Here is a 137,916-nt window from a genome sequence, read left to right as displayed (position 1 = left end):
AGAAATTTGTAAGATAAATTAAAAAAAGGTCACAATTTTAGGAGCAAGTTGAGGAATGTGATTTTTAATGTTTGTACACTAAATGAAACTCAGGAGTAGGGAAGTGCTGTTTGCATTTAGAATTAAGTTACAGTGCTATGTAAAAGACAAGTTTAAGGAAAATGTCAGGAGATTGAAAATGAATAAAACAATTGCTAAACTTATTGAACATGTATTTTGTGCCAAATGCTACTCTGAGCACGTGATATTAACTTCTGTAATCCCACCACAACCCCACGAAATAGGTACTGCTGTCTCTGTGTTGCCAGTGGAGAGTGCTAAGTCAGAGGGCAGTTTCATAACTCGCCCTAGTCACCTGCCAGGGTTCATGCCACATTGTTCATATAGGAACAAGTAGAGTTTCATGGTCAGAATGAGTTCAGTTTAAATCATAATCGTTAGAATAATTAAGACAGACATGTTCTGTGGTCTATTTTACACTTCCTGTTGGACATATCTGTTCCTGGGACTCTCGTTCCAAGAGGAATAGAATTAGAATTAGAGCCCTGGTTACAGGACTATTACTCTAAACACCAGGAGATTTAGTGTCAGTTTACTTGGCACTTCTTTGTGGAATCTGAAAAAAAAGCTTTGGAAGGACCTAGAATAGTTAAAATGCTACCACAAAAATCTTGAGTATAAGGTGACTGTGCCCCAGACTGTGATCTGTCTCTCCCAAGTTGATATGAAATGATGCTGTGTGAAGTTCTGCTCCTCCAAAACGAATCCATCCTTGGAAAGATCTTCTGACCCTCCTGTCCTGCACCACTCCTTGTTGCTCTATCACTGGACCCCATTTGCTGGAGTTCTCTTGTGTCTGTCTCGTCAGTCACTCATCTGGCATCCTGTGTGATGATCATTGCTCTGTGCTTCTATTTTACCTTCTATACTCAGTTTTGAGCAAGATCTTATAAAGTAGTAAAGGTCAAAGGTGCTTGTATTTTTGTTAGTTTATTTTCCCTTTTGTCACCACTGGGGGGGGTGTGAGTGTGTGTGTGTATGTTTATTCCAAACCAACGAATAAGAGGAAAAAGTATGCATGGAATTATTTTCATTTGTGAAGTTAGCATGTGTGCCACAATGAAATGCTTCTGTGTATCTTATTCCATATCTTATGTAGGAAAATGTACAAAATCTGGTTCATTTTGCCTCTTTTTAGAAGTCTGGAAAGTTGACCTGATACAGAGAGTCCAAGAAAGTGAAGACAAACATTTGAGGCAAACTGTATCCATCAACAAAGCCCTGACTGAAGAGAGAGGTAATGTTCTTGGTAAGACTTTTAATGTGGAAACAAACCCTGTTCCTTCAAGAAAAATATCCGATAAATGTGACTCGTGTGAAAAGAGTTTAAAATCCATTTCAGAATATATTAGTAGTGACGGAAGCTATGCAAGAATGAAGCCTGATGAATGTAGTGCCTGTGGGAAATCACTTCTTCATGTGAAACTTGAGAAAACTCACCCAGGGGAGAAATCTTATGAATTTAATCAAAATGGGGAAGCTTATACTCTAAATGAAGAAAGTATTTATCAGAACATTCATATTTTGGAGAAACCCTTTGAATATATTGAATGCCAGAAAGCCTTTCAAAAGGATGCAGTTTTTATTAATCCTATGGAGGAGAAGCCCTATAAGTGGAATGAATCTGAAATAGCCTTTCTCCAGATGTCAAACCTCAGTGTACACCCAACATCTCACATGGAAATGAAGCCCTATGAATGCAGTGCATGTGGGAAATCCTTCTGCAAAAAGTCAAAATTCATCATACATCAGAGGACTCACACAGGAGAGAAACCTTATGAATGTAATCAGTGTGGAAAATCCTTCTGCCAGAAGGGAACCCTCACTGTACATCAGAGAACACACACAGGGGAGAAGCCCTATGAATGTAATGAATGTGGGAAAACCTTCTACCAGAAGTTACACCTCATTCAACATCAGAGAACTCACTCAGGAGAGAAGCCCTATGAATGTAGTTATTGTGGGAAATCATTTTGCCAGAAGACACATCTCACCCAACACCAGAGAACACATTCAGGAGAGAGACCCTATGTTTGTCATGATTGTGGAAAAACCTTCTCCCAGAAGTCAGCTCTTAATGACCATCATAAAATTCACACAGGTGTGAAGCTCTACAAGTGTAACGAATGTGGGAAATGCTTCTGCCGCAAGTCTACTCTCACCACACATCAGAGGACACACACAGGAGAGAAACCCTATGAATGTAACGAATGTGGAAAATTTTTCTCTCGGTTATCATATCTAACTGTACATTACAGAACTCATTCAGGAGAGAAACCTTATGAATGTAATGAATGTGGGAAAACCTTCTATCTGAATTCAGCCCTCATGAGACATCAGAGAGTACACACCGGAGAGAAACCATATGAATGTAATGAATGTGGAAAATTATTCTCCCAGTTGTCATACCTCACTATACATCATAGAACACATTCGGGAGTGAAACCCTATGAATGTAACGAATGTGGGAAAACCTTCTACCAGAATTCAGCCCTGTGTAGACATCGAAGAATACATAAAGGAGAAAAGCCCTATGAATGCTATATATGTGGAAAATTCTTCTCTCAGATGTCATACCTCACTATACATCATAGAATCCATTCAGGAGAGAAACCCTATGAATGTAATGAATGTGGGAAAACCTTCTGCCAGAATTCAGCCCTTAATCGACACCAGAGAACACACACTGGAGAGAAAGCCTATGAGTGTTATGAATGTGGAAAGTTCTTCTCTCAGATGTCATATCTCACTATTCATCATAGAATTCATTCAGGAGAGAAACCCTTTGAATGTAATGAATGTGGAAAAGCCTTCTCGCGAATGTCATATCTTACTGTACATTACAGAACTCATTCAGGAGAGAAACCCTATGAATGTAATGAATGTGGGAAAAAATTCTATCACAAATCAGCCTTCAACAGCCATCAGAGAATCCATAGGAGAGGGAATGTGGATGTACTTGATGTAGGAAGTTTTCTCTGAAGTCAGACCTCATGCTACATGAGAGAACCCTTTCAGTGTACTGTATAAGAAACTCCTGCCTTTGTTAAGTCAGAGTTCACACAGGAATGTGGACCTGTCTCTGTGCATTAGTCAGACTTGTAGATGCAGAATTCACAGGGTAGAAACCACAACTGCAACAAGATACATGGCTTGTTGGACACCAGACTGTACAGGAGTAAAATGCATAAACAGGTAGGACGTATATACACTTCCATGGAGTCAAACTATTTCACATATCAGGGAATTCATACTAAGAGGAGAATTTGTCATTCTACGGAATGTGGAAAATCCACTCCTCTGGAAATTATTAATACTAAAAGTTATGTTTCTGCTATAATATTGAGCTTTTTGTAAAAAAACACACAAACATATCTATGTTGTGAATAAATGTGCTCCTTGTGTAAATAGAACCTGTAAAACCAGATAGCTGATCAAGACTACAACACAGCCACATTAAACTCATGTATACGTGAGTGTTTCCTGAGCATGTAGGCCTCTGTTAGCTTGCTTTTTGGGATGGTACATTACAGGAATTGTATGTTCCTTCGGAATCACATTTGAAAAGGCAGTGTATCCTTATTGGAATAATTTCTAAGATGTGGTAAGATTACCTCTTTTAAATAGCACAGCCATGTTAGTTCTTAATATGCATTGCCACTGAACTACTTTGATAGGTATGAAGTATGCTTCTTGTACTCTTTCCTAGCACTTACAGATGTACTTTATCATTGTTAATGAACTAAACCTTCCATAAAGAAGTCAGTGTTTTTAATAATGTTCTTAACTGTATCCGAGTCAGCAAGAGATAGAAATGTATGCATAAATAGAAAACTGCATAGGTACTTTTAAATTGTTAATGCCAGAAGTCTCCAGTAGTGAGAAACAACTGTAGTATTCATTGAACTCTATACAGTTTAAAATTGTACTTAAAATATTCCCATTTTTATCTAATTTTTTTCATATACTATTTTTATTTGGATGCCTACACAAATGTAAATGTGCAGACCACCATACTATGTAACTTTGGAATTATCTGTGTTTTTATTTGATATGATAGTATTTTTAAACATCGTGCTCTACGCTTTCCTATCCCCGAGTGATTGAAGAACCCTTCACGTGGGTTTGTGGCAGACATTGTTGAGTATTCACCTCATCACTTGCTCCTTACTGTTGCTGGCAGAGCTTGGGTATCCATTTCTCCTAATGGAACGGGATAAATCCTGATCTCTTTCAACCAGTAATGATAATCCCTTTCTCATTACCAGCAATGCAGTGGTCATGGGACCCAATTCTAACACATACACAAAGGAGATATCTGACAGATTATTTTGGAAAAAGATTTCCTCAGAGTCGAGGAGCCCTGTGAGGCGACATGGAATCTTGGTTGACCGTTTCCGTGCTGGGATGTGATGCTTGGTTGTCTCTCAACAATGATGTATAGCTGAAGCACGGCAGAGCACAAAGACCGGAAGGACCAGGCCCAGATGGGGCTGCTGAGCCACTGGACCAGCCAGCCATGGAGCCACTTCAATGCTCGACTATTTCTTCTGTGAAAGACTCGATTTATTTTTCAGCCAGTGGATTTGGGTTGCTCTGTTAGTGATAACTGAAGCTACAGAGTTACGCTTTTGTAGGAGTTATACAGCTGAGAAGTGGACATTAGTAGGTCATTTATTTTGAGGTGTTGATACAGAGGTTTATCTTATTTGCTGTAAATTTTGATGTAAATAGTTTGAGTATTAGAAACAATTAAATGTGTCCATTTCCTTGAATTGTTACATCATTGACCTAAGGACCTTTGGGACCTGATATAATCTTCCTTTCTATAACGCACAACTTAAGTTTTCTTTAGGTTAATTTATATTATTCATGGATCGTTGCTACAATGTAGCTGACAGCATATGGTGTCAGGAAAGGACCTACTTTTGTTTGCCCTCCAGTGGTTAGCCTGATGTCTATGTAATTTGAGTAATTTGCCCCTCACCACTGAGATGAGTGGCCACGTTTTTCATTATTTCACCACTCATGGCCCCTTCTGTTGCTAAGCACTCTCCCTCCACGTCCTTCTAGGTGGTTGTGACGGTGCCACATAACAGGACTCAAAGGTCTGGTGGGTTGTAGAGTTTTGTGTAGGAACCGTGTGTTCACAGTACATTTTTTGAAATGACATTTACTGGGGTTTCCCGCCCTCGTGTGTCATCATTACAGCTTAAATGCACAGTGTGCATTTTAAGTAGGCTATCTGACAGGTGTACCTGGCTTACAGCACCCTGTTCCTCCGATGGAGCCCTGCACACACGGGCTGGTGCGTGGGAGTGGTCCTCCACTGCCCCTTCAGTAACCCAGGCACGGAACTGTCGGCTTCCCAACGTCCATGTCGTGTTGGTACATCGCTGAAGTTGGCGTGTTCCGATTTAACTGGCCCTGTTTCTCTTCTTCCTTAGAGGCGCTTAAAGTAATAGTTTTTCTCAGAGTTGATGGAATGGCACATTTGAAATGGTCTGAGTTATCTGGGCCAGCGTGGCAGACACACAGGCCAGAGTTGGTGATTTTGAAAAAGCTCCGTGTGGGCTGGGTCAGTTTACCTATTGGGCAGCAAGAACTGCGAGCAGCTGAGACACGTGAGTACTGGCTTCGTAAACAGAGGGACCTCATAATCCGTGGTGTGAGCAGATTAGGAACCCTGCGGGATTTTCATGGGCTGAGCCAGGAGGGCGACCCTGCCTGGCAGGTGGAGGTGAGATTCCCCCATTTGTTAAATCTTCCTAGAGTTAGTGAACTGTCGGTTCAGTTGTTGCTCCGATGGCTCTTCATCATTCTGATGAAGACATGGGCCACATTTTATCTGAGGCCATGGTCATCTTTATTCCATCCCACTATGCCTGGCTAGGCTATCCAGTCAAGCTCCCCCAAGGAGGCTGTATACTCAGCCACATGGTTGCAGCCCAGATAATGGCCAGCTTTGTATAATGCCTCCGATTAAACAAGGACATAACATGTTTAAAATTATGTTGCTCTTTGCTTATCACAGAGGTACCCACATCACAAATAAATTGCTTTCCCTTTCTTAAATTTAAAAACTATGATTCCTGCCAAGTTGAGGAACCAGCATGGGCTGCTTGTTTCCATAGCCCAACCCTGAGATGCCACAGACATAAGAGCAAGTAATGGGCCAGGGGACTAACCTGAATGGGAGCCAGCTCTGTGGGAAGACAGATGTGGCTCTTGTGGGGGAGGTATTGGTGGCTAGACACTGTTGGGCAGGTGAAGAAAGCTTGGAATCTAATTGTTTTCTACACTATACACATTCTGTCCCCCCCCCCCCCCATGGCACCTTCATGAGACAGGAAAGCAGGGCTCCCTTAGAGTAGCCCCTTGGTGCAGCTGGGAGGGGTGGGTGCAACAGGCACAGAGCCTTGGCCTGGAGACCTGCTTTCTCCCACAGCCATGTCTGCAGTGAGGGGCACATTTCTCTGGGTGCAAGAGGCACTTTGGGTGATAGTGCGGAGGTGTGGGTGATAGTACAGAGGTATCTTGGGGGGAATCAGTCTGGATGGGGTTTCAGCCTCACTGGGGTGGCCTTTCTCTTCTGGAAACACATACCTCTATGTAAACCACCCTGAGGAGCAGGAACTAGGGGTCACACCTCTGCTACTCACATCAACGAAGATTTGTGGATACCCCAGTGAAAATTAAGTACAGAAAAAGTCAGACATGTGCTTCCTAATAGACAGCAGACCATACCACCCACAACCGGTGAAGTAATGGGGTGTCGAAATGCACATTTCAGATGTTCTTAATAGACACGTTAACAGAGGGCCCTTTGTCACCTCTCACCCTTCCCTTGGGCCAGGACAAAGCTGTGGTGCTGGCGAGCTGGCTTCCACCCCGAGAACTAGGACAAAGCCTGAGCTGGCTGACTTGTTCTGAAAAGTGCCAGATAGGAACACAAGGCAGCTGCTCACCTGTCCCTGTCCCATGAACGCACCTACAGAGCACAGGTAGATGGGCCTGGCTGGCTCCAATAGCTTTTAAGTATGGACAGCGAAATCTGCAATTTCAACAGTGTTCATGTGCCACAACATGTTATTCTAAAATGAAAAAACCACTCAGCTTACAGTTTGTGCAGGAGGCGGCTGCCGGCCAAATTCGGCCTGTGAGCGGTCTTGCTGGTGCCTGCTTTCGGGGATGGAGAAGTCAGACGACAAAGGGAAACTTTTCTCTGGATAACGCCACCAAGGAGGGCTGACCTCCCTCCCTCGACCACTGCTCGTTTGGGACTTGGCCTCAGGAAGGCCCCAAGAAGCCCCTCGGCCCTCACCTCGGATCCGCCTGTAGGCTCCACGTCCAGGCTGGGAGAAAGGCTGAGACAGAACTGTAGCCAGCGTGGCTAAGTGTTGGGGTGCCCCACACAGGGCCCGTCTGCAAAGACGGGGTGAGTATTTTGTTCTCTTTTTCTTTTTGTCCCCCCCTTTCCTTATTTTTTGGCTCCAAACGTTTAAGGAAACTGGCAAAACCCACCAGACCTCTGAGCTAGTGGAGCAGGGCGTTCAGGGCCACACGTGACGAAGCATCCAGGCTCGCTGATTCCAAGTTCAGAAAAGTCAACCAGGAGGCAAACAACGACCCACAATAAACAAAACCTGGGGGGGGCGGGGGGGGCGGGGTGCAGGTCTGATTTCCATAGTTGCCACATTATATTTAAAATATCCAGTTTTCAGCCAAAAAAAATTACAAGACATGCACAGAAACAAGAAAGTAAGGCCCACTCTCGGGAAAAAGAATTCACAGAAGCCGACTCCAGAGCCCCCAGTGTCTGGTCCCCGGGAAACGCCCCCGCCAGCGGCTGAGTGTGCCACTGTGGGGCAGTTACTGAGACTAAACTCTATCAGAGCCCCCACGGCGCTGCAGAGGAGCCTGCTGACTGCATTCTACAGTTGTCTCCAAGAGCTAAGGTGGGAAAAGCCAAGGAAGTTTTGAAAAATCAAACGAAGTGGGACTTTCTCTTCAATATACAGAAAAGCATTACAAAGCAAGAGTGATTAAAACACCGTCTTATTAGCACAGTTATAAAGTAGTTCAGTACAACGAATACCCAGAAAGAAATGCAGCACGTACGAGCTATAAGACTGCAAAGAAGAGAAAACCCAATATAACCAAGCCGCTGGCAGCTCCAGGGCCAAAGCCAACCGAGGGTCCATGATTGTCTACTGTTGAAAAAACCCGGCAAGATGTCGCCTCTCACTGACCTTAGGTGTGTCCCGGGAACAAGTAAACTGGGCTGGAAGGACAGACGTGTGATCGGCCACCAGGGCATCTGCCAGCTCCGGCGCCTCAGCTCCTCTTCTCAGAAGGATGTGGGAATACTGCTGAGCAGGTGGGAAGCGAAACCAGCACAAATGACAATTCAGCCCACGATACAGACAGCATTTCAAATCAGGGACAAGAGGACAGGTTAATGAGATGGTGTAAGGACAACCAGCAATTCATCAGGAAAATAAAAACCAGGCCTGTTCATCAAGCCACTACCTCTTGTCAAGGAAAACTGGGTAAAAGTTGATGAATAACTTGTTTACATTTTTAAAAGGTTTTTTCATATAAAGAGAAAGAATACTTAATATGTAACTAGGCCCCGAAGGAATTTCCTGTGCTCTACTTCTTTCAAACAAGAAATAACATTTCTTGGGAAATTTTACATTAATTTACAACTCACGTTACATGGAAATTTATAGAGCACAAGGCAATTACTGAATCATTTTTTTCAGACAACAAACAAAGATTCCTTTTCCTAACACTTCTGAATTACATAATTTGAAAAACCCTGCAATGTTTGGGTGCCTCAGCTCCAGGTATGAGGACAGTTCCTGACCCCAGGCCTTCCCGCTACAGCTTCAGGGCCGGTTCGCTCCCCCCTCGTGCGTCACGGCTCATGACTCCCGTGGTGGGAATGAGCTCTGCCCTTCTATCCTTTCGGGTATCGTGGAACAGGTTTTTGTTTATTCAAACGTTATGGTCAGTTACAGCCACTCTGACAAGCAAGTCACCTCAGACTTGGCTGGTGGGAGCCCCTGCTCGCTGGCTTCTGTGACCCTCGACACATCCCATGAATTTTGAGTCCCTGCCTGATTTTTGACACAAGAGGGTCCAGGCTCACCTTGGATGCTTCAGGGCTTCGTAGTGGGCAACGCTGGGGACTGAATGTACTCATCACGGTGGGGGCACCACTGCTCCAGGCCCTCTCGGTGGACAGAACTAGGAAATAAATACATTTTAAAAAAATGAGTGATATTTTCAATTCCTATTTATCATTATAAGGAGTTTCATATAAATAATTTTATTTTTATGATCACCTCTTAAGCTGAAAATTTTGGTTCCTAGTCTTTAGCAATTCCTTTTTGCCTGATCGTACAATATGCACAAATACACAAGACTCAACACCAATGTCCGTAACAAGAAAATTAACGAGTGAAGTTTCTAATTTTTGCAGGGTTTTTGTCCTTCAGCACATCTCATTAAGTATATGTATAGTCATAATTCATGTTCAAAAGCGTCTTCAATTATTACCTCCGTGTGGTTGCCAATTTGAAATGAAGTTGCTTTGCTTCTGTTTTCAACTTCAGAATCTGCTTTTATTTTAATATGTAAATTACATTTGTGCAGAAGTCAAACTTTCATTAAAAGGTGTAATCAAAGAAACCTCGCGTCCCTCCCTATGGCCGCCACGCGGCTCCCTCCTGCCTCCACGGTGCTCACGGTTATTAGTCCGTAGTTTATCCTTTTAGCGTTTCTGTTAACGGTAATCAGTGCTAGGTGTATATGTGTAGATATAGACACATTCTCATTTCCTCTCAATTCTTACACAAAAGGGGGCACAGTTTTCTCTACTTTGCTTCTCTCACTTAATAACATGCTGTGGTAGAGTACTTCAAGTTGGTCAAATATGTCACTTATATGTAGAGTGTTCTGTCAAAACACAAAGAAACACTGGTGGCATTTAGTGTGAGAGACCTGTCGTAATTATGAAGCTACGGGGAGATATTTCCTACTCACCACTGTTTTGACACCCGCTACATGAACCAGACAGACGACGTGTGTTTGTACTAACACACCTAAGCTTGCTGACCTCGGAGACTCCTCAGGGGTCTAACGCGGTCATCTTGCTGCTGCAACTTGGTTTTTCCAAAAGGCTTTGTATTCCCCAGCGGTGAGTGTCATTAGCATCAGGTATATTTTACCTCACATTTTCACAAGGCGGCACCTCATCAGAATCATGGCTTCGAATGCTACATGATTTTTAGAAAAAGAAATGTATCCATATTTTCTAAATTGATAGACTCCCCCCCCCAGTATTAATTCCTTTCTTATAAAACAAAGTGGTTTTCTTGAATGCTTTCATGCATATAAAATATTTATATGTTTTCACTCCAATATCCATTACTTGGTATTCAGCAAGCCGTATTTAAATGCCTTTATACTCTTGCTGCATTCTTTGTGTTTTCCCCGCGATTCCTCGGAAGCATTTATTTGACTCATAGGTAGCTACTAAGATACAGAGTGTTTTCAGGGATCTCTCTCCATAGGGTTCTCTGATGTGTAGTAAGGCATGACACAGGCTTTCTAATATTCATTCATTCATTCATTCATTCATTCATTCATTCATTCACGGAGAGCCCTCCAGCCTCTACCCCATGTGTGTATTCTGGTGTCACCTAAGGACTGAATTAACCCAGAAGGGAGTCTCCGCATTACTGCATTCGTAAGGTTTCTCCCATGAGTTCCCTACGGTGGGACCCTGTTTGCCTCCACACGAGATTTTCCACACTTGTTGCAATTTAGGGTATGTCTCTGGTGTGAATTACGTGGCGTTTCATGAGAGTTGACTTCTTGCAGAAGGATTTCCCACATTCGTGACACTCATAGGACTCCTCCCGTGTGTGTTCGCTGGTGTGCGGTGAGGGGTGACTTCCCACATCTTTTACACTCATATGGCTTCTCCCCTGTGTGAGTCTTCTGATGACTCGTGAGGTTGGACTTCACATAAAAACCTTCCCCGCTTTCATCACGTCCGAAGGGGTTCTTCCCTGCGTGAGTTCTCCGATGTACAGTGAGGTGTGGTTTCATGCAGAAGGATTTCTCACATTCACTACGTTTATAGGGTTTCTCTTCTTTAAGGCTGACTTATAACAGATTTCCCACATTCATTACATTCACGGGGCTACTCTCCAGTGTGTGTTCTCTGGTGCTCAGTGAAGTGTGGCTTCTGGAAGAAGGTTTTCTCACACTCTCTACATTCATAGGGCTTCTCTCGTGTGAGTTCCTGGGTGAACAGTTAGGGCTGACTTACGGCGAAAGGATTTCTAACATCCATTACATCCACAGGGCTTCTCTTCTGAATGTGTCCTCTGGTGACCAGTGAGGCTTGACTTCGTCGAGAAGGCTTTCCCACACTCACTACATACATGGGGTTTCTCTCCTGTGTGATTTTTCTGGTGAATATTAAGAGGCGACTTCACCTAGAATGACTTTTCACATTCGTTACACTGAAAGGGTTTCTCACCAGGGCGAGGTCTCTGGTGTCTGGTTAGGGCTGATTTCATAGGGAAGGATTTCCCACATTCATTACATCCATGTAGTTTCTCCCCTGTGTGGGTTTCCTGATGTGCAGCGAGGGTTGACTTTTTGCAGAAGGACTTCTCACATTAATTGCATCCATAGGGTTTCTCCCGTGTGCAGTGAGGATCGAATTCATAGCATATTTGCCACACTTGTTACATTTGTAGTATTTCAAATCCGTGTGGATTTCTGATGATTAGTGAGATTTGACTTCACACAGAAGGTTTTCCCACAGTCACTACAGTCAGGGTTTCTTCCCTGTATGAAATACCTGGTGTATAATTAGGGCTGACTTACAGCAGAAGGATTTCCTACACTCAGTACGTTTATAGAGCTTCTCTCCTATGTGAATTCTGTGATGGACTTTTAGGGCCAAGGGTGTGTCGAAAAGATTTCTTACACTCACTGCACACACAAAGCTTTTCTGACTTCGTTCTCTGCTGCTCAGTTACGGCCGACTTCACAGGGGCTTTGTCACAATCACTGGGCTTCTGTCCTGAGTGATTTCCCTGAAGGTCAGTGGGTCATGGTTTCTAGGAGGTTTCTCCACATTGATCACTTTCACCTGGTTTCTCTCTTCTGCGTGTCTTCTGATGTTGAGTGAGGTGGGACTCCTGGTTAAAAGATTTCTCACGATGACCACACTCAAGGTTTTCCCCCCTTGTGAGCTTTATGAGGTGCAATGAGATGTGACTTCTTGTTGAAATGATTCTCATTTTCATGAGACTCATGGTTTTTCTCCTCCGTATTAACTTTCTGAGGTTTGAAGAGGGTGGAATTCTCACACCCATTAAACCTCAGGGGACACTTCCTCGTGTACAGTTCCTGGAGGACTTCAAGGGCTGACTTGTCACTGGGATTGCCCCCACGTTCCTGCCCAGCTCAGGATTCCTCTACTGTCTGAGCCGTCTTCCGTGTAAGGCCGGCTGCTTTACCAAAGAAGGATTCTCCACGTTCCTTGTCTTCAAATGACGGTGCCACCATCTGGATTTTCTGTTGCTCACTAAGGTCCTTGTTAAGACCTAAGGATTTCTCATCTTGGGTGAATTCACCAGATTTCTTTCCAATAGGAGTGTGTCTTCCTGCTTATTTTCAAGAAGCAACTTCCCACGTGCATTAATTTCATCACAGTTCTTACTTGATTTTTATCCCCAGTAATTAATTCTGAAACATTTTTGAAACTCATTCAAAATGAATCACATTGACAGAACATTTTTCTTGCAGAAACTGGGTTTGTGTCCAGAGTAAATATTTTTCTGAAATCATTCTTTTTAAAAAAAATATATATATATAGATTTCAAAGAGAGGAAGGGAGAGGGAGAGAGACCGACAGAAACATCAATGATGAGAGAGTCATCATTTATCAGCTCCCTCCTGCATGTCCCCCACTGGGGATCGAGCCTGCAACCCGGGCATGTGCCCCGACCAGGAATCGAACCGGGATCTCCTGGATCCTAGGTCAACGCTCAACTGCTGAGCCACGCCCGGCCAGGCTGAAATCATTCTTTCTTAATCAGTTGATTTTTTTTGATGAGTGAAACTCGCCACACATTTATTTTAGTTTTCCTAGTTTCTATTTGACCATCAAACTTACTGATTTCTAGAAGTAAAAAAATTACTATTTTTTATTTCTTTTAAAATACTTTAGTATACTTTTAAAATGTTAACACATTTCTGCCCTGGCCAGTGTCGCTCAGTGACTGGAGTGTTGGCCAGTGTACCAAAGGGCTGAGGGTTCAATTTCTGGTTTAGGGCATGTACCTGAGTTGCAGGTGCAATCCCGGGCCCCCACTGGGGCACCTGTAGGAGGCAATCAATCCATGTGTCTCTCTCCCCTCTCTTCCTCCCACTCTCTCTAAAAATCAATGGAAAAATATCCTCAGGTGATAATTAACAACAACAACAAAAACTATTAAAACAATTAATACATTTCCTATGTTAGTATAATTTATTATGTCACTGATTCCCAATTTTCAGGCCCCAGCTCCTAGGATAAAATCTCAAGCATGTCTTTCTCCTTGGCTCAGAAAAAAACAAAACTAGAAAATGCCTGTTATAGATGAAAAGGAAGAGTAAAGCTAGCAATGAACACATATGTATTTGCCCTTTTAAAAACATGACCTTTAGGACTAAAACAAGAAGGGAAACTAAACACAGGAAATGCTGAACTGTGGGGAAGCATTATACAGAAACTCGGGGAAGGGGGTGAGGCCAACGAAAACCATGGACAGGAAGCAGAGTGGCAGGAATGTCAGCGCAGGTGAGCGTTCAGGATAAATGTCACAGGGAGTCTTAGGTGTGGGATAAAACACATCATCTACGCAGAGGTAGCCCCCCTACCTATATGCCAATGCACAAAGTAAGAGTTAGATCAGTTCTTCAAGATACCCTTACCAAAAAACACAATAAATATTTTTAAAAATATTCATCCCCAATCACAAGTCGCAAGTCTGGTACGATTCTCACGTTCAGCTAGCCTTGTTTTTAGCCTTGGTTCTACGAAGAACTCAAATATTCCCCAGGAAATGCATCTTCCCCTAGCCTGCCCGCTTGCTCCCTCGCTCTCACACTCACACACACACACACACACACACACACACACACACTTTTTCAGATCATGCCTCTTAAACTCCATTTTCTCAAACACTGAAAGCACTCCCTATCTATACGTCTCACGAACACACCCTGGAAAGCATGAACTGCATCCAAATAGCACTTGATAACACCGAGTTTCAAATACAGGACCCCGCTTTGTTTTCCTCTCCCAGCTAAACCTGCGCTCCTGGCAGGTTTTAATGTACCTCCGGTCGCCTCTGGAGTCCTCTGAGTAGACACAGTTGGCGGCCGTGGGAAGCAGAATTACCTGGAAATTTACTCCCACATCAACCTACACTCCCTACGAACCAGACCCTACGAGAATGTGGCACAGGCCCAGGTACTCGGAACCGCTTTCTGAATAAACATATCCGTCAGCGTGCACGGACGAGCACATTTCCCATCTCATACCACAGCCGCGGAGGCTCGCCCGGCCGGCCTCTACTTCTTATGAATTTGTAGGCCTCCATCATTCAACAAACTTCTATCTAATGCTAAAATGTGGCCGGCACTACCCCAGACAGTGGAAACACAGACGTGAAAACAAACACTGCTCTCCCGAGGTTCACATCTAGTGGGAGGAAGCAGAATTAAGTAAAATGAATCCTGTCAAACACCTTACTTCAGTTTCTGTTTGAGAAAAGCCACGAGTGTATTTTAGACATTAAGCCTTTGTGGGTTATGTGTATTATAAATAATCCTCTCACTGCGTGCCATGCCTTTTGAATTTTTTATGGTGTTTTGTGATAAGTGTATGTTAACATAATTAATCTACTTTTCTTCTATAATCAGTATGTGTGTGCTGTTGGGGAAATCCTTTCCTAAGGATCATACATATATGACAATATGTACGTATCATGAGCATAATATTTCCCATGTTACGTAATTATAACCACATTCCACTATACTTTCTTCCAGAAGTTTTACATATTTTACTTTTAAATTCATTTTTGTATAATAGTAAAGGCAGAAATGTTTTTTCCCTCACGGGGACCAATAATTTTTCGACATCACATTGAATAAGTTTCCCTTTGCCTGTTCCCTCGCATACCTGATTTCCACGTGTGTGGAGCTGGCTCTGGGATCTTATTTCTGCTCCATTGATTTCTACACCACTAGCTCACTCTTAATTACTGCAGCCATATAACCAGCACTGACGGCAGACCCTGGCCACGAGAACAGGCTCCTTCTGGGGGGCACCCCCGCCATCCACGTGACTCACTTCCTTCGGTCACTCAGCTACCTGCTCTGACGCCGAGTCGCCCGACAGGCACTCTCTGGCCTTTTAAAAGGGCACCCGCACCTCCGTCTCCTGCTAGCCGCCTTTGATCCCCTTCGCGGTGCCCGTCACCTCCTGGTAAGCGAGCTTACTCATGTGTCTACCTCCTCCTGGCCTGTAAGCTCTAAGAGCACAGGGACACCGCCACTCACGGGCATATGCCCACGGCCAAGAACATGAACGGCACATAGTAGAAATATCCTTGGAATGAATAAATTAATTAATTAATGCCTGGGGGAAAGTTAAAAAAAACACACAAACCAGTCCATGAAAATGGAGGGAAAATGAATACTAGAGAGAGAGAACCCAAGGACATGGGTGTCAGACGGGGCAGGCGGGGGTTCAATACCCGCACAAGAACGGCCGCTGCCCTAGGAGTCCGCACAAGAGGAGAGCGGGGCATGTGAGTGAGGGACGAAGCGCGGGCCGGGTCATCTGAAGCGTGCAAAGCCGCTGTGCGGTCACCTCCAGACGTCTGAGGCCCTAAGTAGAATCACTGAGCCACAGGCCAAAGGTCCCCACCTCGGAACCCACTGCCGGGGCCTGACTTCCCCTGGCTTCTGTTTCCGCCTGGTAATGACTGACTCACCCGGCCCGCTCCAGCCTGGGAATGCTCCTGCTGAGCGCCACGGCCCCCTCCTCGCTCCGGCTCAAAGGTCACCTCTGGTTTGGTGCCACGATGCCCGGTGCGTGAGATATGGGGAGGACTTCTGACCAGCTGCTCGGCCATCGCAGCCCCTGGAGAGGAGGTAGGTGCAGCTTCAGGGGTCACGTGGCAAAGGTGCCCGTGTGAACCTCTCACCAGGAAGGTGAGAACACAGACATTCTTTCTGAGCCCGCTGAGGACACGCATCTCTGAGCCATGAGGTGGACACACAAACGCCCTCAGCCTGCGCTCGGGGCCATGCCCGTTGGCAGCTAAGACCAGGGCAGGGAAAGAAGTGCATGCCGGGAAACTCCCCTCCCACCCAGACCGGGCGGCTGCAGGTCTCCGACATCCCCGCCGGGTGTGGCCACCCATCCCGGGTGAAGTCCACGGTCACGGCCCTCAATGACACGGATCCCTGACCAGCGCATTTCTGTTCAAGCCAAAGAGATGAGAACCGGGTGGCATGAGAGAGACCTGGGAAACCGCTCTGGCATGTTTATGTTAAGAGTTGGCCGTCAGTACTTTATAGGCGGCCTATTCCATACCTCGTTTTGTTTCACCTTGTGGGATAAAGTGATATCATGACAGGAATCCCCAGACAGTGTATTAATTGATTAATTGAAGCCAAAAAAAATTAAAGTTCCTACCATGTGTCCGAACGGTCCTAGCTGGCCGGGAACATTAAGCTAAATCAATCCCTTTCTTCTGCCCTAAGGAGCTTAATCTCAGTAAGGAGACAAGTCCTGTTTATGAGCATTTAGCCTGTGATAAATCTAGACAATCCTTCCCGGCTCTTCTAAAATACTGAACAGCCAAACACTCCCTCGCTCGTTCTCTGAAGCCAGCACTGCTCTGATACGGAAACCAGAAAAAGACGCTGCCGGGAAACGAGCATCACCCTGGACGGAGAGACCAAAAGCTCCCCCAGGGCAGGAACAAGCCAGGGATGCGGGCGGTCGTCTCTCTCAGCCCGGTGCCGGAGACCCGCAGCCGCTGTGCAAGGGAAAGAAAGAAAACGCTTTCGAACTGGGAAGGGGAAAGTAAACGTGTATCTGTTCACAAATGGTATCATCTTATCTTCTGAAAGCCCGAAGGAGCCCACACAAAAAACTGTTAGAGCCAATAACTGAGTCCGGCACAGCAGGGGCACACAAAGGCAACACAGAAACAGCGGTGGCTCTTCACCAACAGCAATCTGAAAAGGAATTACACAAACAGTTCACTGACGATAGCGTCAAAAAGAACGAAACACTCAAGAATTAACCAAAAAGAGGCGGAAGGCGTGAGAGCTGCAGAAGATTGCTGAGAGAGATCAGGCCAACTGGCTGGGACACACCCACGTGCGTGGGCTGGAAGACTCACGGCCGCAGAGATGTCAACGCTACGGATCCGGTGCCATCCCTGCCAAAACCCCGACGACACCGCTCTACAGGAACAGAGAAACCCATCACGAAGCTCACGGGCCATCAAGAAGCCCAAATACGCAAAACCACCTTGAAAATGAAGAACAGGGCTGGAGGGCTCATCCTTCCTGATTACAAAACTTACTACAAAGCTACGGTAATCTGGGGGGGGGGGGGTGATAGTGGCATAAAGACAGACAGACTGACCAATGGAACAGAACGGAGAGCTCAGAAATAAAGCCCCGCATATTGTGGTCAAATGGTTTTGGATAAGACCATTCAGCGAGGAAAGGACACTCTTTTCAACAAAACGCCGCTGGGAGTGTTGGATATTCACACGCAAAACCACGAAGCTGGACCCTTCCTTAACACCGTACGCGAAAATTAAACTCAAAATGGATCAAAGACCTAAACGTAAGGCTTAAAAAGATAAAGCTCTTGGGGGAAAAAACATAAGGCAAAGGTTTCATGACGCTGGATCTGGCTATAATCTCTTGGATATGACACGAACGATACAGGCAACCAAGCAAAAAACGGACAAACTGGACTTCCTGAAAATTAAAACTTCTGTGCATCAAAAGACACTATCAACACATGCGACCCAGAAAATAGTCTCGAGGCATCTGGTGGCTGGAGGACCTCGTGACCCGCACAGACCACAGCCAGGAGCCACTCACGCCCTCTTCATTCCCCTGGATGTGGCCTTTTTACCTACTTTCGCTTCTCCATCTTAATAATATGAACACAGTAACATGTCGCATAATATACAGAAGCCATGAAATCCACTGGAAGATAAAATAAGAAATAAAGGGGGGGGGGGAGCAACTCACCTGGGGCTTGCTCATTTCCCATGGTTCTGGGAAGAGGTGGGGGCCTGGGAAGGCACATCGGGGGGGCGGGCAAGAGGCGCAGAACGGGAGCTGGCTGGCCCTGCAGCTCCTCCACTGTCCCCCTAAAAACCTCCGCACACCCGCCGGTAACCCTCAGCCTCGGAGAGGGAGAGGAAGGTAGCGTCCGGCCCCTTGTGACCCCTAAAACCTGCAGTGGTCACTGCTCCTTTAACCTCTCAGCTCCCCCCCACTCCCACAGAAACACTTCCAACACAAGTGTCAAGGCCAAGGATGGCATCGCAGAAGATGAAACACTGACGCCTCCACTGAAAGCGTTATTGGGGGGGGGGCCTCTACAAGGTCTGTTTTCCATGTCTGTTGATATCCAAGAACCCTCACAAAGCCTTGGGGAAAGGCACCCGAGCCTGAAACACGGGTCTTTAAACACACACACAAACCCTGTTTTTTCTAATTTGACTGCTGTTTCTCAAAAGCACTTTTAAAAATATATTTATATATGTTTTTATTGATTTTAGAGAGAGGAAGGGAGAGAGAGAGAGAGAAACATGGACGATGGGTGAGAGCCACTGACGGGCGGCCTCCCGCACGCCCAGGCCTGGGGACCAGGTGGGCACCGGGCACTGCCCTGACTGGGAGCCAGCCCTGACCTCGGGGTTCACAGGTGCACCCCAGCCGCTGGGCCACGCGGACCTCCGAGGGACGTTTCTCAGGGGGACCTGCGCACAGCCCCAGGCCGGGGGCGGGCCCCTCGGGCTTCCCCCGCGCACCTCTTACTGATCCTGGAGGAGGCGCCTCTTCCTTCCCTGCTCTCGCCTGCCTGTCAAGTGAGACGCCGCAGACACCCCGCGAACCCTCCCCGGCCACCTGGACCCCGCAGGTGGAGGACGGAGCAGCGCACCCCGAGGGGAGGCCGCGGGCCCGGGAGTGGTGGGGACGCCGCCCGCTTCTGGAAGGAACCCGCGCGGGGGGAGCGGGGGGGGGCGGGGGAGGCGGGGGGGGGAGCGGGGGAGGCGGGGGGGCGGGGGGGAGCGGGGGATGCGGGGGGGGTGGGGGGAGCGGGGGAGGCGGGGGGAGGGGGGCGGGGGGAGCGGGGGAGGCGGGGGGAGGGGGGCGGCGGGGGGAGGGGGGCGGGGGGAGCGAGGGGGGCGGGGGGAGGGGGCCCGGGGCGGGGCCGACCACAGGGCTCGGGGCCGGGATCCTGGAGCCCATCCGGCCCTCAGGACGCTGCCCACCTGCGGCCCCGGCGCCTCCTCTCGGCCGCAGGTGACTCAGAGGCTCGGGGCGCGGGCAGGGCGCTCGCGCCTCGGCCCCTCTGGGCGACGCGCTCCTTTTCGGGGTTCCTGCTGCCTCTTCCGACGCCGGGACGGGTCTCGGGTCAGCGGCTGGAGAGGAGGGGGGCTTTCTTCCCCTGAGTGCTGCTCCTGAGGCCCCTGCTCCGGGCCTGGGTGGAGACGCTGGGTGCCAGCAGCGCCTAGGGGACACATTCACCTTCCTAGGGCCTGCTCCAGGCGCCCCAGGGCGGCCTCTCCGGGAGCGCGCGGCTGCGGGGTCCTCAGGCGGCGCTTCCACAAGCGCAACGCAGGGCGGGGGCGCTGGGGACACAGGCCGCGGGCACGGGGTGCGCGCCCCCCGACGGCGCGGAGGCGGGCGGGGAGGGCCACGCGCTCGGCTGTGCAGAACCGTCCACGGGAGCTCAGGGGTCTCCGGGGCCTCGAGACTCAACCGCCGCCGGCGAGCCTGGGGCCGTGGGGACGGGCGCCACCCCGCGGAGCGCGGAGGGCAGCGCCGGGCTCTGGACGCGGTGCCCACGGGCAGGGCGCACACCGGTCCCTCACCTCCTTGGTCTCAGGCCCGGGAGCTCTGTCGCTCTGTCCTCTGGGCCGCGTCCCCGCCCCCCGGCGGTTACGAGGGTGGAAGCCCCACGGCGAGCGCGGGCCCTCCCCGAACGCGGCACCCGCGGCGCGCTCACGGCCCCCAGGCAGTGTGCACGCGGCCCCCGCAGCCTCCGGCCGCCGGCCGTCCAGGCCTCACGCCGGCCCCACGCGCGACCGCGCCCACGTAGGCCCGCCGCCGCCAGGACGCCCGTGGACGAGCGACGCGCGCCTGCGCACAGAGCCCCACGCGCCCAGGGCGTGCGTGCCGCAGACCCCGCGGGAGGCTCCGCCCACACGGGGGGCGGGACCTGCGCGGGACCCTCCCTGTACCCCCAACGCCGCGTCACCCCGCCTCTCCACGCCCCGCTTCACCTCGCTCCCCCCACGTCACCCCCACAGCCCCGCTGCTCCTCGGGGACGCCTGTCCCTGGGATGCGGGGCCTCCTCACAGCCGCGAGCAGGGGGAGGTTGGGATACAGATGAAAGATTTAATCAAGTTAGCGCAGCCAAGCAATTTTCTAAAATATGAATAATAAAGAAATTACGGGGGGAGGGGGAAGGGGGGAGGGCTGCCCAGTTTTGCTCAGTGGTCAGGCAGGTGGACTGAAAGGTCCCTGGCCAAGGGCCCTTACCTGGGGTGCAGGCTCCACCCGGTGCCCCCCCTCCCCGTGGGAGGCAACCACCGGCTGTGTCTCTCACATGGATGTTTCTCTCTCTCCCCCTTCCACTCTCTTTGAAAAGCAATGGAAAAAATATCCTCCGGTGGGGATTAAAAAAAGAAAATTACAGAACAGAAATTGCGTGGAGTCTCACGGTGGCCACTTTGACTGTCAGGCATGGGAAGGGCATCAACATCCACTGTCCCAAGGTGGGAGCAAGACCCTGGTTCCCCCCTGACCCAGCTTGTTCCTGAGGAGGGTTCACCTGATGGCCCTAAGATGCCCCACGTTGGCTGTTCTAAGCTTCGGTCAGCTTTCACCTTCTGACTCGCCTTTTACCACGGTTCTGCTCTTCCATGCCCAACGTCTCAGTCATTTTTTGGACCCTACCGGTCCCCTGCCTGCTCCTGAGGCTGTCCCTCTACTTCCTGAGGCTGTCTATCCTCTTGCTCAAATCAGACCGATGTCCTGGACAGCTTCTCCTAGACTGGCTCCATTGTTTTCTACCTCCCAGGCCGTCGTCTTTCCTGGTTGATTCTTCCACTTCCCAATAGGCCTGCTAATAATCTATTAATGGGGAGTAAATTTCCTGAATTCTTACATGTCTAGGAATTTCATTATTTGTCCTCATAGCTAGAAAAATAGCTTGGCTGGATATAGAATTCTAGATGGAATTTTTTTCCTTAGGCGGAAAAAAAATCAACTCAATAGCATTGAGCACCCCGGCACCCAAATTATGGTCTCTAAATAGTATTTCCCACTAAAGGAATCAGGACCCCTTGGAGAACTGGCTGATTAGAGGTTTGGGGCAGGAAATTTTCAAGGTAAGCCTGAGACATCTTCTTATACCAGAAATTTTGGCCTGGGTGAGGATATTTTATAGCCACAGCCACAGAAATACTTAGCAAATGCCATGAGCTTTTTTGGTGTGTTTTTAAATACTGTAATCTATCTACGTTTAAAAGAAATGGAGAAACGCAAGCCATTCACCTCTCCGTGAAACAAAGATTAAAGCAGTTGTTGATGTTCTGTGTTGGTGAGGCCATGGACCAACAGCACTTCCTCACTGCACTGGAGAATATGCTGTTGGACTGGAGTTAGCCTGTCTTGGTGGCAATGTAGTTATATCCGAAAATTTAAATATGCATGCCCTTTGACCCAGAAACATAAACAGATAATATTTAAAATCTGCGTAACTGCACAAAGATCTATGTACAGGAATCCACACTGAAGCACTGTTCACAATAGTGAGACTTCGGAAACAACCGACTCCCCATGGACAGAGTAGTGGCATAAATGATGATACGCGCAGGGAATGAAACCCTGTCACCGTGCAGTTGAAACGAGCGAGGTAGGCTCTGGCCGGGTGGCTCAGATAAGCCAGGGCTGCAGGTTCGATCCCCAGTCGGGGCACATGGAAGCGTCAGCCAATGAATGCGTAAGTGGAACAACCCATCGATGTCTCTCCCTCTCTCCCTTCCTGTCTCTCTCTAAAAATAAAAGTAAAATTAAAAAATTACAAGGAGTAAGGTAGCTCTGTCAGGGAAGACGGTCATCATATATGTTACATGATAAAAGCGAGTTGCAAGAGAATGTGTCGGGTATGTTCCTAGTTTTAAAATATTTCCACGTACAGAGAAGAAATGTGCTCCCACGTGTCCTGCGGCGGTTGTGGCGCCCGGTGGCACTTTAGGACATGAAGTGTCCTTATCACACTTTGGTGCTGTTGAAATTCCTACAGCTAGCATGTATTTTGTAATCAGGGGGGGGGGGAAATTTAAGTAAAGAACAAGGGTCATAAAGCTTTATTTAATAAATATAACCAAAAGTTTCAAAATACTTTATTCCATAGGTTGCCAATTGGAGAAAAGATAGAAGAGTTAGAAGGAAATGTTTGACGAGATCGCGTGAAAGGGTGAGGAGAGAGGAAGGAGGCTGGGGAAAGGGGAGCAGTAGAGAGCAGGAAAACAACAAACACAGGTGGAGTCGAGAGGGGTGCTCAGGGCCCCGCGACTCTCCAAGTCCCACCTTTCATGGGTCACATCTCACAGGCATCCCTCCATCCCTCCTTGGCAATGACGGGAGATGCTGAATTGACATTTGCGTAATGAATCAGGACTCCAGAGATTCGGAAGTCCTCCCACAACCTGGAAGGCTGCCTCCTTACTTTCTACGACCGTCAAGATTGAGGTTTTCCCCCCTCAAGATTTAAAAATTAAAAATAAAAATAAAAATTGGCAAGCTCTAGCAGGGAATGATTTAGTCTTTCGGAACAGACTTCAAGATCCTCAAGGCTATCCTTTCTGACTAGGTCTTTTTTTTTATTAAATCTGAAATATTGGGTTCTGTCCTGATGCCCCCAGATCACATTTGAGAACAGAGTTTACTACACAGTTCATATTTTTCAAATCCATGGGGAAAGGATGGGAGGGTCAGATCTGGTTGTGGGGACACCATGTGCTGTGAAGTCAAAAAATCAGTTCAAAGGTAGGTGCTTAGGGCTCCAGGGGAGGCACGCGTTGCCCTGGCACGGAGCAGGCGAGCCTGGATAAAAGCGTGTGGCGTTGGGGCCTCTGAGCGGGGTCTGTGACTCAGGCACGTTTCTGGACCACCAGGGAGGGGACCAGGGGAAGGCTGGCCAAAACAGTCCCAGACACGGTGCTGTCCCGATATCGCTGAGTGTACTACAGGGGCGTGTGCAGTGTGCGGACTCCCAGAAACACCGGTGGGCAGACGGCAGGGCCAGAGCTCACCTCGGGCTCGCTCCTCACGGACCAATCCTAGTTTCCTAAAAGAAAAACCCCTAAAAAAAAAAATGTTTGCAGAAACCCATGGGCCTGAGGCCTTGCAGAGCCTCCCCAAGGACAGCAAGGAGCAGCAAGGACACCGACGTCAGTCAGAGAGCTCGTTTCTCCAGTCTTTATTAAAGCTAGGTCCTCCTGCCCACGGCTCCGAGCGGGGCGAAAGCGGCTGGGCCCAGGAGGGCCGTGAGTTCGAGGGCCGTGCCAGGAGGGATAGCACGGGGCCAGCCCACCTTGCCCTTGGCCCTCTCTGAGGCTCCTGTCCCGCAGGGAGAGGAGAGAGACGGGGCCCAGGACCCCTGCCCTCCTCGCCACCCCACCCCACCCCCTCACCCAGCCGGGCTAATCCATACCACCACCATCCAGGCCCTTTTCCCACCCACCGACTACTGTGCCTCCTACTCCCAGCCCCCGGCAGCTCGGCTGCTGGCTCTCGGGCCCCAGGGCCACGTCTACACTAAAACAGAAGGAACTAGGTCTAGAAGGGAATGCAGTTGCTTCAGCATCTGTGTTCTGGCCCCGCTCACACTGGTCGAAGAGGCGTTAAGGATGGGAGGGGTCTCACATGAGCTGTGCTCGGCCGTGGGCCCAGGGGTTCCCAAGGGCCCAGCCTGGAGGGTAGGGTGCGGGCCGGGTGTGGGCCTTGCATAGTTGGGTGCTTGGTTTGTGGTTGAGCCGGGGCTCCTGTCCACGCCCCAGAGGTGGGCCCCCACTGTGCAGGCTGGCAGCTCTGTGAGGAGGGAACCTAAGCGGAAGCACTGCCTGCTTCTCTCCTAGTTTGATGACAGGCAGTGCTCAAGGCCCTGCAGATGTCCCAGGGCCCTGGCTGGGATGTGAGAAATGGCCCTGCCACCAGCCTCGGTCACGCCACACCTGTGATTAAATCTGAGGGAGCACGGGGCTCTCAGGCGCCCACTTGCTCCAGGAGAGACGGCAGTCCAGGGGGTTGAAGGCTGGGGCCGGGGCCCCCACGGATCTCTGAGTGTGCCACCTCCAGGGCCAGAGGTGAGGGCCAGAGGACTCGGAGGGAAGGCGGAGGCTGAACGACCCGCAGGACTAGCACCTGGCCCATCTGGGTGCCCACGTGGGGTGAGGAGAGTGGGTGACTCCCGAGAATAAGGCTTTGAGCTCCCTGGGGACCTGCGACCCGCCCACCGGGGGCCGCAGATTAGGTTTCTGGCTTTTGTTCTTCCACCAGGTCCTTCGGCCCACACGGGAGATGGACCTAAAGACCCACGGCCGACGGACAGTCCGAGCCGAGGCTTCCCGGACGCATCTCCATCCCTCGGGTTAGGGACCGACGCCACCCTTCGGAAACCCCGCTTCCCCACGCGCAGCCCTTAAAACTCCCGGAGACCCTGAGCGCCCCGAAGGTCCCCGGGTCTCCCCCGGAGGCGCGGCCCGAGGGGGAGCCCGCGCCCGGCCCCCGCCGCGCACCCTGCCCCGGGCCGCCGGGCTTCCCTTCCCGCGCGGAAAGACCCGGTTCCGCGCTCGCCCGCCACCTGTCCCGAGGGCCAAGTCAACCCGAGTAAAATAAATAACGTGGCCCGACACCCATCCCTGCCTCGGCGCCCCCGGAATGCCGCCGTCTTTGTCGGGGTGGCTGCCGGGCCCCGCCGCCTCCGCGCCGCCCTCCTCTCCACGTGCGCCCCCCGCCAGCCGGGCGGGCGCCAGGAGGCAGCCGCGGGTCAGGGGCTGAGGGAAGGCACCGCACCAGGACTGGGGCCCTCAGCCCGAGAGGCCAGAGGAGGAAGGGGCAGGTGCGCGGCGCCGGCGCCGTAGCCGCCCGGGGAAGGGCGGGTGGCCGAGCGGGCTGCGGGCTCACAGGACGCTCTCCCCGTAGGCGCCCGAGGGCCCCGAGAACGGGGTCCTGGGCTCGGAGCCGAAGCTCGTTCCGCCCTTGAACTCCAGCAGGGTGCTGCCGCGCTCCCCCGGCCCGGCGCCCGCGCTGCTGCTGCTGCTGGGGGGCCCCTTGGCGGGCGCCTCGGGCTTGGGCGCGGGGGCGGCGGGCGCGGGGCCGGGCGCGCCGGCCGCGCCGCGGTGCGTCTTCATGTGCGTGAGCAGGTGCGAGCTCTGCGAGAAGCGGCGGCCGCAGTTGGCGCAGGCGTAGGGCCGCTCGCCCGTGTGCGTGCGCTGGTGCGTGACCAGCACCGAGCGCTGCGAGAAGCGCTTGCCGCACTCGGGGCACGGGAAGGGCCGCTCGCCCGTGTGGCCGCGCCGGTGCTTGGCCAGGTTGGAGCGCTGCGCGAAGCCGCGGCCGCAGTCGGAGCAGCGGAAGGGCTTCTCACCCGTGTGCGTGCGCCGGTGCCGCTTGAAGTCCGAGCTGTGGCCGAAGCCCTTGCCGCAGTCCGGGCAGCGGTGCGGCTTCTCCTCGGCGTGCGCCCACTGGTGCCGCGTCAGCGCCGCGCTCTGCCCGAAGCGGCGGCCGCACTCGCCGCACGCGTAGGGCCGCTCGCCGGTGTGCGCGCGCCCGTGCGCCGTCAGGTGGGCGCGCCGGCTGAAGCCCGCGCCGCACACGCCGCACACGAACGGCTTCTCGCCCGTGTGGCCCCGCACGTGCGCCGCCAGGTGCGAGCCGCGGGCGAAGCGCGCGCCGCACTCGGGGCAGGGGAAGGGCCGCTCGCCCGTGTGCGTGCGCCGGTGGCGCGCCAGGTGCGAGCCGTACACGAAGCTCTTGCCGCAGTCGGCGCAGCGGTGCGGCCGCTCGCCCGCGTGGTACCGCTGGTGCTTGGCCAGGGCCGCGCGGCGCCCGAACGTCTTGCCGCAGTCAGAGCAGATCCACGGGCTCTCTTCTTCGGCCAGCGCGGTGGACGCCGGCTCGGCCAGCAGCCCCCCGACCGCCGGCCCAAATGCGCGCAGCCCGCCGCCGCCGCCCCCGGGCCCAGCGCCGCCGCGGAAAGGGTCGCCGGCCAGCCCCGCGCCCTCCACCAGGGAGAGCCGGCCCCCCAGGGGTCCGGGCAGGGCGCGCCCGTCGGCCGACAGCCGGTCCCTGAAGTCCGGGAGGCCCAGGATCGGGAAGCCGTCCGGATGGAGCCAGGACTTGGGGTGCACGGGAAAGTGGAAGCCGAGCGGGTGCGAGGAGGGGCCTCCGCCCTCGCCCAGGCCGTTGCCCAGCTCCAGGAGCCGCCCGTCGGGCTCGGGGTCCTCCTTGCTCCGGGGCGCGGGCGCCTCCGCTGCGGCTGCGACCTCCGCGCTCGCCTCGGCCCCGGCCCCGGCCTCTCCATCCGCCTCGCCCGCCTCGGGCGCCTCGGGCCCGGCCTCCGCTCCCTCGGGCCCCGCCGCGAGCGCCGCGTCGCCGGGCTCCCGCCGCGGGCCGTCGCCGCCAGGCTCGGAGCAGCCGCCGCCGCGCCGGTGGCGCTGGAAGTCGGCGCGGAGCCGGAAGGCCTGGCCGCAGTCGGGGCAGCAATGCGGCCGGTCGGCCGTGTGCACCGCCTGGTGCCGCGCGAGCGCGGAGCTCTGGCTGAAGCTGCGGCCGCAGTGCGGGCAGGGGTAGGGCCGCTCGCCCGTGTGCGTGCGCTGGTGCGTGACCAGGTAGGAGCGGCGCCCGAAGCCGGCGCCGCAGAAGGCGCAGCGGTAGGGCCGCTCGCCGGTGTGGATGCGCCGGTGCGTGACCAGGTGGGACTTGTAGACGAAGCGCTTGCCGCAGTCCGGGCACGGGAAGGGCTTCTCGCCCGTGTGCGTGCGCTGGTGGATGGCCAGGTGCGAGCGGTAGACGAAGCCCTTGCCGCACTCGTCGCAGCCGAAGGGCTTGACGGCCGCGTGGTAGCGCTGGTGCTTGGCCAGGCGGGACCGGTGCGGGAACACCTTGCCGCACACGTCGCACGTGGTCTCGGGCCGCCCCGCCTGGGCGGCCGCCTCGTCCGGGAAGGCCCAGGGCGCCAGCAGGTCCACGCCCGGCGCCTGGCCCGGCAGGAAGGGCTTCGCCTCCGGCCCGTCCGCCAGGGCCCCGAGGCCGCCCGGGTCGAGCCCCCAGCCCTCCGGAGTCCGCGCAGAGTCGGAGTCGTCGTCGTCGTCGGGGCCCCACGTCCCTGGCACATCCCCCACACCATAGGCCGCCGACCACAACCCCGGGGGCTCATTCTCCTCCTCCGCCACCTCCGCCAGGAAGTCCTCGTCTTCCTCGTGGTCCTCTATGTCCTCGGTCCAGAACCAAGCACCTGAAGGCGACAAGGGAAGGCCAGAGGGGCGCTGAGAACAGGCCGTCGGGGCCCCTGCGGGCGTCTGCTCTGGGAAACCTCGGCCTCGGCGGGACCGGCTGCCCCGGCGCTCTGCTCAGCTTTCCTCCCTCTCTGGGTTCTTCTCTCCAGCCAGCAACCAGGGCTCTCCCTCCTACCCCAGAGCAGAACCAGGAAGGGCTGCCCTGGGCCAAGGGGAGCTGGGGCGCTCTGCACTCACCCCAAGAGGCTCCAGCACCTGCCTGGGCACAGCCCAGGCCTCCCTGCTAAGCCATCCCCCAGCTCCGCTTTTTCTGAGCAGCTGTGCCTCCGGGAGATGGTCCTGAGTTGGGTGAGACTGCGGGTGACCTGCAAGCCACCTCCTGTCACAAAAGGACAAGGAGTCCCAAGTTCCTGTTGTCTCGGCCCCTCCACCGAGCCACACCCGACCCCTCCCTTCAGTGCAGAGCATGGGACTGGGGCCAGGTCAGTAGGGCTTCCTGGTATATAAAGTGGGAGCGATGGGAGGCCTGCCATGGTGACCCACCCTGGAGGGAACTAGTATTTACGGCACAAGCACCCAGTCACACAGGGAGCAGAGGGCAAACACCTGGCCCAGGCGTTCCCAAGCACCTGCACACTTTCTCATGTGCACTGTGCTGTGTGTGTCCACGTGGGGATGCATCAGGCTGCAGCCCACCGGCATGGGAAAATACGGCCAGAATTCAAAACTCAGATGTGGCCCAACTTGTCAGGAAGCACAAGGCAGGAATACACTTATGTTCTGCAAGGCTGCAATCTAGAAACACAGAAACCCTGTTGGGTCAGAACAGTCAGCATCAGTCCTGCCCAGACCCAGAACCTCGACTGGCTCAGCTGCACAGAAATGGAGGGAAGGGAGGCCGTTCAGCAGGCAGGCTGCAGGGAACTCACCCTGCACAGTGACACCTGTAGACAGGTGACACATCTAGCACTATGCTTGCATCCTACCCACCTCACTCTGCAGGTGGTTGGGGCTGGGGGTGAGGGGTAGAGGAGCATTCCAGGCCTCTAGCCAAGTTCACGGGCACATTGTGGCTCCACCCCAGGACCCTCTCAGAACCATGGAGAACGGGGCACATCAGGACCCCATGACAAGAGACTGGCCAGCACCGGCCTGTGACCCCTTCACCTCCGGGTGGCTTTTCTGAGATGTGCCTCTAAGACCCTCTGAGACTCATCACTGACATCCCAGTTTCATTCTGGAGGCAGCAGCAATATTTCTCGCTGGCCAGAGCCCCCATGATTCTGGAGTCCAGGAGAGATTCCAAGAGGATCCCAGAGAATGGACACCTGGGCAGAAAGCACACCCTGACACAGTAGAGAGTGAGGCCTGAGGCCCAGCCCACTGAGGGCAAGTCAGGTCATCACCACTTGAAAGGTCATGTGCAAGGTGAGACTAATCCCCCTGCCCTGCTGTTTCAGAGGGTTGTTATGAGCACAAAACGTACGTGGGGAAATACTCTGAAGAACACACGTGTAGGCAGAGCACTGTCTGTGTTTGTTTGTATTTTTTATTTTAAAACACATCTATGAGTCTATCCAGGCATGTGACTGGCAGGAGACATCCAGGGACCCTCACTAGGCTGGTGTCATTCCAGCCCAAAGCCCAGTACACCTACTGTACGCAGGCCTCCCCGGAACCTTCTGAAACACTGAAAACAACTCACAGACCTCCACGAGACACCTCCACAGAACCAACAGTCCGATGTCCTCAGGGTGGAAACTACAGATCAGTTCACATTCTTTATTTTCCAGACCAGATGGAGGAGCAGAACCAGAGCCAGAGCCAGGCCCCAGGTCTCTGGAGACATCTGCCACCCAGAGCGCTTCCTGTAAGAATCTCTCCACAATCTCCTCTCTGGAAGATCCAGAGCTGCCTGCCGGGGCCAGAGGCCTGTCCCCAGGCCTTCCAGGGAGAGGAGGGAAGGATAAGAGGGACCCACTGTTCAGAGATGGCCAAATGGTTGGAGAAGCCAGAGCAGAGCCAGGGCAGAGTCTGCTCGGCACCTGTAGCTAGCCCCTCTGAGCGATGATAACTTAACAACCGGCCCTCATTTACAAAACAAAACAAAACAAAAAACCAGAGATTCCAAGGCAAGGACAAGGGATCATTTTTAAGGCCTCCTAAAAGGAAACTCTAAGTTCCTAAGGACACCCCCCCTGCCCTCCCAGGTCTCCACAGATTGAGACCAACAGGAGCCAGCCCACGAAGGCAGAAGTTAGCCCGTGGTGACCACACTGTCTCCACAAAACCCACCCCACAGCCCTAACCACCAGTATCAGGCCGAGGCAGAAAGCTAAGGTGAAGGCCAAAGTCTGGCCTCCAAAGGGCTGTGTCGGCAGGAACCCCAGGAGATCCTGTCTCATGCTCACCTGTATAGACACCAGTGACAATGTCTCCCTCCTCAGGACGGGGGCTGTCTGGGACCCAAGGTTCCTCTCCTTGTTCCAGCCGGGAGATCAGATCCGGCTTGGGGATGGGGTATCCTGGCATGGAGAGAAACAGAGGGCAGCTGTGGCTGTGCCCGCAGGCCCCACCCTCACGCCAGAAGCACTGTCCTCAACTCCTCAGTTCCTCTCCTCATCCTTTCCAGAACCAGCCCTCCTACCTCCCTGCTCCACTCTGGAAAATCCCACATTCCCTTCTCTCTAGGGCATTGCCCCGATACCCCCGGCTCTCCTGCCAAGCCCCTCCACACCTGCAGGGTGCCCACTCCTCTCCGCTGCCATCCCTGGAGGCCTGGCGGCTCTCCAGAACACATCCACCTGGCTCATGGCACTGCTGGGCCATACTGGGGATCCCATGACACTCTGCCCCATCCAGAAGCTGGGTTGTCCCTGAGGTTTCCCTGGGCTGTGAGCTGGCTCCAGCACCCCCTTCTCCAAGACCCTGTGGCTCCAGAAGCCACCCTCACCGACAGTTGGCCGCCATTGCACCAGGAGGCGCTTTGGGGACAAAAGGCCCCTGCTTACCCAGGGACACCAGGATCCCATAGTTCTCCTGCATGACTTCCTTATAGAGGTCCCGCTGCTCGGCAGCCAGCCCTTCCCACTCCTCCAGGGAGAAGTATACAGCCACATCCTCAAAGGTCACCAGCCCCTGGGGAACAAAGCACCCGGTCACTGCTCCAAACTGCCCAGGTGAAGGGCAGGGCTGCAAAGGGAGTGACGGAAGATGACCTCAACAGGACGACTGTGGCCCTGAAACAGGGAGCCCACGGGGACACCGCCCAACCCCATTACCAGCAGACCTGCAAAAGCCCAACAGTACTAGGGGCTTCCTGGCCTTGCCAAGGCCCTTCTAGACAGGGACTCCATTCCCATCAGAGATCAGGGACCCAGGCTCGGAGAGGGCGAACACCCAGCTCACTCGGGGCAGGGGCAGGATTCACAGAGGTCAGGACGAGGAAGCCCAGGCCCTCACGGCTGTGCTGCGTGCCTGCCTTGTCCCCTCCTACTTCACCGTCCGGCTCAGGCCAGCGGTCGCGTCAGCATTGTGAGGGCCCAAAGCTGGCTGGACAAGTGGCACCAGCTAAACTGAGTGTGGGCACTGGCGCCCGATCTCACTGGGCTCAGCAGGAAATCAGAGCCTGGACAAGTGGCAGGCACTCTAGGTGCGGGGCACAGCCTGATTCTGGAGACAGCCAGGCCTCTGAAGGAACTGCTCAGAACCGGTGAGTGGGTGGTGGTAAACGCCATCGGGACATTCCAATGGCCTGGGGAGGGTGGGCCCCAGGCGAGTAGAACCACATCCCGTGGCCTTGGGGATGGAGGTGCCTGGCACTTTCTGCAGCCACATCCCAGCTCACAGCCTGGGCTCGGCCTGTGGACACAGTGCCACTGCCCTGCCAACAGGGGTCTCTGGGACAGCAGGTGGCAAGCCCCCTGGGGAAACCCTGCCTGGTTCCTGGGAAACTGAGCTCTAAATGAGAGGGCAGCTCACTTGAGACCCAGCTGCCAGGTCGTCCAGGTCGTCCAGGTCGTCCAGGTCCTCCAGATCCTCCAGGTCATCCTCCCCAAGCACGGCTGGAGCCCGGGAGGCCTGCGGGGCTGAGGGGAAAGATCTCTGAGGGGCCAGTGGCCTCCAGCGCTGGGCCGCAGCCCTGGCCACCTTTGTGCATCCAGCAAGCAGGGGCAGGAGCTCCTGGTGACTCCATTTCAAAGCCTGGGCCCTGACACCCCAGCTCCAGCTCCAGCCTATTGGGCCAGAGAGCCCCCAGCCTGCCTGCCCCACCCCCGCCCCCCTTCCCCGAGGTCCAGCTCCTTTTTCTTACCCTTTTCCTGCAGGACTGGGGACTGGGCAGCACCCCCACGGCCAAGGTGCTCCGGGGTCCCCGACGCTGGACTCCGCTCCTCGGCCAGCTCCTCGTCCGGGTCCTGGTCCTGCAGCTCCACCTCTGCCGGTGGTCCAGTGGCCTCCAGCTGCTCCTCCGGCCCCAGCCGGCCCTCCTCCGCCTCCTCCTCTTCCCCCTGCTCTTCTCCCTGCTCCTGGTCGGGGTCACACTCGGGCTGGTCCTCCGCCCGCTGCAGTGGGGCAGCCAGGGAGCCGGGCGCCGGGTGCAGGGCTGCCATCTTCTCTGGAGGAAGCCTCAGCTTGGCCTGGAACACAGACGGGCAGGGGGCGGTGATGGGCCGCTGGCCACGCACAGGCTCCTCCACGGCCTCGCCTCACGCCAGCCCTGGGAAGGAGGCAGGTGCTATTCCCCCCGCAGCACAGCAAAGGCAAGAGACCAGCAGGGCTCCTGTGTCGCTCCTCCCACAGGCCAAGGCCCAGGCCCAGGGGCTGGGGCTCCCTGGCACCCAGAAGCCGCCTCTGTCCCGCCTCTCGTGCGCTTCCTGCTGGTTCCAGCCCCATTCTAGATTCATATCACTGAGCCCAAGGCTGCAGGTGAAGGACTACACCTAGGAGCACCCCTGCCAACTCCAGCCTCTCCCAGAGTGACCTCCTTGGTCTCCATAGCTCCCTGGGTGTGTGAAGGTGCCTGAAATGTAGAAGCACGTGTGCCGTGTGTCGCTGCAGCCACCCCCGGAAGGAAGCACTCCTGCCCAGCACCTGGGGCAATGAGAATGCCAGCAAGGGTTTCCCAACTGCCCCCCACCTCGGGCTCAGAGGAGGATTTTCTCACCCAGACCTCAGGCTGCAAATTCAGGCTGAGCCCAGACGCCATGCCAAGCCCAGCAGAGATGCCTCCTGCCTGGCCGCCACCCAGAGCTGACTCCCACAGGCCAGGCCGCCGTATCCAGGGACCCGCACTCAAAAGAAAGGCCATGGCTTTGGAATAAACTGACCCCACGCTTGCCCTGCCTCCACACTTGGGCAAGTAATATCCCTCTCCCTGGAGCTTTCTTCCCCTCTTCCTCACGCATCCTCCGGAGGCAGCTCCCTGGGTCCAGTCACACACAGCACCCTGGCCTCTGCCCTCGCAGCACCCACATTTTTTATACACTTATGGAATTGTCTGCTCATTGCCAGTCTCCCGGGTACAGTCAACCCTAAGAAGGCGGAAGTTCCCTTTGCTCACCTCCAAATGCCCCCACACCAGACACAGAGTGAGCGCTCCAACGTTTATTGAAGAAATGACTCTAAAGCCTGCAATCAGTGCGACGAACGTGAAACTTCAGAAGCTCAGGATTTTGGCTCCACTGTCACACTCCAGAACAGACTGACCACCGTCGAGGGTCCCACCCCGGAGGCACTGGAGAGTCTCTGCCTCCAAAGAGGTTTGGCCCCAAGTTCCTTCTCCCAAGAAGGGCACCTGCTGGAGAGCAAGGCCCAGCAGCCACCAAGGTCGGCTGTCACCCAGCATGTGGGACCGGGCCCAGCACAGCCTGACACCCCATATACCTCGACCCAGAATCCAGGACAGAAGGGTTCTGAGAAATGGACCTCAGTAACTTGAGCACTGCGTGTGTTTTGTCTCCCCAGGCCAGGTGTATGGTGGGGATGCTCCCGGACCTGCCCACTCTCCTTTCTTCTCTGCCCAGCCTGTCAGCCCACCAGAGACCGGCTCTGCGTACTTCCCAGCACCCGATTCCAGGTCAGCAGCCACAGAGGGTCAGGTGAGCAGCAGCATCTACACAAACCCTGGGTCACCCCAGGCCCTCATTTCCGCTGGAGCCCTACACCCTAAGATACAGTGCTGCAGACAGAACTGGCGGTGACTAGGTGCCCTCCACCGGGATCAGGGAGGACCCCAAGGGCATAAAGAAGTGGCAGAGCATGAAAACTGTTAGAAATGCCCCACAGAAGTGGGTAAGTGGACTGAGAAGTAGGAGAGGTGTGTGGGTGTACATGGATTCCTCCCCTCTGGGGGACCTTACTGACCACACCTGTTACTCAGACCTTCCAGGTTCCCACCTCCTCCAGGAAGCCTTCTTTCCCTGACCATGGATTTGGGCTCCCCCACTCTCCTGGGTTTGCTCCGCGGGTGCAGGCGTATCCATGGACCATCCCGGCTCCCTCACCACGCAGGCCAGCTCCCCAGACCTGCCAACACTTGTTGAAACAAACAAAGTGCCAAGGTCTCCCCACACAGGTGTGGCTAGAGGCCTGACCCTCCTGCATACCTCCCCGTGCACCCCGCGCCCGCCAGGTCTCCCACCGCTGCGGCCGCACGGGGCAGCCCAGGCCCCATCCAGCTGCGCACTGGCCGTCCAAGTGTCCGCACAGCAGCCCCCGGGGCCTCCATTTGCAGACCAGGGTGGACCCAGCCAGGCCCCGGAGGTCTCTAAGCAAACCCCCGGGGGGGCCGGCCCTCCAGCCCTCCAAGGGGCGCCGCGCCCCCGCCTCCCACGGAGGCCCCGCGGTGACAGCCCCTCCTGGATGGGTGTGTCCGGGGGCGGCCGCGCCAACCCCGCCCCGACGGGGGCGAGCGCCTCCCGAGGAGTCGTGCGTGTCCTCCCGAGCCCGCCCACTCCACGCTGCCCCAGGACGGGCCCCGGGGGTCGCAGCCCGCCCCATCGCGCGGGCCCGGGCAGGGGCGCAACGGGCGTGGGCGCGGCCACCGGAGGCCCCGCCAGCGCGCCGTTCCGGCCGCCGGGCGCAGGCCCAGGTCCCGGGGTCCCGCGGCCCCGCCGCGCGCCGCGGCCTCCCCGCCGCCTCCCGGCCCCGCGTCGAGGGGCGGCCCTGCCCGGCCCCGCCCGGCCCCACGCCCGCGCCCACGCCGCACCTGCCGCGCGCGCCGCCGCCCGCCGGCCCCGCCGCCCACTCACCGCGCGCGCCGGGCCGGCCGAGCCGCCGCCGGACGCCGGGGCCGGGCAGGGCCTGCGCGCCCCGCGCTACACAAAGTGACGGCCCCGGAGCTGCGCGGCGGCGGCGCGTGGGCACCGGAAGTACCGCCGCCGGCCCCGCCCCGCCCGCGCCCACGGGGGGGCACTTCCGGTCACGCGGGGTCGAGCGCGGCTCCGGGAGGGGACGTGAGTGGAGCGAGAGGAGCGCCCCGCGTGCGACGGCGCGTTCGGCTCCGGACCCCGGGGCTCGTGGGCGCGGGCGACCCCGCACGACCCCGCCCCCACCTCGAGACCCCGCCGCGCCCCTGCAGACCCCGCCCCCCACCTCGAGACCCCGGCCCCCCACCTCGAGACCCCGCCGCGCCCCTGCAGACCCCGCCCCCACCTCGAGACCCCGGCCCACCCCTGCAGACCCCGCCCCCCACCTCGAGACCCCACCGCGCCCTTGCAGACCCCGCCCCCACCTCGAGACCCCACCGCGCCCTTGCAGACCCCGCCCCCCACCTCGAGACCCGGGCCCCCCACCTCGAGACCCCGCTGCGCCCCTGCAGACCCCGCCCCCCACCTCGAGACCCCGGCCCCCCACCTCGAGACCCCGCCGCGCCCCTGCAGACCCCGCCCCCCACCTCGAGACCCCGCCGCGCCCCTGCAGACCCCGCCCCCACCTCGAGACCCCGGCCCACCCCTGCAGACCCCGCCCCCCACCTCGAGACCCCGCCGCGCCCCGGCAGACCCTGGAGCCCCCGACCTGCCCTGAGACCCCGGCCCATCCCTGGGGACCCAGCCCTGCCTGGGGAAACAAGCCTCCCCCCCACCGCGACGTCCCACAACTCAGAGCGCACCCCCTCCCCAAACTCATTCAACCCTGACTCAGGGACCCTACTGAACGCCACACCCACGCTAAGCCCACCCAGGCCCCGGCACCCTCCCCAGGACCCACAACGGGGAGGGAGCTGATGGCCCCTAAGGGGCCTCGTGGGAGTGTCCCGCCGCCCGAGTGCCGTGGGGCTGGCCGCGTGGTCGTGGGCCGGCCTTGCTGGCGATGGACCCTCGGGACTGCAGCGGGTGGGCCGGGTGTCCACAGCCCGCCAGCGCGGCTCCCGGGGACGCTAGTCCATGGAGGGCCAGGGACGGTTAAAGTCGGGGCGCGGGTGGGGTGGGTTACCCTGAATGGATGACCTTACTCGGGGGCAGGGGCCGCGGAATAAATGCCTTAAGGGCCTGGGACCTGAAAGTGACCCTTGATCAGGACCATGGGGAGGGCCCGGCTGGGAGGGAGGGGTTCCCCGAGCGGGAGCCGGAAGCGACAGGTGGCCCTGGGCGCTGTGATAAGGTGAGCGCCGCGGACTCGGTGGCCAACCTCCGCCCTCCCCAAAACCTGCCTGCGCGCACCCCGCGGGCCGCAGCTGCGGCCTGATGGTGAGCCCTGGCACCCGCCGAGGGGGGCCCCTTCCAGCCGGGGCGCCCGCATGGGTGGAGTGGCCCCTTCCTTCCCCTCCCACTGTGCTGTTCTGTCTCCTGTAGTGTCCCCCGCCTGGGACCCTCTGTTCAGGGCAGGTTCTCGCCTGCCTGAGATAACAGCTTCTCCCCTCCAGAACCCCAGCCGGGGCTGGTGAGCTCAGGCCCACCGAGGGCTCAAACCTCTGTCTCACAGAGGGGCGCAGCCCCCCACAAAGACTCATCTTCCTCAACCCAAAGGGCCAGCTGCCCGACCTCCAGCCGAATCTCACTCCTCACAATGATCGTTTGGCTCCTGGTGCTTTTTGAATGTTTTGAAATTAATAATGAACACTTAAAAGTTGAGGATCTCTTGTGAAAAGATTGAAAAAATCAGAAGTTCTGCCAACACAGCCCCCGGGCGGCAGGGCACAGGTCAGGGGGACCTGGGAAGTGACCAGCCCCTGTGGGCTCTGCCATTCCCAGTGCCCGCCGTGCCCCCATCTCTCTCCAGGCCCCTATGCCACATGGCACCACCTGTCTGGTCCTGTGGGTCTCTAGGCTTTGGAACCCTCGACCCCTAACTTAGACCCTTCCCCAGCCTTCATCCTCAGGTGTTGCAGGGAGAGGATCTGCATGTAGAATCACTAACGTAGGCAGTGTAGGGCAGGTAAAGGGGAACCATGGGAACGGAGGCCCCCAGACTGGTACCAGGCCCTGAGGGTTCTGGGGCAGGGAAAGATGTTGTGGGCCTGGAGAGCTGGAGGAGTGGAGACAGGGCCACCTGTGGACTGTGGTTGTGAGGGAGGGGTGAGAATACCCCAAGCCTGCCCTCCCCATCCCATCCCACCGGCGCCCTGCACTAGCTGAACCCACTCGCAATGTGGAGGGCCAGGGAGCCCAGGGGATGCTGTTGAAGGCGGTGCCCAGAGCCAGCTAAAGAACAAATGGGGGAGGGGCAGATAAAGAACCAGCTCCTGCCTTAGAACCCTCCACCTTGTCAGGCAGGGCCCCTGCATCACCCCAGCATCCCCTCAGATCTCCTGTCAGTTTGTCCCCACCCGATACCTAAACCAAGACCAGATTTTCAAGGGCGTAGAGTCTGCCGGACTCTCCCCACTCAACAGGCCTGCCCTCCCTGAGGTCTGGTCACTGCCTGACTCCCCTCCCCAAGCTGAGGGCCATCCTCCAGAGGCTGAGCACAGAGCCTGCTGCCCCTGGGCTCCCATTTCCTCCCCTCTCTGAGGGGGTCCCCCCCCCCCCCCCCCCCGTCCCAGGCACGCAGTGGGGTGGGGGAGACCTGCCCTGAGCAAGAGCCTGGAGGTGGAGTGTTTGGGGCAAGTCTGAGGGGCCAGGGCCATCCCATGGTTGGAAACTCACACCTTGGTGGGGACTCCCTTGTCAACAAGCAGCCACCAAAGGCATCAGGCAGGGGTCCAGGTAAATGGCAGGGAGCTGTCCAAAGGCTGTTGAGATGGAAAGTGACAAGGTTTCAAGATGACAACATTACTCTCTTCGGGCTGGTATGGCACAGATAACCGTAGACTGGGCAGCTTAAACAACAAACATTTATTTCTTACAGTTCTGGAGGCTGGAAGTCTGAGATCAAGGTGTAGGCAGATTCGATGTCTGGTGAGGACCACTTTCTAGCCTGTAGCTGGCACCTTCCTGCTGTGTCTTTGTACAGTGGAGAGGGCAAGGGCACTTCCATAAGGACACTCATCCCATCCGAAGGGCTGCACCCTCAGGACTCCGCCTCCCAATACCATCACGCTGGAGGTCAGGGTTTCAGCATGTGAATTTGAGGTGAACAGAGAATTCAGCCCATAGCGCAAGGTGACAGAGTTAAGCTGTGGGCATGGGAATTGTTTGGGGCAACCCGATCACGCCCTGGTTCTGTGAGCCTTGACACCACTGTGAAGGGCTCTGCCCATCACCCTTCCAGAGGGAGCTCCGTGCCCCATCCCCCTCGAAGGTGCTCGCACCTGCCCAGCCCTGAGTCCATCCTGACTCCCGCCCAGCAGTGCAGGGCAGGCTGGGGGAGGCTGGTCACCTGGGGCTGAGGAGAGGGCGAGGCTGGGGTTGCCAGGGGGCAGAAAGGAGGTGCAGACAGATGTCAGAAGTGTCCACCAGACAGGGACAGAGGGTCAAGTCCAGGCCCTGCAATAAAGCAGAGAGAACCAGGCAGGGGCAGGGTCTGGACCACAGACAGGAGGCATGAGGGGAGGGGAGGCGGCGACAGATTCTCAGCTTGACCAAATTTTTAGTCTGAACCTCATCTCAGGCCCCCGCTTTTGGGCTTCCATATCTGTCTTTTCATCACCCAGTTTTACCAAAAATCCTGTCCAGTCAGTTCAGCCAGAATCCCCACCCCAGGTATCTGATTACCTTTCATATATGACCCAAGTGCTCACCCCACCATCCTCCCCCCGATGGTGACTGATCACCCCAGCCTACCTTCAGCAAGAATCCTGTCTAACCAGAATCCCCCCAACCGCTGATGTTTCTCTTCTTAGTAATTTTCCATCCACCAGCTCCCCCCCCACACACACACACACCCTGTCCCTCGGCTGTAAACCCCGCTCATCCTTGCCGAATTCAGAACTGGGTCCGCTTCTATTCTGAGGTCTCTTTCCCCTATTGCATCAGGTCTGGAATAAAATGCTTTTACCGCTTTAACTTCTGTCTAGCTCTGGGTGGATCTTTAAGGACAGCACTTCTGCTGTCTCCCCATGCTGGGCACATGGGGGCTGGGTGGGGACATCAGTCATCACCCCTCTGTGCCAGGCTCCTTGACAGCCCCCCCATGTGAGAGCCCAGGAGGAGCCCAGGAAGGCTTCCTGTAGGAGGAGACAGCGGAGAGCCGAGTGGGAATGAGCTCTGTCCAGTTAGTGGGCCAGCCCCGGCAGGCAGCACATACCCGCAGGTGGTCTGTGCAGAGGCGGGGTGCCTCCAACAGAGATGTCCTGGACCTCAGAGTCCCCCATGCACCCAGAGGCTTCATACCTCCCCTGTCCCTGTGACCCTGGTGAGCCACAGGAAGGCTCATGACAATGACTGGGGGGGCTGACAGCCTCCCCCCGCCCACATGCACCACGGACGGTAGAGCAGAGCCCAGGCAGATGGCACCTCGGGTGAACTCCGTCTCATGAACACATTTTCATATGCCTCCCCGAACGGTACAGACACCTAACAGTGATGCGGAAATTGTATCTAACCCCTTGCTGACCCGCTATCTTGAGCCAGAGCTCGCCGTGCTTCAGGCTACTTTTCCCTCCTGACCGGTCAGCAAGGCGTTTAAAATTACTTAAATTAATGTAAGTGCAGACACGAGTTATCTCGTGACGGGCCAGCAAGGTGTTAAATTGGGAGGGACTGATTCAAAGCTTGTCCTCAGGAGGTGCCAGGACGGCCCCCTCAAGTGTCTACCTGTCCCCACCTTCCCAGGAGGGACACTGAGGAAGTCCATCCCAGCCAAGGGCCTCCAGCTGCAGGGAAGGGCTGGGCGCGGAGCACAGGGCGTGGGCTGGAGACTCAGTTCCTTGCGTCGAGAGCGACCCGGACAACGTTCCACAGACACGAAGCTGCGCCCGGCTCGGTGAACACCCAGCGGGCACAACGTGTTTCTGCATTTAGGTTTATTGTTCGTGTTTTGTTTCTCACCTACCAACACGTGTAAAATGTAGCAGGGTGTGTTAGCAAAGGAGAGGAGGGAGGGAAGAGGGCAGGACAAGCAGCCACAGTAGGAAGTCGGGAGCAGGAAGCGTGGGGGGCGGGGGGTGGGCAGCCTCCCCCCCGCCGGCCTTCCCGCAGGCAGCAGCCACTACCAGGCGATCCTGTAAATGTCAAGAGCATTTCCGACGACGCCAATCTTTGTCCCAAACGTTCTCCCTCTGACCCCCAGCGATGAGGCAGGGTCTGCTCAGGCCAGGGCCCTACATAGCTGGCCCCGACCAGGAGAACCCTGCCCCTGGGTGTCAAGGCCCCAACCCCACAGCTTTGGTCGCTGGGCGGGCACCTGAGAAGCCTAGAGCTGGAGGATTGCAAGGAAAGGGGGTATCTCAGAGCTCTCTCCAGGGGGCATCACTCCCTGGGACCTTGGGCAGCCCTCCCAGAATGCGCTCTGCTTGAGCGACAGGCTGAAGGGGACAGGGGGGGGCTGCTCCGGAGGTGGGAACACTGGGCAGAGGCTACAGCTTCCTTCCCCACCCGTCAGGAGCCAGGGCCTGGCCGGGAAGGTAACCTCGTGCCCAGAGCAGGACTTCCTGGCATTTGCACAGTGACCCAGCGGGCACTCTGACCCTGTGTATAAACACAAACATTTAAGTCAGGGTTATATCCACCCTGATGGATTTTCACTTGAGAAGGTATTTTCAGGGCACATGCCCTTGAGGACAAGTTAGTGCCTCGATCAGTTTCCGAAACACAGAGTGCAAACGAGTTGCCCCCCCCCCCGTATTTCCTTGAAATAATTTTCACCAGGATCATAACCTTTTCATGTGCATTTTACCAGGTATATCTGATACCCTGGTTAGTGTTCGATCCGTGTCCAATGTCACCAACTGTCCCATCTGTCATTGAGAGTTTTCCCGGGTGGCTCTCATTTCTAGGAAGTCCCATTTGCCCGGGGGCGCGTGTTGGCGCACTTCTCGCCAATCGGTGCCCAGCTGCCACGCGCACCGCCTGCTGCGTGTGCGGATGCGCAGCTCTGGGCTGTTCTAGCCACGCCGGCTTTTCTCTCGCCGTGTGAGTCTGTCCCACTCCGCAGGGGATCCTGAGGAAAGACGGAAGCCTTTTCCACGCGAGATTCCAGGATGTGTGAAAAGATCACGGAGCGGGGTCAAGCGGTCCCAGCAGGCGCAGCGCCTCCATCAGAGGAGCCGGTCCCCTCCGAGTCACGGAGCCTTGCCCCGGGCTGCCTGCTGGCGCGGGGCCCCGCCGGTGGCCGAGCGCGTGGTGCGCAGCAGCCCCAGGCCCCGGGAGCGGCCGGCCCCGTGCAGCTGGCGCTCGTGGCGGCGGATCTGCACCTTGTGGCGGAAGCGCTCCCCGCAGTCCTCGCAGGCGTAGGGCCGCTCGCCCGAGTGCGTGCGCCGGTGGCGCAGCAGGTTGGACGAGACGCTGAAGCGCTTGCCGCAGTCCCCGCAGGCGTAGGGCCGCTCGCCCGTGTGCGTGCGCTGGTGCTGCACGAGCGCGGAGCTCTCGCTGAAGCGCTTGGCGCAGTAGGAGCAGGCGTAGGGCTTCTCGCCCGTGTGGATGCGCTGGTGCGTCACCAGGTTCGAGTGCTGCGAGAAGCCCTTGCCGCACTCGCCGCAGCGGTGCGGCCGCTCGCCAGTGTGCGTGGCCTGGTGCCGCACCAGGTCAGTGCTGCGGCTGAAGCCCTTGCCGCACTCCCCGCAGATGGTTGGCCGGTCCCGGGTGCGCCGCCGTCGCCGCTGCCGGGCTGGCGTCAGGGCTGCGCTGCCCGCGGGGCCTGAGATGGGCACCACCGCTGCTGGTGGCGGGGCCGTGGCCGGCAGCACCATGAGCTCCTGCAGCACCACGTAGCCTGGGGGGGCCACCATGACCGCAGCTGGAGCCCCTGATGCCGAAGCCCCACCTGCCCCTGCAGCGGGCACCAGCTCCAGCTGCAGCTCCGGTTGTACAGGGGTCAGCTCCAGCTGCACCTCCTGCTGCTGGGTCCCCAGCTCCACCGGGGTCAGCTCCAGCTGCACCTCCTGCTGCTGCTCCAGCTGCTGCTGCTGCTCCAGCTGCTGCTCCAGCTGCTGCAGCTGCTCCTGCAGTTTGAGCCGCAGCTGCCGCTGTTCCTGTTGTCTCTCCAGCTCCTGCTGCCGCTGCTGCTCTAGTTCCTGCTCCGACGCCAGGTCCACTGGCAGGAGCTCCAGCTCCACCTCTTCCTCCTCCTCTGGCTCCAGTGGGCGGGTCTGCAGCGTCTGCTGTTGCAACTGGTCTTGCTGCTGCTGCAACAGCTGCTGCTGTAACTGGTGTTGCTGCAACAGCTGCTGCTGTAACTGTTGTTGCTGTTGCTGCAACAGCTGCTGCTGTAACTGTTCTTGTTGCTGCTGCAACAGCTGCTGTTGTAACTGTTCTTGTTGCTGCTGCAACAGCTGCTGCTGTTGTAACTGTTGCTGCTGCTGTTGTAACTGTTGCTGCTGCTGCAACAGCTGCTGCTGCTGCTGTAACTGTTGTAACTGTTGCTGCTGTTGTAACTGTTGCTGCTGCTGTAACCTTTCCTGCTGCTGTGATTGTTCTTGCTTCTGCTGCTCCTGTTGCTCCTGCTGCTGCTGTAGCTGTTTCTGCTGTTCTAACAGTTCCTGCTGTTGCAACTGCTGCTGCTGTTGTAGTAACTGTTGTGGTTGTAACTGTTCTTGCTGCTGCTGCAGGGGCTGTTGCTCTTGTACTTGCTGCACTTGTAACTCTCTCTGCTGTTGCATCAGCTGCAGTTGTGGCGTCAGTTGCTCATGTTGCACAGGCTGGAGTTCTTGTAGTTCCTGCTGTTGTGGAGGCAGCTGCTCAGGCTGTTCCTGCTGGGGCTGCTGCTGCTGGGGCTGTCCATGCTGCTGTTCCTGCACTTGCTGCTGCTGTTCCTGCACTTGCTGCTCCTGCACTTGTATCGGTGGCAGCTGTGGATTCAGCCGCTGATGTTGCTGGGGGTGGTGTTTTTCCTGGAGTTCCTGATGTTGTTGGGGCAGCTGTTCTTGTCCATCCTGCTGCTGCTGCTGCACTTCTGACAGATGTCCTGATGGCTGGTTTTGTGGCTGCTGCTGTCGCCGCTGTTCTTGCTGGGGCTGTAGTTGCAGCTCTGGCTGCTGCTTTGACCATCGCAGTTGCAACTCTGGCTGTCCTGGCTGGGCCTCCTCAGCAATCTCACTGGCCCCCTTTGGGGCTGAGACTGCTGGCCGTGGTGGGCTGCTGCTTCGCTCCTGAGCCTCTTCCTCCTCCTGACTCTCACTCCCACCGCTGCCACCTGGAGTAGACACGGCAGGAAGTCAGGAGAGGAAGGTCTACAGGCGCTCTCTGCCCCAGACCCTCAGAACCTCCCTCTTATCCTGCTCCATGTACAGCCACTCTAGGGTATATGGCTGAGCTCTCAGCAGGGACCCAAAAGCACTGGATCAAGTGACAATGGCAGCATGGCAGACACTGAAATGCCCAGAGGTGTGGGGTTGGCTTAGAAATGCAACCGAAAGACTACTGGTCACATCACTCTGGATCCCAGCTCCCTGGCCCTTCTCTGGGCCATCCTCCACATGGGCAGTGACTCCAGCATGGAGTCCAACGCCATTTCCCGAGAAGTCCCTTGGGTCTAGTAACTATCCAGTGGGACTCAGTGAACCAACCATTCCCAGCTACACACCCACGCTGCACTCTGGCCTCAGTTAGGGTCACACCTTAAAAAAATAAAACTTGCTTTATCTGTAAATAAGAAACTGTCTGTAAAGCTGCCTGGAAGTGTTACCACAAGCAGTTTCTACAAGTCACCAAAGTTCCAGAGAGAACACAATGTCTCCAGTGGGAAGCCTTCAGTCCAGAGGACTCGAGTTTGGCCCTCACTCTACCAGTCAGCAGCTGTCCAACCCCCTGCAGGTTCAGTGCCCTCCTTGTCTGTAAAATAGCCTAATGATGCCCACCCTGCCAGCTTCCTGAGTGCAGCAGGAAGAGCACTGGCACATCCCCTAGAACCTGGTAGATGCTTGCAGAGTCCCTCGCCCTGGGGGTTAGGAAATAGTTTGCAAACTAACAGTTTGGAAATGCCAAGGATACAACTAGCCCCATCTGAAACAGCCTAAGACTGGAAGTGTTAGAGACTGTCATTTTGGAACAGGAGGGACTAACTTGCAGCCCCACGTGAACATAGCGACCGGCCAATTCCTTAACCTCTGGGGGTCCAAGTTTCTCCATCTGCTGAAGGAGACAAATGCTTTTCAGGGACACTGAGGACTGGAGGGTAAATGCCCAGGCCCAGCACGGAGCAAGCACAGAGGAAACCCTGCGGAACAGGAGTCATTCCGTCTCCAAATGCCACCTTCTGCACGGCAGCCACAGACAGTGTCTCGTTTTGAGCATCACTACTGAGTTAGCAGAATCTCTAAGAAGCTTTTTCCATGCCCAAGTCTGATTTCAACATATTTTCAATTTTGTAATGGAAAACAGGGGGTTGATTTATAAAATTTTGCTTTCTGGTCATTTTTCCAGGAATATATCGATTTAATGAAACCAAGGGGCATCTATGTGGAAATAAATTCCTTCTAGGAAACTATTCCTAATAACCAGGGGGGGTGCCCTCCAGACAGTAAGCTGCTCACCACCCTTTAGGCCCCTCTCTCCACCATGGCAGGCCTGGGGCTGTGTCCAAGGGTCCTTGCTGGGGGCCTGCAGACTAGCTCCTGTTTAGGAGGTCAGAGGCCCCTCACCTGAGAGGGTGTCAGGCGCTGGGCCCCCATCTTTAAGACACCGAAGGTCCAGCACGAAGGTGTCAGTCGCCGGCCCCAGCTCCATCCTGGTGGTCAGACCAAGATTCCAGGGAGCCGGCTGTGCTGAGAAGAAGGAAGGAAGCTGTTCAGATGGGCAGTGGTCCTGTGAACTCCCAACCTATGGCACTGACTGCGAGAGAACCCCCAAATCTGAGTCAGGCCCTCAGAACAGGCGGCTGCACCCCTGTTGTGAAGGAGGACAGCGCAGTCAACAGCTGGGAAAGGAGGAGAGAGGGCAGCCAGGAGGCTCAGTGCCCAGGCCCCTTCCCCCGCAGAGGTGGGTGGTCCTTCCTCTCCTGACTTTTGCAGGGCCCCCACTGAGCCACATGGCCTGGGGGCAGTGCTGCAGCTGCTCCTCTGGGTGGGAAAGCAGGCCCCTCACTAGGATGGGGAGCTGAAGTCCCAGAGGGACCCATGGGAAGTTTGCAGAAAAGTGACTTTTCATCTCACGTCCCCTGCCCTGTTCAAGGCACTGGCAGGACTGTTCATTCTGTCTCCTGCTTCAGAGGCTGAGGTTTGGCCCAGCCTTCCTGGGCCACCGGCAGGCCATGGGTTCCAGGCTGTGTGCGTCCTGGTGCCGGTTCAGCTCCCCAGGGAGCTGGCACAACTCGGCGCCACCAGCTGCCGGCCTGGCCCTGCACCCACGGGCTCCTGAGGTCTGGGGGGCTCTTGCCTCTCCGTGTCCACTCTAGCCCCTGCAGAAGTGTCCCCACATCCAGTCCCCCCTCCCCTCTCAACAGGATGACTCTGGGTCTCTCTAGCCTTTTAGAACCCAGTCCAAAACCTCTTAAGGGAAGCGCGGGGCTCGCCCAGCTCTCGGGCCCACCGGTCTCACCTGGTTCAGCATTTCCTGCTTCTCAGCGCAGCCGCAGCACCTGCAGGGCAGGAGGTGTGGTCGGCGGGGGCTGGAAGGTCAAGGCCAGAGCCCTGGGCCAGCTCCTCCCGGAGGCGCCTCCATCCAGAAAGAGCGGGGAGGCGCTGGGCCCCCGGGCGCCTTCTGGGCACTGGGAGGGTCGGCTGCTGTCAGGGCTGCCGAGGTCGCCCTGGGCCAAAGGAAGGGACAGAGCGCAGTTCGAGAGCAGAAGTTGGTGTGGGCGCCCCGGGACGGCGGGCAGACCGCCCCGATCCGCGCCGGCTCAGAGCTGGCCCCGCGGGACCATCGCGCGCCCCGGGCTCCGGGGCGGACCAGGCGGGTGGCCCGGGCCGAGGTCGGCGGGGGCCGGGGGACGCGGGGCTCGGCTCAGCCCAGGGCAGTCTGGGTCCGGCCGGGCTCCGCCGGCGGCCACAGGTGCCCAGCTCCCACGGGCCTCGGGGGGAGGCCGGGGGGCCGGCGGCGCGGCCGGGCGGGGGTCCCGGTTCGCTGGCCCGCCCGCCCGCGCGTGCGTCCGGCCCGCCTGCGTCCGTGCGGGCAGTGGCCGGGCCGGGGCGGGGGCGCTGGGGGCTGGCACAGGAAGTACCCCCGGCATCCGCATCCTGTCCCCCGCCCGCCGCCCGCGCGCCCCCGCGCCCCGGCCCCCGCCGCCGCCACTCTAGGCCGCCGCGAGCTCGGTGGGCTTAACCCTTCCCCGCCCGGCCGCTCCCCCGCGGCGTGGGGCGCGAGGCGGGGACCCCGGGGTGCGGAGCGCAGCGCGCACTGCCGCATCCCCGGGTGCGCGCGTCTGCGCGCAGGGCTTGGCGACCGACCGGCAGCCGCTGCGCGCAGGGCTTGGCGCCCGAGGGCCCCGCACCGGTGCCGGGGGAGGCTGCAGCCTCAAGGCACCTCTGGCCCGGGTACAAGTTGTGGTCAATTAGCTCTCAATGAGCGGATGCTGAGTTAATGAGCAGGCTGCCTCCGGGCCCGGCGGGCTCAGGAGCGGCTTCCCTCTCCACACCGGGGACCCCTCCGCTGGGGCCCTGGGACGCGAGGGCAGGCCGCGGGGGCGGGGGAGTCTGCGCCAGCCCGGGCACGACGAGACCCAGTGGGGCCGCCAGGGCCACCCTCGTGAGCTGGAGAGCCAAGCTCATCCCCCTCCGGACCCACCGCGCCTCCCGGTGCGCACAGGCCGGGTGGGCAGGCCCCTCCGCGCCCTTCGCTGTGCCCTCCCCAGGCCCTCTCCCCGAGGCCCGAGCCGCTTCCTGCCTGCGTCACGGGCCCCCCTTCGCCTCCGCCCCCCGGAGGCCTCACCTGCCGGCCTCGGGATCCCGTCCCTGCGGCACCGCCTCAGGACGACCTCGCTGATCTGCGGTCCGCCTTAAAATCGGGAAGCTCAGGTTCTCTGAAAAGCCCGGAGACCTGGGGATCCAAGGCTGCGCCTGCCGGGGAGAGTGGGAACGGCCCCCCCGTGGCCGCGGCCCCCTCCCTCCTTATGCGCTCGGCCCCCTCGCCCCACCTTTTGCCTCCTCGGGGCCTCACGGGCGCTGGAGGCTGGGGCGCCCCGTGGGCCTGAGCCTGCAAAGCTTGCAGTCGGCCCTGTGACTGCCACAGAATCCGCCTCATGGGGGAACCCGGCTGCAACAAGCACCTAGCTTTGGAGGTAGAAACATCTGGGTTCACGGGCCTCTTCCAGCCAGGTAACCGGAGGCCAGTGACTACCTCCCATCTGCAGAGTGGGGACAACACTGTGCCATCCAGGAGCCTAAGGGTGAGTGAGCATCTCCCTGCTGCAGGAGGCAGGCGGGCACCCAGAGCTCTCTGTCTGCCTCCTCCTACCTCCTGGGGGACCCCAGGCCCAGGTGACCCAGAGAATCCGCCCTCCTGGAATCTCCCCTCTCCCCCTGCTTGCTCCTTTCTAACTGCATTTGCTCATTCTCAGGACTCTCCCACCTTGAAAACACGCAAGCCCCTCTCTCTCTGGCCCTTGGAGGCCAAACTTTCTGGAAAGATGCCCCAGAGCGGCTGTGTCCGTATCGCCATCTGCCTGCCCTCTTTCCCCCTCTCCAGCCTGGCCTCCACCCCATCACTCTGCCAGACAGCTCCCTTCATGTCACTAAACCTTCAACTTACTACACAGCGAGGCAGCATTGGACTCCTGTCCCGTGGCTGCCAAGAATTCTAGACTGTCCGTGGTTCCCCTCCCCTTGATCGGCCCCGACTCCCCCGTGGGCTCTGCGTCCTTCGCGGGGCTGGTTGCTCACCTGTCCGTGATGCAAATCACAGTAAGTGTCTTCCCAAAGCTGCAGGCCCCCTGAGGTCTTCCTCCTGCCCATCCCTGGACTCCCAGCCAGACAGCAGCCATCCTTTCTCCTGGTCATTTTTCCCTCTTCTTCTTCCCAGGTAACCCAGGTACCCAGCCGAATAAGCCCAATAGTTCCTGTGGCTTCAGCAGCAACAAAAGCACCCCCTCAGGCCTCAGCCCACGCCCGTCTCTTCTGATAAGTCTCCGGCACGTCTGGAGAACGTGCCAAGGAGGCTACAGCTGATGTTCCTTGTAGGTAGCATCTATTGACAGGCCGCTTAGCAAGGTGCAGGTGGATACCGGAGGGAAGTTTGGAACCTCAGGAATGGAAGAAAGAGCAGTAGAAATTATAAATATATGCATAAATGTAATGGACTGTTTTTCTCATAACTTCTTTAAAATATGGTATAATGTGGTGGGATTTTTAAAATATGTCTTTATTGATTTCAGAGAGAGGGAGGGAAAGAGAGAGAGAGAGAAACACCAATAATGAGAGTCATTGATCGGCTGCCTCCTGCTCGCCCCCTGCTGGGGATCGAGGAGCCCACAACCTGGGCATGTGCCCTGACTGGGAATCGAACCACGATCTCCTGGATCCTAGGTCGACGCTCAACCGCTGAGCCCCATCAGCCAGGCAAAGTATGTATAATGTTGAAGGTGAAAATGATAACATTGTCTAGTGGGTTTCCATGTATGAAACGGAACAGTGTGGCAACAGTAACATAAAAGGGGGAGGGTACACGTTGTAAGGCTTGGACACCCTACTTGAAGCATTAAAATATTAATGAACTCTAAATAGACTGTGATAAGTTGGGAATGTATCATTATGATTCCCAGAGAAACACACACAAAACTACATTCAAAAAAACCAAACAGCCCGGCCAGTGTGGCTCAGCGGTTGAGCATCGAACCATGACCAAGGAGATGGAGGTTTAATTCCCGGTCAGGGCACAGGCCCGGGTTGCGGGCTCGATCCCCAGCAGGGGGTGTGCAGGGGGTGGCCGATCAATGACTCTCATCACTTATGTTTCTGTCTCTCTCCCTCTCCCTTCCTGTCTCTGAAATCCATAAAAATATATTAAAAATAAATAAACAAACAGCCCTGCTGGTGGCTCAGTTGGCTGAGCACCGTCCCAGGCACGAGAGGCGGCAGGTTCGAGTTCTGGTTGGGGCACGTGCCCCCCAGTATGGGGCGTGGAGGAGGCAGCCGGTCAATGTTTCTCTCTCTCATCGATGTTTCTTTCTCCCTCTCTCTTTCTCTTTCTAAAAATCAATAAGAACATGTTTTTTTAAAAAGCACACAAAACAAAACCAGACATAGAGCCAAAACACCAAGGATAAATGAAAGCAGAGCCCTAAAGGGCTCAGTTAGTGAAAACAATGGCACTCCAAAGTCCACCCCTTCATAAAAGCAATTGTTAAACAATTGTACACTTTATTTTTCTTATCTGATGACAAAGTTAATACTGAATGTGGCAAACATTTTAAACCTTATGCTCATTCCCCAAACATTTACAGGTTGACGTCCCTACACTCTCGACGCCAGCCTTCGTGGAAACGTGGCTCAAGCCTTGAGTGTAAGTTTCAGCTGCCACATTTAGACGAGTAAAAGGAAATAGATGAATTTAATCTGAGTAATATATTTTGTTTAGCCCAATAGATCCAAAATCGTATCATTTCAACGTGTAAGCGATTTAAAGCGTTCCTGAGAACCCTGGCATTCCTCTCCGTGTCCTACAGGGCAGCCGGCCTCCGCCCAGCCGAGCCCCGTTCCCAGGGCCCAGTCGCCACGCTGGCCAGAGGCCTCCCCGCGGGACAGCGGGACTCATGCTTCGGAAGGTGTACGGCTCCTAGGATCCCAACCTCGAGGGCCAACTACTCTTAGCTAAGAGCAGCCGTCAAGATGTTCTCTATGAAAGACATAGGTGTATATATTTGTGAATTAATCAGGAATCTTTCAGTTGACAGTGAAAGAAAATCACCTCAACGTGGCTTAAGGAAAAAAAGGTTGGAAGCGTCTATTGAATCATTTAAAGCCAGAGAGTAGGATCTGCCTTTAGGCACGTGGACGTCCAGGGCTCAAACGTCACCCGAGCTCTGAGCTCTTTGTTTTTCAGCCCATGTTCCTCGGTGACAGCCGCCTCTGTCCACGTGACTGTCCTCTCCCACCCCCATTACCTCCTCCGGCCTCAATTGCAAAGAGATTCTCTCTAACGTCTTGGACTTGGGGTTCATTAGGGTTTGCTGGGTTCAGGAGTTCAACTTGCTGCGGGGGCTGCAGAGCTCAGCCCTGCAGGCCCGGCCAGGTGTCCCCACCCCTGTGTCAGAGAGAGAGCCCGGCCTTGCGGGTGAAAGCAGGGGCTGGGCATCGGGTGGACAGGAACCACCTTCATGACTAGAACAGACTGTTGCTCCCAGGTGGCATACACGGTGGAGATCGTAATATACACACGGACTTGCAGGGACCTGCTCTTTAAATATATCTCGGACACCTGTCCAAGTAGTGACCTAACTGGAAAACGCCCCAGCCTCCAATTCAAAGATGTGCCTTCATTTATTTAACCAGGCGCCAGCTGGCGAAGCTGTTTCCTATCTTTTGCTGCTGCTGACAGGCTTGTAGCTAAAACTCAGTTCACCTGTGAGGGCTCTTCTGCGAGGTGTATCCCTAGCCAGGGACTTGCTGTTCGAAATTTTATATATAAAATAATATATATAAAATTATATATATAAATTATATATAAAAATTATATATATAAAATATAAAATATATTATATATTATATATAACATTATATATTATATGTTATAATATATATAATATATATAATTAGTGAACAACCGGAATTTACACCAACTGCGCACACCTTGGTCACTGCGCCAAAGGAGCCCCTTCTGGTTCCTACCCATTCTCCACCCCCCTCCTGACTTCTAACACCAAACGTGGTTTTTTTAAATTAAGGAAACAGCATGGAAATATATTTCCATCTTCTGCTGAAAACTCCGAGGTCCTGGCGGCCTCGCCTGGGTCCGAGTGCCCAGAGGTGCCGCCGCCGGCCGGGCAGGGGCCCCATGGAGCAGAGCCGCCGCCTCCCCCTGGCGGCCGATCCTGGGAACGTCCCCCGTTGCCCTAACCTGCCTGGTCCCTGGGGACTGGCGGGGTCTCTGGCCGGCCATTCAAGCTGTTTCTGAATTTCATTCATTGAAAAAATACTGTACAGAAGGAAACCAATTGATGATCTCTCTCTCCGCTCCCCCCCTCTCTAAAGTCAATAAGCATACCCTTGGGTGAGAATTTAAAAAAAAGCAGTGGTGAAGTCCCGACACCTGCTACAACATGTAGCATGTGCTCAGTGACAGAGCCGGACACCAAAGACCACATGCTGCGTGACTATTTACATGAACGGGCCAGGAAAGGCAGGTCCATAGAGACAGGCAGTGGGCTGGTGGTTGCCCGGGGCTGGGGGAGAGGGGGTGACCGTTACCGAGTGTGGGGCTTCTTTGGGGTGACGAAATGTCTTAGTGTAGGCACTGGTGGCGGTTGTGCGACTCCACACACCGAAAACCACCGAGTCGCACACTTTGGGCGAGTCACTGGGTGCGCGAATTCTCCCGCTGGCCTGTCCCCGGCCGCCCCCCGCGTGCGAGGGCTCCCAAGGGCGGAGCAGAAATACCCTCTGCGACCTTGGGCGGGTGGCATCAGCGGGCGTGACACCCACGGGTGCCAAGGGTCAGCGGCACACTCTTCTCCGTCAGGCCACGTAAGGGGCTTGATAGCCACGGGGGCCTGGAAGCCGCCCCCCAGACACCGAGGGATTGTACTTAGGAAACACACGCTGCTGCGGGCCTGTCTCCGGAATTGCTGGGCCACAGCCGTCCGCCTCCTAAGGTCCCCAGTGTCTACGCGGGTGGCTCAGCCGCGGTGTGGTCGGTTTCCTCGCCTCCCTGGCAGCCTCTCCCCCCCACCTGACAGGCAGTGGAAAGCGGCGGCGCATTTCGTTTTTCCGGCCACCAGTTTTAGAATCGTTCCGCGTTTATTGGCCCTACTGAATTCCCTATGAATTTTCTGTTCCTGGCCCTCACCTGTGCTACTGCAATGTCTTTTGGTCAATCGGTATTTCTAACACGTTCTGTACAGATGTACTTTGTGTTGCACGTTGCAAATGTTCTCGTGGACCGGCGCGTAATGTATGTAAAACGCTTGGCAAGCGGGTTTTAACGGGTGACTTCACGCCCGCGCTGCTGGTCCCGCTGAAGGGCGTCGGTGCTCCCGTGGCTCTCCTCCCGCACCTCCCTTTCTCCACGCGCTAGCCCTGCGGGCGTCGGGCGAGTCCTCTGGCTGTGAGGCGACGTGGTGGCCGCTCTTCCACCCTTTCAGAAACACTTGGTACCAGAGTTCAGCACCAAGAGCCAGCCACGTGGCAGTGGGGGCATCTCGCCCAGAGTTTCCTTCAGTCCTCACCTGACCTCGGCAGGTTTATACATGAACGAGAAGCAGGGATGATTAAATTGAACTCAGAGAACATGGCCTCTCCAGCCCGTGGCTCTCAAAGCAACTTAAAACCCGGTTCCAGACCCGAGTCCCAAAGGCCCGACCCTCCCTCCACGCCGGCTGTGGCTGCGGGCACCTGGCCGAGCGCCCCGGGGCCCCGGGAAAGCCCTGTGCTCCGGGTCCTGGCCAACCGAGGAGGGTCCTTGCAGTGCACCCGTGTCCTTACCCGGAGGGACGCCTTCAACGCCAAACTTAAAGACATGAACACACACACACACACGGGAATCTTAGGCAGTCTGGTTTGGTCCCATCTTCCAGGTCACGGCCGTCAGCCAGCGGAAGGGTGAACCAACCACAAGGTTAAGTTTCATCCGAGTTCCTCTCGGTCTTGGATGCTCATCACCTGCTGTAAGCGTCCCTCATTCCTCACTTTCGGCCTAGGGGAGCCCACGGCTCCTGATCTTTCCTCCCAAACGAATAAACGAGAACTCAAAACACATACCTTCCAGTCGGGTACTAGAAAAAATCCTGAGGGCTGTTCTGTTCCTGAGGGAAAGCAGAGCTGGACCTGAACCCGGCTGGTCCAGCCGGAAGCTCCCTGATGAACCAGCGGAGCCGGACACCCAGCCCGGGGCAGGGACACTGTCGGCTGTGTCTCTGTCAAAAGCAATGGCTAAGATCGCACCCAATCTTCTCACCCTGATCACGGCAGGCTGGGCAGGAGGCCGCTGCAGCTCCCATTACTACGTTCTTAAAACACATTCCACAAAGTCTATGAAACTGTTTAGAAAAGATTTATTTGAACATATGAAAGAAAACTTGAGGCCCCAGTAAAACAGATGTCCCTTTCCGGGGTGATGGGCAGTCCCCACGGGTTCCTGTGAACAGCGCCACGTGCCGTGAGCTGGAGGTCACAGGTTTTGCTGGAAGCTCACAGGGCCGTCGGTAGGGCAGGAACACATCCCATTCGCAAGGAGAGAAGCCAGACACGTGGACGTGCAAACGCTGCTTCGCACACCCGTGTCCCCGACAGCACAGGCTCGGAGCGTGTGCGTCTGGAATGACACGAGACAACAGGCTCTCAGGACCGGCATCTCTGAAAGATGCACGCGTGGCTCTGCGGGGGGCTGGACACTCAGCCTTTTGTCTATCCAATCTGGACTCTCACCCACGTAACCAGGTAGGAGGCACCTGGACTGCGACGTCACAGATCTTCTGCCCTGAGAATCATGCTGGTGAGGAGGGGCCGCCCGCTGGCTCCCAGAGGTCCTCCTCTGTGGGCTGGTCACCCTCTCTGGAAGGCTTCCTCCCCCCAGGCGCAGGAGGCGCAGTGCCACTCAGTGGTGGGTGGGGCCGGCCTAGCGGATGGGCCGGAATGGAAACGTCATGCCCGAGAGGAAGGTGTGCCCGGGGTGTGTGGGCAGGGCGGGGTGGGCGGCAGGGTGGGCAGGCACGGCCCCATAGCCCAGGGGGGGCGTGTGGATGTGAGGGTAGAAGCCAGGGGGGAGCGCCGCGTGTGGCGACTGCGGCACGGGCCCCGAAATCACCAGCTGCAGCAGGCTGCAAACACAGGAGAAGATTAGGATGCAGATCCTGGCAGCAATGTTACTTTCCTATGACTCTGGGTAAGAAATTCGATCAATATAAGCAAACAAGTAAATAAACCTAAGTGGGGAGTACTATAGAGGCAAAATTCGGGTCTCTGTCAGAGACAGAGGTTTCGAGAAGTTTCCAGTCTAGTTGAAAAGACAGTTAACACAAAAGAGCCAATCAGAAAGCAAAGATGGGTCCCAAGTGACTGTCCCCTCCTTCCCCACACCAGACCAGGCTGCCTGGATGCTGGGTTCCAGGATGGGCACATCAGGAGAGGCAGGGCCCTGCCAGGGCCCAGTGATGACGCTAAAATGATAAAGGATTTATGCCTATCATTATTCTAATGCCCCCCAAACACTAAACATTAAAAAAAAAAAACTGCAGAGAGAAAGGAACTATCACAAAGGGATTATTGCAAGAGGGGTAAGAGGTCCCAGCTGTGCTAACTATGTCCTCAGGTGCCAGGGAATTTCCTTGGATTCCAGAAAAGCAGCAGCTCCTGAGGGAAAAGCGGCCCCTGGACAAGCTGTCCACGCAGCTGATGAAATCTCAGGCAGGGCCACTTTGTTCCACCAGGAGCCACTGTGCTCCATCTCCTCGGCTTCCGTATCTACCCAGACACCCGACCCAGCTTCCCCTGCACAGCCGGACACAGTCCCATAGCCATGCACGAGGACGCGGGTCTCCCGGCTGCAGTTACCTCACCGGCAGCCCGTGAATTAGCACCTGGCTGATCCTTTGGCCTCAAATTATGCGTATCTCAGTACCAGCCTGCCACCCCTGCCCAGACTTGCTGGCCCTGGCCCAACAGTGCTGGCTCGCTCACCCTCTGTCTACACTACTTGCCAACTCCAGCCCTGGAGCCTTATCACCCCTGTTAAAGAACAATGCAGCCCTGACCAGTGTGGTTGTTGCTTGGAGCATTGACCTGTGCACCGAAGGGGGTTGGGTTTGATTCCCAGTAAGGGCAAATAACCAGGTTGTGGGTTCGATCCCTAGCTGGGGTGCGCACAGGAAGAAACAGATCAATGTTTATCTCTCACATCGACGTTTCTCTCTTTCTCCCTTTCTAAAATCAACTTAAAAAAAAAAAGACCATGTGACCATCTGAAGAAAGAATGAGCCAACCTACCTCGGTACCTGGGTGGTTTCATCTCTGTAAACCCTGCATGTGCGCACTGTAGGGCGCATGGGAGTTCTGCCTTCAACTATAAACATTTCCACCAGTTGCCACAGTTAACTACTTTTAGTGGATACCATGTTCTACCCTCATGTAACACGACAAACTTAGTAACATTTCCACAGCCAATTGCCAAATGAGTACTTTTAGTGGATACAATGTTCTATCCTCATGTAGTATTAACAAACTTACTAAGTATCCCCACCTGTGGGACAGTTAGGTTGCTTCCAGGTTTTTGCTAATACTGCACTTAGGTGAAACATTTTTGTGCACATAGCTTTTGCTTCTTAGAGTCAGTGAAATTAATTAGGTTAAGTAAAATCCCTAAATTATGGAAATAACAGTAAAAGTGACAGCAGCTAACACTTCTTAGATACTTAACTACATAGCAAGTCCTGTTCTATGTGCCCTATGGCAGGAAGAGGGGGAGGAGGCAGGAGGACAGGAGGCAGGTACTGTTACTTTCTCGGTTTTACAGAGAACAGGAGGCGGTGGGAGATAAGGAATCTGCCTGAGGTCACACAGGAAGTAGCAAGGTTGGAATTTGTCCCAGAAGATGTGTGACCATAGTACCTCTTTCCACCACCATGATCACTGCTTCCCCAAATTACAATAATAACCACCATTTACGGAGAGTCCATATGCTGCAAACTATGCTAAGGAATTTATAAGTGTCACCTGCTTAACCTTCACTATAACCCCAGGAGGCAGGTGAATCAGTGCCCCCATTTTACAGGAGGGTCAACTGAGGCTCAGAGATAGCAAAGACAAACCAAGCACCATAGCAAACCACAGAAAGAATGGCGCTCAGCACCATCAGTGCCGCATGATGCCAAGGCGCTGGCCTGGCCAATCCACTGTGCCCCAGGGCTGTGGCTCTGCAGTTTCCCAAAGGGCTACGCAATGCAGTGTCACCAAGTGTGCACCAGCGCTTAGAAAGCGTGACACTCTAACTGATTCTGGTTTCTTCCCTGGACTCCAGCAAGATGACCACCTCTTTTATCTTTGATTTACCCTCTCCCTGGCCTTCCTCTCATGTGGGCTATGCCACCGTATCTGTCCCCCACTTATCATCAGTCCTTAAAGTAAGGGGCTCCTTATATACAGAAGCTCTGGACCCTGCAGACCAGAAAGGGGTCCACCCTGCCTTGCACCCACCTGCAACCCCCACCCAACTAGAGGTCTTGAGAGGACACTTACTTGTTATGGGGCAGCCTGGAGCACAAGGTTCTCAGATCATCTGAAACCAAGGAGACACAGAATTAAGGAAGGGAGTGGAGAAAACAAAAAGCTTTCATTGACAGCTTTCCAAGGATGTTGGTAAGACAGTGAGGCTGCCTGATGCTACATTCCCTAGCATTGTTTAGAAGCTGCATTTTTTTTTCAGTTTTTGCTTTAACAAACTGGGCCCCAAAGAGAATATATCACTTAGGGAAGGGGCAGCTCTATTGGCAATTTGTTGGAAGCTGGGAAAGGGCCCCAAGGCTGGGCTCTCACCAAGCAGATCAGCTGCCCAAGGCATTAAGAGCCTGATAAGAGGGAACCCCATCACCAGTGACCACAACAGGGTGGGGCCACGGGCAGTTTCTGGGAGCCAATGGTTCAAAGGCAAACACAGTCCTGGCCAGTGTGTCTCAATCGGTTGGAGTGTCGTCCATGCACCGAAAGGTTGCCGGTTCAATTCTGTCAGGGCACATACCCAGGTTGCAGGTTTGATCCCTGGTTGGGGAGCGTATGGGAGGCAAATGATCGATCTCTCTCTCCCTCTCCCTCTCCCTTCCTCACTCTCTAGAATCAATGAAAAGACAAAGGCAAACACACGTGTGTCATCAGTACAAGCTCTTTCTCCTGGGAACCATCAAACACTGAAATGCAAGAGAATTGAGGAACCTTCAGAACAGGTGAGGGGAATGTTTTATGCATTTAAACCTGCGTTTTTACTGCATGTAAATTACGCCTCGATAAAAAGGACTGCAGAAAAAGAAGATTCTCTACGAGGAAAGATGTTAAGCTATCACACTCTTGAGGTGTCCCAAGTTCTGAGCACCAATGGCCAGGAGCCACAGCAACATCACGGTCACAGTGCTCTGCTGGGTATGTCCTGAGACTCCCCTCTGCTTCCCCATGCCCACTAACAGGGACAAGTCTTAAAGGAGGCAGAGCAGAGCACTGAGAGCCCCTATTTTCTTCTGGGTGGATGGTGTGTCCCCACCCGTAGGAAGGCCTTAGCAGGAAACCACCCACCTCTCGTGCACAGCAGGGCTCCAGAGGCCATGGCCACCTGCAAAGCCTGGGCGAGGCGGTCCAGAGAGAGCTCAATCTCCTGGGAAGCGTTGAGGGGGTTCAGTTCATCTGCCAGCCTGTTGATCTCCTCCACCAGTGGGACCATGTGGTCGAACAGGATCAGCCCCAGGCGCCCGTAGAGGTTCTTCTCAGTCAGGTGCACCTGGAGCACCATGAGCACCTGCAGGATGCTCAGGTGCAGTTTTGAGTACAAGAGGTGGGAGTCTTTGTCCATCCCCCCCGAGTCCAGGGCAGCTTTGGTGGAGACGTGGCCATTGGCTAGGGAGGGCTTCTTCTTCCTCTTGTACGCCAGAGGCGCCTTCACGCACCAGCGGATCAACCCGGTGAGCGGAGTGAGCTCTAAAAACCCTATTGGGAGGTTGGCTGCAATTGGAGTGTTTAAAAACGTGATGAGAATCAACCGCGAGTCCTCAAAAATCCAGGTGACGATCATTTCAAGCAAGTCCAGCGGCGGGATGAGGTCATCTGCAAAGACACATGGAGTCAGGAGGGTTCCAGCCCCAGTGACAGAAGTGGGCAGAGGAGACAGACCCCTCGTTCACAGTACTTACCACCCGACATTCAGATCACCTACTTTGCTCATCTGTTTTCTGTCTTGTTCCCTAGAACGTCCCTCCACAAGGGCTGGGACTCTCATCTTATTCATGGTTATTTCCCTGGTGACAGGACTGTCTGGCCACAGTAGGGCTCAAGAAATACTTGTTAATCCAACAATTCCCTAGAACTCCATATGCCTTGAAGAAAGTCCATCCTATGTGTCATTTTAAATCAAATTCCATAATATTTATGTCCAAAACCACCACCACACTTCACCTCTTCCCCTTCATGGCTGTTTGGTGTCTCCTCCAGGGTACATGACAGTTCTGGTGGCCTTCAAGGAGCAGCTCGCAGTTCAGTCAGTGATCTGTCAGCTGCTAAGGGCCACCCCAGCCTCAGCCTGGAACCCCTATCTAAGCAACAGCCCGACCTCCTGTGACCCTAGGAACTGGCATATTCTACAGCCTAGACAGAGACTAATAATAAAAGCAAATTCTGACATTTACTTTGGGCTTACTATGTTCCCGGCACTGGGTTAATTCCTTTACATGGATTAACACATTCAATCTTCAAACCACCACAGAGGAAACTGAGGCATAGTGATGTTCAGTAACTTCCCTAGGACCCACCAAATGTATGTGGTGGGCCCAGATCTGACCCCAGGTGGCCTGGCTCTTAACCATGAGGCTACATGGCCCTGCCTGGGATCGGCATGCAATACCCTTAGGTGGCTGGGAGTGGGTCCCCAGCCTCCCGTCTCGGGCTGTGCACCCCTCAGCCCAGTGATCTACGTTTCTCCAAATTCATCAAGTTGTAACAGTAAATATGTGCAGCTTTTCGTATGTCAATCACACCTCCATAAAGTGGTTTAAAAGAAATCACCAACACAGCAGACTGGCAAACTGGCTTGAGAAAAGACCACGCCCCACAGCCATTCTAGGAGTCAGTGGTGATCTCTGAGCATTATTTCTTTTTCGTGTTAACCCATTCCAGTGCTACGGCCAATTTGTCCTTAAGCTAGGTTTAACCAAATCTTTTCCTATTGGAAAACAAAAGGCCTGAATACTGTTCCCAGCCATTATTAACAGCTGCCAGATCAGGAAAGAAAGAGACTGTTGCCCTGGCTGGTGTGGCTCAGTTGATTGAGCATGTCCCATGCGTCAGGTCACCAGTGAGAAAGAATCCTGATCAGGGCACATGTGCAGTTGCGAGCTCGATCACCAGTAGGGGGCGTGCAGTGCAGGAGGCAGCCAACTGATGTTTCTCCCTCTCTCTCCTCCTTCCTCTCTCTCTCAAATCAATAAACATATTAAAAAAAAAAAAAAAAGACTGTCAGCGCTCTGAGGGCAAGAGCCAAAGGCAGAGCAGGAACCTGAAACAGAAAAGCAGGCTTTGAGCAGCTCTGCAGAGAAAGCTACTAACCAGGGTGAGGCCTCTAACTGCCCCGCGTGGAGAGCAAGGGCGACAGCCCCTGCCCCAATTCAACCAGAGCTGGGCAGCTGCTACTGGTTTTCTTTATTAGGAGTCTGCACAGATCTGACCACAGGGACAAGGGCTTCTCCCAGCTGAAGTCGAATGCGATTTAATGGCCACCTGAGGACCTCTCCTGGCATCTTGCTAAGGAAGCCTCAAAAATATCACTGAGAGCAGACCTGAGGTGCATGTCCTAGTGCAATGCACTGAGGACACATCTTGCTGAGGGAGCATTGCTGCCAAAAATGTTTCACTTGAGTCTTTTCACAATGAGAGAAATCCAAATCAAGGGGCATTCTGCAAAACAACTGCCTGAGCTCTTTAAAAGGTCAATGTCATAAGACATATTTTTAAATGCTGGTAACTGTTCTAGATTTAAAGACCAAAGTGACATGACCACTCTGTACAATGTATGATCCATGAGCTGGATCCTGAATCCTCCTGATCCCCAAAGCAGAGAGGGGAGGCTACAAAAGACGGTATTGAGACCATCAGGGAAATCTGAACATAGGCTATCTGTGAGATAACAAGTAGTGTAACAAGTAGTAAACAAATTAACAATGTTTTATTTCTTAAGTATGACAATGATATCATGGTTGTGCAAGGGAATGGTCCCGTTCTGAGGAAATACATGCTTAAGTACTTGATATTGGCCACAAATTCAAAAGTTCAGGAAAAAAACATTTGTGAGTGTGTGGACAGGAAGGAAGGGACAGCAGGAGCAGGTATGGCAAATGTTATCAGCTGGTGAACTGAGGTGAGCTTTATGGATGTCTGCTGTATGTTCTTGCAACTGTCCTGAAGTTTAAAAATTTTTCAAAATAAAAAGTGAGGGATCAGAAAACAAGTCAAGCCTAGGGAGAAAGTCATGTCTCTCCCAGACACCAGAGCCTAGCATTTTGGCCTGTCTGCCCCTTGGACCATTCTGAACCAGGCAACTGGGGATCACTAAGGAAAACTCCCCATTAGCGAATTCCAAAAGTCCAGGTGGCCCATTCCTGTTGCTTTCAGCCTAAAATACAACACATATGTCAGAGAAAAAGAGGCCAAAACACTGAAACGTTCCCTGGACATTTCACCAGAGTGTCAGTGGCAATAAAACAGGCAATGACCCGCTTGATGTTTACCTGATGAAAGGTCGTAGAGCGCAGTGACGGACGTGATGAACTGGCAACAAAAGCGGGGGCTGGCACTGAATATCTGCTTCAGCGTCTGCACGGAGCCAGGCACCAGACAGCAGTAGTCATCCACAAGGGCTCTGGCCAGTCGCACGCAGTACACCACAGGCGTCCGCTGCAAAAGAAGCCCCAGTCCACATAACCACAGGTGTCATGAGCTAGCCACGAGCAACATGTACACCTAGCGAAGACCGCCAGCACTGGTGGAACCCTCCAGTGGGGCAAGGACGTGAACAGCTTGCTCTGACGCAGGGGTTGGCAAACTCAAACCTGCAGACCGAATCCACCCTGCCACCTGTTTCTGTGAATGTGGTTTTACTGAAACTGCCCTGTTCACGAGCCTGCCTACTGTCTAGGGCAGAAACAAACAGCTGTGACAGACACCTTATGACCCACAAAGCCAAAAATATTCACTATCTTGCCAGTTTACACAAAAGGCCTGCAGACTTTGGCTCCGAAGTTTATGTAGGAAAGATCATTTCTGACATCTGTAACCCTGTAGTTGAAACTCCAATGGCAAATATATTAATAGCTACTACCACTTTATATAAATATGTCTTTATTTCAGAGAGAGAAAAAGAAACGTCAATGATGGAGAGTCATTGATTGGCTGCCTCCTGCACGTCCCCTACTGGGGGCAGAGCCCACAACCCGGGCATGTGCCCTGACTGGGAATTGAATGGTGACCTCCTGGATCATAGGTCAATGCTCAACTGCTGAGCCACGCCGGAACTATCACAAGACAGAGTGGTACTCTGCATTTCTCTTACAGTTCTATCCTCTTACAGGTTTCTGTAATACTTTGAAATCCTCCATCACCACCCTCCCTGGCCTCTTTCCTTCTCCCTCAGATGCCAATCGGTAACTACTGCCAGGTTCAACATCTCTGGGGCCCCAACGTGGCCTCCAGGAGAAACTGCAGAGCAGATGGCCCACTGAGGCTGAACTCTGCCCACACCACCACACCAGCCACCTCTGCCTCTCCTCGGGAGGAAGTTGCAGCCCCCGGCCCCAGTGTGGCAACCCTGACCCAGACCACGAGGACCCCGTCCTGTTGCTCGCATCTGTTCCCATTCTGCCGGAACGCCAACACAACTGCACCATGAGAGATGGATGGAAAATCACGTGACGAGTTACAGGATGCTAAACTTGATCTCATTAGGCTGCCAAGGCATAGAGGTGATCTTGAGGTTAATGACCACACACACGATCAATTCAGATGCCCCAGAAATACTGGTGAGAATGAAGGCAGAGACTCCACTGAGGTTTACCTGTGTACTACAAAGAACGGTATCTCTTTCTGCTAGGCAATTTTTAAAACTGATTTGAGAGAGAGGGGGAGAGAGAGAAAAAAACAAGGATTTGTTATTCAACTTATTTATACATTCATTGGTTGGTTCTTGTATGTGCCCTGACCAGAGACTGAACCCACAGCCTTGGCGTATCAGGATGATGCTCTAACCAAAAGAGCTATCCTGCCAGGACTTGCTAGTCAAATTTTAAGGATAAAAAAGATTACAAGATGCCCTGGCCAGGTGGCTCAGTTGGTTGGAGCATCATCCCGTACACCAAAAGGTTGTGGGTTCAATTCCCAGTCAGGGCACATACCTAGGCTGTGGATGGGTTCAGTCCCCAGTTGGGGGGCGTATGAGAGGCAACCAGTCAATGATTCTCTCTCTCTTCTTCTCCCTAAAAAAAAATCAATAAAAACATATCCTTGGGTGAGAATTTAAAAATAAAGATTACAAGAAAACATTTAAATACATTAAAAACAAACAAAAAAAATGGTTTCAAGAACTTAGGAATGAACAGGTGTGTGAAACGGATTGCAGTAAATTTTGTTAGCATAGCTGAGGATATTAATCAAAATTTTCAGTTAATAATTACTCTAGCCCGGCTGGCGTGGCTCAGTGATGGAGCACTGACCCATGAGCCAGGAGGTCACCATTAGATGCCCAGTTACGGCAGGTACCCCAGTTACCGGCTCCATCCCCAGTCGGGGGCGTTCAGGAGGCAGCTGATCAATGACTCTCTCATCATTGATGTTTCTCCTCTCTCTCTCTCCCCCTTTCTCTCTCTGAAAGCAATAAAATAATAACAACTACTCTAAGTGGATTATCAATTTTTCAAAGACTCTGAGTAACAAAAAGCAAAACAAAATGAATCTTCCAAAATACCAGCTAACACAACACCTACTGTAAATATACACTTTTCCTCTGAAATTTATAAACACTCAGAAAGCTCTTATGTTCCTCTCCGTTACAACAGCCATCTACTTTGTAATGTCATCTTAGAACAACACAAAACAACTCGCTTGCTGATCTGTGTACGAAACAAGCAAACATGCCACAATTTAACATGTAATGTGCTTTTAAAAAAAAAAGAAAAAAAGAAAATTCTCTCTCTGAGGCTGCATGCATAGTTGTTTCAAAATCCTATCATTTTCAACTAAGAAAAATGACTTTTCACTTGTTCTGAAAATGGAGCCTTTCTCTTTTACATTAACGTACCATCACACACTACTGTTTTCTTAAGAATGGTTATGTACATAAATATAGGTCTGGGGCATCAGCACATATGATAGTGACATCAAGGAGATAACTTGCGGCCAAGGCCTCAAGAAATCCATGCCCGGCTGGGCGTGGCTCAATGGTTGAGCCTTGACCTAGGATCCAGGTGACCGGGGTTCGATTCCCGGTCAGGGCACATGCCCGGGTTGCGGGCTTGATCAATGACTCTCTCATCATTGATGTTTCTATCTCTCCCTCTCTCCCTCTCCTTTCCTCTCTCTGAAATCAATAAAGATTTTTAAAAAAAAGAAAAGAAAAAGAAATCCAATTAGCTGAAAATTCCCGACACTAAGCTGCTCCTTGGAGACTCAGGAGAAGGCTCTTACCTGGAGCCAGGAGGCGGCACACTCCAACACTGGGATCCGACACACAGCCACGGCCATGGAGACCAGTTTCCCCAGCAAGCTCATCCGGCTGTCATCTGCTTTGTTGCCTTGGGGGCTGAAAAGGGATGAGAAAATAATCTGCCGCACAGAGTCCTTGGTTTGCTCCTGGAAATAATTGCACATGATTTCAAGAAGTTGGAGCTCCTGCAGTGAATTCAATCTCTATAAAAACAAATCCGGGAGAAGCGATGAGAAACTCGGCTTTAACGTGCATTCATTCACACAGTAAGAAAACAGAAAATGGGCTCTTTCCCCAGGGAACCCTTCACCCCTCTACGGCCCAGGTGCCAGGGAGGAGACCTCTGCTGTTAACCCCGGGACGCGTTTATACGTCGCTGCGCACCACCCGGGGGGTCTCTAGGCCGCCTGCGTGGGCACCCCCGCCGCGTGGCCGCCGCCCGCCCCGCAGCCGAGCGGCGCCCAGGACCCCAGGAGGCGGGGTCCGCGCGGCTGCGGAAGGCGCGGGGCCGAGGCGCGACCGGAGCCCCGCGGGGAGGCGCCGTCGGCCGCGCTCTGGCCGGGCCGGGGAAGGGCAGCGCCGCCCGCCGCCCGCCGCCGCCGCCCGCCGCACCTTGGGCTGCGCGCCGCGCTCCTTGGGCACCTGGTACACGAACTCCTCGAGCAGCTCCACGGGGCCCTTGTCCACGATGGGCAGCGGCGCGCTCTGCAGCTGGCTGCTGAAGTAGATGTCCAGGTGGTACAGCACCTCCTTGGCGGCGCTCAGCGCGTCGCGGCGCAGCAGCGAGTGCCGGATGTCGCTCATGGCGCGGCCGCGGCCCCGGGCGCCCGCAGCGCGGCGGGACTTCCGCCCCGCGCCCCGCCGCCGCGCCCGCCGCCCCGGAGACAAAGAGGCCGCGGCCCGGGCGCCGCCCGCCGAGCCGGGCCTGGGCCGCGGCGCCCGCCCGCCCGCCGCTCCCCGCTCGGGCCCGCTCAGGGGGCCATCGCCGCCGCCCGCCAGCGGGAAGCCCAGGAGCGCGACTGCGGCGCCACCGAGAGCCGGAGCCCGACGCCGCGGACGCGAACGGCGGGGAAGGCCCAGCGCGGCGACGGCGGCCCGCGGGGGTCAAGCGCCGAGCGCCGAGCGCGCGCTCTCGGAGGGCGCCACCTGGCGGCCCGGCCCGCGGGCGCGGAAGGGCGGTGCCGCGGCCAGAGGTACGCCCCGCCCCGCCGGCCCCGCCCCGCCCCGCCCCGCCCCGCCCCGCCGGCCCGCCCCGCGCCCCGAGACCGCCCTGGGGCCTGGGGCCGCGCAGGCCGGGAGCCATCCAGCCGGGCGCCACGGCCACGAGCGAGTCTGGCTCCCCCCACCCCACCCGAAAGCCGGGCTCAGGCCCCTCCCCCCTCCCCCTAAGCCCACACGATTGACTTGCACGTGCTCCGGGGGGCGCAGGGACAGGCTCAGCCTCAGCAGTTCATTGTACAGATTACCTCGTCCGAATCTAAGGGGTGCGATGGCCAGTGGTGCGTCTCTACCCGATTCCCAGTTCCTGTCCCCAGGGTCCCTACTCCCCAACCCTTCCGAGGGGCCTCGGCGAGCCATGGGACTCTTAGGTGCCCTGCTCCTAGAGATTCGCCCACCCTAAAAGCCCGCAGCACTTCCTATGAATCTCTTTTCCAGCATTCATTTCTCCGCACTGAATCACGTGGGTTTAGTTTGGACTTTAAAAACAGGGCAAGAAGACCTGAACATGGTCACAAGAGGCCAGCAGAGGGCCAGCAGGAGGCCCCAAGAAGAGAAACCTGCCTGTGTACAAGGCCTGAGTGAGGATGCTGGGCATGGTTAAGGAAACGAAAAAAAACCAAGGCCTTTCTCTGGGAGCAATGGGAAGGGAATCAAGAAGGCACAGCCAGCACAACTCCAAGTCGCTGAGACCCTCCTACACATCAGGGGACACAGCCATGAGGCCCCTCCTGTTCAGGAACCAAGTCTAGTGGGAGGCCCAGGTCAACTGGAACCTCTGGGAAGTCACCAGGACTTCAGAGAAGCTTGGTCCCACCCGCCGAGAGAGCAAGGACGAGCGAGGGGAATTCCTCCCAGGCACTCAGGAAATCCTACTTTTCTCTTACCTTCCTGAACCACTGAGAGCAGATTTATAAATACAGAGCAGAAAACAGGAAAAACTAATGCTTAGAAAGTAAGTATCCATGGGCATAAATAAATGTACACTATATTTAAAAAGCAATAACACTCTTCTCATTTTCATTTCTTCTTTCTCTCAAAATGTGTAGCGGCAGGTAAAAAGATCTCTCCAAGGTTGCTCCAAAGTCCGTGGGAGTGAATGTTCCGGTAGACCCGGGGCTCTGCTGATGGGGCCCCGGCCACTTGCGGACAACGCTGGCACCAGGCTTGATCACCTCTGCACCACTCGTTCGTAGTCTGGTTGGTGGCAGCCAGGTATAGAGCAAAGCACAGGAAGCCGCCCAGGAGGAAGCTCAGCACCATGACAAAGCCCAGCAAGAAGACAATCCTTGGGAAGGTCAGAAACAGGTACTGGGGGCAGAGAAGAAGAAGTACATTAGGCAGCTGGGCTCTGACACAAGTAAGGCTCAGCACCCGCCAGCCCTGGTTCTGTCCATGAGACTGTCAGAGCTGCCTGCCCAGCTCACCCACCTCCGTGCACATCTGACCCACTGAACGCAAATGAGAAGCACATACAGCACTAACCAACAGCCCAGGAAGACATCCTAGTATGTGCAAGAGTGTAATAAGGGAAAAACAAAGTGTAGACACAAGGAAAAGGGAAGGATGCCCAGGAGATGGTGCTATGCCAGTTAGCTACTTATAAAATACATGTAGATCTCAGTGTCCCAAAATATACATACACACTTCAACAGCTGATTTCTGTAACATTTTGAAAATGAAGTGTATTTTAATAAACACTGCCTTTATAATTATTCAGAGTCAGATGGACAGAAGAGATCAGTCTCACAGGTGTATGCACTGTACAGTGGCACTGATTTTAACAGTCCTCTCCCAAAATACACAGCGAAATGTCCCTCCAGGAGGAGGAATAAAACTCTGGACAGAGTATGGAATAATGGAATAATAAGGAGCCAATAAAGTGAAGGGAATTTCTATGTACTAATCTGGAAAAGATGCCGGTAATTTACTGCCCGGTGAGAAAGACAAGAGGCAGGGATCACAATGGGACCCTATTTGTACAAACACAAAAATGGCTCTGTGGACACATATGGCAATATAGCAAACATAGGAAAAAGCCTGAAATACCCACACCAAACTACAAAAGCTAAGGCCTCTGGGTAGTGAAAGTGTTGGGAGGGAAGGAGAGGGGTCTAAGTTTTCATTTAATTTTTTTTTAAAGATGTTTTACATGTTCTTCCGCTGCTCCAGCTTTGAGATATAATTGACATAAAACACTGAGAAAGCTTAAGGTGTACAACAGTAATGCAAAATAAAATGATTTTATAAAACACTTTAATTATAAAAGCAGTGTTGATTAAAATACATTTCATTTTCAAAATAGAAATCAGCTGTTAAAGTGTGTATACATATTTTTGAGACACCCTATATGTATTATATATATACACTGAGTTGCATACTCTAAAAGGGTGAATTTTATGGTATGTGAATCATTTACCAAATTTAAAAGATTATATATCAATTTTTTAAAAAAGTAATGGCTTTGCCAGGCCAGCATGGCTCAGCAGTTGAGCATCGACCTATGATCCAGGAGATCGAGGTTCAATTCCCGGTCAGGGCACAGGCCCGGGTTGCGGGCTCGATCCCCAGGGGGGGCGTGCGGGAGGCAGCTCATCAATGACTCTCTCTCATCAGTAATGTTTCTCTCTCTCTCCCTCTCCCTTCCTCTCTCTGAAATCAGTGAAGACATATTTTAAAAAAACAAAAAAATAATGGCTTTTACTGGGAAAACAAATGTCCTTTTTCCAATTTTGAAACTGGAAATGAGAAACATACAGCTCACAACATAATTACCTGAATAATCAATTACCTGAATAAGAAAGATGGTGTCAATAACCTGGGAGTGTCCAAGGTCATCAACATAAGTCCCCAGGTACAAGTCTGACAACACTACCAACCGGACCAGAAACACAGTGGTTACAATGGCCATGGTGGCAGCTGACGCTGTCAGCGTCAGGAGGTAGATGAGGAAGTACCTGGCGTTCCAGGCCCCGATGCAGTTGTTCACCCAAACACAGTGATGGTCAAAACGGTGTACACACCGGTTACACACACCTGCACAGAAACAGGGAGCACAGCCCTGGGTTGGTCCTTGAGGCAATGACACCACGCACACCTACTGACATTTCTACAAACTGGCAGTACAAGCTGGGGAAATGGCAGCTGCTGTCACCAAGCTTTTAGGACTGCAGTGTCCAAAACAGCAGCCACGAACCCAGCCACATGTGGGTGCTGAGCACTTGATATGCGGCTATGAGATACACTTGAGTACTTTGTTGACATCAATAAATTTACAGTTTTTCAATTTGTACAATATTCCTTTTGAGTTCAATGTAACAGTGAGAGGATAAAAGAGTGAATTTATGTAATGTAGGCAGTTTTAAAACTAATGCTTTTGCTTTAAAGTCAAATCAATTCTTCTGATAAAGTTGAACCATTATGTCAATGTAGATGTGGTTATTAAAGGAAATGACATTTTGGTACTGACTCAGTTACTAAAAAACTTTTAAGAATGTTTGGAATAGCTTGGGCAAGTAAATCTGATCTTCCAGCTTTAAGTTTTATGAAAACTGAATATAGATCCAGTATTCCCAGTGAAAATTTAGTGTCTGGATGAGAGGTGCTACAAACATAAAATATACAGCAGGTTCAAAGACTTAGAATGAAAAAAGAGACTATAAACTATAAACTATCCCATGAATGATTTTTTAATATTGATTACATGTTAAAATAGTATTATAGATATGCTTGGTTGAATAAATTATATGATTAAAATTAATTTCAACTATTTCTTTTTACTTTTGTAAGGTGGCTACTAGAAAATTTAAAATCATACGAGCGGCTCACATTATATTTTTGTTGGACAGCTCTAGAATGTTGGTAACTCCCCAGATAAACAGGCTCTGCCAGGACTGAAATCTGCAGGCACAATACCCTGCAGAAACATCTGTGGGGCAGCATGCTCAGCCGCGTGGCAAAGGAAGGGCTGTCATGCCCAGGACTGAGAGTTGGGCACTATACAAGAACACAAGACCTCACCTCCTGTCATCTGAAAGAAACCACTATCCAGCATCTACCAGCAAGGGTTGCCCATGTCTAGGAGTCAAATGGCCCTGCTTCTCAACTTCTGTAATATTCCCTTATGGACAAAGCCAGTGTCTGCTGTGAGAGGGTAGAGCTGGGGCAGCCAGGGCCACACTTACTGCAGTGCTTGGATCGTGCTGGTTTCCTTAAATCACAAGTAGAGCACCTCACATTCCTTAGGAACATCACTTCATCGAATTCGTAAACTTGAAGAAACAATGATTCGTTTGCTTTTGTTATGGTACCTGGAAAACATTAAGGACAAAAGTCAGTTTCAAGCAATGCAGTGGACTTGCTATTCACAAAACCTGCCCTGACACAGCACAATTAAAACTGCCATATTTAATATTTAAATAATTCATTTTATAATTTGTAACAGCTTTACTGAGATACATTAAAAAAACCAATTCACCCAGCCTGGCCAGGCGTGGCTCAGCGATTGAGCATTGACCTATGATCCAGGAGATCCTGGTTCGATTCCTGGTCAGGGCATGTGCCCAGGTTGCGTGCTTGATCCCTGGTGGGGGATGCAGGAGGCAGCCGATCAATGACTCTCTTATCATTGATGTTTCTCTCTCTTCCTCTCTCTGAAATCAATAAAGATATACTATTTAAAAAAAAATCACCCATTTAAAATGTACAATTCAATGGCTTTAGCATATCCACAGGCTTGTGCAACCAACACCACAATTTTAGAACATTTATATCACCCCCCAAAAAAATCCTTTAGCAGTCACTCCCCATTCCTCTCTAATCCCCTAACTTCTGGCAACCACTAATCAATACATCTGTCTCCATGGATTTGCCTTTTCTGGATACTTTATATAAATAGAATCATATAATATGTGGTCTTTTGTATATGGCTTCTTTCACTAACATAATATTTTCAAGGTTTCCCCATGCTGTAGCAGGTGTAAGTGTGAGTACTTCATTCCTTCTTCTTGCTGAGTAATAGTCCATTGGATAGGCATTCTACATTTTACTTATCTGTTCAACAGCTGATCGACATTTAATGATTCAAGGACAAGAAACGTTAAAAGTAAAAGAATGGAGGAAAAACAAGCAAATATCAATCAAAAGAAAGAAAGTATAATAATATTAATATCAGACAAAAAAGCCTTGAAAGCAATCACCAGTGATAGAGGCTCATTATAGTTTGAAAAGAGATTCAAGGAAGAGACAATACTAATTGTAAACATAAGTGATCCAATAAGATTATATATATAACTTACATAGACACACACACAGACACTAGCTTTGGATATGTGAAACAAAAACTTAAAAGGACTCTGTCATATCTACCATCAGAATGAGATAACATAATTTGTTTTTATTACAAAAATTAGTGCAAATATAAAAGATTTAAACATAATTAACAAGCTTGATATAACGTACTTATACAGTTCTCTGTATCCCAGAACAAATTCTTTTCAAGCACACGTCGAACACTTACAAAAACCACACGCCCAGACATAACGCAAATATCAATAAAATTTTCAAAAGAAATTGTATCCTACAGACCATAAGCTCTATATATAACACAATCAAGTGGAAGTAACAAAAAAATTAAACTAAAAAATTTATATGGAAATTTTTAAACTGTTCTAAATAGCCCATGGGTCAAAGAACAAAAAAATTTGAAAACACTCAAAACGGAAAGATCGTGCAAACACTATCAAATCTTTCACAAAGTCCTTCAAGGCATCACTACTTGTCTGCGGCACTATTCGTAAGGCTGACAGTTGAACCTCAACTTACCAGGGTCAGTTACACAACTCAGGGTGAAAAAAACCAGGTTTGCAATCAGCAGCAGATAGGGCAGCAGAAGGTAAGACAGGGAGAAGTCCAGCTCCTGACAGTAGCCAAGCATCTCCCAGGTGTATTCAGCGTAAACCGCCCCTTGCAAGGCGAGGTGCAGCACGATGAAGGTGTGGTTCCTGAAAGGAAGGGGCACCGGCTTGTTCCTGGGGCCTCTCCACAGGGAGATCATGCAGCACTCAGGACAGGTAACCGGCAGCCAACTACTCCCTTTGGGCTTGAGGTACTAGTAAGGGTTACGTGAGAAGCTATGGGAAACGCCTGGCATGGTGCCCAGCACCTAGTAAGTACTCAATAAATATTGTCTTATCATCACCATCTGTCTTGGGAACTGAGATCTCAGGTCAGAATATATTTCTCTTTATGGAAATGTGTTATCAATATTTTCCTACCCTTTAAATACTTCTGTTTAAGAGCAGACACGGCCAACCCCCAGAGAGAAAAGGCAGATTATGAGGAGAGGTTCTGAACCCAGGAGTCTCGATCCTTTGCAGCACCCTTCTCTGTATCACACTGGGAACCACAGGGAGCTTCCTGAAGCTACAGGACAGCAACAATTAACAACCCAAACAGAAAAGAAGTACCGTGTATGGAAGAGGTAATGAAGCAATCTTAGCATGGCTCTCTGAAGGCATTCTGGAATTACATAAGAAAATATCTAAAAAAAAAAAAGAAAAGAGAAACATTCAATTTCAATTTTCATCCCGCCCCACCCCCCGAATTAGATGCTTCACATTCAGCTAACAATACTGATGATATTGTGTTTCTGCATATGGGCAGAGAGGAGACTTAAGAGAGAATAAAGAGGGTAGCTTGCCCAGACCATGTAGCTCAGTGGTTGAGCGTCGAACTACGAACCAGGAGGTCATGGTTCAATTCCCAGTCAGGGCACATGCCTGGGTTTCAGGCTTGACCTCCATTAGGGGGTGTGCAGGAGGCAGCTGACCAATGACTCTCTCTCATCATTGATGTTTCTATCTCTCTCTCCCTCTCCCTTACTCTCTCTGAAATCAAGAAAAACGTATTTAAAAAAAAAAAAGAAGAGGGTGGCTTCCCTCAGTTGGCCTTCGAGGCAAATTACTCCATTTTCCACCCTGACATCAAAGAAGGTAACATGTCAGGGTCTTCAAGCAAAGGAAGGTGAGCAGAGTAGATGGATCAGGTAATGCTTGAATCAGGTAATGCTAATGTGAACGTCACTCCTTTCCCTGCCTTGGGTTCAATCCCAAAATCCACTTCCAGATTACTGGCCATTAGCCCGGGACCCTCCCAAGTCAACCCCTTCCCAAGAGCTCCTCAACCCAATTTTGCTCACTTTGATCCCTGAAGGAGTGTGGGCAGTCCAATGCTCAGCTTTCTGCTTCTATATCACCCAGTTTCACCCATGAGGCCCCTCCAGGCAGACACTGCTCAAATCCATGCCCAATTACAGGCATCAAATCCAGAAAAAATTAGCCAACCTTATGAATGCTACTTTCTCTCAAAGCATCAATACAAGATTACTTTCAACAATAAGAAAAAAAAAACGAGAGAGAGTGAGACTTTGGAATATACCACAACTGCCATAAATGAAAGTACAAGTGAACAAATGAATAAAGATGGCATCTCTTTTCTGTTCTGTCAGGAAACTGGAAGCCTTTTAGACTGGTGATATTCAAAATCCAGTGGTGTCCAAGCATCATTGTTACCTGTGAGCCTCCTCTGACCACACCTTTCAGGTACTGGGTTTTTAAGCAGATGCAGATCATAACACCACCAATCAGCACTAAAGCCAAGTAGAACATGAAGAGAACCAGAAAGTCCATCCTGGGGCTAGAAAGAAACAGAAAGAGTGTGACTATACTGAGAGATTCATCCCACAGTTCATATTCTCATACATCGACTCCCTAAATGGCTCCCAAAACAAAACTCACAGCCCTCAAGCACACACTGCCTCTTCCATCAGGCCTCCCAGAATGTCCTGAGCCCGCTTTCTCCTCCAAAATTCCCTAATCAAACCACGGTGATCTGCTTTGGGGCATCTCCTATCTGCAAATTCCAAAATAAAGTGGAGATGAATATGCAAAATGCATCCACCTTCCCTCCCCCCCGCAACAAATCATTCTTCTACTTCATTAAATATAAATATTCACACAGATATTAACACAGAATGTAGCCAAAAGAATATGTTGGTAGTGCCATTGGACCAAGCATCTCCTAGAAGCTGTCAAGGGCCCAGGCTCAAGCTGAGAAGGGATGAATGAATACAGGCATGTATTTAAGAAACTGGAGATGGTTACTTTTGGCCTCAGTAAATACGATTCTGGGTCAGACTTCCAATGGAGAGAACCAACTAGAAACTATGCACGCGAAGAAGACGGAGTAAACAAAAAGCAGCAATTCTCACGAGGTGACTCAAGGCCCTCCGCCTACATGTTCCTCGTTTGGATAACTTTCTCTGCAGGCAGCTCTGGCATTCCTACTCCCAACGTTCAGAGAGAATTCAAAGGGCGTCTCCTGTGCAGAGGCAAGCGCCTGGAACAGCAGGGGGCGCCCACAGCTGCAGGAGACATGGTTCCTCCAGGCCGCTGAATCTGGCTGCAAAGACAGATCAACGCAACACTCACATAAGACGACTCACGAAATGGGAGGCAGGGGAGGAATACACTGGGGACAAGAATTTGGAAGTCGGGGGATATTGAGACCCCTCAGGTTGAACGGGGTTTATAAGGCTTCTGAAGAAAAAGCTAATAGGGGAGAAACACGCGGGGAGCCTTGGATACCTATCCCTGAGATGCCCACGCTGGGGACCCTGCAGAAAGGACTCCCCGAAACTACTCTATCCTAGGGTCACGGCCGGTGAGCCTCGCAGGAGCTTCCCCAGGGGCGGGAACCTAGAGCGGGGAGGGGGGGGTGGACAGGGGACACTGGGGGTGCCCGGGCCCCGGGCGGGGTGGAAGTGAGAAGGGCGGTCATACTGCCAGAAGGACGGCCCAGCGCCACCCCGGGTATCCGAGCGCCCAGGGGAGGCCGCCTTACCTCCTAGAGAGACCGACCAGCCCCCCTGGGGCACCGCGGCGGCGCCTCCAGGACGCGCCCCCTGACTTCCGTCGCACCCGTGGCGTCAGCACGCGACGCCGGCGGCCGGGCCGACTTCCTGCGGAAGTGCGGGTCCCGCGGTTCGCGTTCCGCCTCCGCAGGGGTTGCCCTCGTTTCCCAGTTCCGCGCCTGCGGACTCTGGTGGAGTCTGACGGCTGGAAGGTCGGGCTCCACGGCGCGTTTCCAAAAATCTTACAGAAAGGCCGCCCTGGGCCTGGCGCGGGCGCGGGCGCGGACGCCGGTGCTGCGAAGCGGACGGAGCCGCGCAGCGCCTGGGTGGGGCCGAGAAGGGGCCCGGGGCAGCCCGGGGCAGGCCCTCCAGGGGTCCCCGCGGCGCCTCCGCGCGGGGCGGCGGCCTTGCTCTCCGCCGTGGGGATGGCGCTCCCGCCGTCTCGGAGCAGCTCGGAGCTTTGCCCAGGACAAGCCTGGAGGATTAGAAGGAAAGCCGTTTGATGGTAGTTGACCCCGGGGTGAGCAGTGGGAAGAGCTGCTTCCAAACTTAGCCCCGCGAGGTCCCCTGTGGCGGTTCCTCTGCTCTGAGCGCCTCTGAATCCGCCGAGGCCGGTCTATTCCTGACGCCTCTGAAAACCTGCCTCGGGGAGCCAGGCCCGTCCTCCCTTTGAGGGGGGAATGTCTGATCTCCAAACGCTGGCCTGAAACTCATTTCCTGTCTGGTTTTGCTGCCCTACCCCAAAAGGAAAAGCTTTTTTCTTTTAAACAAAGACTTACTGAGCTGGGCACCTTCTGCTACATTGTATGCGAGACCTTCGTGAACTTGGATACACAGAAGATGTGCGGGCCGGGCGTGGCTCAGCGGTTGAGCAGCGACCTGGTATCCAGGAGATGGGGGCTCCATTCCCGGTCAGCACGTGCTGGGGGTGCGGGCTCGCCCCGCCTGGGGGCCTGCGGGAGGAGGGGAGGCAGCCGATCAGGGAGGACTCTCTCCTCACTGATGTTTCTCTCTCTGTCCCTCAACCTTCCTCTCTCTGAAATCAATAAATATATATAAGAAAGCAGATGCGATGTCCCGGGGGAAGACTGGTTATGGATGGAGCCTTATCACATCCAGAGTGGGCTGGATCCCTCAGCGTCTGCAGCTCATTCACCGCCCTGCTGGTTAGTTCTGAGCTGGAGGTGAAGTGTTTCGAGTTAGCTTTTTTTTTTTTTCTCATAAATGCAGAACTTTATTTTTTATCCATATTCGTTTCTGGATGGTTTCAGTTGAGACTAACTGAATCTTGGTTTGATCCCCTATGTTATGTTGTACTGGGCTGCCTTTTTTTTTTTTTTTTTTATGAAAGTAATACAATATTATATTCTTGTAAAAGAGTCAAAATATACAAAACAAAAACAACAACCTCCTCTTGACCACCAAAGGATTGTAAACTTGGATTCCAGTGCTTTAAGAGTTTTTGAAAATATGGAATTTTTAAATAAAGTAAATCTTATTTTTTAATGTTGGTAACTAATTCAAAAATTTAAAACACTGGTCAGGCTAGGCACAACGCACCTGCAAAAACAAATTTGGCCCAACGACTATCAGTTTGCAACCTCTAATACATCATCTGTTACTAAACATTTTGCTGAATTTCAGTTTTTCCTGTTCCAAACAATGCTGCAGTGGAAATGAGCTTCATTACACATTAAGTAGGTGTATTTTTCTAGGTAGAATTTCTGGGCCAAAAGAACATGTAGGCATTTTTAATTTAATTTTATTTTATTGATTCCAGAGAGGAGGGAGGGGGGAGAGAAACAGCAATGTGAAAGAGATACATTGATTGATTGCCTCCCAACCGCAGATTGAACCCAAAACCTAGGTATGTGGCCCTGACCGGGAATCAAACCCACAACCCTCCAGTACACTGGAAGATGCTCCAACCAACTGAGCCACACTAGCCAGGGTGTGGACATTTTTAATTTTAATAAATACTACTAAATTGATCTTCAGCTACAAATGTCTATGAGACCTTGTTTCTCCAAATCCTTGCCATTCTGATGGGTAAAATGGCTTTTTCAAAATTTATTTACTCGACCAACACTTATAACACCTGAGTTTCATATACTGTTCTGACTTCAAAATTTTTAAATATTTACCATTAAATCTTTACAGTAATTCTATGAGATAAATATTGTTATACCACTTTTATAGATGAGGAAATGGAGACATAGAGAAGTTAAATAATTTCCTAGAGTCATTGAGATAGACAGCGTTAGAACCACAGTTCAAACTCAGACTTAGCTCATCTCCCTCACCTCATAGAAATAACAGCAAAGAAAAAGACTATATTTTAACTATATCTTATACATGACTATATACCTTTTTATATTTATATATCTTTATTGATTTCAGAGAGAGGGAAAGAGAGAAACATCAATGATGAGTCATTGGTCAGCTGCCTCTTGCAGGCCCCTCCTGGGAATCAAACCCGCAGTCTGGCATGTGCCCTGACCAGGAATCAAACCACGATCCTGTATCATAGTTCCGTGTTCAATCACTGAGCCCCGCCAGCCAGGCATGACTATATATCTTAACCGCTACTTTATTGTGTATTTATGTAAACATGAAAAATGTGAGTTTAATATTCATTTAAAAGGTTCATATAGCTGTAAGCAGAGTATCTAGACAATTTTTGAATTTTGCTTCTTTAATTTATTCTAAGTGCTTTTCCTCTAAATAGTTTTAATTATTATTCAGGGATACAATATAATGGACTTAACATTATCTTATTGTTAAGATACATTTGTATTATTGTTAAGAACATTTGTATTACTTCCTACTTTCTAATATTATAGTTTTGCAAGTAACATAGTCATAGCTTTTTTTCAGTTGAAATGTTTTCTCAGGATAAATCTCTCAGTGGTCAATCAGTTCCTAAAACTCATGTGTTTCTGGCTTTTTGTTAACCACTGTTCTTCAAAACCTCCCAGCATGAACCTTGACATTTGCATTTTATAAATAGCATAGGCGAAAACACACTGTTAAGTCTAAAACGAAAAATATAATTTGAGCTCATACACAGGATTGCGTCCCCTGTGAAACATGCAGCAAAGAATCCCTCTTTAGAGCATTCCTAACCGCTCCTGTTGGCCCCTGAAACTGGACCTGTGGTATCAGTTTTTTACCTGCTCCAGGATCGGTTGACAGGATCAACCACCCTTTTTATACCACGATCTGCTGTCCCCACGGGAATGGCTGAGGCAGCGCTTCGGAAATGGGATATGGGACTTCATACCTCCATTTGCAACAGTCAAATAGCACGTGATGCTTGCTTTAAATCAGTGATTTGTTGGCCAAGAACAATTTTACAATGGAGAAAACAAGAAAAAAGCTTAAAGAAATATAAGAAAAACATTTTTGTTGGAGGGCAAGGATTGTGTCTGTGTTTGTTTACTATTGTATCAGTAGCAAGTATTTTAATGACTAGTACATAGTAGATGCTCAATAAAAATGCACTGAATGAAAGAAAGAGAAAGTGAGTTATGCCCAAGGGAGCTCCATCCTGGATATCACCAAAACTAAAGCTCCTCTGGCCCGTGGGTGGGCCACCATGCGGCGCATAGTGGAGGTATGGCCAGTCTGCGCTTCCAAACTTCCACTTGGCCTTTGCTACCTTGATTGCTGCCCCTTAAACAACTGTGTTCAGCGACCAGGTCCAAGAGGGATGATCAGGGCAGCATCTCCATTCCTGATCACTCCTCTACTGGTCTTAACCCGGTGCACTTTTCAGCTCTCGTCACCCCAAATGCTCTGCTACTCTGGCCGCCAATACACCGTCAGCTGTGGTATCTCTCAAATGAGCCTGTATGTGCACCATACTACACTTAAAAGTTATCTGGCCCAGCCCGGCGTGGCTCAGCGGTTGAGCGTCGACCTAGGATCCAGGCGATCAGGGTTCCATTCCCAGTCAGGGCACATGCCCGGGTTGCGGGCTTGATCAATGATGTTTCTCTCTCTCTCTCTCCCTCTCCTTTTCTCTCTGAAATCAATAAAGATATTTTTTTTTAAAAAAAATCTGTTGCTTATCTGAGATTCAAATTTAACTGGGGATCTTGTATTTGTATTTGCTAAATCTGGAGATCCTATTTCCAGCCACCATCTTGATGCCTCTCATCAGAGATTCTAGTTTTCTATCCTAATTGGGACCAGGAGTTAGTCTTGCAGTTGGAATTTGGTCACCCCTTGGCTAGCAGCACTGAGCAAAAGGAGCAGCCAGCCCTGGACATTGAGTTAGTGCTGAAAAGCTGTCTCGGGATGGCCTCTGAGACATCAGAAAAGTCAAGCTACCTGATGACCTGGAGAAAAGGCAGACAGGCAAGTACCGGCTGGCTGCCGGAGGATGGTCTGCCCCTTCATATAAAGCACACAGTTTGTGCTCTGCTTGTTTGTACGTTACCCAGAAGGAGGCTAGAGCCCGGCCAACATGGCTCAGCCACTGAGCATCGCCCTGGGATCCAGGAGATCCCGGTCTGATTCCCAGTCAGGGCACAGGCCCGGGTTGCGGGCTCGATCCCCTGTGGGGGGCACGCAGGAGGCAGCTGATCAGTGACTCTCTCATCACTGATGTTTCTCACTCTCTCCCTCTCCCTTCCTCTCTATGAAATCAATAAAAATATATTTAGCCCTGGCTGGTTTGGCTCAGTGGTTAGAGTGTCAGCCCATGGACTGGAGGGTCCTGGGTTTGATCCTGGCCAAGGGCATGTACCTTGGTTGCAGGTTCAATCCCTGGTCCCGGCCCGGGTACCTGCAGGAGGCAACCAATCAATGTGTCTCTCTCCCATCGATGTTTCTCTTCTCTCTCTCTCCCTCCCACTCTCTCTGAAAAAGCAATGGAAAAAATATCCTCAGGTAAGGATTAAAAATATATATATTTTTAAAAATAATAAAAATATATATTTTTTTAAAAAGCTAGAGAAAGACATGAGGCAATATTGTGCATGCTGTCTCAGGGCTGTGGGGACAGACAAAATGGCACTGCTTGGTTTGTGTCCCCAAGTCATGACTTCCTTGTCAACACTCTCGATACCCAGCAATCAGGACTGATGCTGAGCTCTGTGAAGAGCAGACGTGAATATAATTCCAGGATGAAATTCAGAATGAAAATACTGGATGGGAAGTCATGCAGGCGTTAAGGGTATGAGCTCAGGAGCCGGGTTTCCTGCGTTCCAGTCCAGGATCTGTCTCATCTAACTGTGTGGTTTCAGACCAGCTACTTAACCTCTCTGCGTCTTGGTTTTCTTATCTGTAAAGTGGGGATGAAGGAGTCAACCTCAAAGGGTGTCATGAGGATTAAGTGAGATGATGCATGTAAAACACATTCAGTCCATATCAGCCACTAATATCACAGACGCAATCCTCAAAGTTAACAAAGGTGACCAATACAGGACAGAGCGGGAAGTGTTCCTGGTACACGAGGTTTGGGATGTCAGGGTTCTTTGTGTTGCAGATAATAGTAAGCCCAGCTCAGACTGGATTAAACAGCAAAGGAGATCTCTTGGCTTCTGCCCCGGGAATGTCCAGAGAGGGGGCAGGCTTCAGGAATGGTTTGAACCAGTGGCTCAGTGGCATCACCACACATGGATGTTCCTTTTGTCCCTTACTCTGCCACCCCAGTGTCAGCTGTATCCCCAGACCAGCTTTCCTCCTGGTGATGGGGTGGCTGCCAGCCACACCTGGGGCTTCATGCTTCCACCTTCACTTAGAATGAGGGGAGGTTGAGGGGTTTGTCCTGGCATTACAGGTGGGGGTGCTGAGACTCACCCTGGCCAGCTTGAGTCATAGCTTCACCCCTGATCCAATCGGTGGGGCCGGGAAAATGGGTGTGCCATTTGGTGAGTTAAATGAGCCCCCTAGTGAAGCTGCAGGGAGGGGGGGTCAGTTTCTCCGAAATCACATACGCTGCTCCGGGGAGAGGCAGATTCCAGACAGAGACCTGGGTAATACTAGAAAGGGGTGTGGACGTTGGGTAGGTACTCGCTAAGTTCTAATATCTGGAATGATGGAAAAAATATGTCAGAAATATCCCTCAAAATTAAGGTTAAGCCCAGGATGGGTGAAGGGGCAACAGCGGAAACGTGGGGTGCTTGGGGCATGGCAGGAGCAGTGGATGTCCTTGGACTCCCAGACTGAAGGGCAAATCTATTAATAAAATTCCTTCCTGGCAGCCGTCTCCTAGTGTAGGCTCAAGGAAACATGTATTTAAAGGAAGGGGGAGGAAATTTTAGCCACAATGCTGCAGTAGCACAGATCTGCAAGGTCACCCAGAACGGATGCAATTCCTTAGGAGGTGAGAGAAGGTGTAAAGAGAGAAGAGGCAGAGGCTGTCCAACATCACGGGGCCCGCAGACAAAGAGGAGCTGGCAAAGAAGGCCAGGTTAGGATGGATGGAACCTAAGGAGAACCGGGAAAGAACACCATGGAAGCCAAAAAGGGGAAGAGTTTGCTCATCTCTCCAGGGAGCCAATGGCAGTGGCCTGGAATGAGTGTCCCACAGAATCCATGAAACGTCCCTGGGGTAGTGAGAAGCCCCATCCTGGCTCAGTGATGACAGTGGACTAGCCCACCAGCTTCTGATGTCTTCTCTGGACCAGAAACTCCTCTTCAGAGCCCGCTACAGATGGCACAGAGCTGCCTGGGTAGCCCTCCCCCTGATCCAGGAAGGCCACCCAACCCACACCACACTGTGCCGTAGGTGACCAATGAAACTTGGGAGGGCATTTGTTACAGCAGCTAGCATTAATCACACTGACTAATACACCGTCTGAGTAGGTGAAAGCCATAGCACGGCCCCATCCCGATCATCAAGCCTGCCCTGAAAAATGGCATTATGTCATTGGTCAACTTCAGCGGTCATGTCATGGAGACAGAGAGTCATCTGGACCAACCCTTCCATCCATCCCCCAGCAGGTAGCCATCTCTCCCCTGCCTTTGGTCTTAGGACACAATACAGATATCCTCAGAGGCTTTGGGTAGGAGTACCTGACGTCACTGCAAGATGGTAATGCCCGGTTTGGCTCTTCTCAGTCCAGAGTGGCTGGATGTGTGAAGGCAGACTTGGCATGGAGACAGGGAGATGCCAGCCAGTTTCAAACGGATGTCTGGGTTTTCCCAATCAATTCCGGCCTGCCCTCGTTTGCTCTCCTTGGCCGAGTCCACTCACCCAGCTCTCAAAGCATCGTGAATGAAGAGTCTCAGCCATATTCAGGTAAAATTCCTCTGTGGTGGTGCATTCATTTCTCAGGCTGTCATAGCAAAGTTCCACAGACTGGTATTAATATAAATTTTTTCTCTCACAGTTCTGGAGGCTGGCAGTTGGGGATCACGGTGTCAGCAGGGTTGGTTTCTCCTGAAGCCCGCCCCCCCGCCTCTTTGGCTTGCTGATGGCCACCTTCCCCTGTGTGCACACATCCCTGCCATCTGTGTCCAAATTTTCTCTTTTTACAAGGATACCAGTCATGTTGGATCAGGGCCACCCTAACAACCTTACTTTAACTTAAGCACCTCTTTAAAGGCCTTATCTCAAAAAAGTCACATTTCAAGGCCCTGGGGTTAGGAATCCACCATATGAATCTGAGAGGGAAACAACTGATCCTGGAAGTAGTAGGACCCATTTCATGGTGCTATTTAAGGGCAGAAAAGTCTCGTTCTGGCTGGTTTGGCTCAGTGGTTAGAGCGTCAGCCCAAGGACAGAAGGGCCCAGGTTTGATTCTGGCCAAGGGCATGTACCTTGGTTGCAGGCCCAATCCCCGGGCCCGCTTGGGGCAAGTGCAGGAAGCAACCAATGATGTGTCTCTCTCACATTGATGTTTCTCTCCCTCTCCCTCTGTTTCCCTTCCGCTCTCTCTGAAAAGCAATGGAAAAAATATCCTCAGGTGAGGGTTAAAAAAAGACCTCTTCTCATGGAAGAGTCAGATCAAGCACAGCATTCTCCTGACAGGGAGCCATGGTTGGGCTGGATGTTTTCCAGTTTTCTAGAAAAAAAAGTGAATTAGGAGAAAATCAACAGAACCTTGGGTTTGGCAATGAGTTTCTAGATACAACACCCAAAGCATTAATATCCCCAAAATGTGATAAACTTTATCAAAATTAAACACTTTGCTTTGTGAATAACATGGTAAAGAGATGAAAATACAAGTTACCCAGTGGGAGAAGGTATTTGTAAAATCATGTAAGATAAAGAACTTGTATCCAGAGTATACAAAAAAACCCAAACTGTTAAAATTCAACAGTTACAAAAGAAAATGTTTAATGGTCAAAATACCTGAACAGACACCTCACCAAAGAAGATACAGGGATGACAGATTAGCATATGAAAAGATGCTCAACATCATTTAACATTAGGAAAAAGCAATTTAAAATGTCAACAACTTACCCATTAGGGCTAAAATCCAAGATAACCTTTATAATACCAATTACCAAAAAAATGTGGAGCAACGAAAGGTCTCTGTTTTGATTCCCAGTTAAGGGTTCCATCCCGTCAGGGCGCCTATGGGAGGCAACCGACTGATGTTTCTCTCTCTCTCCCTCTCCCTTCCTCTCTTTGTAGAATCAATAAAAACATTAAAAAATATATATGTGGCACTGGATATACTCATTGCTGCTGGGGTGTCCTTGCTTCCAGGCCCTCCCTGCTGACAGAGCAAGCAAACGTATGCTCAGATACTGACCTATGTACGTACACATATCTATAAATATTTCTACCTGCGTCCTTCTGCAGCTGTAGCAAGCTAACCGAGGACCGCACGGACCATCCTAGCTTTCCCCCTTGCTGCTCTGTAACCTCCCACTCCAGCAGAGAGAGACATGGGTCCCCCGTCCACTTTCATAATTGTCCAACTCCGGAATGCACCTGCAGTGTGTAGTGTGATTTCTGAATTGTTAGCCTGTACGCCACCGGAAACAACTTTACCGACTAGAGTGCAGGACCACATGCAGTTCCTTCTGCCTTTAGTTTTACAGACTCCAAAATTCCTTAAACCAGCGTCTTTTCTTCCATCTAGACCTTTTTTTTTTTTCTTCTTCTTCTTCTTTTTCGTGGCCTGGCTGTCCCTTTGCCCTGCCAGTAAAACCTGGCCTATGGGACTCTGGCTGTGGTGTTCTCAGTGGGGACTGAATCCCGGGGCCCTATTGAATCTCGTCAGTGTCCTCTGCCATAGCTAGACCTAGTGACAACCCTCAGCCCAAAAGCACCCAGGTGAGTGCTCTCAATCCACCTGCCAAGCTCTGTGACCTCGTGGGTGGATCCGGCCCGGGGCCCAGCTCCAGTCCGTCTTCAGTCCTGCCTGAGGACCACTGCTCACCCCCCAGGACCCGGCAGCAGGGGCCTGGCCACTCTGGGCCCTGGCCAAGCTGTCCAGCCATCCTGCTGGTCCACCTGGTAACTGGGGCCTTCTCAGGTTACTCAGAGGATCACTTTGCCTTAGAAACTGCAGCTGTCAGCTTGGGCGCATCAGTAACCGACGCCAAGGCCCTGAGCAGCAGAGGGCCGGCGGCAGGCAAGAGTCCGAGGCCGCGGCACCTGCACCGCGCTCCGTCCGCGGGCCGCGGCACCTGCACCGCGCGCCGTCCGGGGGCCGCCGCACCTGCACCGCGCTCGGTCCGCGGGTCCCCGCACCTGCACCGCGCGCCGTCCGCGGGCCTCCGCACCTGCACCGCGCTCCGTCCGCGGGTCCCCGCACCTGCACCGCGCTCCGTCCGCGGGCCGCGGCACCTGCACCGCGCGCCGTCTGCAGGCATTGCCGTCACCAGCGAGCAAGGCGAGTGCCCCTGGCGGGTGCGCGGGAGGGTGGGCGGGCTGCGGCGCTCAGTATCCCGGGACCCGGAGCCCTGGGATGGCCCAGCCGGCCCCGTCCGGAGCCTGGACGCGGGCAGGACCCCAGGAAGTCCCCGGTGCTGTCTCTCCCTCTCCAGCCGCACGGCCCCCGCTGCCATGCCGGCCACCAACCAGGGCTGGCCCGAGGACTTCGGCTTCCGGCTGGGCGGCTCCGGCCCCTGCTTCGTCCTGGAGGTGGCCGAAGGGAGCAGCGCGCACGCCGGGGGACTGCGGCCCGGGGACCAGATCCTGGAGGTGGAGGGGCTGGCGGTGGGCGGCCTGAGCCGCGAGCGCCTCGTGCGCCTGGCCCGGCGCTGCCCGCGCGTGCCGCCCAGCCTCGGCGTGCTCCCCGGCCCCGCCGGCGGCCCCGGCGCGGGACCGGGCTCCGCGCCCCCGACCACAGCCCTGCGGCCCCAGCGCCCGGGCCGCGGCCTCGCCCTGGGCCGGGAGCTGCTGCGCCTGGCGGGCCGCGTGCGCCCCGACGCCGTACACCGAGAGCGCAGGCGCAAGGCCCTGGAGTTCAGCCGCAAGGTAGGGGGCGGGGGCACGGTGTGTGGGCGGGGCTTTGGCGCGTTGTGGGCGGGGCTCTGTGCGTGTGGGCGGGGACTCGGCGCGTTGTGGGCGGGGGCTCCGCATGTTGTGGGGGGACTCGGCGCGTTGTTGGCGGGCCTCGGTGCTTTGTGGGCGGGGCTCGGGCGTGTGGGCGGGGCTCGATGCGTTGTGGGCGGGGCTCTGTGCGTGTGGGCGGGGCACGTAGGGGCTGAAAGTGGGCCTGGAGCTTGAGGCTCCCACAACCTGGAGCTGACGACTCTGCTAGGGACAGATCTCTCAGAAGTAGAATGACGCCCGAGCTTCAAGGTCTGCACCTAATTTTCATGTAGTTGCGCTCGCTTGATCTGGGGGGTTGCTTTTCTTTTTTATTGAGCTATACAGGGGATGCAGGTATACAGTAAAGTGCATTAAGTGTACAGCTCAGTAAATTTTATATGTAAATACACCCTTGTTACCACCACCCTGATCAAAATGTAGACTAACAGATAATACAATGTAGAGTATCGAACGTCCCGGCCGGTGTCGCTCAGGGGTTGAGCATCGACCCATGCCTGAAGAGGTCATGGGTTTGATTCTGAGTCAGGGCACATGCCCGGGTTGTGGGCTTGATCCCCAGTTGGGGCCGTGCAGGGGGCAGCTGGTCCATGCTGATGTTTCTCTTTCATCAGTGTTTCTGTCTCACTCTCACTCGTCCTCCCTCTCTAAAAAAAATTAAAATTAAAATTAAAAAATAGAATATAGCATGATTCCCTCACCCCAGAAGATTCCTATGCACCCCTCTCCTTGTCTCTCCACCCTGTCAAGAGGTAGCTGCCATTCTGACTCCATCCTTATAGATGATTTTGCATCAGTGAACTTCATATAAATGGAGTTATGCAATAGGTACCCTTTGGTGTTGGGCTTCTTGTGCTAAACGTTATATCTGAGACTTTCATCCACAGGTGTGTAGCAGTGCTTCCTATTGCCTGTATGACTAACACAGTGTCTTAGTCCACTCGGGCTGCTATAACAAAATACCAAAGACCAGGTGGCTTATAAACAACAGGAATTTATTTCCCACAGTTCTGGAGGATGGAAGTCTGAGATCAGGGTGCCAGTATGGTGGAGCGAGTTCCCTCTTCTGGGCTGCAGACTTCACGTGGTGTCCTCATGTGATGGAAGGCACTAGGGAGCTCTCTGGGGTCTCTTTCATAAGTGCACTAATCCCATTCACGAAGGCCCCATCCTCAGGACCTAATCTCCTCCCAAAGGCCCCACTTCCTAATACTATCACATTAGACATTAGGTTTTCAACATATAAAAAATTTTTAATGATTTTTTAATTGATTTTAGAGACAGAGGAAGGGAGAGGGAGCAAGAGAGAGAAACATCAATGTGAGAGGGAAACATCTATTGGCTGCCTCCTGCATGCCCCCTCCTGGGGGTGGAACACAAAACCCAGGCATGTGCCCTGACAGGGAATCAAACTGGCAACCTTTCAGTGTACAGGACAACACCCAACCAACTGAGCCACATCAGCCAGGGTTCAACATATGACTTTTTTTTTTTTAATATATCTTTATTGACTTCAGAGAGAGGAAGGAAGGAGGAGAGAGAGAAAAACCTCAATGATGAGAGAATCGTCATTGATCGGCTGCCTCCTGCATGGCCCCTGCTGGGGATCAAGCCCACAACCCGGGCATGTGCCCTGACCAGAAATCTGACCAATCTCCTGGACACCAGGTCGATGCTCAACTGCTGAACCACGCCGGCTGGGCTCAACATATGAATTTTGGCGGGCAGACACATTCAAACTGTAGCAATGAGTAATGTCTGCTATAATCCCAGATGGCCAGCTATAGAACCAAAGGCCTGTCCCAGACTCCAGCCAATCCCTGGACAGTCAGAAAGGGGCATAATTAGAGCCCCCAGAAGGGCAGGGTGGACAGGCAGACTCAACCAGGAGGAAGGGCCTGTGTGGTCACCAGCAGAGCGTGGAGTCCGACTGGCTGCCCAGGCCAGCTGCAGTGTGTTTTCTGGCAAAGGGGCATAGGAAGTAGTGGATTCTGGTTAGAGCTCACCAAGCACCTCTGAAAGCTGAGAACAAATCCCAAAAAAGACTGCCTCAGGAAGATCAAGGGCGTCTGTGGAGCCCCCCATCGGTTTTCAACAATTGGCTCGCAGGTTCTCGCCACACTCTCCCTGTCCCAGTTTTTCCTCCTTGAAGAACCTGACATTTAATAGAAAATCCATTAGTGTCCCGTGATGGTGTCTCATGCTTAGATGTAGGTTGAGAGCGTCTGGATAATAGCTGACACCAAAACCGCACTGTGGCACAGGCCCCGGGAGGGAGCAACTATTTTTTGCTCTTTCTTACATAAAGCATCTTCCCAGGCAGCCCAGCTGTGGTCTCCTTTGAATCGAGGCTGCAGCTGACTTCGGTTTCAAAACCCCAACATGCCCAGCCGGCATGGCTCAGGGGTTGAGCATCAACCTAGGATCCAAGAGGTCACAGCTCCATTCCTGGTCAGGGCACATGCCGGGGTTGTGGGCTTGACCCCCAGTAGGGGGCGAGCAGGAGGCAGCCGATTGATGACGATTCTCTCATCATTGATGTTTCTCTCTCTCTCTCCCTCTCCCTTCCCTTCTCTGAAATCAATAAAAACATATTTAAAATAAAACATTTAAAAAAAGGAACCATGCCAGACACAAAAGCCCTCGTTTTGCATGATTCCTATATCCGGTCTAGGCAAAACCATAGAGGCAGCAAAGTAGACTCGTGGTTGCCAGGGGCCAGGGAAGAAAGGGATGGGGAGTGATTGCTTTGTGGGTTTCCATATGGGGGGATGAAGAAGTTCCTGGACACCCTAGCCAGTTTGCTCAGTGGTTAGAGTGTCAGCCTGTGGATTGAAGGGTCCCAGTTCAAATCCAGCCAAGGGCATGTACCTTGGCTGCAGGCTCCATCCCCGGGCCCCAGCCGGCGTGAGAGCAGGAGGCAACCAGTCGATGTGCCTCTCTCACACCGATGTTTATTTCTCTCTCTCTCCCCCCCTTCCCCTCTCTCTGAAAAAGCAATGGAAAGAATATCCTCAAGTGAGGATAAAAAAAAAAAAGTTCTGGGACAACATAGTGGTCATGGTTACACAACAGTGACATGTACTTAATGCCGGATTATACACATAAAAATGACAAAAAAGGGAAATTTTATTTTGTAAGAATTTTTAACACACTGGAAAAGGGGAGAAAAGGAATGGTTACATGTATTTCTTTTCCTGACTAGGTGTCATATAAGCTCACTGTTCAAAACATGGGAACCATTCAATTATTTAAAAATCCGAATCACTGTAAAACAGTGCATATTTCCATGGCACAAATGTGTGATCATATATAATAAAAATGCAATGATGTGTGTTCCAGTCGACATCCTGCTTTGTTCACTTGCCTGTTTATCATGTGTTTCCATGTCTCTTATAACAGCTTTACTGAGATATAATTCACTTACCATACAATTTCATCACCGAAAGTGTACAATTAAATGGTTTTTAGGATATTCATAGAGTTGCACCACCATCACCATAGTCAATTTTAGTCAATAGAGTTGCACCACCATCACCATAGTCAATTCTAATCACCCCCAAAAGAAACCCTGCACCCTTTAGCTGTCATTCCGCATTTCAGGATTTTAATAAAGACTGACAGCAGCATCCTCGGTGGTCAAACAGTACCCCATTGTGTCAAATGTAAAACACCACCAACTGCAAGATGCATGGTTGTTTTCTTTTCTGCCAAGAAAGAAAAATCATTGCCAATGAACCCATGACACAGGTATCCTTGTCACTTCCTCCTCACTAAATTTAGTAGTTCTTGAAAGAGGACTTTTAGTCTTATTTGGTCATATTTCTTACCAGCCACGTACATAACTCAGTGGCTGTAACAATATGAACACCTTCTGGTCAAATTCACACAGTCACCCAAATACTCCAGAACCAATGATGCCCAACATTGCAGAGTAGGGAGTGAACCTGGCTGCCAAACAGCACATGTGCCAACTCCGATAACTGAGGCAGGAAAGCAGATGTCCATTGAATCAGCGCTGGAGACCCGGGCTTAGAACCAGGAAAAGGTGGGCAACCCCGGCACAGCTGTCCTAAAGCATCCTTCAGGAAGAGTCTGCTCAGGATGTCCTGTGGGGCTCTGCCACTGCCCGGAACCAGCTCTGCTGTCCCCCATCTCTGTGTCATTCCTTTAAGAGCCAAAGCCCTGGCCAAGAGCCTCCTAATGGCTAGAGCTGCGATGTAACCACCAGGGTCTTGCCTCCCACCTAATTTGGGGTTTTCCTCCTTTCTTGCCTGAGCAGCCAAAAAACTACAAATATCTCCCAATGGATGTCCACATGCCCATTTCCACCGGGCGCACTGATTCCTCTGAGTAGATTGGCACCAGCTGGTTTGTACACAAAGACAAAGAAAACAGAAGTCCAGAGAGAGCACCGAAGGAGTCAGAATTCCTAGCTAAGGGTGCACTCCGGGGCTTTATGTGGAGCCAGAATGTTCTCGGTGGGGTCCCAGTGAACAATGTAGTGGAAGGGAGCGTAGTAGTGTAATAATAGCAACTAGCAATTACTGGGTGCCTGGCGCGCGGAAGCTCTTGTATTCGTTCTTTTGAGCCTTACAATATTCAGTCGAAGGACTGTCTCTGGGCCTGGTCCTGACCCCATGACCTTGCGCAAGTTCCCTTGGCCTCTACCAGCCTCAGTTTCCTTAGATGTAAAAAGAAGATCTTGGCCATGCTCAGGTGGCAGGACTGTTGAGGTTTCAAATGCAGGGAGTTGAGAAAAGAGCTCCCAGTCCAGCCAGGCTCAGGCAGTGCTGCTCCTGCTAGCCACCCTGGGGAGGTGACCGGAGGGAGGGAGGGAGGGAGGGAGGGAGGGAGGGAGGGAGGGAGGGAGGGGCGAGTGATTCTGCCCTGGGTCCCTTGTGATCATTCCTGGGACCCTTCCCTGCAGGTGGACGAAGTCCTGGGGGACCAGCCGACTGCCAAAGAGCAGGTGTTCGCTGCCCTGAAGCAGTTTGCAGCCGAGCAGCGGGTAGAGGACCTGGTGTGGGCGCTCACCCTGGCCCTGCCTCGTGAGGCCCGAGGGCCCCTCCTGGACAACCTCAGGTACCTGGGTCTGGGCTGGATGGGCAGGCAGGGCATGTCATGCTCAGGGGTGGCCACTGTCCCACTGCCATCCCAGACACTGCTGCTGCTGCTGCGTGGCCTGCTCCCAAGCGGGACCCCCACACCTCTTCAGCCCCAGGACAAAGCTTGGCAGTGACCCTGAGAAGGGTGCCCGGTGGCTCTGCTAGATGCCAGGGCATCACTTTGACTGAGAAGGAAAGGGCTGCTAATGGCTAGGCTGCGACAGGCATGGAAGGGACCCACCTCCTGGTCTGTAGTCATAGTCTCCTTGCTTTATCCCAAAACCCAGACCACAGAAATCCACAGGACACCAAGACAGGCCTAGTCCTGTACAGACAGAACAGTGGCACAATGTGGAGTCCAGGGCTGTGGAGTCCGGACACCCCATCCTGCAGGGTGCACTCTCTGCCCTTTGAGGATGCCAGTGCTGTTGTCAGGTCCTCACCAGGACCCTAGAGGAACCCTGGCTGAATCCCCCAGCACTATTATTATTCCCATTTCACAAAGGCAGACTGAGCTCAGAGAGGTTAAGAGACTGGCCCAAAGTCACACAGCAAGTGAGTGGCAGGCAGGGGTGTGCGAACCGAGCCAGCTGTGCACTTTCTGCTCTTCTGCTCAGCTTTGGATCCTCTAAGTTTATTACTGGGGCGGGGGGGATCTCCTGGTGCGTCCACGCCTGGAGAGGGGCCCTGGGAATCGCCTGGGCCCCTCCCCCCTTTCCTGCCAGGACGCCACTGCCCTGCCTGCCCAGCTTTGATCGGCCCCTGGGCCTGAGCGCCGCCTTCCCTGCCCGGATCCTGCGGGTCTCTCTCTGCCCACCCCGCTCGCGAGCTCCGGAGCCTGCGACGGCTCCCCTGCGCCCGACCCTCCCCCTTCCCGGACTCAGCCCGCCCCCCCTCGCTGCCGTTCCCCCCAGCCTGCCCCTCCTGCGGGACGGGCCAACGTCAGGGACGCGGTTGGCCATCGCCCCCGCCCCGCCCCCGCCCGTACCCCGCGGGCGCCGCATCTGGGCTCTGCAGCGGAGCGCAGAGGGCACCGAGAGGCCACCATGAGCTGCCTGGGGTGAGTTAGGGGCCTACCCCCGGCTGGGGAATCCGGAGAGAGAAAAAAAAGTTATTTCTGGAGCCGAATTCTCAGTGGCGAGGTTGTGCAGGCGCGGAGGGCTCCCGGAGGCGGCGCTGGACGGGCCGCCCACCCCGCCCCTCCCCTCTCCGCCGGGGCCCCTGGGAAGTTGGCGCGCGCCTCCGGACCGCCAGCCCCGGGACTCCGCAGGCGGCCTCGGGGTCCCCCTCGCCTCCCTTCGGTGCTGCCCCAGCTCCTGTCCCCGCGCCGCTGCGGGCCCCCCCTGCCTCCCGGGCCAGCCCTCGCGCCCTCGCGTCCTCCCCGCAGCCGCCCAGTGGGGGAGGTGCCCCTGAGCGCGCAACTTAGAGCCTGGCGGCGGGAACCCTGGCCGCCTGGGGACGCCCGTCCCGCAGCATCCCCGGGGCGCTGCCGGAGAGAAGGAACCAGCAGCCTCTGCTGTCAGCTCGAGTCAAGTGCGACAGGAAAATTGGGGAGGCTGCTGGAGGAGGGGCGGTGCCCAGCTGGGCTGCCCTGGCAGTGTGGCTTCAGCCGCCTCCACCCCCACCTCCCCACCTCCCCACCCCCACCCAGGCCCTGGTGGCCCAGGGATGCAGTGATCCCCACTCAGCACGTTCCCAAGAGAGCTCAGGGGGGCGTGGAGGAGTCACAGCCGGTTACCTCTGATTCGGAGGGCTGGGTGCCAGCGGAGACAGCCCAGCGCTGAAGCGTCAGAGGCAATCAGGGCAGGCTCCTCCGAGGAGGCAGCAGGTGCCAGTCTGTAGCTCAGACAGTGACCCGTGGGGTCTGGCAGTGTGTCCTGTGGAGGTGGGAAGACAGCCCCCAAGGGGTGTTCAACAGGGCCAGACATCTAGCCACAGGGGTAAACTCCTGAGCACCAAAGTAAGGATAGTGCCCCACAGGCCTACGGGTACCCAACACTGGGTGCCCAACAGTGCTGGGCTGTGACCCATCCTACATGGTTCCATGAAGCGCCATGAAGAGCTACAGTGTGGCCCTGGGGACCTCCCCTCCCCCGTCAGTGAGGGGCGAGGTTTAAATGAGAGGTTGAGCAGCAAAGTGAAGATTGTGTGTGTGTGTGTGTGTGTGTTACACCCACAGTTCGGTGCTCAACAGAGGCAGAAACCCACTCAGATCACTGTGTGGCCTCCAAGAGGTGGTCCCAGGGCCAAAACGGAGGCCAGGACCATGAGGTTGGGCCATCCAGCACAGTAGCCACTAGCCACTGGGTCACTATTCAAAATTAAATTTAATGAGTGTTAGATAAAGTGTTAAACCCAGCTTCCCAGTCTTACCAGCCACAGTTCAGATGCTTAGTAGCCACACGTGCCTCGTGGCAACCATATAGACAGCACACACGCCCGTGGTCACAAAATGTTCTCGGGGCCAGCACCGGTGAGGGGGAGATTCAGGTCAGTGGCAGCAATGTCAGCAAAGGGGCTCATCTTCCTTCACAGCAGCAGCTAATCCCGGGGCTCAGAGCCTAATTTGGGTCTGTCCCCAAAGGGATCCCAGCCTGATGGAGTGATGAAATGGGTTTCTAATTAGGACAGGCCGGGCGGTTTGGAAAGTGTGGCGTGGTGAGGAAGGAACAGGAAAGCTAAGTGTGCTCAGGGGTCTGCTTGTGTTTCTGGAAATGTGGAAGGAGAGGTGGGGCAGGTGTGGGGGAGGGGGGAGCAACAGAGGCGGTGGAGGAAGCTGGAATTTGGAATCCTGACAAATTGAACCCCAAGTCCATTCACTAGCTGAGTGGCCATGCCAAATGCCTCCTGGGGAGCAAAATCACCCCGGTTGAGAACTACTGCCCTAGAGTGATCTGTCTCTGGTGGCCCACTCTCGCTGGGGAGGGCACTTTGGGGGAGGCCAGCTGTTGCCTGAGGCCTGGCCACCCCATGCTTCCTCAAGTCATCTGACCAGATGTGCCAGCTGCTGGCCCCTCCCAGTGTCTTCACTGGCCCCAGGGTGGTGTGTGCCATGCTGGCTCTGTCTGGATTTGAGCGTGAGCATTTGCTCCTGCTGGCATCTCCTCTGCCCACAGCAAAGTGGACAGTGTTCATGGCCTCAGGGCAGGCCTGGTTCTGGATGCTGGGCCATTGCAGCTCCTACAGATCAACCGGCAGTGGCTCCATCATGATGGGGCGACTGTGGCCCTGTGGGTGCCGGGGAGCTGTGCTCACAGCCAGGGTTTTCACATTTCTCTCTGGACAGGGCTGGGGACAGGGCTTGGGGAGGGCACAGCTCTGGCTTCCTGCTGCTGCCGGGAGAAATGCTGCCCTGAGAGCTCCTCGCAGGGTGGCAGCCTTGCTGGGGTCAGGAATGTGGGGCTGAGGTGTGTTGGGCGACATGGCCTGCATGGGGTCTACCAGAGACTGTCAGGTCCACAGCATCCTCCCCGTGACGGGCTGCAGGAAGCGCAGCGCAAGCAGGACCGTGTGAATAACCCCCTAAGGACTGAGACCGAGGTAGAGTCCTCGGGGTTTCCTACCTCTGCAGTTCCAGCCATCTGGGTGGTGACTGTCTCCTGGTGAGGAGAGGGCCCTGTGCTGATGTTCCCTGTTGAGGGTGCCCCAGAGGAGCTGCTCCCCAGGATGCTCTGGGCTGGCTCCCCAGGCATCTACCAGCCCTTCCTGGCCTGCAGTCAGCACTAGAGTCAGTGAGAAAAGACAATGCAGTGGGGTCCCTGGGATGGGATCCTGCTTGGACTCCCAGGGAGTGGCAGGTGCAGCACCAGAGGGACGGCCCAGACCCCATTTCCTGTCATCTCTCTCTCCTCCATGTAGGGTTCCCCCCCCCCCAGTAGGACACACCCATCTCAGCGAGGTCCTCTACTCCCCCCACCCACTCACCTCACTTCCACTCCCTCGCCAGGTCTCATACCCTTTCCTTCCTGTGTTTTTAGAATCTAGACGCTTGTTCCATCCCAACACCTTGCCCTGTTCCCCTCCCAGCACCCCCTCCCCAGGGTACCAAGACGTCTGGGGTCCCTCCACCTTCCCTTAAATCCTTAGACCCTCCCAAGGCCTCCACCGGTCTCAGAGTGCAGTCTCAGCCGCTGGCAGGGGCATTCAAGGCTCCCTCTCCAGTCTCCCCTGAGTGCAGCTTGCCCCCCATGGGGAGCGAGGGCTTCCCCTTGCTGGCCTCGGCTCCTGCTGAGCCCTGGAGGCCAGCGCAGTGGCCACCCCCTCCGGAAAGCCTGCCGTGCTCTAGGAGAGACAGTCGGGACTTCCCGGGAACTGCCAGGTTCATTCTCACTGCAGCGGGTGCTGGGGACTCGCCACCGTGGGGGGAGGCCCGGCTCTTGGGCACGGGATCGGGGGCGAGGCGCTCGGGAGGGACTAATGAGGGGGCCAAGAGGAGACCGCGAGACAGCCTCGCAGCGCCCCAGATCCCTGGGAGCTCGCTGAAGGGTCCCCCCGAGGGGCGGGGCGGGGCTACCCGGGCGGGGCGGGGCTACCCGGGCGGGGGCGGGGCTAGGCCGCTGGCCCGGCGGCTCTGGAGCGGCCGCGAGCGCTGGGCGGTGCGCGCTGGCCCCGCGGAGGAGCGAGGAGCCCCGGCGCCCTCGCTGCGCTCGCGGGCTCGGCTACCCTCTGCCGTCCGCACCTGCTGCGCCGTCACCAGCTCCAGATGGGGAAGGACCAGGGCTTCTCCCGGCACTTTCGGTAGTTTCCCCACCGCGCCCCCGCCGCCGGGAACCCTGCGCCCTGGGCGCCGCGGGCCCGCCTGGGGCCAGCCCGAGAGGGGGTGGGGCTGGGGCACTGAAGGGCTTACCCGCCCTTGGTGGGCACCCGCCGTGCTTGCCTGGGGCCCGGGAAGGGTGGCCATAAACCGGAAGGGTGCAAGGGAGCAGTTTCCCCGCGTTGGGCGCCTGGAACCCGCGCACAGCCCTAGGGGTTGGGATGGGGGTCGGGAACTGAGGGCTGGGGTTAAAAAGCCCGCTTTCCGTCCTAGGACTGGGCCGGCTCAGGGGACTGGAGAGAGAGCCAGGTCAGGGAATGCGGGGGGAGAGGGTCCTAGGGCAGCCCCTGGGAGGAGCCTGAGGATGGATTTAGACCTGACCCCCAGGCAAAGAGAACAGAACCAGCCGGAGTGCAGCTCATTGTGTGGCCTCAGAGAAGCCTGTGAGCATAGCAGGAACCTGAGAGTCCTAGGGCAGCCACAGCCAGGCCGTCAGGGTCAGGGGGCAGTGATGGGCCACAGTGGCCCATGAGACCCCACTGTGTATGGCTCTGCAGGAGATTGGATTCAAAGCAGACCCAGGGCGGGAGTGCTTGGGCCACCCTGAGCCGCATGCAGGGCACACACAGCCAGGAAGGGCATCTGGCTGCCAGGCAGGCTTAGCCTCCAGCTCAGCCCCAAGGACACCAGTCAGGGAAAGGGCCACCCAACCTTTCCCCACCTATGCACTTGGCAGTTCACCCTGGTTCCCATCTGGGGGGCAGGCGGAGTCCTTTCTAATTGCTGCTAAAGGTAGAGCTGGGATGGTCATCTGGCTCCTGCCCAGGCTGGACCCGAGGCCGATGCCTTCTGGAGCCTGGGATGGAAGCCCAAAGTGCAAGGTGGACAGTTTCCAGCTTGCCCCCTCCTTTGTCTGAGCATGAGGCATGTGGGTGCAGGAGGGTGTGGGGAATTCACAGGCCAGGCAGATGGAGGTGTCAGGCTCCAGAGACCTTGAGTGACCATCTGGGAATGAGGCTGAGGCTCTAGATTTGGGGAATTGCTGTGGTTAGCAGGGATCAGGCAAGAATGCTCCTGGCAGAGTCTAGCAGGTCATTCGTTCTGGCCTCCTGGGACATCCAGAAGCAGAGCTCACAGGGGGAGGGGGAGTGTCGGGTCCTAATGAACTCCTTCCCAAGGATCCACGCTCCCAGCAGGCAGCTGTTCTGCCCACCTGGCCTTATTAATCCTACCCACAGAGGTCTAGGGAACTGGGTGGGGGCCACTGGCCCACCTCAGGGGGATTGTATTTCAGCTGACTGCAAGGCCACCGTTCCCCTCGCCTTCCCCCTCCCCACCATGCCCTTGGTGCTGGCTCCTGGTACAAAGAACAGGGAAGGGAGCTATGGGATGCAGCCAGAGTGGCCTTGTTAACAATCAGAACTTCGGGGCCCTTAGTAGAGCCTGGACACAGTACTGAGGCCCGGAGGCTGGGCTTCATCCCAGTCGTTAACTCTGGAAAGTTTCGGACCCTCAGAATCCTCTGCTCTGGACCAAGGAGTCCACCTGGGTGGTAACTGCTGCCCATCACTCAGAGGTGTGGCTGGACCACTGTTAGCTGCCACGACCCTATTTACTGAGTTGCTGAGTCCCTCCCATGTGCGGAGCCTGGCTGGTCACTATGGCTCAAAGCTGAGCTACAGACCCAGCCCTCAGAGGGCTTCTGGGTCACAGAGGAGACCCCCGGTCAACAGGAACAGAACATTCCAGGGTGTGGACCCCCCGCAGGGGTCATGAGAGCCTCTCCTCTGCTTCTCACCACTTCCAGGTGGCCTCCCTGAGAGCAGGGACCACAGTGCCTTCAGCTTTGCAGCCCAGGGACTCCCTCCAACACGGAGGGTTAGACTGAGGAAGCCAGCGCTGGGAGGTGAGGGGCAAGCTGGTTTAGCCAACGGAGCTGAGGTGCATCGGCAGGGGCCGCAGTGTGGAGGAAAGAGAGGCAGGACTGGAGGCCCTGGTCCTGGAACATTCTGAGCAGAGGAGCTGCAGCGGGACTGGGAGTGTGGTGAAGGTCTGGGGAAGTCTGACCAGGCCGGACTGTACCTTCAGTTTTCTCCAGCCGAGATGCCTGGAGTGAGGCCGGGAGAGGGTGGGTGGTGGGACCCCTGGCTGGGGCTTGCCCAGCAGGTGCAAGGGCATGAAATGGGGAGTAGGGGAGAGGCCAGAGGAGAGGAAATAGAGGCAGGGGGAGAACGGGACCATGGCTCTGGGGACGCTGAGGTCCTCCGGAGGCCAGAGTAATACGGAGGACGGTCCGAGCTGGAGCGAGCCTGATGCCGTGGCCCCTGTGTGGCCGGGGAGCGCACGTTCGGACACCAAGGGGGAGATGGGGTGGGGGCGAGGGTGGCGCCTACCAGAAGGCGCCTTTGGGCCACGGCTTGCAGCGATCGGGGCACTGTGGGCACGGCCTGGGGGCGCGCCCCGACTCAGCCGGCTTTCCCCGCAGGATTTTCATCCCCAAGAAGCACCGGGCGCGCTTCGACGAGGTGGTGTCGCAGGGTCTGCTGGGCAAGCTGTGCCGCGCCCGGCGGGCGCAGAGCGCGCAGCGGCTGCGCCGGAGCCGCAGCGAGGAGCGGCCGGAGCGCCTCCTGGTGTCCACGCGCGCCAGCGCCGCCCCGCGCCGCCCGGACGAGCCGCCCGCGCGCAAGGCCGCCTCGCTGCTGGGCGGCCGCGCGGGCTCCGGGGCCGCGCGCAGGTACCGGGCCGCGGGGCTGCGGCGCCCCCTGGCTGGCCGATGGGCCGCGGGTGGAGACCTGGGAAGAGGGGCGGGGGAGGCGTGGCGGGGGTGTGGCTGGGTGAACGGGGCATGGCGCCCCCCGCGTCCCCCAGCCGCCCTCCCCGGGTCAGGGCACGCTGCCCACCCCCCGCCTCTCTCCCCAGGACAGTCCGAGTCTACAAGGGCAACAAGAGCTTCGGCTTCACGCTGCGCGGCCACGGGCCTGTCTGGATCGAGTCTGTCCTGCCTGGTGAGGGGTGGGCGAGTTGTCCGGGGTGGAGGGAAGGACCCACGAGGCCGCTGCTCAGCACCCCGTCCCCGCCGGGTACCAACCTCAGGCAGGCTGTGCGCTCCGAGGGTCCCAGGGCAGCCCAGCCCCGTCATCCATCCGCCCAGCTGGGCGAACACCGTCCCTGTTCAGGGTGACCGCTGAGCCAAGTGAACCGAGATCTCCATCCAGACCTTTCCTGTGTCCACATGGAGGGCGGGGGGACGTTTGGGGACAGACAGCCGGGACAGAGCTGGTGTCTGCCCCGACCGCACCGCAGACAACATCCCCTGCGCGAGCGCCACATGCACTGTGAAGGGGCATTTGCCAGGCAGGCCAGGCGCGGAGAGGCTTCTGGGCCTCTGCCGCTCACCCAGCCCCTCAGTCAGGACCCCCTGCTCCTCCCGCCAGCCTGCCCTTCTTGCCCCTGGAATGGGGACATCTTGAAGAAGGCAGAGCAGGAGTGCGGGGGTGGGGGAGGGAGGAAGAAGCCCACTCTTGTCCATTGCAGTGCGGAATGGAACTCTCCCTCCCTGCAGCCACCCACAGGGCTGGGTCACCTGCTCTGTCCCGCACCCATCCCCTCCCAGCCCCTGAGCATGGTGCTCTCGGTGGCACATCCCCATCGGTGCCCGGCTGAGGCTGAGTCCTCTCTACCCCCTGCATCTCACATCGCTGACACACCCATCCGTGAGATGGGCACCCCTGACTCCCAGGAAAGCGCCCCAGTGCCTTTGCATCAGTGTTCCAGCCACTGGATGATTCTGGGATCTAACCCTGACGACTGACGTGTCCTGGATCTTCCCAGATTTCTGTACCACTAAGTCATTGACATAGCCTTGTTCAGGAAGGGTCCGAGGCTGCTCTCTAGGGAGCTTTCTCTGGAAATGATTAATCTCTCCTCTTTGGATGTGTCTCTTCCAACCATGCCGCCCCCCACCCTCACCTCCCTGCCTCTCTCACGTGGGTAGCCAGACATACTCGGCCTAGTCGCCGTGTTAAAATCCAGGTGTGCTGCTCTGCCCAAACCAGCCCCAGGCGCACACATTTCCTCGGGTGACAAAGGCACAAGGCGCCTATAGTGTGGGCCTGTGGATGAGGGCCGAGAACGGTGTCTAGAGCAGGGTCCCCGGGGTGCAGATGCTGCAGAAATGCTGCTCTCAAGCTCCTCTCTGTTCCAGCTCTTCGCCCACTCAGGGCTGACCGCAGCCCACACCCCACAGCGCCCCGGCCCCGCCCAGAATCCCTCCCTGCTGAGAGCAGCTGAGAGCAGAGGCACTGGGTCTAATGTGGGTACCGCTGGCCCAGATTTAGCTCCCCCCCCCCCCCCGGTCCTGTCTCTCAAATGTGAAACAGCGTGGGCCCTGCCTGTTGACCAGTGTCCCTCTCTTCCTGCCTCCAGGGAGTCCAGCTGACAATGCGTCCCTCAGGTCGGGCGACCGGATCCTGTTCCTCAATGGACTGGACATGAGGTCAGGGGCTACTGGGGACACCAGAGCTTAGTGGTGAACTGTCCCCCAAGACTTCTGCCTCTTGGGACCCCAAGTCATGGTCCTGATCCCCTCTGACCAATTGGTCCCTGGGATCTGTCCCCTGTCCCATGGGAACTCTGGAATCTATCCCCCCACCCTCGCTAGGACGTCAGTTCATCCTGCCAACCAGAAAACACCCAGCTCCATGCAGCAGACACAGCTCAAAGTCTTGCCCCTCACGGGGAGCCCTGCCTGGGGTAACATGAGTGCGAGCCCCTCTGTGCCCAGAAGTGTCCTGCAAGCCCTGGGCTTGAAGTGTCCTGCAGAGATGAACAAGCAGGAGAGGCAGCTCCCCGGCTCTGGCTGTGGCCCAGCTGGGCACTTGCTGTGTGGCCTCTGCGGGCAGGACAGGGGGGTCTGGCGGGTGGCTGCGGATGGGGCTCACCCGGCCAGGCCCTCCTGGGCCATCTCTGCTTGGCAGGAACTGCTCCCACGACAAGGTGGTGTCCATGCTGCAGGGCAGTGGTGCGATGCCCACGCTGGTGGTAGAGGAGGGGCTCGTCCCGTTCCCCAGCGGTAAGGCCCCCGCTCCACAGAGACCCTGAGGGGGGCCCACTCTGCTTTCCCCCCTAACCTGCAGGATCCTGCCCCAGGTGGCGCTGTGGAACCCAGAGGGACCTCCTCAGGGTCCGTCTGGGCTCTCTCTCTATCCCCATCTTGGGGGCTGCGGATGTGCCTCCCTGTGCAGGCTGCCAGCAGCCAGGAGGTCCCAGGGAAACCACACCTGGCCTGGGGATGCTGGGTCACCTGTGCCTCTCTTGCCTGTGGCCCTGCAGACTCCGATTCTCTGGATTCCCCCAACCCTTCGGCGCTCACCTCACTGCAGTGGGTGGCGGAGATCCTGCCGTCCAGCATCCGCGTGCAGGGGAGGACTTTCAGCCAGCAGCTGGAGCACCTGCTCACACCTCCCGAGCGCTACGGGGTCTGCCGGGCCCTTGAGAGCTTCTTCCAGCACAGGTGGCCAGGCCAGAGTGCGGGTGGGTCTGCTCGGGGTGGGCCCCAGGTCCTGCCCAGACTCACCACCCGGGTCTCCCTGCCTGCGGGAGGCTCAAAGAAAGCATGAGCTGGTACCAGGGACCCCGGGGGGGGGGGCCAGGTGGGCTGCCCCAGAACAAACCCTGCCTCTGAGACCTCCGAGCCATGTGACCCAGGCAAGTCCCAGCCTTGTCTGTAAAGTGAAGCAGACAGTGGTCACCTGCCGCGTTGATGGTGGGACCCTCACAGGGACAGTACTTCCAGTGTCAGCAAGGCCTCAAGATGCCAGATGCCTGAGGCCACTCGCCGCTGGCCAGGCCCTTCGGGGGTTGGTTTGGGATCTTTCTTTTTGCACCTCAGGGGCATCAGCCTGCCTTGGTCACACTCCTCAGTCCGCAGGGTAACTCATGTTCTGTGCACAGCTCCTCACTTGTTCATCTTTTTTCTTCTTTTGTTTAAAGTTTTATTGAGACATAAGTCACATGCCATGGGTTCTCCCATTTGAGTGTGAATCCCATGCACTGGTTTTTAAGTATATTTGCAAATATATACAACTATCACCACACTCAATTTTAGAACAGTCGGACCCTTTGTTCCTCTGTTGTATTGGGCTTTCTGTTTTTGTTGCTTTGCAGGAGTTCCTTGACTGTTCTAGGCACTGATTTCTTGTTGATTTTGAACATTGTAACTATCTTCTCCCATTTGGCACTTCTGTTATTGCTTCTGTTATGTCTAATGTTAATGTCTCCAAGTTAGTTGTGCTTGTTTGAACAGATATCCTTGATTTTGTGTAATCAAATCAATGCATATCAGGTCTCATGGCTTTGAAATTTTGTTTTAGAAGTGCTTCCCTGCCTCCTGCATTCTTTTCTATTAATTTTATAATTTTATCTTTCACACTTTGGCCTTCTATCCACCTAGAGTTCCTCTGTATGCATGGTGTTGTGTGAGGATCCAGTTTTATTTTTTCCACGTAATGCAGAGGTCAGCAAACTCTTTCTATGAAGGGCTGGATAGTAAATATTTTAGGCTTTGGGGGCCATGCAGTCTCCATGGAAACTATTCAACTCTGCTGTTGTAGCTTAAAACAGACATAGACAATATATAAACAAACAGACACGACCATGCTCCAATGAAACTTTCTTCACAAAACCAGGTGGTAGGCCGGATTTGGGCCCTCAGCCATCATTCGATGACCCCTGGTACAGTGACTCAGCTTTCCCACTACACTCCATACATCTCGATCTTCACAACAGCTCAGTGCTCTGTGCAGAAGGTGTTATTTTTATGCCCATTTTCCAGATGAAGTAACTGAGACACAGAGAAGTTAAGTAACTTGAGAAAGGTCACTGGCTGGTAAGTGGCAGAGGCAGGATTTGAATCCAGGCAGCATGTCCACAGAGCCTGCCTTCCTGCCCAGCTCTCTGTCCTGGCAGTGGGAAGGGGGGCAGGGCATGAGCCTGAGGCCTGTGGCCTGTAGTGCCCCCCTTATCCATCCCCACCCCACTCCCTAAGATGAGCCCCTGCGTAGTGAAGCCCTTGCCCCTGCACCCTCCCCCAGGAACATCGACACCCTCATCGTCGATGTCTACCCCGTGCTGGACACACCTGCGAAGCAGGTGCTTTGGCAGTTCATCTACCAGCTGCTGACTTACGAGGAGCAGGAGCTCTGCCAGGAGAAGATCGCATGCTTCCTGGGCTACACGGCCATGACAGGTGAGCAGCCCCTGCCCCTGCCCAGCCCGCCAGGTGAAGAGCCAGACACCTGTTCTCACCTGCTAGGTATTACAGCGGACCTGGGCCCCCCCACACACAGATGTGCCCACGTGCGATGCAGATACAGGACCAGCGCCCCCCTGGTCCCACGCTTGGCCCCATGATGTGCCTTCCTGGGAAGGAAGGAGCAGATGCAACCTTGGACACCCCACCTAACCGCCCAGGGTCTCAGGTTTCTCACCCACAGAATGGGGGTGACCTTGGTGGCTGTGCTTTGCACTCCAAGAAGTGTGGCACAGATCAAGAAGTTCATGTGGCTGCTGTTGGCAGACCTGGATTGTGAGTGTGCAACTGGGTCATACCTGGCTGGGCACGTACACACACAAGGGCCTGCCAGGCCTTGCTGCTGCCACCTGTCAGTGCCCATGTGCCTGTGAAACCATGCCCATCATCACTTAGGCCACGGGAATCGAAACCCTGGGCCTTTGTTCTAGGTGTTCAGACCTGCTGGTCCCAGCCCGCAGGTCTACGTGCTGGCCCTCATGTGCCCACTGTCCCCAGTCCCAGGGACCCACAGTTAGCAGGGGGAGGGTCCAGGGCTTTAGCAAGAACCTCGGGGTACAGATGTCTCACATCTGCCCAAACCTGGAACCTTGCTTTTCATACCAGAAGTCCCTGTAGGCAGCAGTGACTGGGGGTTGAGACCTTGGATCGTGGGGCCCTAGGCTCTTGTCATGAGAAGAGGCCCTGTGGGGTGGGCTGTGGCCCCCTCCCCCAGCCTCCATTCTCAAGCTAGCACCACCCCGTGCTCCTGATCCTGGCACCAGTTTCTCACCCCAGGCTTCCCCTTGACAGCTGTCCTAGAGCCAAGCGGGGCGGGGGTCACAGATCAGAATAGCTGGCTGCTGCCCTCACCCTTCCTGTGTGGTGGCTCCTTGTCTGGCCAAGAGGCAAGGGCCCATCTCCCCTCCATGTCCCACAGCAGAGACAGAGCCAGAGCTGGACCTGGAGCCAGAGCTGGAGCCCGAGCCAGAGCCGGTGCCCGAGCCCCAGCCGAGGAGCTCCCTGAGGGCCTCCTCCATGTGCCGCCGCAGCCTGCGGTCCCAGGGCCTGGAGGCTGGCCTCAGCTGCGGTAAGGCCCTGGGTCGGACCCAAAAGCAGGAGAGGGTGCAAGAGTGTGACCAGGCTCGGTTTTCCCACCTGCAATGTGCGAAGTCCCTGGAAACAGGCTGGGGAGGGGGGGCCTCCTGGGGCAGCTGGGCTAGCAGGCTCTCTCCCCTTGGTCCCCGCTGGGTCTGGGCTGGTGCCTGACTCTGTCTTCCCTGATCCCCAGCAGGTCCCAGTGACTGCTCCGAGATGCCTCTCCCTCTGATCCCAGGCGAGCGCCAGGCAGGCGATGGCACGTCCCTCCCTGAGACCCCCAACCCCAAGATGGTGAGACCTCGGTGCCCTCCTGGCAGTGTCAGTGGGGAGCTGACCCTTACTTCCCAGACCACCCAGGCCTGGCCTCTGAGACCATGTTGGGGCCGCATGGGGGCAGGGAGGTCGGCTGGACTCTCCTGTCCCCTCTTCCTGCAGATGTCAGCCGTCTATGCGGAGCTGGAGTCCAGGCTGAGCAGCAGCTTCAAAGGGAGGAGGGAGTCCATGTCCAGGTCCCGTGCCTCCCCCCCAGTGCCCAGCCCGGCAGGCACAGCAGGTAGGGGTGCAGCCAGCCCAGTTCCTGAGGGCAGCACTGGCCTCTGTCCCCCTCCCCTGCTCGCTGGGTGTTGTCCCACCTCCAGGCACAATCCTGGGGCCCCCTCTTTGATCCACAGCCATGGGAATGAGTTTTGGGGAACCCCAGCAGCCTCCACGGTGAGGGGCTATCCAGGTCAGGGTTGCCCTCATCCCTCCGTGTCCTCTCTGATCCGCACCCCTGCTGTGGATCTAGAAACGGAGAGGGCTGCCCCCAGAGGACTCCCCCAGTTAGCGTGTGGCAGTTGGATAAACTTTTAAGTGTGTGCCTTGCCCTGTGAATGGCACAACTGGAAAGATGGTTACTCACAGGACGCACACGATGAAGTTCAGAAGGCAGGACTCCTGGGCGATGCTCCTGTGAGCCAAGGGCCTGCTGGGTGTGGGAGGTGCCTTGTGACCCTTGGTCTGGGGCCTGGAGAAGGCCCCTTGGCCCTCTGAGTTGTGTTGAGCGGGTCTCACGTGGGACCCCTGATGTCTCTTCCAAGACGAGCTGGGGTCTGACCTGTCCTGGGCCTAAGCAGTGCCTCCACCTCTAATCTTTGATCACTCCCAGGGAAGAGCATGGGGAGCGGGGTCACCCTGGCTTTCCTGCACCGTGTCCAGAGAGGGAAAGGAAGGTGCCCAGGGACACAGGGCCAACCTGCCCTGGGCCCCTACCCTCCAGCCTGCACCTAGAAGCCAGGTACTGACTGAAAATGGGTCCTCACCTGCCCTCCCCCACCCCAGGGCCCAGGACCCTGTCCAACGTCTCCTGGCCCAGCGAACGACTCCAGCCCTCCCCCTGCTACTACCCGCTGTGCTCAGGGGGCCCGGCCTCCCCCAGCAGCTCCGAGTCCCACCCCTACGCCAGCCTGGACAGCAGCCGGGCGCCCTCCCCACAGCCAGGCCCCGGGCCCATCCACTCCGACAGCCCCCCCAGCCCGGACCTGGCCCGCCAGCCCAGCCGCAGGAAGCTCTTCACCTTCTCCCGGCCAGTGCGAAGCCGGGACACCGACCGCTTCCTGGACTCCCTGAGCGAGCAGCTGGGCCCCCGGGTCACCATGGTGGACGATTTCCTGAGCCCCGAGAACGACTATGAGGAGGTGAGCGTGCAGGCAGGTGCGGAGGGCCAGGGAGTGGGTGTGACATGGGGATCTCTAAGGGGATGGTGTCCCTGAGCTCCTGCAAGAGGCCTGCTGCCCTGGGGACCTGTCCCAGGCTACCCCTCTCCCTGGCTTGAGCTAATCCACCCTTTGACTTGAGCTGTGATCCCCTTTCCCAAAGCTACCCCATACACGTCTCAGGCTACCCCATTCCTCGTCCTAGGCTACCCCACCAGCCTGTCCTATCCCTGTCCCTAGGCTATCCCATCCCCTGCCCAGGCTATCCCACTTTCCCTCGCTGGGCCCAGCCTGGCCCTCTCCTCGCCTTGTTCTGTCCCCGTCAGATGAGCTTCCACGAGGATGACCAGGGCAGCTTCGTGACCAACGAGCGGAGCAGCGCGAGCGAGTGCATCAGCAGCAGCGAGGAGGGCAGCTCCCTGACCTACTCCTCCATCTCTGACCACATCCCCCCGCCCCCGCTCAGCCCCCCCCCTCCGCCACCCTTGCCCTTCCACGACCCCAAGCCCAGCTCCCGAGCCCCTGACGGTCCCCGGGGTCCCACCCAAACTCTGGCCAAGCCCCTCACCCAACTCAGCCACCCAGTCCCTCCGCCACCCCCGCCACCCCTGCCCCCACCTGTGCCCTGTGCACCCCCCATGCTGTCCCGGGGCCTGGGCCACCGCCGCAGCGAAACCAGCCACATGAGCGTCAAACGCCTGCGGTGGGAGCAGGTGGAGAACTCCGAAGGCACCATCTGGGGTCAGGTAGGTGACCTGGGGCCCCAAGGTGCCCTGCACCAGGGGAGGGTGGCCTGGGCAGTGGCACTGAGAACAAGGCCCAGTCCAGCTTCTAGCCCCTGGCATTTTCCTGGTTCAGTTCCCCTGGCATCAGGAACCCAGGGTAGTTCTGGTGGACTCACTCCCTGCAAAGGACACCTCAAATCAGGGCCAGACCACCTGGGCTGAATCAAAGCCCCCTGGGTGGATGCAGCCCCTTTGCAGCCCCTTCACCCCCTTCACTCCCTTGCCTCCTTCGCCCCCTGCCCCGGCACACTGCTGGCCTCCGCATGGAGGGTGTTCCAGGTGTGAATGTTTTCACAGCAGAGGAGCTGGCTCCCTCCTGGTAGCTGGGTGACTTGGCTTCTCCCACAGTCTGCTGTCCCTGGGTTTCTCCCAGGGCCTGGGGGGCGCTCCCTCATCCACTGAGGCCCAGCTGCCAGGGTTCCTCCTCCCTCAGAGCCTGCCCCTCCCTTGCAGCTCGGGGAGGACTCTGACTATGACAAGCTCAGTGACATGGTGAAATACCTCGACCTGGAGCTCCACTTTGGCACCCAGAAACCTGCCAGTGAGTGGGCTGAGGGCCCCGAGAGACCCCACACACTGGGGTCACTGTGGCAACCCACCGGCTGCTTTCTGTGGCATCCCAGGGCTCAGACCACCAAGGTCTGCACTGACGTCCATTTCCTTACTGTGTCCCCAAGTTCACTTCTCAGGGCCTCAGTTTCCCCTCCTCAAAGCAGAGATGCTGACAGCTAGCATTTATTGCATGCTGACCAAATGCCAGACACTCTCCTCCGTCATTTCCAAATTAATCCCGTGACACTGACAAGCTCCTGATCAGAAAGCCCAGAGAGAGGCTGGGTGGTCTGCTCGGCCACAGCCAGAATGGGGACAGGAGGCATCCACAGCACCCTCGGAGTCCCTGTCCCCGCACCCTCTCCGGGCAGCTCCCTATAGCTGTTGCGTGGGGCTCCAGGCAGCCAGGGAGTCTGTGTGTGGAGAGGGGTCCGGGGATGGAAGAGAGAGGCCCTTGTCCGTTGGCGAAGCATCTGCAGGGTCCAGGGTGGGGGGTTCCCCTCACCCAGCCAGCTCAGCCCCAGCCGGCCAGGGGAGAGCGGATGGGAGAGGGGCATGCGCCACACGTGCTGAGTGTCCCTGAGTGGGGCCTGGACACCCAGAGCTGATTCAGCCAAGGCCACGGTCAGTGGGCATCTGGGCTGTTGCGGTGGCCACACCCCTCCCGGGCCCTCCGACGGCAGCCTTAGCCCAGGCTCCCTCGTGAAACCAACGGTGTCCCTTCCAGAGCCAGTGCCCAGGCCCGAGCCCTTCAGAAAGAAGGACGTGGTGGAGATCCTGTCCCACAAGAAGGCCTACAACACCTGTGAGGCCCGGGGAGCCCCGGGCGGGGGCGGGAGTGAGGTGTAGGCCCCGCGCCCCCAGACACACCTGCCCGCCGCCCAGGCCCCACGTCCCGCCAGAGCCCACGGGGGTAGGTGCGGCGGCCCTTGGGTGCGCCCCCAGTTCTGGCCCCGCCTCCAGGCCCCTCCCCTGAGGAACGCTCTCGGTTCTGGGTCTGTCTCCTCGGGAAGCCGGTCCACGCGCTTTAATCGGTGCAGAGGGGACCCCCTCCACCTCTGGGCGGGCCCCGCCCCGCCCCGGTCCCGCCCCGCCCACCCCCCAGGTGCGCCCCGCAGCCCAGGTGCGCCCGGGCTCAGCCGGCGGCCCCCCCTCCCCCCGCAGCCATCCTGCTGGCGCACCTGAAGCTGAGCCCCGCGGAGCTGCGGCAGGTGCTCATGAGCATGGAGCCCCGGCGCCTGGAGCCCGCGCACCTGGCGCAGCTGCTGCTCTTCGCGCCCGACGCCGACGAGGAGCTGCGCTACCAGGCCTTCCGCGAGGCGCCCGGCCGCCTCAGCGAGCCCGACCAGTTCGTCCTGCAGGTGCGGGGCCCGCCCAGCGTCTCCACCCGGCTCTCGCCATGTCCGGGCCCGCGTCGGTCCCTCTCCACGTGCGCCCCCGCGCTCACACCTCTGAGTCCCAATTTACACCTTTAATGGCCAGGTTCCACGTGGGGTCCAAAGCAGATGGGATCAGGGTGCCCCCTAGAGGCCGTGCGTATGTTTCCTAAGGGAGCACCTGGCCCGGGCAGCCAGCGGACCCCGCCCCAGGCCTCGGTGCGGCAGGGGGTCTCCTGGCCACCCTGGCGGGATGAATGCATCCTGGCCCTGCCTTCCCGGCAGATGCTCTCGGTTCCCGAATACAAAACCCGCCTGCGCAGCCTGCACTTCCAGGCTACCCTGCAGGAGAAGACGGAAGAGATCCGGGGCAGCCTGGAGTGCTTGCGCCAGGCCTCCCTCGAGCTCAAGAACAGCCGGAAGCTCGCCAAGATCCTGGAGGTCAGGGCACACCCCTCCCTGGTCACTCTACCTGCTCCTCTGGCCCCTGGGGCTTCCATCCTGGGGGTCCATCCTGATGGCCCGGGGTTGAGGGCCAGGTGAGGGGTGGAGTGAGTACCTGCTTTGCCACCTTCCTTTCCACAGTTTGTGTTGGCCATGGGCAACTATCTCAACGACGGACAGCCCAAAACCAACAAGACCACGGGCTTCAAAATCAACTTCCTGACAGAGGTGAGGAGCTAGCCCTGCTCTGCCATCCAGGTTGGGGAGGCCAGGCCTAACCAACTGTGGCAGAGCCGAGGAGGGAACATCGGGACCAAGGGACCAAGGAGGGCCCTTCCCCCAGGAGGAAGAGCTGGCTGCCTGCAGGCCAGGCAGGATATGACTGCAGCAAAGGTTGGGGAGAGGGGGGAGTCCTCCACAAGGAGTAGCTGGGAGCAGGGAGGAAGAGCTCCAGGAGGAAGGGGAGAGCCCACCTGGCAGGCTCTGTACCCTCAACAGCACCATCACTGTCAGTCCAGCTGCCTCCCCGTACCCCCAAGATCTAGGATCAGAAATAAGGACAGCTCGAATACCCAGACTTTCCCCTGGGGTGCCTTTTGGTTTTTTTTTGTGTGTTTTTTTTTTAAAAGGAGGAGGACTCCATTTGTAGATATAAATGATTTAGGATGTCTGAGGCTCAGATGGGTCACAGATGTTTCCAGAAAACCATAAGAGGGAAGATCTATGAGTGATGTTCCCCATCCCCCTGGAGTCAGAGAAGCTTGGGCTCCATCTGCTGACAATGGCAAACTCACAAGGACAGAGAAACCTAGGACCCTCCTCTAGCTGGAAGCCTGGTTCCCAGGGACCTCAAAGATCTGGGCCAGGGAACCTCCAGACTCCTAGGGAGGCCTGTGGCATCCCAGCAGGTGAGACCTCCAAGTAAGGAGCACTAGCAGTCAGGCTACGAGCTTTGGAGTCAGTGAGTGTTGAGGGCCAGGAACTGAAGGCGCAGTTGGAGAGAAGCAGGGCTGAGAGCACCTGGTCCCAGGTGATCGGGAGTCTGATGGGGTCCTTGACGGGGATGCGTGTTGGGGGTCACTTGCAGCTGAACTCCACCAAGACTGTGGACGGGAAGTCCACCTTCCTGCACATCCTCGCCAAATCGCTGAGCCAGCACTTCCCTGAACTCCTGGGCTTCGCTCAGGACCTGCCCACCGTGCCCCTGGCTGCCAAAGGTAGGCTGGGCCGATGGATGGAGAGGCAGGGGCAGTGCTGTCCTGGGCTGGGAGTGTGGCCCCACGAGGCTCTGTCCCCTTCCCTACAGTGAACCAGCGGGCTCTGACCAGTGACCTGGATGACCTCCACTGCACCATCCGTGAGATACAGGCTGCCTGCCAGAGCATGTCCCCCTCCAGCGAGGACAAGTTCGCCGCTGTCATGACGGTATCCTTAAGCAGCCTGTCCCAGTGGCACATTAGGCCCTGAGTGGTTATGTGGAGCTGGCTGTGGCTCTGGTGACCCTGCAGACCCTGTCTCCCCACAGAGGTTCTGGGCAGAGGCTGCCATGTGTCGGGGTGTGGAAGACAGTCCATCCTGGTCATGTAGGAGAAAAGCACTTAGGCCAAGTCTGGGTGTCACGGGAAGGAGCTCCTTTGACTGTCCTAAAGCTGCTGCCTTATTCCAGCACCCTGGTCCCAGGAGAGCCCAGACCCTGGCCAGTCAGAGGCAGTTGGGGGAGACCCCCACTGAGTACAGATAGTGACAAATGGCATAGAAAAAGACAGAAAGGGTCGGGTGGAGAGGGTCAGGGGCTACTCCAAGTGAATGGTTGGGGAAGGGGGGGTGGCACCTGAGCAGAGCCAGGAGAGAAGAGAGAGCTGCTTGCAGAGAGGAACCAGGGAAAATCCCGAGGCCCGACTGGACATGGCAGGTTTCAGGATGAGCCAGGGGTGGGGGTGGGCAGCAGGACTGGAGCCTCTGAACCGGGCATGGTTCCCAGCTGAGCACTGGGTCTGGGGCAGATGGCAGTGGGGCAGCTGGGCTGCTGTCGGGGGTCACTGCCCGAGAACTGGGGACACCCAGCAGGTCGGCAGCTTCCTGAACAGGGGCCCATCAGTCATTCCTGGAGACAGCGCAGCCGGTGCTGCGGGCGCTGGATGGGCTGCAGCGAGAGGCCATGGAGGAGCTGGCCAAGGCACTGGCCTTCTTCGGGGAGGATTCCAAAGCCACCACCTCGGAGGCCTTCTTTGGCATCTTTGCGGAGTTCATGAGCAAGTTCGAGGTGAGCTGGGTGGAAGGCTTAAGGGACTCCTCAGGAGAGGTCAGGGCCAGAGGTCAAAGAAACGGGGTTTTCTGTGAAGTGGGTTGTTGAGAAAGCGCCTCCAGTGAGAAACCCCCCCACCCGGGAGGGGTGATAGATCTCCGCCCTGGCTCTGGGTAGTGAGATGAGGCAGGGCAGGAGCTGGGTATCAGGGGGCTCCTAGAACCACTAACCAAGCCCTCCCCACCTATTCCTCCCTCCCCAGCGGGCGCTCAGTGACCTGCAGGCTGGGGAGGGTGCGCGCAGTTCCGGGATGGCTTCACCCCTGGCCTGGTGACAGCAGCAGCCCAGCACCCCCTTCAGCCTGGGTGTGGAGAGGAACACCGGAGGCTGGGCCCCAGAGGGCAGCCTGAATGCCACCAAGGTTTGGGCCACACCTCCTTCGCACACCTCCTACCTGGGACCTCGGGCTGCTGTGCCCACTGAGCCCGTGTCTCCAGCTACCTCAGCCATTGAACTTCAGCCACCTCAAAGGTGTGAGGTTCAGCCGGACCCCCATCTCCAGGCGGAGCCCCAGCCCTGAGTGCTAGGGGCGCGGGGCAAGAACAAACGTGGACTCCCAGGGAGGGTGAACCATGGCTGCCCATGGGGGCTGGTGTGTTCCCAGGAGGACCATCCACTGCTCCTGGGCCTGGCTGCGCCAAGGAGGGGTGGGGGGCTGTGACCAGCAGGTGCATTGCGAGGTGGCCACGGCCCTGGGATGGCATCTGCTGTCCATTCCTCCACGGTTTGGTCAGGGTGCACTGGATTCTGAGGAAAGACATCTGAACCTCCTTCCTCAGCCTGCTTCCGTCGGGCTGGGGGGGGGGGGACGCCGTCATAGAGCACAGACCTCGTGGACCCCGAACCCTGGAGAAGGAGGCAGAGGCCCTTGGTCACACTACACTACACCACACCACAGGACAGCATGAGGCCTGGAGGCCCCTCACCCAGCAGGGCCTCGGGCTGCTTGGAAGAAGGCAGGCAGGCACCTGGCCAAGTGCGCACCTAGCCTGGGTCTTGGAAGCTGGAAGAAACTGCAGTTGGCTGCTGCCCAGAAGGGGGGTGGGTGGGGTGGGGTGGGGTGGGGGGAAAGCAGGGGAGAGAAACCGTGAAAGACTGCATGAGGAAGACCCTCCGTGTTAGGTGGCAGGGTTGAGGTTTTTACTCAGTGGACTAACTTCAGTCCAGTTGAGAAATGGTCACTTTGAAGTGGGACGGGGGTCCCCAAGGGGGGTGGAGAGAACAGAGGTGTGTAGGTGGCAAATGAACCAGATGTGGTGGCTGATTGGGGAGGGGTGTGTGTATGTGATGGTCCCTGGAACAGGTCCCCGGCATAAAGCAGGCTTAGGGGTGAATGACACAATCTAGGACATTCCGGGATCCCAGTGGCCATTGTATCTGTGTGTCTGGTCCCCTGGTGAGGACCAGGGGTGGAGGAGAGTTACCTGGACACTGGGCGCAGGGGCTGCTGTGTGTGGGGGGGGATGTTGCCTCCTTTCACCCTTCCCAGGCTCCCACTGGCAACTCCTGGCCTCAGGCAGTCCAGCTGCCTCTGTCCTTCACTTTCTTCCAGGGATGTCTGAGCCGGGCTCTAAACACAACCCTCGGGTTCTTTTCCTCCCACTGGGACAAACGGCCCATGTTGCTCCTGCAGTGACTGGGACCCCTTCCGTTCTTATCAGTCTCCCACAAGCCCCTCTTTGAGACCATGTGTGTTCTTTTTGGGGTCCCCCACTCATAGCCACCATATAGAAATGTCTAAACCAAAATGTCTAATTCAAGGGTGGGAGAAGATGTAGCCAGATGTGGCTCATGGTGTACGTTTCTCCCCAGCCGCCCACATGACTTCCATACATTTCCAAGGCTCTGTCTCTGGGAGACATGGCAGGCGGTCAGTTCACACCCACAGGAGGCCTCAGAGATTACAGACTCCAGCAGGCTGTGCACAGTTGTGATCCCGCAGCCCAGGTAGCCCGTGTGGCATTTTCCTGCAAGTTAGAAATGTGGTCGATCCATCCCCGAGGCAGGGAGCACAGGTTGGAAGCCGAGCACTAGCTAGGTTTTCTCCCTAACATGCCTTATATTGGTTATCGATTTGCCACCCAACACCATGCCCCAAAACTCAGTTGCTTAAAACGGGGGTCATTCACTGCTCATGAGTCTGTGGGTCACCCGGGCACTTCTGCTCTGAGCTGGGCCCAGTGGACTCACTCGTGTGTGTACAGTCACCTGTGAGTCAGCTGGGTAGCCGTGGTGACCACACAGGGCTCATTCCCATGGCTGGGGCCTTGGCTGGGACAGCTGGGACGGTTTCATGTCGCTTCACCTTCCGGCCAAATAGCCAGGACAGCTCACATGGTGGAGGGCAGGGGTCCACGAGAAAAGCAAAGGCACAGAAGACCCCTTGTGGCCTAAGCTCAGAGCTGTCACACTATCCCTTCTACCACAGTCTGTTGTCAAAGCAAGTGACCAAACCAGCTCGGGATCTAGGGGAAGGGAAATACAGTCTGGATGAGAGATGCTGTGACGACACATTGCGGAGGATTCAGGGTGGGTGAGAATCAGAGCCGTTTTTGCAGTCAGTGTGCCACATGCCGCTTGGCCAGGCTCCTGGTCCAGATCCCAGCCTCCTTAAGACCCTCCTTGCTCCTGGTCCTGCCTGTCCCCAGCTCGGCTCTGTTCACCTATCCTCGTGTCCTCCGGGAGGCGTTCCTCTCACTCCCCCTTACCTAGTCACCCGTGGGCGACCTGACTCCTCCCCGCATACGCTCAGTCCAGTGGGCAGCAGTGGCCCGTGCCTGCCTGGGAACCAGTGTCCCTTCTGCTGGGGAGAGCTCCCAGGTTCTCCCTTGGGAAATTACCCCTCCCCTACTTCCGGGCCCTGGAGTGGTGCCAACTGGAGAAAAATGGTCCTGTGACCCCGGCTGGGTGGCTCAGGATCCATTCAAGACTCAAATTAGAACTGTTTGGAAAGGGAGGCTGGCTTGCTTCTGGGTGAATGGCTGGGCGTGTAGAGGGTGGGAGCCTGGAGGGAGCTGCCAGGACCACCCCCGGCGTGCACCTGCCTGGGCGGGAAGCCGGTGCAGGAGAGCAGAGGAGAGGCTGCTCCATACGTCTCTGTCCCTGGGTCCAACCATGTCTGAGGCAGGCAGGCATCCGGATTTGTCAGTTTCCAAGACAATGTGTAAATTCCTCCTCCATTTGTAAGTTTTTAAATTTTATTTTAATTTTCTGGCTTAGGCTGGTTTGAATGGTTTGTGTCCCTCACAACACTAAGAGGGTTGACTGACACACCTGTCAACAGGTGGTTGTGGATGTTCAGCCTTTTAACATTCGCAGCGAACTCTCTTCACTCATAAAAGCATTTGCTAACACCTTCTGACCGCCTCCTATGTGCCAGGAATGATGCCAGGTGCAAACATCTCATGGATTAGCCTCTCTGAGTTTGGTTTCCTAGGGTTGTGTTTCATGGTGGTTCTACACCCGAGTCAGAACAAAGCCCTGTGTGTGGGTCGCTATGTGCACCGTATCCCCCACCAATTCCTCACTGAATGACAAGGTATGAACGCAAGCATTTTTACCCCAGAAATTCCTTTATCCCTCAATAATACTTAACAAGCCCTGGCCTCTTTGGTTCAGTGGTTAAAGCCTTGGCCCATGGACTGAAGGGTCCCGGGTTCATTTCGGGCCAAGGGCACATACTGAGGTTGCAGGCTCCATCCTCGGCCCCAGGCAGGAGGCAACTAATCAATGTGTCTCTCTCACATCGATGTCTCTCTCTTGCTCTCTCTCCCTCCCACTCTCTCTGAAAATCTATGGAAAAAATATCCTCAGGTGAAGGTTAAAACAACAACGAAATAATACTAATGAAATCGCATAGCCTGATTACACAACCCCTCTCCCAGTAACATCGGCCAGTGGTCACTAGGTAGTGTGCGCAACGTTTTTTACAGATTTCATTTTCCTTTCACAGTGACCCTCTGGGGTGGGTTTTGTTATCTCCTTTTAAAAATGTGTTTTTCTTGATTTTGGAGAGAGGGAGAGAGAGAAATATCAATGATGACAGAGAATCATTGCTCGGCTGCCTCCTGCACGCCCTCTACTGGGGATCGAGCCTGCAACCCGGGCATGGGCCCTGACCAGAAACGGACTGTGACCTCCTGGTTCAGGGGTCGATGCTCAACCACTGAGTCACACCAGCTGGGCTGTTACCTCTTTTTTACAAATAAAATGTCTGAAATTCAGGAAGGTTATGTGACTTGCTGGATCAAACACTTGGGTCCATTTGAACCCAAAGCCCATCCTCTGAGCGGAAATGTCTTCTTTGTTTTGCTTAACATCTTTATTTTATGAGGTTTTTTAAAAATTTTAATATTAATGTTCCAAGGGCCAGAGATGCTAGTGACTTGAACATAAAGCCCTTTCCTCTTTTCTTACCATTTCCTGTTCCTGCTCAGACTCCAATAACAAAATACTAGAGACCGAGTGGCTGAAAAAACAGGAATCTATTTTCCCATTGTTCTGGAGGCTGGAAGTCCAAGGTCAAGGTAGGGGCAGGCTTGGTCTCCCCTGAGGCTGCTCCCCATGGCTTGCAGACGGCCACCTTCTCGCTGTGCCTTCACATGGCCTTTTCTCTGCATGTGTGCATTTCCGTGTCTCCTCTTCTTCTTATAAGGACACCAATCCTGTTGGATTAGGGCCTCACCCCTATGGCCTCACCTAACCTTAATCACCACCTTAAAGACCCTGTCTCCAAATGCATTCCCATTCTGAGCTATCGGGGTTAGGACTTCAGCATATGAATTTGGGGAGGAGACACAAGTCTGCCCATCACACCGCCTTATCAGGGGCCAAGGGTAGAATAGTCCTGGGTTCCAGGAGGCCTCAAAGATCCCTGGATTGAGCTGATGCTTCCAAGAGAAAAGATACCATCAATCAGGATTTTCTCACCTCCACCTGCAAATTTCCACGCACCTGCCGTCATCTTTACCCCGTGCCCTTTGGGCCTTGCCCTTTACTCCGGCTCAGAGCTAATTTCCTGCCTGTGCTGTATTCCTGCTTCCCCAAGCTCCCGGGCACCCCCATGCACCAGTGACCACAACTCGCTCTCCACCGCCTCTTTCCCCCTCACCTGTGACGGTCCCTCCTCCCCCTCAGCCCTGCTATTGCCTCTGACAAGAAGCTACCGGAGGGCCTGCTGTCCTTATCTTAACTGTCCTTTAATAAAGCATCGCTGGGCACTGTTTACCCTCCCTTGGCAAATTCTCACACACCCAGGCTTCGGCTGCCAGGTGCCTCCACACCGATAACCCTGTCATCAACTTGATTCCCATTGGCCCAGCTGCTTCTAGACTTTGCACACGGCAAGTGCTCAATAATTGCCCATTAAATTAAACCAAATAACATGAAGGTAGGGCGCTACTAAGCAGCTCAAGAAAATTACTACCTCGTTTCTACAAAATAGTTTGGCCACCTGTATCCGGACCCTTAAAACCGGGGTTGCAAAGTCAAATTTTACAGAGGCCAGACGGGCAAGGCACACACATGACGCGGGCAGGTGTAAGGAAGCAATGACACAGGGCAAGGATGACAGGTAACTGACACACAGGGACAGGGAGAGACAACAGGGAAGGCTGGGCCTCAAGGAGCTGGAGAGGGGATGCTGCCTCGGGGGGAACCTCCGATCCCCCAGCTGTGGGCTTCCACGTGCAAAGACAGGCCTTGTGGTGCCTGAGCTTCAGTTTTTCTCAAAGAAGGCCAGAAACCCAGATTTTTGTTTTAAATGTCCTTGTGAAATGCTGGCAACCAATTCAAGGCTTTAAAAAAAGATCATCAAGCCGAACCAAAGAAAACGTTTCAGTGAGCCAGGTGGAGCCCAACTGTGAGTCTGCAAGCCTGAGATAGACATCTGCGCCATTTGAGGCACTCACACTACCCTGGGGTACGGGGGTTCATTTTCAATGTTTCAAGGGAGCTGTGCTGGGGGCCAGCTGGTAGTTCTGGGTGGAAGGAGGCTGATGGCCTCATTTTGGAGATGCCCTTTGTTTTAGGAAAATTCACCTCGATGAGCCAGCCGTTTAGCCACAGGAAGGTGGGCCCCACACAGTGTTCCGGGGGAAAACTGTGAAATCGCCGTGAAACCAAATGCTGTTCCACAGACCAGGGGGCTCAGGGTCTGTCTGGTTGTTCTAAATGAACTACCTCTTTATCTTGATGGTGCCCCGAAAGGTAAGGAAAATATCAGGTGTCCCAAAAAATATACACACACACTTTCAATAATTATAAAGGCAGTGTTTATTAAAATGCATTTCATTTTCGAAATTGAGCTGTCAGCTGTTATAGTGTGTACACATCTTTTGGGGACACCCTGTATTTTCTCTAAAGAGATTTTGACTGGACTCCTGATGTCCCCAGCATTGAATGAACGCAGTGATTGTGTGATCGTGGACGACGTGGGGTTGGTGTGGGGGTTTCCGCAGAAGGAAATGGAGTGTCCAGGGGCAGGAAGGGCTGACTGTAGAGTGGGGAAGCGGGGAGCCCTCTGGGGTGGAGGTGGGGGCTTCCCAGCAACAGAGGTGAGCTGGGCCCTGCCCTGTGAGAGCTCCAGGAAGGGAGGCCCAGCTGCGGGGTAGGAACAGCAGCCGAAAGCACTGTCCTCCCGCTGAGGGCAGGTACCTCGGTTGCAGGCTCCATCCCCAGCCCCGCGGGAGGCAGCCAATCATGCGTCTCTCTTACATGGATGTTTCTCTGTTTCTCTCTCTCTCTCCCTTCCACTTTCTCTGAAAAGCAATGGAAAAACTATTCTCAGGTGAGAGTTAAAAGACCAAACCAAACCAAGCAAAAAACAGCCACCTGGGAAAAGGTGAGTCCCTGGGCCTGAAATGAGGAATCAGAGAGCAAGCTTTGGGCTGGGCTGAACATGGCTGTGCTCTCTGGTCTGAATTCAGGTGCCTGAAATGTTCTCAGGGGAGTGAGGGAGAGTGCCCCAGCCATGTGGAGTGTGGCAGACAGACAGCTGTCTCCATCGCCTGTCCTCCGGGTAAACCCGAGCGACCCTGGGCTGCCACTCTCCACAGTGGGGCTTTGCCCAGTTAGCTCGGTTGCTGGAATCTGAGTGTGTCCTGACCCGAGCAGGGCCTGTGGGAATCCTGCCCCAGGAGATTTTGAGTAATACCTAGAGATTCCTGCCTCACTATGGCCGCTTTCCGGAACAAAAGAGATGTGAACTTGCCAGGTGGGCCAGAGAAGCAAAGGGACAGTCTGCAGAGCAGGAGAAGAGCAAGGTTCATGCATCTCTTTTGCCATTTCTAAGTGTCTGTTATCAGCCACCCAATCTGCGTCGTGAGAAAATCACCCTCAGATTGTCAAGGGTCTTTCAGGAATCATTCATTTAACCCTGACTGGTGACGAAATCTGCAGAAAGGGGCTCTCTTCAAATAATTTCATGTTATTCAAAACCACGCGTGTGCATGTGCGTGTCTGTGTTGAGGCATATAAACATATATGCATACGTGCACACACACAGAAATAATTCATAGTCCTCCTGAAGACATCATGGACTCATACATAACATACAGAAATAAATCTCAGCTATAACCTCACATGTCCAGAGATTGACATTTTCACAGCAAACTTACATGAAAAAAGAAATGAGGAGAGAAAACGAGGTACAGTTTTATATCATGACCTTACCGAGGGTTTTGATGGTGCTCACTGGTCACTTAGGGCTGAAACTTTACCTCATCAGCTCTAGAAAAAAGGGGAAGGAAATGATAACTCTCCTAGGTGTCACTATGACAATATGAGCCAACATGCTATAATTTTTTACCAAAAAAAAACTCAGAAAGCCTATTCTGTACCAGGAAAGATAAACACACACCATGCTCTAAATGGGGAAAGAGATGAAGAAGACAGCTTTTTCTAAGTACTTGGATACTTTTTAAAATATATATATCTTTATTGACTTGAGAGAGGGAGAGAGAGATAGAAACATCAATGATGAGAGTCACTGATCGGCTGCCTCCTGCACGCCCCCGACTGGGGATGGAGGCCGCAACCTGGGCATGTGCCCTGACCGGTAATCGAACCATGATCTCCTGGATCCTAGGTTGATGCTCAACCACTGAGCCACACCGGCCAGGCAGTACTTGGCTACTTGTATCGCATTGTCCTCATAGGGTGTTCTACACATCTATTCCCAAGAATGAAAAGTGGTTGTGGGCTCTGAGTCTTTCTCATTTACAGAAAGAAAAAAAAAAATAGTGGCAAAACCCCAGTCCCATTACTGAAACACACAGATATAGGCTGTATGCAGATGTTTATATGTTGGGCAACATCTCACTACACAAATCAATTTGCTCAGCAATGCTTGCCAACAAGCAGTCCCAAAATAAATGAGATTCACACCTGTAGCAGGAGTAAAGAACAATTTCTCACTTGCTCAGGAAATTCACCCCCCCAACCTCGATGAGTCTCTTTTTAGATTAACCACGAAATGATATTTCTGAAAAACGCTGTGTAAATGGATGCTGATAATGCTGATTCAGGAGCTAAATTGCTGAGTCATGAGGTATCACAGGTATCGCAGACTTTTTTTTTTTAAATCTTCCCCTGAGGATATTTTTTCCATTGCTTTTCACAGAGAGTGGGAGGGAGAGAGAGAGAAAAAAACAGCAATGTGAGAGAGATGCATCGGTTGGTTGCCTCCTGCATCAACCTGCAACCAAGGTACGTGCCCTTGACTGGAATCGAACTCGCGACTGTTCAGTCCTCAGGGTGACCCTCTAACCACAGAGCCAAACCTGCCAGGGCTAAAGCTCCCTTCTTAAGGGAAGTGTCAAGTAATCTGTGGACATACTTCAAAACCACCCAAACCATGAAATACAAGTATCAACAAGCTGGTTAATTAGTGTCACCAATTTGAAAAGTATCACGTTAGTCCCTGTGAAAGAAAACTAGAAACACCCAGAAATCTTGCAGCTTTTATATGAAATCACTCGATTGGGGTTTTCCCAGATGTGAGAACAGTCTGCACATTTTTTATGATATAGCCAATAACAAGTTGAAAAGATGCAAGAGATCTTTCTAAACTATCAAAATATTTTTTCAATCAAGCATGCTGGATAAGAGAGAGTTTTTCTATTCTCTATTTCAAAATCATTGTCAGGGTTGGAGTGGGCGAAATGGGTGTAGGTGGTCAAAAGGTACAAACTTCCAGTTATAAAATAAGTCCTGGGATGTAATGACCATAGTTAACAATACTGTACTGTGTACTTGAAAGTTTGCTAAGAGAGGAAATCTTAAAATTATCATCACAAGAAAAAATTGGTTAACTATGTGTGGTGATGGAGGTTAACTAGTCATTATGGTGATCATCTCTCAATATATACAAATACTGAATCATTACGTTGCACCACTGAAGATAATACAGTTGTATCTCAATAAAAATAGAAAAATTACAATGTTCTGCACTATTAAAGTTGTTAATCCCAATACACACACACACAAATCAGTATCACGTGAAGAGGTGACCAAAGAGTATGCAATGAAAAAAATGCTTGTGAGGTAGTTAATTGGTAAAAGTACTGTGAGGCCTTGCGTGCGGAGGCCGGCCTATATCAGAGGTTTGGTCTGACTGCATGCTCACCTCTGCTGGCCTATGTTCAGTCAACAGTCCAGGGAGAAGCTTCTGACACTTCCCAGCTTTTGCTAAATTAACCTGATTTGTCCAAATCACCCCAAAACCACCATCTCGAACTCAAGCTTCCATATGTGGAACCCATTTCCCTGGACAAGTCTCTTTCCTAGAGCTAGGTGCCTGTGCTCCTGGACCCACCTGCGTGGTCTCCCTTGGGTCGTGCAGTCCCGAGTGAGTGGTGGGAGTGATAGCCCTTGGCCAAGCAGGGCTTTGATCTTCCAAAGGACTAATGTGAAACCCACCAGTAGCTGTTCTAGGACCCCTTGCCAGGGCCTAGAGCAGGAAAGAGATGTACCTTCCTTCAGGCCTTCTTCTCTTAGAGTTTTTTTTTGTTTCTAATTGTTTTTCTTTAACCCTCACCCCAGGATATTTTTTTCCATTGTTTTTCAGAGAGAGTGGAAGGGAGATAGAGAGAAACATCAGTGTGAGAGAGACACATCGATTGGTTGCCTCCCATAGCTCCCCCACGGGGTCCGGGGATCGAGCCTGCAATGGAGATACTTGCCCTTGGCCACAGTCGAACCTGGGACCCTTGAGTCCATGGGCCGGAGCTCTAACCACTGAGCCAAACAGGCTAGGGCTGACTTAGAGTTTTAAAATGAATGTCCTAAAGGGGAAAAGCCTGTAGAACAAGGATGGGCCTGCACTCTGAGATAAAGGGACAAAGTGACCCGAGCTGAGAGTGTGCTTGGCACTGACCTTTGGGGCATTTGCCATGTTTTCCAGCTCAGGAAGGGGAATTTGGAAGACAGGCAAGGCTTAGAGTGAAGGGGAATGCAAGAAGTGGTTGTGATTTGGTCGAAGGAGCCTGGTTTAGTGCTGTAATTGTCTTATTTTTTAAAATATATATATTTCTTGGAATAAACATTTTAAATGAACGTTGTTTTAAATAAATAAAAGTATTGTTATTTTCTGGCTCCTGTGCTGTTTGTGGTTTGTCAGCAGGTCTGGCTCCATCGTAAGTGACCAGTTTCACAGGGTCAGAGGGCCCCACACTCAAGGCTTAATGCTCCATGGTCACCGTCCTCAAATTCTTAATAATTTTATCTCTGATTTTGTGTTTTGCACATGAGGTCCAGTGAGACCACAGAATATGTCACAGAGAGATATTCTCTGTGAGTGGCCCTGTGTGGTTCTACTCTTGCTGCCTTCTCGCCTCTTCAGGATGGGTTCTCGGCTGTCTGCTGTCCTGTGTCCCTGGCAGCCTGGCCTCCTCCTCTCTGCTCCTGCCCACTGACCACTGCCACCTTTCACTTAGGTGCCACTTAGGGCCTGGGTGCAGGTGTGCAGTGGGTCTGGATGAACTTGTGTGTCCCATGGCCTATATGGGCAGGGCAGGGCAGTGGCCATCCCACTGTTTGGTGGTCCACTTGGCAGGGGCAAACCTCTGGGTCATCCCTGATACAGGGATATCCTGGCACCAAGGCTGTGATACCTTTGAGGGTGCCCTCTGCCATGGGTTGAGGTGGCGTGGAAAAAGATGCCTGGCTGGTCCTCCCTGCCCCAGCAAGGAGGGCAGCTGGAGGGAGAGGGAACCAGCAGCCATCAAGCCCACGTGGGTGCTCCACCCATGTCCAAGGTGGGCCATGGCTCCCTGGAGCAACAGCACTGGCCCATCGGGTATCCCCCAAGCCCAACAGTGCGCTCTCTTGGCCTGCACCGGGTGGGGAGATGGGGGGAGCCGTCTTCCTCCTTCCAACCTCCCTGGGTCCTGCCTGCGCTCATCCCTTAGGGCCAGCTCCAGGCACCCTCACGGACAAGCCATGAAATGCCAATCGTGTGCCTTCAGCGATGAACGCTCTGATGCCTGCAATTCAAAACTGACATTGCCCAACATAAAGGCCAACGGTAAAATTCACGATCATAATTTAAATTGTTTTTCTTTGCTCAGAATGGCAGCAAAGAGCAAACAGGAAACACCCCAAGTCCAGAGAGACTGCAAAAGACAGGGAAAAGCTTTCTGTTTTAGTATCTTTAACAACACCCTCCCCCCGCTTTTGAACCGGGGACCCCACGTTTCCATTCTGCACCGGGCCCCACACATTATGCAGAAGATTCTGTCTATCAGCTTCATGCCGCTGGTAGTTTCTTGTGATTTATACTCTCACCCTCCAGAACTGTTCACCTCTACCTGCTTCTGCTCCCTTTCTCAAAGGGAGTCCCCAGAAGGATAAAATCCTCAGCCCCCTACCCCCAAGAAGCCGCCTCCTCCCGGGCATCCCCCAGTATCGACTTTAGCTTGAGCGACGCCGTCGCGGATCCCCTTTTATTTTTCCCCTGCCCTTTTTCATACAGTAAGCCTGCAGAGCGCTTCAGGTTAGTGGGCGGGGGAAATCGCTCACCAGGGAGTGTCCTTTCAAAAATTAAAGGAAATCGCTGGCACGGGAGAAGAAGCCGGAAACCCAGCAGGGGGAAGCTGGCGAGAAGCCGGGAGCCGCGGGACGGAGCCCGGGAGCGCGCACCCCCGGCCCTGCCCGCCTTGGGGAGCGTCCCCTTTAAGAGCCGGGGCCGGGGCGGGGCCTGCGGGAGGCCAGCTTTCCCAGGCTGCCCCGCGCGCGCGCCGGCAGTTTGGCCACGTCCCCGGCCACGTCGCGCCCGCTCTCGCCATCTTCGCCGCTTCCTCTCAGGGGCCGCCGCCGCCGCCTGAGCCGCCGAGCCCCGGGGCCGCCGCGCCGACCGCCGCCGCCATGAACATCTTCCGGCTCACCGGGGACCTGTCCCACCTGGCGGCCATCGTCATCCTGCTGCTGAAGATCTGGAAGACGCGCTCCTGCGCCGGTGAGCGGCGGGCGAGGCCCCGGAAAGGCTCGGGCGCGGGGCCGGGTCGCCCTCGGACCCGCCGCCCTCGGCCGCCCCCGGACGCTCCACGGCCCGCGGGCCTGCGCCGGCCGGACACGCCCCCTTCGGCCGGCCTGGCGGGCGGCGGGACCCCAGGCGGCCCGCGGGTCGACCCTTCTGGGTGGGCGCTCGGGGCCGGGCCCCGCTCCGCACCGGGTCCGCTCGGGAACTTGAGCGGCGAGGCCCCGCCGGCGCGCGGCCCTGTAGTGCGGGGAAAGTTTGGATGGTGGGGCGAGGGGAGGGTGTGAGGCGGCCCCGGCTTTAATTAATGGGCGCGTCTCCACGGGCCTGAGCAGGGGCCTGGGCGGGGGTCCAGAGGTGCGGGGACCCCGCGAATCAATGGGACGGGCGGGAGGAGGGTGGGGAGGACCGCGGCCGCCTCGGCCTGACGTGGCAGCCAGGCCAGTGCGGTAGGGGGCGCGGGCGTGGGGAGAGGGCACCTCGCCCCGCACCCTGCCCCCGCGAGGACTGGCCTCTGGGTTGGGGGTGTCGGGGCAGGTCTGCCCTTGGAGCTCCGCAGGCTTTACCCCGCCTCGCGGGCCCAGGGTCGCGCCTGCCGCGGCAGGGAGCGTGGGGAGGGCTCTCGTGAATTTCTTGGGGACAGTTAGCGCTGCTTTTGAGAAACTCACTGGTCTGTCCAACTCCGAGGGCCTCCCCCTAATAACGGGTTTGGTTAAACGTGCGGCGCCCACAGGGGACCGCCGAGGTCTCCTGTGGTCTCTCCAATTCCTGGCTCCACGTCACCAGTGAGTTGGCGACTCCCGACGGGGAGTCCAGCTCTCAGGCCTGCGGGGCTGGGAGGGCCGTGAGACACCTCTTATCGCGGTGGACTTTTACACTTGATCAACCCCAAGAATTTCTTAAATGAGTTGTTCAACTTATTTCTGGCGCCGTGGCCTCAGTGAAGTAACTTGTGATGGAGTGAAGAACTCAATTTTTGCAGAGGCGGTAAAAGATGGAGCCCTGAAGGGCCTGGGCAGCGGGGATGTCATTTACCAGATTGATTTCTGAAAATTTCCACATCTAAAGTAGCACCCCGTCTTTGATTGCTGTCCCCGGGCCTCGCCTCTCTCCCTGGAACGCGGCCGAGGTCCAGGAAGTAAGCAAAACCAAAAAGGACCTTTGGGCGATCAAATGGACGTTACAAAGTCCACGCACTGAAGCCGGCGTACCGGGCTCGGAGGTGATCTCTCCGTTTATTCGTAGCTCTGAGGTTCAGTTGTATGATTTCCAAAGACGGCAGAGTCGTCGCAGCGGCTGTGAGAGGCGACACTTAAGCGCCCGCTGTGTCCCCAGCAGCGAGCTAGGTCCCTTACGTGGCTTATCCCCTGTGGTCCTTGAAGTAATAACCTTATGAGGTGGGTACCATTCCCATTCTGTGGAGGAGGCAACTGAGTCTAAGGGAGGTGAGAAAACTAGTGGTAGAGGCAGAGCCACGATCGAAACAGAGGCAATCAGTAACTCACAGTTAAGGGTTTTGAAACACCTGTTTATTTTGTCCTAAGTAATTTCATTGTAAACGTTTGATGCCAGACCAATTGACATAAAACATTGTATTAGTTTTAGGTCTACAACATAATTATTTGATGTGTATGTATTTTGTAAAGTAATTATCACAGTAAGTTTAGTTAACATCTATCCCCACAGGTAGTTAGTTTTTTTCCTTGTGATGAGAACTTTTAAGATCAACTGTCTTAGCTACTTTCAGATATACAATACAATATTATTAACTGTAGTCACCACGCTGTATATTACATCCCAGGGCTTACTTATTTTATAACTGGAAATTTGTACCTTTAGAACACCACCCATTTTTGCCCCCTCCCCCCCAACCCCCATCCCACCCAGGAAACATACTTTTAATCTTTATTTTTGCTCCAAAATTTTTGAGTATCTTCATCTTCTTTCACGTGTTTCTCAGAATTCCTGCCTCTGCCAAGTCATGAAGTTGAAGCATGATGTCTCCCAAACGTGTATCTAAACTAAGATGTTGGGGAGAAGTTAGTGCAACCTCACATAGAAAATTCTTAAGGGAACCTTGAGTAATGAAGAAAAAGTGAGTTTGCCCTGCCTTTTGTTTTTTAATATTCACTATTTTCATTTGGGAGATTTAGGAAATATAAAATTCTTCAGCCAAAATAATTAGGAAGATAAGTAGGTGAGTTAAGTTTGTGTCTCGTGTGTCAAGTATTCCTGCAGTTAGCCTGTGGCTATAGTGCATTGTTACGCTGTTCTCCTTGTCAGATGGAAGACCATTTTAGTTCCTATACTTGAGATTTCCTGGCTTTTTAAAAATCAAAATCACCAGGATTGTTCATTCAGAATTAAATGCTATATTTGACTAGCTGCTTTGTTTTTCCATGCTAAATTATAAAAGTTGTTTAGAGACTTTTTTGAAAGAGTCAGAATTTGATATGAGTTTCTCAGATAACTGGAATAGGAGACATGTACATCCAGATTGTGTTTCTCACTTTGAAAATACTGGTACTGGGGCTCACTTTAGGAATTTGGCACCTGTTTTGAACATGCCTGCAGCTACAGAACCAGAGGGCTTTTTTCCTCTTAGGTAAGGGATGAGGCAGGCTAGTTAGGAAGCTGGAGATGGTTTTCTTGACAGTCTGATTTGAGAATGGCCAACTTCAAGCACCTCTCTTAAAGTTGGCGCAGAGGAGTTGATCTTGGTGCAGCTCTGTTTGAATTGGCTTTGTCCTGTGTCTGTGCCTGCCGTTGTCCTTACAGAGGGGTGCCCAAATGAAATGTGAGTTTCTCATATTCCTGAACAATCGTTGCAACCGGATCCACAGTATGCACAGGTTATCACTTTATTCTTGCCCTACACACTGACCTGCATAGCCTTGGGAGAACAGCCTGGGTTTGTAGCTATGTTTTCCTGTAGGTAGGTAGTTATTAATAGTGCTGTGTCTATTTTACTTAAATTACTAGTGGAATCCTTCTGAGATCCACATGTCCCAGCCATCCCGCCCTGGTCTCTCCCTTCCCTCCTCCACCTATTGCTTAGACTGTTGTTATGTAGGTTGTAGACTTTTCATCCTACCAAACATGCCAGGAATGTACTGTGTCCCTGCATTTCTCATAATTAGACAATTTACATTTTTTAATTAAATGGAGAACACCTCGTCTTTTATTGTTGTCATTACTTCAGGAAGCTTTTGCCTCACATTCCCAGCTTCCCTGTTTGTAGCAGCTGTCAAACACCCCCTATGTGCAAGGCACTGGGAACACAATTTAGAGCAGCAGCTTGTAGCTATCCAAGTTTCTGCTCTCAAGAAAGCTGCAATTTAGTTGAAATAATAAGATATATATAAAAAGATAGGGTGTTAAACCATACAGGTAGTCAATCCTGTGAGTGTGAAGTTGCAGGAAGGGTTCCAGGGAAGGCTCCCTGACATCCCAGCAAGCAATGTATAACCTGTGAAGAGAGGTACGACTCCTGATGGACACAGGTGATGACCTGAATGTATGTTCAAACCCTAGTTCTGGATGGGACCACGCGGGCTGAGAAAGCAAGATGTTATGTCTTCCCAAATTAATGTACTCAGGATATTGTAAAAGTTAAAAGACCATGAACTGAGAGAAATAATCCACACTATATCTAAGTGACAAAGGGTTAATACCCATAAGATACTCCTACAAATAAAATTGAAAAACTGCTAGAAAAATGGACAAAGTTGACAGTTCACAGAAGAATAACAGACCAGTTAAGCATGAAGGAATGCCCAGCCTCACTGTAGTTAGGAACTTGGACAGGAGAGCAGCAGCGCGTGCCATCACTTGCCGCTGGTTGGGGAAAAGTAAGGTTGACAACATCCAGTGTAGGCAGGGTGTGAAATAAAGGGTATTCTCAGCTGGTGTTAGTGGATATGTAAATTGGCACAGCCTTTCTAGGGGAAGTTTGACAGTGTACCAGACTTCAAGTTGCATACATTTTATCCCAGCAATTCTAGGGAATCTGAACAACAGAAATTGTACTATGTGTGAATAAACTTTTTATAGTTATAAAAATATTTGTTGTACCTAAGAAGTACAAAACACTGTTTATAGATACACAGATGTTTGTGCAGTGTTAAGAACAAAAATTGTGAGCAACCCAGATGTCACTAATGGAGTGGTCCACAGATGTTGGTGCATTCACACTATGAATACCATGCAGTTGTTAAAAAGGATGAGCTAGAAAGGGGGCTTAAAAAAGGCCTGGAAGGTTTCACTTAAAATGGGGCTGGTTTGGTTCAGTGGTTAGAGCATCGGCCTGCGGACTGAAGGGTCCAGGGTTTGATTCTGGCCAAGGGCACATACTTTGATGGCAGGCTCGATCCCTGGCCCTGGTTGGTGTGTGAGCAGAAGGCAACCAATCGATGTGTCTCTCTCACATCAGTGTTTCCCTCTCTTTCTCCCTTCCACTCTGAAAAGCAATGGTGAAAATATCGTCAGCTGAGGATTAAAAAACAAAACAAAACAATGGGGGTGGGAGAGGTCTGTTTGCCTTTTATTGCATATATTTTAGCCAGTTGGAATTTTTAATAGCATGGACTTCTTTGAAAACAAGAAAAATGGCAAAGCAGTACGGAGTAAGTGCTGCCATTTATCAAGCCTTCACAGTGTGGCAGGTAGAGTACAAAGCACTTTTTCTCTTTCCAACAGTCCCACGAAGCTGGCATAATTTGTCCCCATTTGACAGCTCCAAAGCCTCTCTCCCTGTCATAAGAGCCTTGTGATGAGTCAGTTCTGACTGTTGGGCTGCTGGTTCCAGGGAAGGTTAACGGCTTTTAGGAGAGTGTCCAGATCTTTTGAGCCGTGGTTGGAGCTCAGTGCCCAGGACCCTTGCTGTCCAGGTTGTCCCGGTGATCTGACCCACAGGGCTTGGTTGCATCCTAGCTGTTAGCAGGACAGCAGTAATTTGTGGAAAGCTTTTCTGTTTGGTTGAGGGCTGTGTTCTATAAATCAATGGGAATGTAAGAAATGCAACTTTAGCCTGCAGCATAATTTAAAGTAACGTATGCTGGAGTTTATGGTTGTGGGCTTTTATTGAGCTTAACTTGGCCCTGTGGGAAAAGACAAGAATAGTGTTTGAAATGATTGATGTCCATTTTACAAGTTATACTCCTTCATATGGACATTTGGTACATTTGGTATTGTGATGGTCATTACAGGAACAGTTAGAGTGAGTACTCTTGAGAGTTGATAGCCTTCATGTGCTTTGGTCTCAGAACAAGGAGAGATTGATCATAGGAGCCCCTCTGGCTTCTTAGTAGGTTTTCCTCCTCAAAGGAGTATCTTGCCCCTACCCTTCTGTCTTCAGCTGGGACCCCTGCCTTCCTGTGAAGACAGGACAGTTTTTCTATTTTAAAGGAAAAAGCTGCTACTTGTTCATCAGGATCCCAGGCCAGAAAGAATGAGGTAGAGCTGTGTAAGTGTCCTCAGCCTCCTGCATGGCAGTTCCTGTGTGGATTCTGCACCATGGGACAAGCTCCAGGCCACATGCTGCTTGTCCCTGTCCTCTGCACCATGCTCTGCTCAGGGGGCTCTCCCACCCTCTAGTTGGCAGTAAATTAGGGCAAAGCCCAGAGCATGTTGCCTTTGTACAGTCACAGAGACACAGTATGACTTAGAAACTTTCTGGAAGTATTATCCCATGACGTGAAAATAAAGTGAATTCCATTTTCTTTTGACCATTCATTCATTCATTCAGCAAGTATTTCCTTAGCTGTGCTGTGTGTCAGGCCCAGTGCTCAGCAGAGATAATACCAAATAGAATAAGGCACATCGTGGCCCTTGGAGATCTCCGTGTCTAGTGGGGGTTGGGGGGAGAGGGGAGACAGGCGACCGGGTCATCACTGTGTATTTTATAAGAACTGTAATAGGAGCTGGGCAGCAGCTGGTGGGAAGCAATTCCCATTATGTAATAGCACTGAGGGGTGGGTCTTCAAAGGTGACTTCCAGAGGAAGTCATATTGACTTGGGTCGCAAAGGGGAGTAGTAAACGGAACATGATAATCCCTGAATTTTAGGATAGGAATGCTAACAATGAGGACAAATTTGAAATCTGAATGGCTTTCAAAGTTCCATTAGAATAAACTCTTTGCAATGAAATTTGCCCGTATGTATTCTATAATTATTTTAAATTTAAAATATTGGAAAGAACCATATAGGAAATTCACTGAAAATGTATCTCTCAAGGCTCCAACAAACATCAAATGTGAACCACATGCCCCCTGTTCTCCCCCCTTCCCATTTTCTCCCATATTCTCTGTGTCAGTGGCAGCCTCATTGGCTCTCCTCTCCTTTGGAACATTGAACTTTGATAGGAAAATAAAGTTCCTCATTTCCAGGAGAAAAAAAACTAAGAAGAACAGTATTGCTGTCTGTAGCTCCACTCTTAGCCCTTGAGATTGGTTACTGTTGATGGATCTGGATTCAGCTTCTGCTTAGGTGTTTTTGTGAATAGGCTAGAACTGCAATTATTCAGACACAGGAAATAACATCCTTAGATCCAGGCTTTTAATTTCAACAAGCTGCACAATTGTTCTGTAAAATATTACTTTTTAAAATGTGGTTTTGCCCTAGCCAGGTGACTCAGTTGGTTGGGGTTGTGGGTTCAATTTCCTGTCAGGAACATACCTAGGTTGCAGGTTCAATCCCTGGCTGAGACAGGTGTGGGAGGCAGCTGATTGGTGTTTCTCTCTCACATCGATGTTTCTCTCTCTCAAATCAATCAGCATGTCCTTGGGCGAGGATAACAAATGTAGTTTTTACATTCTGCAGGTGTGTTGCTAATCATCTGGGTGCAGTAATATGTTATACCTGCTTAAATAAGTCTATTGGTGGGAGGTTTGCAGTGTTGATGAGGATGGGCAGGTCTGACATCTAGTAAGGTTCAGTTTCCTTGATGAATTCACTGTCTCCAATGTCTGAAACCCTTAGTGCACATCCTTCGTCACAAATATTTGGCCAAATATAGATATTGGAAAAGCCCAGTGCACTCTGTGTGTGTGACCTTCTAGACTTCCCCAGCTGAATGCAGATGTGCCACAACAGTGCTCTGGGGGTGGGTTGGTGGTTGGAAGTGGAAACAGTTCCAAGGGGTTAAAAATAAAAGACCGCCGCTTTAGAAGACTGGTTGTGTTGAGGTTGGTTGTGTGATGAACATAAGAGATGGAATTTTAAAAATAACAACATGTCCAAGTCCAAAATAGTCACCTTGGAGGCCATACCAGGAGGCTGATGCTCAGACTCTTACCTGAAGCAGTGTTCCTCATCTCCTCAACCACGTAGTCCAGCTCCATCCTCGAAAGATTTGTCACCATGAGATACTCTTTCCTAATGGAAAGGAAAGTGCTAAAGGTGACAGACAAGTTACAAAACTAAATAATAGCAGAATTTTTGAAATAAATGAATTTCTACCTAAAGTGACATATTTGAGAAATAAATGTTCATTTGAACAATATATATCCTGCTATATTGGCTCTGGCATAACTAAGTCACTTTCCTGTAGTCACCCCATCGTAGTAATACAACAGTTGTTAGACACACACCTCCCCCCACAGAGGAGCAGGTTCAAGAATGTTAAGGGAAAGAAAAGCTAAAGCTCTCATTTATTTAGAGCCATCCTAGACATCAGCCTTTGACCCTGGTGTCCCCCTTTCCAGATCTGCTTCCAGCACAGTGTTATCTACAGGAATCAAAGCTCTTCCAGGTGTTTCTAACACTTTTCTTTTGTTTCTTTAGGTATTTCCGGAAAAAGCCAGCTTCTCTTTGCACTGGTCTTCACAACTCGTTACCTGGATCTTTTTACTTCATTTATTTCATTATATAATACATCTATGAAGGTAGGTATGGCATCCAATGGGATATACTTCATCCATAATTCACAGACCTATGGAAATTTACCATTGAGCATATTTTTTTCTGTTTTAGAGCAGTATCTAATTAAATGCTTTGCGCTTAAAAATTTTTTAATCTTAAGTTTCTTGAGTATGATAAACGTCTAATGCTCTTGATAATCCTATAAGAAAGGGGGTAGGTAAGCCCTGGCCGGGTGGCTCCGCTGGTTGGGCATCGTCCTGTGCACCAGGAGGTTACCAGTTTGATTCCCAGTCAAGGGCACATGCCGAGGTTGTGGGCTTGATTCCTGGTAGGGGGTGTGCAAAAGGCAGCTGATCAGTGTTGCACTCTCACATTGGTGTTTCTCTCCCTCTCTCCTCCTCTCTCTCTAAAAATCAAACTATTCTTTAGAAGGAAGGGAGGAAGGGAGGGAGGAAGGGAAAAGGAAAGGAGGGAGGAAGGGAGGGAGGGAGGAAGGAAGGAAGGAAAAGAAAGGGGTAAATGTTATGTTTTCAAGCAGTGGGAAATTATAGACTCCCTAGGAAACCCACCAAGTGTATTAGGAGAAAGAATGAAAGCCAGGGGTCCTCGATGCAGTGCCTTATTTTGCTGTTGAGGGACTGTTAGACATGTACTACTTTTCTTTTTTTACAGTAAATCCGTGTTTCATGAACTTTTGCTATGTGTGCCATCTTTATTGCTTTTGCCAACCTTAAATAACACCTGTACTATAATTTACATCTGTACCATCTGTTTACATATGTACCATCTGTACTAAATTATGTACATCTTAAATAACATCTGTACCTTATGTTTTTTAAAGAAGTAAACAGGTATTTTACTTTTTCTTTTTTTTTTTAAAAAATATGTCTTTATTGATTTCAGAGTGAGGAAAGGAGAGGGAGAGATAGAAACATCAGTGATGAGAGAGTCATTGATTGGCTGCCTCCTGCACACCCCTGACTGGGGATCGTGCCCGCAACCCAGGCATGTGCCCTGACTAGGAATCGAACCCCGATCGCCTGGCTCCCTAGGTCAATGCTCAACTGCTGAGCCACTCCCAGCTGGGCACTTTTTTTTTTTTAATATATCTTTATTGACTTCAGAGAGAGGAAGGGAGAGGGAGGGGGGGGGAGAGAGAAAAACATTAGTGATGAGAGAGTGTCATTGTTCAGCTGCTTCCTGTACGCCCCCAACTGGGGATCGAGCTCGCAACCCGGGCATGTCCTCTGACTGGGAATTGAACTGCGATCTCCTGGATCCTTGATGCTCAACCACTGAGCCATGTCTGGCCAGGTTACTAAACATGTTTTTAAACCTTTTAATTCATTCTCAACATTAGTGTCAGTGCTACCTTTGGTGTCCATGCATTTTTCCTAACCCACATTAAAACAAATGTATAACTATTAAAATACAGAATGTTTGCATGCACCTAATATCTTGTGTAGCACTGGTGGCACACATTCCAGTCATGGAGAAGCCTCAGTTGTGTCACGCAGTATTGAACTCATACTAATGGAGCGCCCATGGGTGGGGCACTTCCCCAGTGCTGTGGTCTGGTAGGGAGAGTAGACAGTCGGCCCAGTGTTGAATGAAGGACTGTAGTTTGTGATGGGTGCTATGGAGGACAAGTATGGGGTTCTCGGGATATTCAGAGGAATCTGATTTCTTTCTGCCTCTCTCTCTCTCTCTCTCTCTCTCTCTCTCTCTCTGTCTCTCTCTCTCTTTGCTTAGTGAGTACCTGTGTGCTGGGCACTGCTGAAGGCACTTGGTTATTGGCACAGCCAAGAAGGGAATGTATAAGGTGAAGTCTGTTAGTGTGGTATTTAAAACAACTCCCCAATGCTGTGTCCAAAAGGATTTTTGTAAGCACAGGTTAGAGTGACAGCAACATTTGAGTCTGTCGTCTTTACTAAATAGCAGCTTTGAGCTGCCTGTAATCATTTCATTCATCACTAAGACGGGGGCCTAGTCTCCAGGAAGTGGCCTCCCGAAAAATGCCTGTGTCCTTGCCTGTCCAGGCAGGTTAAGGCGGCAGGTGTTAGAAGTGTACAAGCAAGAATCCTCCTCCCTCCCCCTCAGGATACCTAGCTTTCAGAAGAGTCTTTCTGCTTGGTTTGAGTTTCCAGGCATGTCCTAAGTATCGGAGGAGGACACGTCGAGTTTTATGTGCTCACAGCTTTTTACTTTACACCCAGGCACTGGTGAGAGGAGAAAAGGGGCTGCTAGGCCTTACGGACATAACCTGGGCAGGCCGCAGGCTGGGTGCTAGGGAGGGAACCCCAGCTAACGTGTGCCTTGGCCAGATGTGCTGGTGGGGAGGGACTCTGTATACATTGATTACATTGATTTTGTTTATACATGTAGGTTATGTTATTTTACTCATGTACGTATATATGTGTATTTGCATGTGGAGAGAACTCTTAACAGTATAAGATTAGTCTTCCCTGATATTTTATTTTTTTGGTAGTTCTTTGGTGTATGGATGGGTACAATTAGCAATTTTAATACCTTATTGACTATTTATTTGCAAATATAACTTGTGACGGGGTGCCAGGGACTGTTTAGTGTCTTTGTTTTGTTTTGAAGCATGTGAGGGCTTGATGATTGCTTTCCTTGTCCTGTTAAGTCGTTTGCCCGAATGCAGCCCCTGATTAAGTTTTTCAAGGTGCTTTTCCTAAGAAGTAGTACAGGCAGTGCAGCTGGTATCCTAACTGTCTTTCTTCATAGGCTAATCCTGCCCTTTGGTTCCTGGACCTAAAATTCTGCAGTCTGAAAACGTGTCATTTCAGAATGTCAGACTTTTCTTTTGGGTTGGATGAGTATATTGTTTGACCTTTGGAATGTGCAGGAACATATTACATAATTATGAGCCCTTGAACAGCTATACTGCTATGCAGCTGAAGTCGCTGCCTATGATAGACAGCAGTGTTTTACTGCCTACACTTACTTTTGGTTTTGCTTTTGTTATGTTACCAAAGTTTCATAGCAACAATCCAAAGGTTCAGTGTTAAAAGTGACACACTTTAAGTAAAAACCATCATTTTGCAAAGTTTAACATGAGTTACATTATTTTATCTTAAAAAAGCAGTACTAAGAACTATCCTGATGCTGGAAGGAAGTACATTGGTTTTGAACTGCATTGAACTTTGCATTCATTTTTTTTCTTAAGCTACATTCTAATAGTTTAAAATGTGATTAAAAATACATTCTTTAGCAGTTTCTTATAAAGTTACACTTACACTTAAGAGATGACCCAGCAATCCCACTCCTAGGTATTTATCCAAGAGAAAAGAAAAATCACACAAAAGCATGTACACAAATGTTTATAGCAGCTTTTGCCCCCCAAGCTGGAAACAGCCCACCTTAACTAGTGAGTTGGATGAATAGACTGGTCACCTGCACAGTGGATTGCTGCTGCTACTCAACAGCAGAAAGGAGTCACTTGTTTCATTAGCACACCAACGTCATGGTTGGGTCTCAGATGCATAATGCTAATTAAAAGAAGCTGGTCTTAAAGTGGACATACTGTACAATTCCATTTGTGCAGCGCTCTAGAAAAGTCAAAATTGCAGAAACAAAGGGCAGATTGGAGATTGCCGGAGGTCAGGCCTGGGGGGCTTGACCACCATGGGGCAGCATGGGGGAATTTTTTGTGGGGTGACAGTACTGCTCTATTTTTTATTTTTTAATCCTGAGGATATTTTTTCCATTGACTTGTTTATTTTTAGAGAGGGCGGGAGAGAGGGGAAAAGAGAGAGAGAGACATTGATGTGAGAGAGACCCATCAATTGATTGCCCCTCGTACTCGCCCCGAACCTGCAACCCAGGTATGTGCTCTTGACCAGGAATCCAACCCAAGACGCTTCGGCGTGTGGGCCAGTGCTCTACCACTGAGCAACACCAGTCAGGGCTGGTCTTTTTTTATTGTGGTGGTGGTTATATGACTCATAGAACTGTATACCTCCCAAAAAAGTGAATTTTACTATATTTAAGTTTTAAAGTTAAAACAATATATACATATGGGTGAAGTAGAAAGCCAAGGGAATTGGAAGCATTGTAAGATATTGATGACCTGATATTTTTCTTTTGCTTGTAGCTTATCTACATTGCCTGCTCCTATGCCACAGTGTACCTGATCTATATGAAGTTTAAGGCAACGTACGACGGCAACCACGATACCTTCCGAGTGGAATTTCTGGTGGTCCCTGTGGGAGGCCTCTCGTTTCTAGTCAATCATGATTTCTCTCCTCTTGAGGTTAGTGAAGAGGTTATTTAGTGGACACGTCCGGTTCCCTAGGGAAATAGACCTGTTTGCAGATAATGTGGGATTGCTCTGTTTTCTTTTGTTCGTTTGTTTTTTGGTTTGGCAAGCTTCTGATGCAACATAAACTGTTCGGTCTAAATAAATTGTGGACAGGAATTAAGCCCCAGGTGTTTGGGTGTCTCTGACAGGTTGTTGCCAGACTCCTCTAGAATATAAGCTTGGCTTCTGTGGTACCAAACACAGTGCCCTGTCTGTCCTAGTGTTTGGTGAACTTGTTCTCCCCACTCTAACCCAACTTTGTTTGCCCTTAATGTACTGGTGTCATACATTGATACTGTCTGTGACTTGCCCAAGCAGCGCTTCTCAACTTTAGGAAAAGTGGTTTGCATGGTGCCCTGACACTGTGCGAGGCCATGGCTGCTCCTCAGTGCTGTGTCCTTCTCTCAGCACCCTGGGGTTTGGTTACCGTGATGCTTTTGGTCCTTTAATGGGTCCTGGGAGCGCCTGGGTTTATAAAACACTCCAAGCACTACTCGAGAGTCCTTCTATCAGTGTGAATAACGTACCATGTTGGGCAGAGTTTGCATAATTACAACTCTAATTTCTTACCCTTTGATTTAACCCACCAAAAAAGCCTAAAGAATAAGAAAAATAGACTATTTGGAGAGTCTGGAAAGGAGACCAGTTGGTGAGGGAAATTGGCAGTGAGGGAGTGGAGGGAACCTGGTTATCAGTGTGGTGCACCCTGGCAGAAAGCAGGGTTGACTCAGGGACCTAGATTCAGACTGGGACAAGCTTATCCAGGAGAAACAGCCTGTGTGTAGATTCTCAGAGACTTGTATAAGGAAGAACTCGACTTTGGAGAGATGAGGTAATGAACATTCAAAGAGGTAGAGGTGTCCAAGTGACCCAACTCGTCATTGGGAGTGTCCATGACTCATGAAATTGCTCAGTTGCTCTGTCCTGGGCTCAGGTGCCCCGACTCCCCACTTTCTGTGCTGCTCCACAGTAAAACAGGAGTGTTTCCCGTGACCCCACGGTAGGCTCTGGGTGCTAACCAAGCTTGTACTTTCCCTCACAGATTCTGTGGACCTTCTCCATCTACCTGGAATCAGTGGCCATCCTTCCGCAGCTCTTCATGATCAGCAAGACTGGGGAGGCAGAGACCATCACCACCCACTACTTGTTCTTCCTGGGCCTCTACCGTGCGCTCTATCTTGTCAACTGGATCTGGCGCTTCTACTTTGAGGGCTTCTTTGACCTCATTGCTGTGGTGGCCGGCGTTGTCCAGACCATCCTCTACTGCGACTTCTTCTACTTGTACATCACAAAAGGTATGTGGCTGCCTCCACTTGTTCTGTTCCTATAGCACATGTTCCTTCAGGAGCTCCCTGGCCCACACCGCCGCTCTGACACTGGCGTTATGAAGCAGAACTGGCTGCAGAAAAACATTTAAATGACTGTCAAATTCAATTCTGGATCTGGTTTTCTTTTGCTGTAGCTGTATTGTTTTTTATAATTGCATATTTTCATTGTAAACAATTCAGTCAGAACTAATAATTCTGAAAAACAGTCATCTGAAATCCTACCACTGAGAGACCCTTTAATGTTTCGGTGAATGTAATTCCAGATCTCTCTCTAATAGTATACACAGATATATGATGAAACTACACGTAATCTGCTTTCCCCCACTCAGTTTTTCATGTCAGTAAGTAGAAATCTGCGTGATTTTCAATAGCCATAGTATTTCATTATGTGTATTACCATAGTTTTCCTTACTCATCCCCTGTTCATGGATATTCAGATTATCACTATTTTGCTGCTATTAAAATCCAGTGCCTAAGTCAGCATCCTTGTATGTGTACATTTTTGCATTTATGTGAATGGTAGAACATGTGAACTTTGCAAAACTCTGGTGAAAGCTATGGCCCTTGCTCAGTAAAAATGCATATTTATGCATATGCACACAGATTTATTCTTATCATTTTGGGGGATTCAGGAGCCCCTGACCCAACTGTAGACCCCAGGTTAAGAGCCATTACTATACAGTAAAATTCCTAATGATGGAATTGCTGGTATCAGGGCATATATTGTCTTACCTCTTTTTTTAGCATCCAAATTGTATATACCTCCGGACATAGTGACAGTTACATTTTAGTATATGTTGATTAGGGAAGAAAATCACGATAAGAACAAGCTGCTAGGGATTTAGCAACAATTTCAATCAAATTTTTATTTCTTAACTACAATTGCTATGGCATCCAGGCACATGAAGAAAATTCCAGTATATGTGTGCATGACGTTTTCATAGTTGAGAGGGCTTTGTTTATTGACACCAAAATCCAGTGGTTGTTGGTTGCCAGAAACTTACTTTCTTGAAACTTAGTGTGTGGTATCTTGAGTGGCATACCTCTGGGAATGGGAAGAAGGAAACTGTAAGCTTGTCAATGCCAGTAACCTTTCGTTTTCTCTTCCTCTCTCTAAAATTCTAGTACTCAAGGGAAAGAAGCTCAGTCTGCCAGCGTAAGTGCCAAAGACCATCACCAGCATCTGTCCTTCAGGGTGCTCGGACAGAATTCTTACCACAGCAAAGGCACAAGATGCGCGATACGGAAAATCAGAAACTTAACTCTTTTGTTGCAGATAGTCATCAGCGGCTCTGTAAGAACCCAGAGGAAAAGAACCAGGAGGTTTCTGTTTAATGCATCTTGCCTTATCTTTTTTTATTACTATGTACAAAGATTTTTTTACACAAAGAAACTTAATGCTGTATTAATAAATTCAGTGTGTAGCTTCTATTGGAGTAGTTCCAAAAGTGAAGATTTTGTGAGAAATAGTGCAAACTTTTTTTTTTTTTTTTTTTAATTCTTTGAAATTCTTGATTCTTCGTGTCTGTAATGAGATTGTACTCCTTGACAGTTGGTCGATTATATATTCTTCCATCTATCAAACTTGCATTCCACTATATTTATTTTTGCCAAAAGATGAGTGATATCTATTTGAAATCTGAGATGCTATGTTCAATTTGGTGTATCTGTTCAAATTTCTTCCACTGGATATGGAAATCCTCCCCTGGACATCATAACACTACGTTTAAGGCTGGTAAGGATGACATGCAAGTTTTATGGTTTTCATTACCAAAAATTTTACGATTCTGAAGGCAGACGGAGTCTCATTTGAGAGTCACCAAAGGTGCCTGCCCCCCTACCCTGCTAAGAAGTGTCAGTTTGAGACTGTCCCAAGGGTGTCGAAGGACTCGGTGGGCAGGGGTTCTGGGCTGCTCGCCATCTGAGTGCAGGATGCGAGGGACATTGGTGATTATTTTGGATCTAGGACTTGACTCCTCTGAGGA

The 137,916-nt window shown here is 53.4% G+C and overlaps 7 protein-coding genes across 15 annotated transcripts in view; 3 read left to right on the top strand and 4 right to left on the bottom strand.

Moving 5' to 3' along the window:
* The window catches only part of ZNF12 (zinc finger protein 12), a 12,133-nt gene extending 7,219 nt beyond the window's left edge, over positions 1 to 4,914 (top strand). For both annotated transcript variants that reach the window (XM_016213637.2, XM_016213636.2), the window contains one exon: positions 1,199 to 4,914. In XM_016213637.2, the coding sequence (XP_016069123.2) occupies positions 1,199 to 3,042 (1,844 nt within the window). In that variant the 3' untranslated portion in view covers positions 3,043 to 4,914. The remainder of the gene's footprint in view (positions 1 to 1,198) is intronic.
* Positions 4,915 to 25,420: 20,506 nt separating this feature from the next.
* ZNF316 (zinc finger protein 316) lies at positions 25,421 to 33,883 on the bottom strand. Its single transcript, XM_087817010.1, has 6 exons — positions 33,506 to 33,883; positions 32,258 to 32,582; positions 31,927 to 32,033; positions 30,957 to 31,083; positions 30,357 to 30,470; positions 25,421 to 27,944 (listed from the first exon to the last, which is right to left on the bottom strand). Exons 2-6 carry the CDS (start codon positions 32,553 to 32,555, stop codon positions 25,609 to 25,611), a joined length of 2,982 nt encoding a protein of 993 aa, XP_087673136.1. The 5' UTR covers positions 32,556 to 32,582; positions 33,506 to 33,883; the 3' UTR covers positions 25,421 to 25,608.
* A 7,662-nt stretch (positions 33,884 to 41,545) lies between these two features.
* On the bottom strand, positions 41,546 to 46,281 carry ZNF853 (zinc finger protein 853). The gene is made up of 3 exons (XM_087816122.1): positions 45,957 to 46,281; positions 45,062 to 45,179; positions 41,546 to 43,614 (listed from the first exon to the last, which is right to left on the bottom strand). The coding sequence occupies exons 1-3, from the start codon at positions 45,966 to 45,968 to the stop codon at positions 41,546 to 41,548; spliced, it is 2,199 nt and encodes a 732-aa protein (XP_087672248.1). The 5' UTR covers positions 45,969 to 46,281.
* A 7,261-nt stretch (positions 46,282 to 53,542) lies between these two features.
* INTS15 (integrator complex subunit 15) lies at positions 53,543 to 64,785 on the bottom strand. 2 transcript variants are annotated; one of them, XM_087817009.1, is made up of 7 exons: positions 64,587 to 64,785; positions 63,926 to 64,147; positions 60,979 to 61,144; positions 57,782 to 58,306; positions 56,738 to 56,777; positions 53,933 to 54,324; positions 53,543 to 53,819 (listed from the first exon to the last, which is right to left on the bottom strand). In XM_087817009.1, exons 1-6 carry the CDS (start codon positions 64,746 to 64,748, stop codon positions 54,123 to 54,125), a joined length of 1,317 nt encoding a protein of 438 aa, XP_087673135.1. In that variant the 5' UTR covers positions 64,749 to 64,785; the 3' UTR covers positions 53,543 to 53,819; positions 53,933 to 54,122. The 2 variants fall into 2 exon arrangements, with proteins under 2 accessions (XP_087673135.1, XP_087673134.1); XM_087817008.1 differs by having other exon boundaries at positions 64,557 to 64,784.
* A 996-nt stretch (positions 64,786 to 65,781) lies between these two features.
* On the bottom strand, positions 65,782 to 74,119 carry ZDHHC4 (zDHHC palmitoyltransferase 4). 4 transcript variants are annotated; one of them, XM_016213645.2, is made up of 8 exons: positions 74,064 to 74,119; positions 73,458 to 73,622; positions 72,734 to 72,857; positions 71,630 to 71,703; positions 70,986 to 71,164; positions 69,347 to 69,472; positions 67,954 to 68,198; positions 65,782 to 66,473 (listed from the first exon to the last, which is right to left on the bottom strand). In XM_016213645.2, the coding sequence occupies exons 2-8, from the start codon at positions 73,499 to 73,501 to the stop codon at positions 66,183 to 66,185; spliced, it is 1,083 nt and encodes a 360-aa protein (XP_016069131.2). In that variant the 5' UTR covers positions 73,502 to 73,622; positions 74,064 to 74,119; the 3' UTR covers positions 65,782 to 66,182. The 4 variants fall into 4 exon arrangements, with proteins under 4 accessions (XP_016069131.2, XP_016069135.1, XP_016069134.1 ...); XM_016213647.2 differs by having other exon boundaries at positions 65,786 to 66,473; positions 73,432 to 73,622; XM_016213649.2 differs by lacking the exons at positions 73,458 to 73,622; positions 74,064 to 74,119 and adding an exon at positions 73,325 to 73,412.
* A 9,930-nt stretch (positions 74,120 to 84,049) lies between these two features.
* GRID2IP (Grid2 interacting protein) lies at positions 84,050 to 110,244 on the top strand. Of its 3 annotated transcripts, none has more exons than XM_087816120.1 (22): positions 84,050 to 84,463; positions 89,469 to 89,623; positions 96,885 to 97,133; positions 97,319 to 97,404; positions 98,825 to 98,894; positions 99,376 to 99,470; positions 99,731 to 99,911; positions 101,491 to 101,645; positions 102,631 to 102,777; positions 102,982 to 103,079; positions 103,224 to 103,341; positions 104,109 to 104,464; positions 104,809 to 105,228; positions 105,721 to 105,808; positions 106,547 to 106,624; positions 106,984 to 107,180; positions 107,481 to 107,636; positions 107,781 to 107,867; positions 108,727 to 108,856; positions 108,946 to 109,064; positions 109,738 to 109,902; positions 110,147 to 110,244. In XM_087816120.1, exons 1-22 carry the CDS (start codon positions 84,050 to 84,052, stop codon positions 110,216 to 110,218), a joined length of 3,636 nt encoding a protein of 1,211 aa, XP_087672246.1. In that variant the 3' UTR covers positions 110,219 to 110,244. The 3 variants fall into 3 exon arrangements, with proteins under 3 accessions (XP_087672246.1, XP_087672247.1, XP_087672245.1); XM_087816121.1 differs by having other exon boundaries at positions 102,979 to 103,079; positions 106,514 to 106,624; XM_087816119.1 differs by having other exon boundaries at positions 102,628 to 102,777.
* A 12,010-nt stretch (positions 110,245 to 122,254) lies between these two features.
* Positions 122,255 to 137,515, top strand: KDELR2 (KDEL endoplasmic reticulum protein retention receptor 2). 2 transcript variants are annotated; one of them, XM_087817006.1, is made up of 5 exons: positions 122,255 to 122,398; positions 130,202 to 130,302; positions 134,397 to 134,555; positions 135,646 to 135,898; positions 137,057 to 137,188. In XM_087817006.1, exons 1-5 carry the CDS (start codon positions 122,308 to 122,310, stop codon positions 137,089 to 137,091), a joined length of 639 nt encoding a protein of 212 aa, XP_087673132.1. In that variant the 5' UTR covers positions 122,255 to 122,307; the 3' UTR covers positions 137,092 to 137,188. The 2 variants fall into 2 exon arrangements, with proteins under 2 accessions (XP_087673132.1, XP_087673133.1); XM_087817007.1 differs by lacking the exon at positions 135,646 to 135,898 and having other exon boundaries at positions 137,057 to 137,515.
* The last annotated feature ends 401 nt before the right edge of the window (positions 137,516 to 137,916 follow it).

Source organism: Miniopterus natalensis, chromosome 4 (genome assembly GCF_054644295.1).
Source record: "Miniopterus natalensis isolate mMinNat1 chromosome 4, mMinNat1.hap1, whole genome shotgun sequence".
Classification (NCBI taxonomy): domain Eukaryota; kingdom Metazoa; phylum Chordata; class Mammalia; order Chiroptera; family Miniopteridae; genus Miniopterus; species Miniopterus natalensis.
Note: the sequence above shows the minus strand (reverse complement) of the source record. Positions and strands in the feature narration are given on the sequence as shown.

What these genes read in the sequence shown, in the direction of transcription:
- ZNF316 (XM_087817010.1), bottom strand. Translation starts at nt 32,555, where the DNA reads ATGGCAGCCCTGCACCCGGCGCCCGGCTCCCTGGCTGCCCCACTGCAG. An exon ending in ACCTGGCAGCTGGGTCTCAA is followed by an intron (nt 31,084 to 31,926) that starts GTGAGCTGCCCT and finishes TTTGTTCCCCAG; the next exon opens with GGGCTGGTGACCTTTGAGGA. An exon ending in TGGGATCCTGGTGTCCCTGG is followed by an intron (nt 30,471 to 30,956) that starts GTAAGCAGGGGC and finishes TCTCCATGCCAG; the next exon opens with GATACCCCATCCCCAAGCCG.
- ZNF853 (XM_087816122.1), bottom strand. An exon ending in AGCGCCTGACACCCTCTCAG is followed by an intron (nt 43,615 to 45,061) that starts GTGAGGGGCCTC and finishes TGTCTACTCCAG; the next exon opens with GTGGCAGCGGTGGGAGTGAG.
- INTS15 (XM_087817008.1), bottom strand. Translation starts at nt 64,748, where the DNA reads ATGAGCGACATCCGGCACTCGCTGCTGCGCCGCGACGCGCTGAGCGCC. An exon ending in AGCGCGGCGCGCAGCCCAAG is followed by an intron (nt 64,148 to 64,556) that starts GTGCGGCGGGCG and finishes TTGTTTTTATAG; the next exon opens with AGATTGAATTCACTGCAGGA. An exon ending in GCTCTACGACCTTTCATCAG is followed by an intron (nt 58,307 to 60,978) that starts GTAAACATCAAG and finishes GTGTCTTTGCAG; the next exon opens with ATGACCTCATCCCGCCGCTG.
- ZDHHC4 (XM_016213645.2), bottom strand. Translation starts at nt 73,501, where the DNA reads ATGCCAGAGCTGCCTGCAGAGAAAGTTATCCAAACGAGGAACAT. An exon ending in GAGTTGTGTAACTGACCCTG is followed by an intron (nt 69,473 to 70,985) that starts GTAAGTTGAGGT and finishes AATGTTTTCCAG; the next exon opens with GTACCATAACAAAAGCAAAC. An exon ending in ACACCATCTTTCTTATTCAG is followed by an intron (nt 66,474 to 67,953) that starts GTAATTGATTAT and finishes CTCTGCCCCCAG; the next exon opens with TACCTGTTTCTGACCTTCCC.
- GRID2IP (XM_087816121.1), top strand. Translation starts at nt 84,050, where the DNA reads ATGCCGGCCACCAACCAGGGCTGGCCCGAGGACTTCGGCTTCCGGCTG. An exon ending in GGCTCCGGGGCCGCGCGCAG is followed by an intron (nt 97,134 to 97,318) that starts GTACCGGGCCGC and finishes CTCTCTCCCCAG; the next exon opens with GACAGTCCGAGTCTACAAGG. An exon ending in CAAGAAGGCCTACAACACCT is followed by an intron (nt 106,625 to 106,983) that starts GTGAGGCCCGGG and finishes CTCCCCCCGCAG; the next exon opens with CCATCCTGCTGGCGCACCTG.
- KDELR2 (XM_087817006.1), top strand. Translation starts at nt 122,308, where the DNA reads ATGAACATCTTCCGGCTCACCGGGGACCTGTCCCACCTGGCGGCCATC. An exon ending in TATATAATACATCTATGAAG is followed by an intron (nt 130,303 to 134,396) that starts GTAGGTATGGCA and finishes TTTTGCTTGTAG; the next exon opens with CTTATCTACATTGCCTGCTC. An exon ending in ATGATTTCTCTCCTCTTGAG is followed by an intron (nt 134,556 to 135,645) that starts GTTAGTGAAGAG and finishes TTTCCCTCACAG; the next exon opens with ATTCTGTGGACCTTCTCCAT.